At 34.6% G+C, this 140,023-nt stretch overlaps 4 protein-coding genes and 2 long non-coding RNA genes across 8 annotated transcripts; 2 read left to right on the top strand and 4 right to left on the bottom strand.

Annotated features, from left to right (window-relative positions):
* Nucleotides 1–5,714: 5,714 nt before the first annotated feature.
* Asciz (ASCIZ zinc finger protein) lies at nt 5,715–17,670 on the top strand. Its single transcript, XM_069831979.1, has 4 exons — nt 5,715–5,858; nt 5,990–6,248; nt 7,999–8,210; nt 15,845–17,670. Exons 2-4 carry the CDS (start codon nt 5,991–5,993, stop codon nt 17,286–17,288), a joined length of 1,914 nt encoding a protein of 637 aa, XP_069688080.1. The 5' UTR covers nt 5,715–5,858; nt 5,990; the 3' UTR covers nt 17,289–17,670.
* A 7,105-nt stretch (nt 17,671–24,775) lies between these two features.
* Nucleotides 24,776–41,036, bottom strand: LOC138703794 (uncharacterized). Its single transcript, XR_011333266.1, has 2 exons — nt 27,308–41,036; nt 24,776–27,073 (listed from the first exon to the last, which is right to left on the bottom strand). It is a non-coding gene; the product is annotated as an uncharacterized lncRNA (long non-coding RNA).
* Nucleotides 41,037–49,755: 8,719 nt separating this feature from the next.
* On the top strand, nt 49,756–104,614 carry LOC138703792 (alanine--glyoxylate aminotransferase 2, mitochondrial). 2 transcript variants are annotated; one of them, XM_069831976.1, is made up of 10 exons: nt 49,756–49,879; nt 84,700–84,788; nt 87,919–88,103; nt 93,577–93,704; nt 93,802–93,986; nt 96,290–96,487; nt 96,582–96,674; nt 98,004–98,225; nt 101,072–101,320; nt 104,159–104,614. In XM_069831976.1, exons 1-10 carry the CDS (start codon nt 49,822–49,824, stop codon nt 104,276–104,278), a joined length of 1,527 nt encoding a protein of 508 aa, XP_069688077.1. In that variant the 5' UTR covers nt 49,756–49,821; the 3' UTR covers nt 104,279–104,614. The 2 variants fall into 2 exon arrangements, with proteins under 2 accessions (XP_069688077.1, XP_069688078.1); XM_069831977.1 differs by lacking the exon at nt 49,756–49,879 and adding an exon at nt 80,688–80,816 and having other exon boundaries at nt 93,577–93,700; nt 93,798–93,986.
* Nucleotides 53,267–80,657, bottom strand: l(3)04053 (lethal (3) 04053). The gene is made up of 7 exons (XM_069831975.1): nt 80,415–80,657; nt 77,584–78,425; nt 71,596–71,669; nt 70,512–70,623; nt 62,004–62,066; nt 59,866–60,017; nt 53,267–53,733 (listed from the first exon to the last, which is right to left on the bottom strand). Exons 1-7 carry the CDS (start codon nt 80,593–80,595, stop codon nt 53,598–53,600), a joined length of 1,560 nt encoding a protein of 519 aa, XP_069688076.1. The 5' UTR covers nt 80,596–80,657; the 3' UTR covers nt 53,267–53,597.
* A 4,424-nt stretch (nt 104,615–109,038) lies between the features above and the next one.
* LOC138703793 (uncharacterized) lies at nt 109,039–122,855 on the bottom strand. Its single transcript, XR_011333265.1, has 2 exons — nt 110,937–122,855; nt 109,039–110,903 (listed from the first exon to the last, which is right to left on the bottom strand). It is a non-coding gene; the product is annotated as an uncharacterized lncRNA (long non-coding RNA).
* A 105-nt stretch (nt 122,856–122,960) lies between these two features.
* LOC138703789 (transmembrane protein 64) lies at nt 122,961–139,075 on the bottom strand. Of its 2 annotated transcripts, XR_011333264.1 has the most exons (4): nt 138,411–139,075; nt 137,756–137,914; nt 133,080–133,276; nt 122,961–123,949 (listed from the first exon to the last, which is right to left on the bottom strand). XR_011333264.1 is itself a non-coding variant. In XM_069831974.1 (3 exons), the coding sequence occupies exons 1-3, from the start codon at nt 138,915–138,917 to the stop codon at nt 133,145–133,147; spliced, it is 798 nt and encodes a 265-aa protein (XP_069688075.1). In that variant the 5' UTR covers nt 138,918–139,075; the 3' UTR covers nt 129,944–133,144. The 2 variants fall into 2 exon arrangements, 1 of the variants encoding a protein (XP_069688075.1); XM_069831974.1 differs by lacking the exon at nt 122,961–123,949 and having other exon boundaries at nt 129,944–133,276.
* Nucleotides 139,076–140,023: the final 948 nt, after the last annotated feature.

The raw sequence follows: 140,023 nt of genomic DNA, 5'->3' as shown, positions 1-140,023 counted from the left end.
AGTAGTAGTAGTGGTAGTCGTAGTAGTAGTAGTAGTAGTAGTGGTAGTCGTAGTAGTAGTAGTAGTCGTAGTAGTAGTAGTAGTCGTAGTAGTAGTCGTAGTCGTAGTAGTAGTAGTGGTAGTCGTAGTAGTAGTAGTAGTAGTCGTAGTAGTAGTAGTAGTCGTAGTAGTAATAGTAGTAGTAGTCGTAGTAGTAGTAGTAGTAGTAGTAGTGGTAGTCGTAGTAGTGGTAGTCGTAGTAGTAGTAGTAGTAGTCGTAGTAGTAGTAGTCGTAGTAGTAGTAGTAGTAGTAGTGGTAGTCGTAGTAGTAGTAGTAGTAGTAGTAGTAGTAGTATTAAACATCTGAATAACTTACTACAATTCTACACCTTTAAGACATACCCGAATCATAGCATCATAGTACTGGTATATTATTATTACCCTAGATCATATAGCCTATGTAACAGATAACTCATCGCTATGTTAAAATCGGCAGCACTTTGAAGAGAACAGCGGGTCGCCACCAGTCCGCCGTAAACGAATACGAGATGGCAGTACAGTTGCTAATGCAATTCAAATGGGAATTATGACGTGACTCCTTATGTAACAACTAGATGGCAGCGTAGTAAACCTGACAAAAGTTGTTAACGTCAAAGCTTATAAGGCCGACCTATCTGTTACATATATGATCTAAGTTATTACTTACTTACTGGCTTTTAAGGAACCCGGAGGTTCATTGCCGCCCTCACATAAGCCCGCCATTGGTCCCTATCTTGAGCAAGATTAATCCATTCCCTACCATCATATCCCACCTCCCTCAAATCCATTTTAATATTATCTTCCCATCTATGTCTCGGCCTCCCCAAAGGTCTTTTTCCCTCCGGCCTCCCAACTAACACTCTATATGCATTTCTGGATTCGCCCGTACGTGCTACATGCCCTGCCCATCTCAAAGCCTGGATTTAATGTTCCTAATTATGTTAGGTGAAGAATACAATGCTTGCAGTTCTGTGTTGTGTAACTTTCTCCATTCTCCTGTAACTTCATCCCTCTCAGCACCAGATATTTTCCTAAGCACCTTATTCTCAAACACCCTTAACCTATGTTCCTCTCTCAAAGTGAGAGTCCAAGTTTCACAACCATACAGAACAACCGGTAATATAACTGTTTTATAAATTCTAACTTTCAGATTTTTTGACAGCAGACTGGATGATAAAAGCTTCTCAGCCGAATAATAACAGGCATTTCCCATATTTATTCTGTGTTTAGTGTATTTTAGTGTAATCAGCCGGTGTGGGTTTGGGAATTCGCCTAGTTTGAGAGTTAGCGCAATAGATCGTAACAGGTCGCTGTGTTGGGTCATAGTGCCCCCTCCCGTAAATTCCATTCCAATTTCATATTTATTTATTTATTTGCTTCCTTTCCTGCCTGCTTGTCTATTATTTATTTATTCATTTATTTATTTCGTCCTGTAGATCAAATACAATATTCATATAGGACATGTAAATAATAATATTCATTCCAATTATGTATTCATCTACTTATCTATATATATATTTATTTATTCATGCATTAGTATTATAAGAGTTTCTCTTTCCATACTGTAATGGACTGTGAACGTAATTTCAGGGGCGCTTGTACTTGTTTTGAATACTTATGACATATATTCCTGAGCGAGACCTCCAAACATAATCTATCACTACACACTGACAGGTAGTTCATTCAATTTTTGCTATTGAAAAACGTTGTACAGCCACTGCATTAATTGATAGATCTATTCAGATTTCAAAGAGGACGAAAGAGTGACCTATATTGCGGCTTTGTTCCCAGAATCCCTGGTGTGGAGTGTTGACCTCAATAAAGTGACCCAACTGGGTATATGGGAAATGCTTGGTCTACCAAAAGCTGTCCACATAGGCCTATTCTAAGGAAAGAGACGGGAAAATGGGAGTGTAGAGAGGGGTAACAAAGCGCCTGTCACCATACCAGTGGCGCCATCCTGTGACAGAATAAAGAAAGTACCTATGCATATGGATCTCTACGTAGGGTACGGCTTGAAGCATATCAGGCAATCCAAAACGTCTGTTTCTTCTCTTGCATTATTTCCAGATAACTTCTTTACAATATAAAAATATACCTCCTATTTATATACATTTAAATGTTTCCTGACATAAGTTTTAAAACATTACCAATAGATATAAAAATTGTCCGTTGCCTAGCAATTCAAAGACAAATGAATATAACATTTGTCTTTTGTTAAGTTAATTTATACACGTCTTATCATCTGTGATCATATCGCGTGAAATAGAACATTTATGAGAAAAGATTTTTTTAGACAACGCGATATTATTATTATTATTATTATTATTATTATTATTATTATTATTATTATTATTATTATTATTATTATTATCATCTGACTGTTTATTATTTGCAGACGATTTAAAAATTTTTCGTACAATCAATAGTAGTGACTGTCAATCACTTCATTGTGACATTAATTCAGTCGCTAAATGGTCGGAAGACAATGGTATGAAAATTAACGTATCCAAAACTAATGTAATAACCTTTTCTAGAAAAACTTCTTCACTGAAATTTAATTATTATCTAAATAATGTTCTAATTAACAGAACGGATTGCGTAAAAGATTTGGGAATATTCTTTGACAGTAAATTGTATTTTCATAGTCACGTTGATTACATTTACAATCACGCAATCAGAATGCTAGGAATAATACGGTCAATAACTTATTCTTTTTCCACGCCCGATTCTCTTTTAATGCTATACTATACATTGGTGCGATCGAAACTCGAATATGCATCTGTAGCTTGGAACTCGATTACAACTACGGACTCGGCTAAATTAGAAAATATACAAAGAAAATTTATAGCCTTATGTTCATTCAGATTTCTGCCCATTAATTCCGGGTATAGTTATGAGAGAAAATGTGAATATTTTAATAGTCAAAATCTATATGCTAGACGCCATGAGCTAGATTATCTGTTCTTTTGTAAAGTCCTCAAAGATGATATATCCTGTGACTCTTTCTTAAACAATATTACCTTACGTATTCCAACAAAAGATATGAGAGCCCACAAACTTTTCTATATTAGAAATTCGAAATTTCTTTCAGCAGTCTCCAGATGCATTAAAAATGCCAACATGCATGGCTGCGAATTCGATCCCTTCAATGTATAGACTTAGTCTGCTCTTGGCAACGATTTATAATTATGTATTCTTTTAGGCATAATACTCAATTATCATTGTCTCATAGTATTCTTAGTTATCCATTCATCGTCATTATTGTAATTAATTGTAATTATATTTATGTGTAATAATTATTTTTGTTTTATGTTTTTGTGATATTTGTGCTGAACTGTAATTGGCCACTGGCTGTTGTACAGCACATTAAATATAAATAAATATAAATAAAATATAAATATAAATAAAATATGATTATCAGAAGATACAGCCCTCATCGTCGCTGGCCACATAATCAGGGAGTCCGATGAATTGAAAATATCCAATGTTGACTCAAAGTTATCATAAAAGTGCGTGAGGAAAAGACAAAACGAACAATTTTTTAAGTGGATAACGATGATGATAAAGATAAATGATAGGCTTACAAGCACTGTACATTAATCGACTTTAACCTCCCCATATAAAACATCTGACAATGTCTTTTCAACGCAGTGATTGAAAGGTGTCAAAGATAAGAGTATATGATATCGAGCATGTCCAATAAAATAGATAACATTATTTCACTATCATAAAAATATACTGTAGCTAGGACGTTAAATGTCGCATATAGGCCTAGATAAACCATTTAATTATTTAACACTTCTTTTTAAAGTACAGAAGCTATATAGGTAGATAATAGTTTTTTATCCATGACCATAACGAAAAACATGCCTTTACTAAATACTTTTGCGTTTGTAAAGTAGCCTTTTATTCAACATTACTTTATTCCACTAGTGAGATAAAGACTTTACCTCACAGTTTGAACTTTATCTCACAGTTCATTAGTATTTTCCTAGTACCCGGGTACACTCGTATACATTTCCATTGAATATAATAATATAATAAATTTAGCTTCCCTTATGAAAAGGTTGTCACATTTGACAAAGCGTATTATATATAATTTGGAAACACACCTAAAAGGTAAAATGATATACATTTGAAACGATTAGGGAATCGAATATGCAAAATGTCAGAAAAATTTACACCTAAGAAGAGTTTGTGCTCATTCACAGTTAAGAGGGGGGGGGGGAATATCATCAGGTAGGTTAGAATGATTTGAATGCCATATACCGCGATAAAAATAATAGTACGGATTGATTGGCATTGATATCTAAACCAATCAACAGCCATCGGTTTACTAAAGAAGTTAATATATTAGTTACTAGATGTTACTACCTCTACTTCTTTATTACCATTCCTTAAATATACATACACTCAATCTCCTTCTCTTTTCTCTATCTACTACGTCGTAATTTGTGCATTGCATCCATGTCTAATATGCATTTTTTTAAAACTTGTAATAATTTACCTTTTGGGAGGCGAGGAGACTTGAACCTGCGAAGTTGGGTTTGTAAGATTTTATTTTTTACTAACCATACCCGTGCGCTCCGCTGCACCCGTTAGAAATAAATATAAAGTAATTACATAATTAAAATAGGACGTTTGATCCAGGGAACATTCGTATTTGATAGAAGGATAAATCGTTTAATATGTTATTTAATTTAAATTGCATACAAATAATTAAAATGCGATCATTTTGGTCCAGAGACCACTCATTGGTGCAATGACAATTCCTTTAACATGTTTCTAATTTTTATTATATGCAACCATAGCTTAATGAACATTGACATCATTTAGATTTAATGTGTATATTTTATTTTACTTGTTATAGGTTTCCATTGAATTATGGTAATAACTTAATTTTAACCCTTGTTTTCTACGTATTCAGTAAATGGCGTTTGGCCCACTATGGTTCTGAACCCTTCAAATAACTTAAATTATATTATATAATATTACATTACATATATTATATTATATTATATTACATTATATTATATTACATATATCAAAAGTTATTGTAATAACATTATAGCATTATGTCCGTCTAGAGAAACTACACTTTCCAATGGTGAAATTATAATTAATTATACAAATCGGTTAATTTAGCTTCCGATATTACTTCATACAAACACAGAAACATTTTCTGTAGGCTATGATTCATAGCTTTCGATTGTTGTTGACCAAGGCCCCTTTAGAAAGAAGGGTCGTTCATAAAGCACGCCTGTTTTGAATCGCTTGGTGTACTGTTTGTCGGTTGTCGACATTGTTCTATTTAATTTCAATATCCATAAACTTCTATGATGAAGGCATGAAGCGCTTTAAAAAAAACGCGCGGTACGTCGTCTGCTTCTACAACTTGGAAATTATTTCGGCGACCGTTACAGTTCTCTGTCGACAGATGACGCAAGTCTCGTACCCGGCACAGTGTTGCCAATTCAGTGATTTTTCCGCTAGATCTAGAGTTTTCAGTGCTAGTTTAGCGGATAAAATTGATGAAATTTGTATTGCTCATATCTCTGAATGTCATCAAGGCTCATATACGGACTTAGCGGGTTCTTTTAGCACTCACAGCAATAAAATAATCTTATTTATATACAGCAACTTAGCAGTTTCTGCACTATCTTAGCAAGTTTTTAATAATCGGATTGGCAACTATGGCCCGGCGTACCCACCTGGCCTTCTAGATCGATTGTTATGCATTTTCCATAAATATAAATAGCTATAACCTCAAATGGCTGCTGTAATTTAAATATATTATACATAAAATATATCAAGTGTTATTTACAGCATTAAAAGAGGTAAAATTAATTCAGTTTATTAATTCTTTATTAGAAATAATATAAAATAGACTATATGTGAGTTTACAGATTACAGTTGGAGGTTATGTTCTAATTAATGTACCAAGTTATTTATGTTTTATTCATTTCAGAATGGGTGTAACCAAAATATGTCCACCGCCATCAGAACTCTGTGTAATAAAAACTAATATTCACTGTCCCGAAGAAGGATGTAGAAGCATATTCAAAAATACTGCTAACTTAGATATGCACTTGATTAAACACCACAAAAAGGAGAATAATTCCAAAAAAGATATGGGCGTAAATTATCAGTACCATTGTCCTATCGAAGAATGTCCTTATAATTTGCAATCGAAACAGTTTTTCAAGTGTTTAAAATATTTAAAACAGGTAAGAACTGTTTATATCAGAAAAACTAAATGTAATACACGTATGTTGATGAAACTAGTGACATCACTGCATACGTTATGTTCACAGGAAATAAAAAAAGTGACAATTTTTCTACATTAGACTAAGTTTTTATACTGTTAAATATATTTGACAATTAGTGCACCCAATAGTTTGTTATAGACAGGGCCGCCGACAGAATTTATGGGCCCCTATGCAATACTGTACTCAGACCCCCGTTGAAAAAGTAACAATTACAAGTTACCAGATTATTTGCAAAATAAATCAAAGATAACCCATACACAGGTACGAACTTAAAAGTACACACTTTTATTACGTTGAAAACTTCATATTAGCACAATATATTATATTCATAAAATATTATTCTTAAACAGCTGTATTTTCTAACTTGCAGTCCAACATCAACAAACAACTCTCCTTGACTTCACTGATGCAAAATCATCAATTATGTCATCAAAATTTAAAGACCTAGCAAGATCACTCTCCAGACTAAGGAGTCAAGGTTACTCATTCGTTCTTGACACATTATTTATCTGAATACATTTTTTATTTCCTTCATTTTGCTGAAATATCTTTCAGCATCAGCAACTGTCACAGGAATTGTATAGAATATTCTAATGGTTATACAAATATTTGGAAATAAAGTATCCAGTTTTAATTCTCTCAGACTATTTAGGAGTTTATAGGTTTCAGTGGGGTTAGCCCTAAATTAGAGGCGTGAATTGATTTTAAATATTTCGGCTCATCACTGATCTCTTTATTAATATCTTAATAATATTTTTCACGCAGTCTAGCACCCATATTACTATCTTCCAATTTTTTCTGTCTCTCCTTGTGCTTCTTAGCTCCCGACTTATGCCTGTACTTGTCCATTGTGCAGTTAAACTGTAACCAGTAACACTAATGAACAGAATTTACTAGACAAACGACAATGAAAAGACGAAAGTTTCGACACGAAACGTACAATGTACTGAAAAGGAAACGTATCCTGTGACTTCGGTTTGAGAGAGTCCACTAGCATATTGTGGTGGTTAAAAAGGACAAGCCAATAAATAAAAACGTGTTCAATACAAGCGACAGGAACATAGTTCAGGCAAATGGTGGGGCCCTCAATTGTCGTGTCGGTGAATATTAATGCGAGAAACTGATCTTCTATTATATAAAAGTCAAATATTTACATATGAAGTCGTAATTTGTATTAATTCTACTATTGTTGAGTTAATACTGTATGTCAAATTTATGTAACAAATATTCTTACAAAAACTTTATAGTACCGGTATGTATCTACAAATAAATATTTATTCGTGATAATAAAAAGTAATCAGACTCACTTAATCTGACTTATTGCTCACTGGCCCATATGCACTCACCCCTTTTGCCCCTCCCCCCCCTTCTTGGCGGCCCTGGTTATAGAAGTCTACAAGAATTTGTCACTAAATCAAAAATTGTAATCCAGATACAAAAAGCTTAGTTTAGTTATGAGTACATCACATCTTGAATCAGCTCTGATGCGAGCAGAGCATAGATATGTCAAGTTATTCTTATGTCCAAACTAATTTTCATTGAAACAGATTGCTATACCAGTGTTTAAAGATTACCGTAACTTTTAAATCTGAATTATAATTAAGTGGTCTTTAATGTTTCCTTCAGTTCCCTAATAGGCCTACCATTCAATACATCGCAGTTTTCTATGTTCACACATCTATGTAATAATGGTCACATTTTGTTATAGCATTATTTGAAAGTTCATGCAGAGAAGAGTTTTCAGTGTAAAACTTGTCTGAAAGGATTCTCAACTGAGGCAGCTAAAAAACATCATTCACGAATTTGTGGCATCAAGTTCACCTGCTCCTGCAACAATACGTATGATACTTATGAAGCCCTGCTTACACATGCAAAGAGATCATCACATACCTTTGACGAGAAGTTCAAGTTATATGGAAAGTACGTAGGCTCTCTACATCATAAAAACTTTTCTGCTTCCTTATTCATATAGGCCTATATAAGTAGTAGGTATAAATGAACGATTAGCAATTTCAATGACTGCATTAAAGTTATACTAGTAGGCCAACTTAAGTTAAGGGGTTAGGTATAGCTTACAACAGTAAAATTTTGGAAATATTAAACATTTATTTCCTCCATTACTGTATCTTGTACAATAATGAAAATTAGTAGTGTAAAACACTGTCCTTCTGCTATATGAAAAAGTATTTTTACGATTTAAAAAAATTTGTCCCGCGCTGTGGCGTCGCGGTCTAAGGTATCCCGCCTAGGACTCACGTTACGGAATGTGCGCTGGTTCGAGTCCTCATGGGGGAAGAAATTTTCTCATGAAATTTCGCCCAGTGTATGGGACCGGTGCCCACCCAGCATCATGATGCACTTGGGGAGCTACGATAGGTAGCGAAATCCGGTTGCGAATACCAGCTATAACGGCTGAGGGGGATCATCATGCTAACCACACGATACCTCCATTCTGGTTGGATGATCTTCCACCTCTGCTTCGGCATGTGGGCGTGAGGCCAGCAGCCGGCTGGTCGGTCTAGGCCCTTCACGGGCTGTAGCACCACGCATTATTATTATTTAAAAAATTTACCTTTTTTTTTTTTTTTTTTTCAAAATTCAGTCCACTGTGCAGTGATGATGCGTTTCCCACATAATTAAAAAACTATTCAACATTCTGTGATGAAATTCTTTGTGTGTATTTATGCATGTCATATCTGCAATATGATGCAAGATCTGTCACTTCTCTAACTTTGATAGATTGTCTGATAAAAAATAAATTCATTTTTAAAAATGGTCAAATATCAGTATTTTCCATTGCAAAAAAAAATATATATATATATATATATATATATATTGTTTATTAAGGAATATAGTTGAAAGAGCATGATATTGTAAACATGAGTTTCAGCAATAAAATAAAAGAGAGAGAACATGAAAAAGTTAACAAGTTTATGAGTTATGAGGGAAATGCTTCATCACTGCGCAGTGAACTGCCAACATTTTTAATTCTGAAAAAAATATATAAATAATTTTTTTAATTGTAAAAATATATTTTTTCATATAGCAGAAAGGCAGTGTTTTATACATACCAATTTTCATTATTGTACAGATACGTAATGGAGGAAAAAAATGTTGAATATTTCCAAAAATTTTACTGCTGTAAGCTGTACCTAACGCATTAAATATACAGGGCAGAAGTGATATAGATGTGCTGATTGAAGTGGGCAATACATTAATAGTACATTATTCAACGAGCCTATATAGTAATAATTAAGACGCCAGTATGTTTATGAAATGAACGCGAGTTTCATAATTTTCATACGAGCGTCTTAATTACCATTATAGTCAAGTTTCATACGACTTTTTATGCTCGACCATATTTCTAACTTGAAATTGTTCATAAGTATTCATGTTATTCTTATCTGACTGAGGAGCGGAACTGACCTTGTGCAATACATCGTAAATTGTGAGATGTGCGCAGATGCAAAAGTATTAATTTTTTCCGAGAAACAAATGTCGACATTGACCTTGATATAATCTAGAGAGTAAAATAAACATTAATCTTGATATAACCTTGAAATTGAATTAGACATTGAAAAACGAGATGACAAATTGAATTTATTTGAATATTATTTACAATTAACGCTAATTATTATAGTAACAGAACTAGTTGTCTTTCGATTGCATATCCGAGAATAATCAATACTTGCGCTTTCATATTGCTACAATGGTATTTTCTGATTGGTGGAACACCTGATCTTTAATGAATTGGTGTACTTTAATGAGGTTCATTAAAGGGCTGCTACCAGGTGTATAATTACTACATTTCGGCATGGTCGAGCATAAAAGTGTTAAAAATTGAATTTTATTTTATGAGTGGGATTGTGCGAAACAAGGCCGCAAGCCAAGAGGAGCAACCCTAGAAATAAATTAAAATCATTTTTAACATACACATTTTTAGACAGTTCCATGCTGATATAGATGAAATTTCCCTGACTTCTCCACTGCTGTATTTCCTGTCATTGTAATAGTGAAACTTTATAATTTTAAAACCATGTAATGTTATAGCTCAGTTGTAGAGCATTCAATTGCAGATCGAAAGGTCCTTGGTTCAAACAATCAGTGGCTATGCAGTACAAAGGGTTCAGTTACGAGAGAAATCTTCTTTCCTAGCGTCGACACCCACTTAAATAGCAACCAAATTATACCAGATTTTATACTAACACAATTTTTATCAGGTCATGGGAAATTTGGGTCTTATCTAGAACGATTTAAATTACATAAGGACAATGGCTATTTATGTATCTGTGAGGAACAGCAAACTGTGGATCACCTTTTGTTTCATTGTCCAGTGTGCAAAAACAAAAGATTTATTTTGGTCGGACATTTACATTTTTGTAATCTATACTAATAATAAATCTGTAGCCGAAATTTTTCTGGTAATTTTCGATTTTCCAAAAATAATTTGTCCTAACATATAATTAACCACCCTAAAACCGAAAATCGCTTTTTTGAAATTTTTGTTTGTATGTATGTATGTCTGTCTGTCTGTCTGTCTGTCTATGTTTGTATGTTTGTTACCTTTTCACGTGATAATAGTTGAACGGATTTCGATGAAAATTGGAATATAAATTATGTTCGTTGTAGCCTAGATTTTAGGCTATATGGCATTCAAAATACATTATTTAAAAGGGGTGTTATAAGGGGGCCTGAATTAAATAGATCGAAATATCTCGCTTATTATTGATTTTTGTGAAAAATGTTACATAACAAAAGTTTCTTTAAAAATAATTTGCGATAAGTTTTATTCCTTGACAAATTTTTGATAGGACTGATATTTAATGAGATAAATGAGTTTTAAAATTAAAATAACTGCCATCTAAGGCCGTGTAATGAAATAAAAAACAAATGACTTCGTCTATAAGGGGCTTTGGACAACAACAATCGAAAGCTATGAAAGATAGCCTACAGAGAACTTTTCTGTGTTTGTATGAAGTAATATCGGAAGCTAAATTAACCGATTTGTATAATTAGTTATTATTTCACCATTGGAAAGTGTAGTTTCTCTAGATGGACATAATGCTATAATGTTATTACAGTAACTTCTGATATAATATAATGTAATATAATATAATATAATATATGTAATGTAATATTACATAATATAATTTAAGTTATTTGAAGGGTTCAGAACCATAGTGGGCCAAATGCCATTTACTGAATACGTAGAAAACAAGAGTTAAAATTAAGTTATTACCATAATTCAATGGAAACCTATAACAAGTAAAATAAAGTATACACATTAAATCTAAATGATGTCAATCTTCATTAAACTATGGTTGCATGTAATAAAAATTAGAAACATGTTAAAGGAATTGTCATTGCAACAATGAGTGTTCTCTGGACCAAAATGATCGCATTTTAATTATTTGGATGCAATTTAAATTAAGTAACATATTAAACGATTTATCCTTCTATCAAACACGAATGTTCCCTGGATCAAATGTCCTATTTTAATTATGTAATTACTTTATATTTATTTCTAACGGGTGCAGCGGAGCGCACGGGTACGGCTAGTGTAATATATGACAAACCACTATTCAACGTGTTCACAAAAACGTGCTGTTATAAAGAGTTTCTGTAACTAATATATTTAAGAACTTGTAAATAATTAAAATTATTGTAATAGATATGTGTTAATTTTAAGTAGCAAGACTGGGTTACCCACGTCAATGTAATTTTATATGTAATATATTTAAGAACTCTCATTATAATAATATAAACTCAGGCTATAACTATAACCCTAATGTACTTTCGGGTGAAATAGGGTTCAAGAAATTGTATATTCAAATAAACCAGGGTGCTCCCTTTTTTCTTATAATTACGTACATTAAATTCTTAATCATTGTTGCATGTAGTTATTAGTAAAATAGTTGTTGAAGCAATTTATTTAACTTGTGTACGTCATTTTCTTTAAGTAGAGCTGACATAATTTGAAAAACTGAAATTGACTGATTGTGAATGGTACCATATTTTATGATATCTGGTGGGAAACAACAATCTATACAAACAGTTGAAAGTCAATGTTAAAAGTACTTTCCACATAATGTTAAAAGCACGTAGGCTTACTGTTCTGTCTAAAATTATTGTTTAACACGTTGACTGCCACTTGATGCGCTTCAAGCGGCTGTCAACGTGTTAAAATAGATTGTAAGCTGTAAGTTAACAGTACAAAGCAAGTCTTGACCTTCATAGCTATTAAATATGAAGAAGATATTTAATGTTCATATAATAGTACATTATGCAACGAGCCTATAATGATAGTAATTAAGAAGCGAGTATGGATATTTATGAAACGAGCGCAAGCGAGTTTCATAATTTTCATACGAGCTTCTTAACTACCATTATAGGCGAGTTTCATACGACTTTTTATGCTCGACCATATTTCTAACTTGAAATTACCGGTATTCAGATGTATACATTTTATTTGTAACTGACAAGATCGGAAGTGACCTTGTTCTAGGTCGTGAATTGTGAGATGTGCGCAGACGCGAAAGTATTGATTTTTTCCGAGGAAAAATAATGTCATTGACCTTGACGTAGTCCCGTTAAACTTGATAATATTATAATATTATAACCTTGATTATTGAATTCGACATTGAAAAACGAGATGACAAATTGAATTTATTTGAATATTATTTACAATTAACGCTAATTATTATAGTAACAGAACATAACCTTCTGCGACAGTATTGGATTTCCAGCCTCCGTGACTTTTCGCTAATTCTCTTTCGATTGCATATCCGAGAATAATCGATACTTGCGGTTTTATAACGGTACAAAGCTGACTTGTCATTGGCTGAACACATGTAAGCTGAGTTGTCATTGGCTGAACACCTGTACTTTAATGAGTAGGTGTACTTTAATGACATTCATTAAAGGACTGCTACCAGGTGTATAATTACTACATTTCGGCATGGTCGAGCATAAAGATATTTAACTTGCAATTATTGAATTCTTACAGGCTTCTACTGCCATATATCCAGTAAAACATTTACTTTAATTTAGAGTGTTGAAAATAAATTCCTTCTTAATTGTAATATAATTAACTTGTGTGCTTTCAACAGAATTTACGTAACTATTCCTAAGCCCATTTTGAATCTTGCGTACACTACTTTTAACACTTGAATATAAGTAATTGATTAATTAGCGGACTTACTCGTTTTAATTATGTAAGTCTGTGCACCTTACTCCATAAATTTCCTAGACATCACCATAACAAAAATTGACAACAAACACACCTTCAAAATATACAGAAAACCAACCACCACCACCACACACACAACACATCTAACCAACCCATACAACACAGATTACTCAATATACCCATGAGCCAACAATACTACAATCAAGAAGTGAACGCAATCAAATACATAGCACAAGAAAACGGTTACAATCCAAACATAATAGACATCATAAGAAAGACAAAACAAAAACTTAACAAACACAAAAACACGCAAAACACAACACAAGAACACAAGAAATACATCACACTAACATATGAAAACAAAAGCACACATAGGATCGCATCTTCATTCAGAAAGCAGAAATACAACATAGCATACAGAACAGAAAATACTCTACAAAGACATCTCAACACACAAAAAACACAAACAAATAAATACGACCACACAGGCGTATACAAACTCACATGCAATAGTTGCGACAAGTTCTACATTGGATAGACAGGCAGATCATTCCAAACACGCTACAAAGAACACATTAAAGCAATAACCAGAGGACACAATACATCTACATACGCTGATCACATAACCAATGCTAACCATACATACAATAACATAAATGCGGACATGGAAATCCTACACATACAACCCAAGAACCAAAAACTCGACACACTAGAACAATACGAAATATACAAACACACAAAAACAAATCCCGATCAAATTCTCAACACACAGATCAATTTCAGTACACACACACTATTTGACTCCACTTTTCAACAATCAAACGCACCCACACAACAGGCAGAGAAGTTCGAGATGACGCTGAGATCTAGTAGGCTCTGATGAAGCACCGAAACAGCTGTAAGCCACACAGATTTACATAATTAACACGAGCAAGTCCGCTAGTTAATCAATTACTTATATTCCTAAGCACTATGAATAAAATTGTTATTTCGAGATAGGTTTAGATTGAACTTTTCACATTGAATGATATACCTACAAAGATATGTTTCAAAGGTTGGATGTCTTTTTCCTCAAACGAAATGAAGAATAATCATATTTTTTATGCAGACAACTCACTGACTTTCAGACTTTCGAAACATCAAATTTTATATATTTCATCAAAATGGAAAAAGTCGAATCTAAATTTCTTCTGAGAGAGTCACCATTTAATTCTCCTTTTAACATGATACAGAGTGATTTATATAGAACTGACACATTTCTTTCATTAATTGTTTCAAAACGAATTATGCTAGCGACAACTTATTATACCTCAAATGTAGAGGAATTTTGGGAGATTATTTACCTCTATAGCAAATGTCCGGCGTTGTCAAATCCGGAGATCTCGGTGGCCACATGTTCCTGGAAATTATTCGGTCGTCACATAACCGGATAAATGGAACCATGCTTCATCTGTGAACCATGTGATGGACAAAATGGCAGGATTTTGCACAATGAACGTCTGAAACCAACAGCAGAATGTTCTGGAGTTTCGATTCCTTGTCACTAGATGCGCAGATGTTTATGTTTTATTCCTATTGTTGGCAGCTGTTTTCGACATTTTGTGTCAACGTGAAAATGCAGTACACATTAAATCAACGACTCTTCCTTGTGAAGCAATACTGGATTACGAATTCAATTACAGCTGCTCAAAGGGCATACCAGAGAGAATTTGGTGTTCGCAATCCTCCCAAAAGAAACACAATACTGGGACTGGTAAACAAATTGGAAACAACTGGATCTCTGGTGAGTGAAAAGGGCAAGCATCGTTCATCTAGGCTTCCCACGGTTGTTGTTGACGTAAGAGCACGACTGGAGCAGTCACCCAAAAAATCATTAAGACGTTTGTCGCAGGAGACAGGGTACACCTACTCAATGTGTCAGAGAGCCTAAAGCCATATAGGGTTACGGTTGTTCATCAGCTACAGGAACCAGATAAGGATAAAAGATTGAATTATTGTCGTCGGTTTCAGACGTTCATTGTGCAAAATCCTGCCATATTGTCCATCACATGGTTCACAGATGAAGCATGGTTCCATTTATCCGGTTATGTGACGACCGAATAATTTCCAGGAACCTGTGGCCACCGAGATCTCCGGATTTGACAACGCCAGACAACATTTGCTATAGAGGTAAATAATCTCCCAAAATTCCTCTACATTTTAGGTATAATAAGTTGTTGCTAGCACAATTCGTTTTGAAACAATTAATGAAAGAAATGTGTCAGTTCTATATAAATCACTCTGTATTACTTAACTTCTTTCATTTAATGAAGTTTGTTTTACTCTGTCAAATATACATATTATACTTTCTATTCTCTAATTACAGGGGATTTACTGAAACAGCTGCAAACAAAGAAAAGAAGTCTGGAGCTAATTGCAGAGAAATACAACCCGTTTCAACAGCAATTGCAGTGCCCGTTCACTTTCTGGCAGCTGTGGCTCTCAGCGAGCTCTCTGGTAAAAGTTTGGGGCCTGCAATAGACAAAGGAGTGCAGACGGATGGCCAGATGGTAGTCAGCAAGAGATCTAAGAAGGCGCCCAGTCCCTCTAAATCATGTGAAAGAGCAACCAAACGCAGAATGTCAGCTCAAACTCAAACAGGAATAGTACCAAAAAACAAACGCCCAAAGATCAGTGCCCAGACTCAAACTATAGGCGATTATATTCTCAAGAAAGCAATGGAAGACGCAAATATTCCTATTCCATGTGAAAGTCAAAAATCTTCAAAGCAAATAACGAAGAAAAGACGAAAGAGCATGGAAACACAAACCATGAATCTCATGAAGGTTCAGAACAGAGAGATGAACAATTTTCTTAGGAAGTACCCTCATGTGGACACCGATTTAGCTTCTTTAAATGATTTCCCATCGACTTCAAACATTTCAATGCCGGACAATCAGAGTTCATACACGTTAGGGGTTGATGTAGGATTGCCAGATCTCTGGGTTGGCCAGAAGAATTCATCAGGAACCCAAACAAGTCCAGTTGCAATGAATGCATTGATGGAGCAAGAGATATTGAGTCACAGTGTTACTCAGACGGATCTAAATCTGTCGTTTCTGGAATCTGAAACATGCGAGGCGAACTCAAGTGGTATACATTCCAGTTCTCAGACGATGCATAATTTACAAACTTATTTCGAAGACAATTCGAATTGCAGCTTCAGCAATGTTGTTAACAACGTAACTCCTGCATTTGAACCGGAATTGGCTACTTCAGCATGTGGGACAAATATGGAAACTGCATTGGGAACATTAGCTGATGATACAGCGTATTCGCCATCACAAATGGATAGCTTTCTTGTTCATCGTAAAAATGATTTTAATGTCAATCGCTCTTGCAGCATTGAAACTCAAACAGAAATAGATTTCAATGACTCGTTTCTCACAGGCTGCGCTGACGATGGCGATACGTCCTTCACATTTTGTTCCACCATTGAAACGCAGACCACTGAGGAATTTTCATCTTTTGATCAGCTTCTATATTCAAACATGTATACACAAACCTGTGATGATATTCTGTATTCTGAACTGGGATTTGTGAATATTCAAACTCAAACAGCGTGGCCTCAATTTGGTGGGGATGATTCCATGTTTGTTTCAACCGAAACTCAGACAGCGCTCTCTGGATCCACTAGCGTTAATAAATCGTGGTCAGCCTCCAAAATGAATTCTGAAACAAGCCACATGGAGACACAAACAGATCTAGATGAATTCAGGGAACTTATTGCAGAATTATCGAAACAGAGTCCAGAAGATAAGTTGTTATGAGACTTGTGGAAATTTTAGATATGCTTATATATATATAGTAGGCGAATCTCAGCTTAAATCTAGTCAAAAATCTTTCCATAAAGATCTTATGTAAGTGAGAATCTAATGTGACAAATGTCCATACGGAGACCTTTCTAATTCTCTTAATACTATAGAAAAGTTTTTATTTATTTATTGGTTCTCCACGCACAATTATGATTTTTCTTAATATGGCACAAAGTGTAAGAAATATAATTTAAATCTACTGAGAGTCGTCACCAGAGTATCGTACGTGACTGATTGCAAGATATTGGTTGTGCTAAGTTGTGAGTTTTTTTTTTTCAACGTGAGCAGCTTCTTTATGACGCTTATATATTGTTTGTTACAAATAAATGAATATCTCAATGTATTACTTTTCTTTTCCACATTTCCCTCTCCTTGGAGTTAAATCCCTAAGTAAAGTTTTCAAAAGCCACAATACGCTTAATTCAATGTGAAATCTGCAAGTATCTTTAGGCTACTGTACTTTTTGTATTATAAGATATGCCTTGATTTTTAGAAAGTATTTTTCTTAGTTTTAGCAGGTCCAAAGTAATATAATTATACAGGGGTGTGATTTTATGGTAGTTGTTTTCTCTGATTTCAGTGATTAAATTAGTTTAATTTCGGTGAATATTTCGTAAAAAAAAAAAAAAGAAGCAATTTCGCACCCTAAAGAAACTTAATTAGTATATGATTATGTCTCGTGACGAGAATATTGTACGAAATGGAAATATAAAAATTGGAAATTTATCTTTTGAAAAGGTGGAGAAGTTCAAATATCTGGGAGCAACAGTAACAAATATAAATGAAACTCGGGAGGAAATTAAACACAGAATAAATATGGCAAATGCCTGTTATTATTCGAATGAGAAACTATTCTCATCCAGTATGCTGTCGAAAAATCTGAAAGTTAGAATTTATAAAACAGTTATATTACCGGTTGTTCTTTATGGTTGTTAAACTTGGACTCTCACTTTGAGAGAGGAACATAGGTTAAGAGTGTTTGAGAATAAGGTGCTTAGGAAAATATTTGTGGCTAAAAGGGATGAAGTTACAGGAGAATGGAGAAAGTTCACAACACAGAACTGCACGCATTGTATTCGTCACCTGACATAATTAGGAACATTAAATTCAGACGTTTGAGATGGGCAGGGCATGTAGCACGTACGGGCGAATCCAGAAATGCATATAGAGTGTTAGTTGGGAGGCCGGTGGGAAAAAGACCCTTAGGGAGGCCGAGACGTAGATGGGAAGATAATATTAAAATGGATTTGAGGGAGGTGGGATATGAGAGAGACTGGATTAATCTTGCTCAGGATAGGGACCAATGGCGGGCTTATGTGAGGGCGGCAATGAACCTCCGGGTTCCTTAAAAGCCAGTAAGTAAGTATTTTCTTAGTTTTAGCAGGTGCAATGTAATATAATATTATATAGGGGTGTGATTTTATGGTGATTGTTTTACTCTGATTTCAGTGATTAAAATGGTTTAATTTTGGTGAATATTTCGTAAAAAAGAAAAGAAGCAATTTCGCACCCTAAAGAAACTTAAAAAATAATAAAATAACATTTTTTAAATTATTATTGAATCCCTTTGAAACTAGCAAATTGTTTGCAACATTAATTAAATTCATAAAAATAATAAAATAACATTTTGTTTAATTATTATTGAATCCCTTTGAAACTAGCAAATTGTTTGCAACATTAATTAAATTCATAAAAAATAATAAAATAACATTTTCTTTAAATTATTATTGAATCCCTGTGAAACTAACAAATTGTTTGCATCATTAATTCAATTCATAAAAAATAATAAAATAACATTTTCTTTAAATTACTATTGAATCCCTTTGAAACTAGCAAATTATTTGCATCATTAATTAAATTCATAAAAAATAATAAAATAAATTTTTTAAAAATTATTATTGAATCCCTTTGAAACTAACAAATTGTGTGCATCATTAATTAAATTCATAAAAAATAATACAATAACATTTCTTTAAATTATTATTGAATCGCTTTGAAACTAACAAATTGTTTGCATCATTAATTCAATTCATAAAAAATAATAAAATAACATTTTCTTTAAATTATTATTCAATCCCTTTCAAACTAGCTAATTATTTTCATCATTAATTAAATTCATAAAAAATAATAAAATAACATTTTTTAAAATTATTATTGGATCCCTTTGAAATTAACAAATTGTTTACATCATTAATTAAATTCATAAAAAATAATAAAACATTTTTTTCAAATTATTATTGAATCCTTTTGAAACTAACAAATTGTTTGCATCATTAATTAAATTCATAAAAAGTAATAAATTAACATTGTTTTAAATTATTATTGAATCCCTTTGAAAATAACAAATTGTTTGCATCATTAATTAAATTCATAAAAAATAATAAAATAACATTTTTAGAATTATTATTGAATCCCTTTGAAACTAACAAATTGTTTGCATCATTAATTAAATTCATAAAAAATAATAAAATAACATTTTTTTAAAGTTATTATTGAATCCCTTTGAAACTAACAAATTGTTTGCATCATTAATTCAATTCATAAAAAATAATAAAATAACATTTTCTTTAAATTATTATTGAATCCCTTTGAAACTAGCTAATTATTTTCATCATTAATTAAATTCATAAAAAATAATAAAATAACATTTTTTTAAATTATTATTGAATCCCTTTGAAACTAACAAATTGTTTGCATCATTAATTAAATTCATAAAAAATAATAAAACATTTTTTTTCAAATTATTATTGAATCCTTTTGAAACTAACAAATTGTTTGCATCATTAATTAAATTCATAAAAAATAATAAATTAACATTTTTTTAAATTATTATTGAATCCCTTTGAAACTAACAAATTGTTTGCATCATTAATTAAATTCATAAAAATAATAAATTAACATTTTTTTAAATTATTATTGAATCCCTTTGAAACTAACAAATTGCTTGCATCATTAATTAAATTCATAAAAATAATAAATTAACATTTTTTAAAATTATTATTGAATCCCTTTGAAACTAACAAATTGTTTGCATCATTAATTAAATTCATAAAAAATAATAAAATAACATTTTTAGAATTATTATTAAATCCCTTTGAAACTAACAAATTGTTTGCATCATTAATTAAATTCATAAAAAATAATAAAATAACATTTTTTTAAAGTTATTATTGAATCCCTTTGAAACTAACAAATTGTTTGCATCATTAATTAAATTCATTATTCAACTTCATTCGACTGTGAGAGGTTGACGGCACTGCTTCTTGAACATACGAAGGCAGTTGTTGCAGGAAAGAGAGATAATTGTTGTCTGCTTGCGCTGCTTCTGAATGTAGTCCCTGAAACTGCGTACATCGTTGCCAGATGACACGCATGTAATGCTGAATGATCAAATATGTGGAAATGTTCAGGTATATTTTATAACGAAAATTTTATTTGGAAGAAAGAGTCATTTTTCGTGTGAATTCACCATAAAACTTGTTTTTTGTTGAAATTATTCTGAATTTTATTCAGCTTCCTCCAAGTGAAGGCTGCCTAGAACACAAGGCTTACCAAAATTTTTTTTTTTTTTTTTTTTTTTTTAGTAAATGGTAGGTACACAATTATAATGAAAAAAAAAAACAATGGAGAAGGAAAAGAAAAAGAAATAACACAATTATAAATAATTGAAGACGACTAAACAAAACATAATTAATTCCAGAAGAAACATAAAATTTCCTAGTATCTATTAGCTATTGGATGATCACAGTCGTCTATTTGCAAGACCCAACTTAAGTGAGCAGATCTCCATAGGAAAGAGATCAATCCATTTACGTGTAGAGATGGTTTCTTAGGATTTTTATAGATCCCTTCACTGCAGACATAGATACTTCAGTGACAAGAGTTTGACCTAGACCAAACTGCTTGCAAAAATGCGCGAATCTTTTTGTGATGGTTCCTCTAGCCCCAATCAGTAATCCAATAACTTTGATCGACGTTAGATGATATTTTTCCTTATAATATGGTATAGTGGGGTCGTATATGTCGCATTTTTCCTGATGTACCTCAGCAGGTTGATTTTCGCACGTTTCCATTCTTACAGTTGGATCAATTATGAATCCGCTTGTTGATCTTGTCGGGATAACGATGATGTCAATGCGCCTTGTAGATCCATTTGTGGACAAACCAGCGAATAGGGATTATAAAGAATGGACACTTCGCGCCGGTACCTTTGATGTAGCCGGACTGATTTCAATGACCTTCAAGCCAGCTAGAGCTTGAGATTCTGCTTTCTCCCTAGAGTTGGCGCTGACATCACACCAGCTAGCAGTCGACACAGCGGAAATATAACATATATAATTAATACATCTAGGTACATTATGTACTCAACTAAATAAATTGGATCCATAAAATAACAAATCCGTCATTAACTGTAATGTCTAGACTCTAGAGTTCCTTTATAATGAGAGTTCAGACGTTGACCCCTACAACGATTAAAATATGTAATGATTTAATAGCGCTGAAAATGGAAAAACAAAACACTTACGAGAATTAAAACCATATACCTATATTATATTATATACAAATATTAAACGAATTCGATACTTAATTTTATAATGTATTATATTATTTTATAATATAATTTATTATATCTGAAATATAAAATATTACTATTATAACTAGTTTGCCACTGACAAATAAGGAAAAGCTGTTAACTTTAATTTATTTGAAGCAAAGCGTTACTGGATTATGCAATAAGGTAGGCGATGTTTGGATCCCGTGTCTCAACTCTATTCTCAATTATTATCTTAGCGTATGCTCGATTACACTAACCTCTAGCGCTTGAAAGTGGAACTAACCGCTGGCACACAGAGAAACAAAACACAGGAAAATTCGCTCAGTGTCCATTCTTTATAATCCCTATTCGCTGGACAAACCATGGACCTCCTCTTCTACTTGGTAGTCTTTTCCTCATAGGGCCGATGCTAGGAGGGATCGACTGTGGTGACAACTATTTCTCAGTAGTTCTCCATGAGGACAGGCTCCCAGAATGTGAGCAAGTGTTTCTTTCTCACTCCGACAATGTCGGCAGTGAGTTCCATTCTGATACCTACCTGGTAGAGCACGTACTGGGCAGACATTGGCAGTCATCTTAATAGCGTCCTTCCATTCGCTGCCATTCGGTTTAGATAGCCATTTATTACCAGGCGTGTATTCTTTATATAGAATGACTCCCTTTCCTTTCTGAGGCAACGTACACCAGGAATCAAATTCTTTGTCTCGTAGGAGTTTTCGTAAAGATGGTACATTTATCTATCAGAGGAGTCAATATTTGCCAATCCAAGTTTATCCAGACTTGCTTGTATTTCATTGGTCAAATCACGTGTATTTGAAACATACGAGGGGTAGTCATAAAGTTTTAATTATCACCTCGAAAAAATGAAGCTGCGACCATGAGACTTGGTGATGGCGTTTGTCCTTTTCTACATATTCACCCTTCAACGCGACACATTTTTCTCAACGATGGATGACTTGACGGAGGCCTTGGTTGTAGAAGTCTGCATTTTGGCTGTTCAGGAAACGTTCCACCTCAAAAATCACCTCGTCGTCATTCTGGAAATGCCTGCCACGCAATGGTTTCTTCATCCGAGGAAAGAAGAATAAGTCACCGGGTGCCATATCAGGAGAATACAGGGGGTGAGGCAAAATTTGATAGCCTAAAGAAGCAGTATGTGTGACTTTGTCCTGTGCAGAAAGAGCTGGGGCGTTGTCATGAAGCAAAAGGACCCCCTTGGATAGCTTCCCGCGACACTTTGTCTTGATAGCCTCCCGTAACCTCTTCAGGAGATTTCGGTAGTATGCTCCTGTGATGGTTTGCCTCTTCTGAGCATAATCTGTCAGCACCACACCTTGGATGTCCCAAAAAAACACTCAGCATCACCTTGCCCGATGATGGTTGGGTCTTCGCCTTTTTCGGCAGTGGTGAATCCACGTGTTTCCACTCCCTATATTCTCATGATATGGCACCCAGTGAATTCTTCCTCTTTCCTCGGATGAAGAAACCATTGCGTGACAGGCATTTCCAGAATGACGACGAGGTGATTTTCGAGGTGGAACGTTTCCTGAACAGCCAAAATGCAGACTTCTACAATAAAGGCCTCCATCAAATCATCCATCGTTGGGAAAAATGTGTCACGTTGAAGGGTGAATATGTAGGAAAGGACTAACACCATCACCAAGTTTCATGGTCACAGCTTCATTTTTTCGAGGTGATAATTAAAACTTTATGATTGCCCCTCATATATGTTGTTTGTCTTTGCAAGCAATTTGCAAGCATTGATAAACTGTAGAAAAGCATCCCAGCTTGCTTTATAAAGACCAAGTCCTTTGTACTTCTTAGGTGAGTAAAGGATATTGTCTGGAGTGTCGGATGGAAGATTTAAAATTCCTTTTACTGTAGTTCTAATCAGAATGCCAGCATCAGAGAGAAACTTTAAAAGAGATGATGTTGCTATGGCTTCCAGCTTCTGTTTGAGTTTGTCCATTGTTGCTCTAGACTTTAAACCATGTTATCTATACAGGGTGTTTCAAAAATAGAAGGCATGATTTCAGGTATGTATTCCTCATATGTAGACAGTACGAAAAGTTCATTACAACATGTGTTCGGAAATGCTTTGTTTCCGAGTTATGGCCTTCAAAACAGTGATTTTCACAGGAACGTTTTTCTTCCCGCAGGTAGTTGTCTTTACAGCAGATGTTCAAAAATGTCCACCCCCTGCTTGAATACAGGCCTCACATCGATGTCTCATGGCCCTGCGAACACTATCCCAAATTCCAGGAGTATTGCGTATTTCCTCACAACCTGCCACAATTCGATTCCGAAGCGATTCCATGTCAGGCATCGGAGACGAATACACCAATGATTTTAAATGTCCCCATAAGTAGAAATCGATAGCGTTGAAATCAGGTGAGCGTGAAGGCCAAGCAATTGGGCCACTTCTACCTATCCATCGATCAGGATACCTCTCCGGTACAAACGACGAGCCAGCACAGCATTGTCCGCCTTACCGTGCATGAAGTGCACTTCTGTCACCTCCTGATTTGAGTACATATCGCACAGTACAACGTCAAACACAACACTCAAAGTACCCTTCACCTCGGAATTAACTGTAAGAGTGTCCTCTTTTAATATCTTCTGTCACGGGGCCTACCTGCGGGAAGAAAAACGTTCCGGTGAATATCACTATTTTGAGGGCCATAACTCGGAAAGCAAGGATTTTCGGACACATGTTGTAATGAACTTTTTGTATTGTCTACATGTGAGGAATACATACCTGAAATTATGCCCTCTATTTTTGAAACACCCTGTATAATCTGTAGAGTTTCGTAACTTAAAAATGAATGATAAAGAACAGGGATAGCAGTAGGACAGTCAAACAAATACACAACATTTTTTGAGCAAATACAATTAAATGACTCCAAATTTATTTGTTGCTGAAACAGACAATTCAAAATTGAAAGTCAGTTTCTTTCCTATGGTATGAAAAGCACTTAAGAATATACCATTAGCTACGAACATATTATTAAACATTGATTTATTCAAACTTTTTGAGTATTTACTATTGAAGTTGATAGATTTTGATAATTACCTCCTTGACATAAAATCATTTCCGGCAAGTGGCTTGAGAAACTGTAATGAAATATATTATAAATTATAACTACCTTAAAAACCAGCAGTAAAAACATTTAAATAATACAATAAATATGCTGCAAGAGAATTTTACACTTTCAGACATCCTTTTATAATTCTGTTACAAAACAAGATAAAACCAGAATACTGAAACCATTCACTGATAAGTGTTCTACAATATACCTCTCCTTTGACTAATGCGGACAGTCATATTTTTGCTTCAGTTCTGTGATTTTACGTATGTACACAATATTATATTGGATACTCCATTATTGGCAGTTGTTGAAAATAAGAGCTATCTTATAACAAAAAATATATTTTAACAACAAATTTAATATACAGACAGTACCCGTTTTTTTTATATTTCGATTCCATTTCGTATGTAAAAATAAAATAAGCTGAAAAATACACTTTCATCATAGAGTAAAGTTAATGCAAATAATGAAATTATCTTGCAAGAGCAATATGCCAAGAAAACAAAGATGTTTCTTCTGAAAACGGGGAGAGTCTGTACACAATGCATAGGCTAGTGACTGCAACGAAAAACACTTTTAAATTTGAAAGAGAATTTAAATATAAAATGTTTGCGTGATTAAGTAATTCCTTGCTAAGATCTGTAGCTATATAACAATCTGAAACTACATAGCAATTTTTAATTATATATTATATTGGAAAAACTGCACTAATCTATATTTGAGACAGTTAAGAATTTGTAAATTTGGTTTCTAAATTCTTACTGTTGTCTTTTTAATGGTATCTTAATTTAAGTTTAGATCGTAAATTTACATGATGAATAAATCAACGTGTTTTCTGTCATAACGTCTGAAAAGAGGGTTTATAGTAATATCTCTTTTTCAATATTTCAGACATGTTTGGGGTTTTGGAGTGATTAAGAGAATTGAGCTCGTAGGGTTGTGAAATGATATAACTGTAGTCGTAAGTAAACTGGTTCTCCAGGCTGCAATGCATTATCATTCCTCCATGTGAATGATAAGCTAATTTTCTTAAGAAATTTTAATTATTGTAAGTTTTTTTGTTAATAGGATGGAAGAAAACTATTAGGTCTACACATCAAATTAGTAATATTATATTGTATATTCATATTATATTGCAACTTCAATAAAAATCGGTAGGGCCTACCACAATGCATATTCGACAATTGAATAATTATTCTTGCATATTTTACAATATTTTACATTCATTATGACATTGTTAGAACCAAAAATTAAGTTTTACAGAGCAAAAAGTACGTTGAACAGGGTTATATAGGTTAGGTATTGTTACATTTACAGCCATCTTGTGAAATCGATTTCTCGAAATATTACGATCTACGAGATTGGGTTCTGAATCGATCACTACCTTCGGAAGTTCGATTTTATTAAACTGTTTCATTTAAATATAAATTCAAACCACAACAATCGCGTCTACAGAAGTGCATTCACAAAACTCACTGAAACGAAGGGTGACCGATGCCTAGCGATAACTCATTTATTTTATTTTCTTTCGAATTTATTTTAAGTAATTTTTAACTGCTTATTAGGCCCAATTTTGTTAAATAACATTTTTTTTGTAGCAGGATGAATTATTATTACGTTAAACTGAATAGTTCGTTACTTATGCATTCTTTAAACTGAACATTTTTAACATGTAAATTAATAGTAAAATGGCTGGGACTAAAAAATTATTTAGTTATTCTGAAAAATTCGTAATTGCGGCATTCGTAATAGCGGCATTTCACTGTAGTAATAATCTTATGGTGGGGGTAAGTGAGCTAGCTTGCTACAAGTAGAAGCATAGCGAGGGAGGGAAGCTTCTCTTTCTCTCCTGAGATGCTGGAAGATTTCACAAGATAACGGATGGCCTATAATATGTCTTTCATTCAGTTGTATCTTTGTTCTCTATATTTAGTTTCCTTCTTCCAATCACAGGTCACTATCTCGCTACATGGCACTTCCAATTACAGCTCATTACTCTCACAAACATGGCTTCCCAAGCAACATGGCACCTGTTGTCCTATAAAGTGCTTCATAAAGCTAGAATTTTGTACTTTTCCTATGCAAGTCTTTAACCTCTTCCCTTACTATCTATTTTACCAGTTTTGTGAAAAAAAGTGTCATATTTTTTTTATTTTCGAAAAGAGATTATTGAATATTGCAGAATCACTGTACATCACTAATTTTCTTACATACTTAAAAAATCACTATGAAATAGACAATGGGACTCAAACGAGTTAACTCGGGTTAATAAATTTTGACACATGTTAGCAACCCGAGTTAACTCGGGATAATAAGGGAAGTGGTTAAACTTTTTTCTTCTCAAATGCAATACAAGTCCAGCTCTTTACTTTATTGAAGGATATTTTCCACACTTAACGCAAAATGTTTACATATTAAGTAAAAGGTAAATGAACAAGTAGATCTATGTTCTTCTTAAAAATAACGTAATAGCCAATTTCGATATAACGAAATTTCACTATAACCAAGTTATTTCAGAGATCTCTATGATTTCGTTATACTGTATTTTACTAATAACATAATCCGGTGATATTTCCAAAATACTATGTAACGGTACTAATAATAAATAACAAATGAATCACGAGAATGAAAACAACACAGTCAAATTAGCAAGGAATTACTGTATGTACCTAATGAGTATTTGTATAAATATTTTAACAACACTTATAACAACTTCAGAATACACTTTTAGAACAAAATTTGCGTCATCCAATATGTCATTAGACAAAGGAGTTACACTTCTCTTAGTCTTTCAAATTTGACTGGTAAGAGTCACTCAATATAAAAATAGCATTGGGATAATAACACAGCTCTCAATACAAGGTACTTGTTGTAAACATGCCACAGTTCATTCCCCTATCAAGCATTTTTCTTTTTCATAGCAATATTAATTTATCATACAAGTATGTGTTTGAATAAAAATCTCGTGTGTATTTCTGCTACATGTTGGACACATGGGCAGAAAACACAGATTAATACAAGATGAAATGATAGATACATTGTTTAAGCCACATGTATCTTTGTATTCAAGAAGCTGAACACATCAAAGACTGTTACAATGACAGATTGTTATCCTTTCACGGTACAGATACATTATAATTTTCTTCAAGACAATTCTTAAGACAATTCTAGTGTAATTCTTGACTACATTAGGACACAACTGAGTAGGATATCTCTTCTGATGTGACTAGTAATGACTATCTATATATGACGCACTTCAGTTGTCTATTTTCCAACAGACGAAAAAAGTAAGATATTCCGCCATTTGAGATGGACATTTACGCATAACAGCACTAAAACCTTAAACCTATTCGACACAACCATTGCGAAAACCTTAAATCTTGGAGACGACTTCCTTTTTGCTTTGTAGATTATATATCCCCACAGAAATGTACCTCACAGTACGTGCATAAGCTCTCTAATATAACATAACAGAGCTCTGTCATGGCAAACAATATTAATTCCGCAAGAATTTCTCATGCGGTAAGAAAAAATTACCGTATTCTAAATTTAACAAATAGGGGAACATGGGGCAGGATAGGGTAGTTAATATTTGAATGCTTTTATTTGGTATCAAATAATGTAAATGTATGGGTTTTATGACATATGCTTTTATTACACTGTAAACAAGTAAAAATATATGCACTTCGAGTGAAATCCGGTCATTATAACCTTAAAATAAATTAGTTTTTCGAAATGTGTGTTTTGCCCCGTTCTGCCCCACATATGGGGCAAAATGGGGTATCTATTTTTTGTAATAATTAAATGGCAAAAGTGACAAAAATTATATACTGAAAGTGTGAATACTACAACATTTTACAAGTTTACTTGAGAAAGTCATTCGCAAAATACGCAAATGTGCGTGGCATCCTCGTCTACTCCTGCGCAACAATTGTGAGCCCATTTCAGACATGATACGCATCTAATCCAACCTTCTTCTGACAAACAACAGAACGAACAACCCATTACAGGAGGTGAAATTTAATTAAATATGACGTGGGGCAGGACGGGGTACTGCCCTGTTATGCCCCACAGTCACAATTTCTAAGTTATGAGGTATTGGTAGGAAAAATAACGCACGAAATTTAAGAAAGTTTCGGAATTAAAAGCCAGGTAAGTACTTTATAATATAACATTAAAATAGATTATCTAAATAAATCTCATTTCTACTTACATGTGACAAGAGAACACTTTAAAGTTGCAAATGAATGATACAATATGATGCAGCTACTGAATAACATGCAACAGATGCAAGGAATGGCAGTAAGTGTTGTGTGATGATATATTTACATGAGTTGACGAAGTTCTAAAAAAAAATTCGGTAGCTTACAATACTTGTTGGGAAGATAGAGGCTATACCCCGTCCTGCCCCATATTCCCCTGCTGATCTTTTCCATGACGAATATTTAAGTTTTTCCAATCGTGTGTTGATACATCCTGGAATTACTTATAGGATCCTTAATTAAGTTTGTAATACACAAGACGTGAAGGGTGTTAAGGCGAGAGGATGATGTATTTTTTGGTGAAAAATGAGTAAATTAAAAAAAAAAATCATTTAAAATACTCTGTGATATGTGTGGAATGCATAGCATAACATTTTGTGGGTATTTGTGCCCTTATCGGATGTTGAGTCGCAATTTTTAAACTTCCTGCGTTACGGATTTTTAAATCACCCGCCCACTTTTATTGTTGTTTCCCGTAAATTAAATTTTTAAAATTTGTCTGTTTCTTTAAAATACCCTTTGATGTGTGGAATGCATTACATAACATTTTGTGGGTATTTGTGCACTTATCAGATGTTGAGACGTCATTTTTAAACTTCCTGCGCTATGGATTTTTAAATCACACGCCCGCTTTTATCGGTTTCCAGTAACTTCATTTTTTTTGCTACATTGCCAGACAAAAATGGATATAAATTCTGAACTATTAAAGATACATGCATGAAATTTAGAACACATATTCTTTAGACTATCAGGAAACCTTTCTCTATAACAGAATTTTGTTAATTGATTTCATTTTAAAGATACGTCCGTTTGTTTGCAAGAAAGGAAATCAGAAAATTGTTATTAAATTTTAATTGTTTATTTTACAAACGCAGGGACTAATATCAAAATTCTGTTATAGACAGTTTGTAGAACATGCTTTTGCAAATACATTGCAAAAAACGTTTGAATCTATCTTTAAAAACGGTTTAGATATATTGGTTTTAGTACAATCCTGCATTGGGTATATTTTTTTCAAATTTGGGTCCCTGAATTTTTTTTTTCAAAATAATTTTATTTGGTTGAGTTGTCAAAGCTATGAGCTCTCTACATACAGAAAATTTAATATTTTACACCAAATAGGAAAAAGTTAAAAAAAATACCATCCTCTCCCCTTAATGTTGAAATGGTCACATTTATTAGTAGTGAAACTGGAAATGTGAGTTTTACAATCTATAACTCAAAGTTTTATAGTATCTCCCGAAAATATTGTTTAGCTGCTCAGTGATTCATCATTGTCATGCTTGCCAGCCAGTGTCTCAGCTCTGTCTTCGACATTGCACTAGCCTCAGTGGCGGTTCCTCGGGGGAGGGAAGGGAGGAATGTCCTCCTCAAATTTTTGTTCTTTTGAAAGTAAATACAAAATAAAATATGTTCCTTGAAATTCAAGGAAGATTCGATAATTTTTAAGTTCATAGCTATATGAAAACCTCGGTTGATCGAGTTTTAAACGATGCGTGCTCATGTGCCGCTAGAAAACTGTGAGAAAGATGCGAGATTGTGTGGAGGAAAGCCAATCCATTCCTCCTTTACTGCAGTTAACACACATAGACAACAGCGCACTAGCGGCCAGAGAAAGAAGCAGAGTTTTAAAGCAAGTAAATGAACGGAGAGGGAGGAGATCCTCCTCTGAATCAGCGCATGGGCGGGAAATAGAAACCAACTGGTCGTGCAGCAAGCTCGCTACCGCTGCCATCTAACAATCTTACATTCAACCAGACTATAACACATCTAGGAGGAGGCACAATAAAAAAAGTTTTAACACAAAGCTATGAAAGACACCATATAAACTTTTCTTAAAATTATAAATCAAAAATATTATTCATTCCACTTTATATAGGCTACTATTCATAGTTTGAAACTTTCAAGGATATTTGAAAGTTAAAGTCGGGTTTATATAAAACAAAGAGGAAGTAGTTCTACGTTAGTATCGCTGATCTTTCGGCTCCTGAAATTTACTTCCAATCACTGTGTACTAGACAGGGCAACAGCCAAGTTGTCAGTTTTGTACAAATATATTTGAAATTGAAAGTAGGTACTCCAAACTACATTATTTTTAACATAAAAAATTAATTGGCCACCGGCACTTTGAACAATAATGGTAGTATGACTTTACACGAACTGATACGAGTATTCTTCAAAAGCATGTGATACTGAACTTGTAAAATGTACATGTGGCAACACAGACCACGTGGGTGGGTGCAGTGTTCTCGCTTTCCTCAGATTATTTCCCATTCTCATTTCCGCGGTTCCTGTTACGTGTTAGTAGCTAGTCTCTTCCAACACGTGTGATGTTGTAGTGTGGGCGAAAAATGCTGCGAGATGAATTTCCTTGTAATTGTTAATTTGTGCAATTATTCAACAATGAATGGAAGTGAAAACATTATATATTTTGGAAAATTTAGGAAACTCAGTTTACAAGAACAAATTAGTGCTATACAGAAGAGAAGACAACCCCAACACTACCTGGTCTTACATGTAGGCCTATGCATGTTGGATAATTTATAGCACGTTTCATTCAAGAAGGTGTCATTTCGTCCTGTTATCTTCTTTCCTCCTCTTAAGAAATACACAGGAGCCGCCACTGACTAGCCTATAAGATGTTTTTATGCATGATATTTCTGTGAGACGAGGTACACTGTTGAAAGGCTAGAGCAGGGATGTCAAAGTGCCTGTATTACATGCTCATACTATATGCAATACAAATCCAACAAGGTTCATTCTTTGACGAGATAAAGTAAAATCATCGCTCTTAAGGAAATGCTATCTTGAGAGATGCAGTGCAGGGCTAGAGATCCATCTTTCCACACTGGTAACCTGGGTTTGAATTCTGGTGGGTCCAAATGAAATTTTTTGGTGGACGAAGACGATGCTTGGAAGTAAGTTTCCACGGAAATTCCTATTTCCCCTACCAATAATCCACCACTGTTCCATGAATAATCATCATGCAGTACTGTGTAGTTCGCTTCCCAGGTGCACAGAGGGCAACACCTGTGACGGAGAAAAAACTACAAGCTTCAGTGTATCACTCTTAAGGTACGGTCACATATCGCTACTTTTGCAGCGCAACTTTTGTACTGCAGCTGCAAAAGTTGCGTGTCATGTTCACACGTAAGCCAAAAGTAGCGTGCTGCAAGCTACTTTTCGTGCTGCGCAACCCGAGTGCTGCAAAAGTTGCAACTGGAGGTTGCGAGTTTGTTCACACGCAAGGCGCTACTTTTGCAGCCGCAGTCATGCTGCAGGTTTCCATCTCCGTGTTGACTTCTCAATATACATTTTGTGGTTATGTTTGCATTATTAAGAAACTCATGCGAAAGCTTACTTATCTATTATTTGCTTTTCTGTCGTATCTAGTATTCAGAAATTGACATTATTTTTACTATAAAGCTTTTAAAAACGCCTATATACTTAAATGATAACCAATAGAATATTCACGTAATCAATGTTGGCAACCCTCCTGTTTGGAACTACACTACGGAAAATTTTAAAAATGAATTATATCGTCAGCAAATATGCTCAGACTGTGTTGTGCAATTTAATAACTGTTCCAAATAATTTATTTTCATCACATTTAACATTAAAATATATCCAATCAATAAAAGTATCATTGGCACATTTGGGTGGTAACACTGGTCGCAACACCATCAAAAGTTTCAACAAAACCGATATCAAAAATGTTGCGGCTGCAACCCTGAGAACCCTGTTCACACGTCGCTACTTTTAAGTTGTGCACAGCATGGAAAAGTAGCGAGCAGCAGGTTCGGCAGCCGCTACTTTTCGGGTTGCACCGTTGTTCACACGTCGCAGTACAAGAGTTGCACAGTTTTTTGTACTGCAGCGCTGCAAAAGTAGCGACGTGTGACCGTACCTTTAGATGGGGATGTTTGGATGAACAACGCAAAGTCAAGTCCTGTCATTTAATAAAAAACATTGTGAAAGATGTATGATGGGAAAAACGTAAAAAAATTTCCTTGAAAATTTCCAAATTTCAAGACATCAGTGCCGAACAAAAAGAGAGCCAAATGTAGATATGTTTTGAAGAGAGACTGTAGAGCATACTGCAGATGTCGAGAAAGTCTAGTCGTGAATTAGCACAAGTAGGAGTATCAGAAACATCTGCACATGTGGCAGAAATGTTAAAAATTAAGGTCTAACAACACTAATTCTGTCAATAGATATTAAAGTTAGACTGCACATAGTTCCAAGTCAGTAAAAGATGGGACAGTTCATCGGAAACAGATGTTTTATACTGGCAAAGCCTGATGGCTATGTTAGCAGCCAGAACAATAAGGGTCGATTTCTAAAACGAGGTCTAGACCACGAACATGGTTTTAAACCGCGTTTGGATTTATAAAACGAGATCTTTTTCATTTTTCTGAGCCTTGGCTCGAAACCATGGTCTGAAGCAGAGACTACGGCTGGGGTAGGTTTAAAACCAGGGCTTCATGTACCAGTATACAAGATGGAGGTAATAGATCAGCTGGATAATTATCAAAGGAAAATTTGTGTCTACCAGTATTAAATCCCCAGATTAGAGTGATGAGAGACAGGAATAATCCTTTGTAACTATATAACGACGATAATTTCAGGCGAATATTTTCGATTTTCGAAGGAATCAATGCAAAATTTAACAAGAACGCTAAATAATAATCTGCAACGAACTAAAAGAGACACCAGGTTGACAAGTTTTTTACACCTTGTTGCTTTGAGGGACGTAAGATACAATATTTTATACTAATTACACCTTTATGTCTATAAGACAATATAACTTAATTCTCAGTCTTTACAGTAGTTTTGGACATTTTATTTAATACTTGAATATGATGTGGACTTACAAGAATATGTATGAAGCAAACGTGATTTTGTCTTCTTATTTTAAGTTTTATGCTACTGGGACTTTCCACGAGTAGGCCTTATTATATGTGAAAATAGAACCATACAACATTATAGTTTCAATTGAAATTTTAATTGTTAATATTTAGGTTACTGATTCGTTAGACCCGGGTTTTCAGGTAGTTAATGTTGGTAGTAGTTATGAACAAATGATAAATCACAACATAAACGCTCGATTTGTGCTAATTATTTGGGCAATATCATTCTGGTACCTAAAAATCCGTTCCCTTTTGAATATTAATTAATGCTAGTATTTCAAATATATTTTGTAAATTAGTAAATATAACAATACCTTAGCTGAGAACAAAAAAATGTGACTTACTACAATTCAATAAAAATATTAATCCCAATGTTCATTTATTTCTAATATCGACTGTTTACAAGAATAAAAATCGATTCTTAGCTACGTTGCCATATGTAAAACCCACGAACCTCGGTTTCTTCTCAAGCCGCATCTCGACTTCATTTTAGAAATCGCATAAGGATTCAGACCTCGATCGCGGTTTAAAAGCCGAGGTTTGGAACCATGATTTCGTTCGTGTTTTAGAAATCGATAAGTATTCGAATTCAGAAAATCCTGATAATATCATCCCCTGCCACTTTTACCAAAAATGAGTTAAGGTGCTTAGAATAAATAGCCCAGCACTGCACATCGACTGTAAAAGTTCTGTGAGCCTCAACAATTTTTTTCCCTCCGATAAGTTAGTTTAAACTTTGACTACCGTATTCACTACAGTGTTGGATAACTGCCTCTCCTGTAAAGTTAGCAAAATGGTGCTTACAATACTCTGTCTTGCAAGGGACAATACTGTGTATCAGGTATCCTTATATGAGTTGAAAATCGAAGTATGATGCACATGATGATAAGTGAATAGGCTGGTGATAAATGCCAGGAAGGTAGCCATTACAAAAGGCCATGAATTGTTTCCTTCCCATCATTTAAACCCTTCATTACCACATAATTCCATATGTCATTCACCTGCTTTCAATGGCAGAACTACCACCTATATGGGAAGTTTCATATATGCCCTTTACAATAACAAACACATTGGAATTTCAATACGACAAATCATACCAAATACCTTACTATAATAATACCGGACAGCTAGCAGTTTTGCGTGCGAACGACACTGGTGCTGCTACCTACCTGCCGGTGTAGAGATACTCGCGAAATAAGCTGTAATCAACTGCAATGTATATTGTTGCTGGGCTAGTTAATAGTTCTATTAATTAGTGCTGTGTTAAAATGTCAGGGTGTATATGTGCTGTTTATAATTGTGACAATTGCAGCATTACAAATTGCTCCAAATCGTACTTTCGATTTCCGACAATTCATAAAACGTGAGTCAACAACATTCTTTAGTAGGCCTAATTCCTTCGTCTTTGTGTGATAGAAAAACACAAATTAGTTTTTAATTTAGACCTAATAAATGAATAGAAGTTAAAATGTATTGGATTTTAAGGTTTTATCAAATTAAGTTTTATTGTTGTCACATGCCTTTACTAATTATTACAAGCATCAGATTACTATCAATTTTATCTTTGCAGTTGTCAGCAATGCATATATAAAACATTACTGTAAATTCATTCCTAATATCAGATTGATTTTGTCTCGGTAAACCAAAGAAAAAATATGTAACAATTAATTACGGAAAGTAATATGAAGTATGCAATATTTCTCATAATATGCAGCTTTGATATAAGATAATAATTTTACATTAAATACTATTCAACATTTCTTAAGTGTTTCATATATAATTCCACATTAGTAACTCACGTTTTAAACAATAGTCCGAATCTCGCTATGTTAATATTTGTGTATGTGGACGTAATTCCATCCCTCTCCACTAGATGTCAGGTCCGCGATATTTCGCACTTACGTCAATGCTGCTAGTATACAGCTGTCCGGTATTATTATAGTAAGGTATTTGATTATACAATGATTAAATACAAACACACACACACACACACACTCTCATACAAACAAAAAGTTATTTTTTACATTATTTCCGCAGAGAAGGTGATGTCTCAAAGCTCATCACTAGCAATAATCCAACAAGATTATCATGTTTAGGCTTCATTTGTTACATTTCAAATTAAATGCACCTAAAATGAAACAACTGAAAATCATTAAACACTTCTCTTTTGTGAATGAAACAAGTAAAATGGTGTTTTTACCTTATTTTTAACAAGATTTCAGTGATTTCAAGTGTCCTGACTGTTCCATAACTCAGTTACTCAGATAAAAAAAATTAAATAATTAAATTTTTTTATTTTAGTTTCTTACCAAACAATAAATAGTGTATCTTTCCAATGTCTAATATTAAACTTGATAACATCAGGTGGGCTTCCATGGATATATCCACACTACGTGACACTGGTTTACGTTTTGCTACATGAAAATTATATGTATATTAAGTAGCTTAAGTAGAGTAACATGGATCATAAAGGTAGTTCCGTACTTAAATCTTCTTTAAGGCTATGGATCGGTAAAAATAACGAAAAAAAAAAAAAAATTAGAAATTAAAATTTTGCTTTTAACTCTAAAAAAAAATAAAATAATGTTTCAGTTTTCTATATCTGTGCTTATATTGGCCCTATGAGAATTTAAAGGGACCAGCGCATGTATTGTATTGTATTTATTAACATTCCATGGTATTCATACATTGCTTTACAGCTAGAATATGGAACAAGTCAAAAAACTTAATACTATTATAAAGTCTTAATTTACAGTCACAGTCTAGATGAAATATATACAAACGAGATTTACAATATAGTCTACTAGTACAACACAAAGTTTTAGTATCAATTTCATGAAGTGTTATTGAATGTCATGAATTCACGTACAGAATAGAAGGCGTGAGAAATTAGGTACTTCTTTAATTTGGCCCTAAATAATCTTATGTTTTGAGTTTCATTTTTCATATCGATAGGGAGGCTATTAAAAATTTTTACTGCCATATAACACACTCCTTTTTGAGAGCACAATAGACTTGCCAATGGAGTATGAAAATCATTTTTTGACGTGTATTTATGCTATGAACTGTTGAATTATTTACAAAGTTTTCACGATTACATACGAGGAAGATTATTAATGAAAAGATATACTGACAAGCCATGGGCATTATTTGTGTGGAGCTGAAGCTCTTTAAACTGATGCTCAGCTGTCATACTGACAGACTTTGTTCTAAATAATTTTATTTTTCATTCAGTTCATATTTCGCGTTGTTATCTAGGAGAAAAATGTGTGTGGTAGATCTATATAGGAAGGGAGGATGTTATCATATACATGCTGTACTTTGATACTCGTTTTCTCGATTTTCCAATTTTCAACATTTTGTAACATTCAAAATGCTCTAATGAATGCAGTTTTTCTCCAATCTCAGTGAAATTTTGCACAAAAGTCCACCAAAGCATGTGAAGTAAACTGACACATGTGTTTTCTTCTGCTATTGAGTATTCAAATCACCATGTGTTTAGGATGTGATAAGTCTTAAAAAATTGAAAATGTAGTAACTAAAAGGATAAATATTTTTTTTCTCAAAAAGTAATTCGAAAAATATGAAAGCATTTTTGGCTGCAAAAGGGTATCTGTCGGATACAGGGGGGAGAGCCATTAATCCTTCCCATTGAAGGCTTTAAGGAACCAACCTGGACAAATACCCAATGTCCCATCCCTACCTTCCCGTGGTGCAGCTGTTAGTAAGCATAATTTTACAAGGGAGGGGCTACTCATCAATTAGCACTGGTCAGCTTGATGAGTTAATGACCGAATTTGGTATAATTTTCCTGTATTCAATACCTAATTCTCTCTTTACCCTTTCCTATCCAGTCCTCTGACTGAACTCTTACTTTCTTCGACCCCGACAGCATTAGAGCATTCGAGGCCTAGGGGTTCATTTCCCTTTCCTTCCTCCTCTTTCTACTTTTCTGTTCCTAGTGCTGACCTGCTATGGCACTAAAATCGTCCTCCAGTGGCTTAAGGAGGGGAAGCTGGTGATCAACAAGATCTCCCAGCTAGGTCCAATGGACCCATCGACCAACAGCAGGTGTGGTCCTCCAGACATTCTGGGGGTTGTGTGTGGATGAAGTAGCCACCAAAACGTTAAAATATGGTGTTCACTTAAATCGGCTACAACTTGCCATTTAACTCCAATATGAAATGAGTACCATTAAGGGAAAATTATCCGGAGGTAAAATAGTCCCCCAATCAGATCTCCGGGCGGGGACTACTTTAATAGTACAGAATCAAGAAATGGATTCGGAACACCTCAAAATCTGTGCTTCAGTGGCTGGCCATGATAATATCTTTGAAAAATATTGGAGTGCAAGAGGTCAAATGACTTTATTGTCAAACGCCTGGCATTAGAAAACAACAACAACATATTTTACATACATCAGGAATAAATTAAATATCAATTTAAAGAAAAATTATGTAAACTTTGAAAATTGGGATAATTATAATTCAATATTAATTATAAAATAAGCTAATTGCGATATCAAAGTGAAAATTTGTGTATAGCATGTACAGACTGACAAATCGAACTATGTGAGCGCTGGCTGTCTTGGGGAGGAGCAAGTGAGAAAGCACGGGGGGAAGGGAGAGAGCACTATGCACTATGTACTTGCAGGTCCACTCACAGTTTGTCAAACCTGCTAACAAAAGTATTAAAAGGTTGCCTAGTTGCCTGCAATGCTAGCATAATGGAACCTTCCTAGCCGACAGTCGAGGCAAAAATGGTTTTAATTTATTAAAATGATTATTAAATCAATTACAGTTCTTACAGGACTTTAAGAGTAAAGCTTAATAAATGCTTAAAAATTTAATAAACACCAAACTGCACGTTTTCAAGAACTTTCATGTTCTCTTACTATTTTTAGCACTGAAATTAACAGCTCCTATTCTCCTTGATGCCTACATCACAAGGTTAGCATACCTACTAAACTTAACTAAGGGTCGAATTCATAGTCGTCACTTATAAAAAAGTAATAAGCGTTTCCTTAGCACTTATTTCAGATCGTATTGCAGAGACGCTACTCATTCATATGCCCTGAGCATTCCCTTGACATCGAAAGAAATATGGCAACATGGCTAGACGCGAGCGCTTTCCTACATTCAATTGTTTTTCAGCGCCTTCAAATTGTTAAATCGGCATTACTGTCATACACAAACACAGAAGTAAATATTATAGAGCTAAAAATTATACAAGATGTCCAGAAAGCATTTTACAGAAAATAAAGAAATGAGCTAAGATAACTAGTTATGAAATATGGAGATATCGTCGAAAGTAAAAAAAAATTGATAATCGTTCTCTCCAAAAGAAGAAATTGACATGGAATAAAATTGCAGTTGAGTTTAATGCAAACTCCGGAAATATTCCTGTAAGTAAATCATTTTAATTTATTTTTCAGTTATTTTTATGCTAAACAAAGTGGAAGTGATATAATTACGCAAATTTTAACATCTTATTACTTGAGTAGAACGCAAACAAAAATGCAAATAACACTTTGTTGGGACGTGAAAATTTTTCGAAAAAAAAAAAAAAATGCGGCTTAAATCTACCTGAAATGCTGCTGTATCATAAAATCTCAAAGCAACCAGTACTTTCAGCAGCGGCGAAATCGGTAAGCCTCATGGTTGTATTGTGAATTTAAATGAGAGACACCAGAATATTCACAACAGTGTTCTTGTCGAAACGGTATCTCCTCTTAAATTGTTGATCATTATACATCTCTAAAGGGTTTTCCATGTCTCTGCTATATATTTTGCTTGCCGAAACTCATTTTCATTTTAATTACAGAACTCAATAAATTAAATTAAATCATAATCATCATCTATTGTATACCAAATCAGCTGATTACAATGCATATGAGGAAACACTTGAGTAAGCCGACAAGCTACCTTATTTGAATAAGCGTTCACTTCAGTGGGATTTATGAATTGGAAATTATTATAAGCAACTGCTTAAGTGTTTCCTTACGATAAGTATTGACTATGAATTCTGTCCTAAATGCTGTGACCATATACATAAACAAAAACAGTGATTAGCAGAATTACGACAACAATTGAATTTAGTAATATTAAATAGTAAACAACGGTCAGTAGAAACAACGATAGTTACAGACAATGTTACTGAGGAAACTCTTGAGTAAGCTGACAAGCTACCTTATTTGAATAAGTGTTCACTTCAGTGGGATTTATGAATTGGAAATTATTATAAGCAACTGCTTAAGTGTTTACTTACGATAAGTATTGACTATGAATTCGGCCCTAAATGCTGTGACCATATACATAAACAAAAACAGTGATTAGCAGAATTACGACAATAATTGAATTTAGTAATATTAAATAGTAAACAACGGTCAGTAGAAACAACGATAGTTACAGACAATGTTACTGAGGAAACTCTTGAGTAAGCTGACAAGCTGCCTTATTTGAATAAGCGTTCACTTCAGTGGGATTTATGAATTGGAAATTATTATAAGCAACTGCTTAAGTGTTTACTTACGATAAGTATTGACTATGAATTCGGCCCTAAATGCTGTGACCATATACATAAACAAAAACAGTGATTAGCAGAATTACGACAATAATTGAATTTAGTAATATTAAATAGTAAACAACGGTCAGTAGAAACAACGATAGTTACAGACAATGTTACTGAGGAAACTCTTGAGTAAGCTGACAAGCTGCCTTATTTGAATAAGCGTTCACTTCAGTGGGATTTATGAATTGGAAATTATTATAAGCAACTGCTTAAGTGTTTACTTACGATAAGTATTGACTATGAATTCGGCCCTAAATGCTGTGACCATATACATAAACAAAAACAGTGATTAGCAGAATTACGACAATAATTGAATTTAGTAATATTAAAGAGTAAACAACGGTCAGTAGAAACAACGATAGTTACAGACAATGTTACTGAGGAAACTCTTGAGTAAGCTGACAAGCTACCTTATTTGAATAAGTGTTCACTTCAGTGGGATTTATGAATTGGAAATTATTATAAGCAACTGCTTAAGTGTTTACTTACGATAAGTATTGACTATGAATTCGGCCCTAAATGCTGTGACCATATACATAAACAAAAACAGTGATTAGCAGAATTACGACAATAATTGAATTTAGTAATATTAAATAGTAAACAACGGTCAGTACAAACAACGATAGTTACAGACAATGTTAACTGAAGCTCCATTGTATTTAATAAATGGAACTGTAAGATATTTCTTTTGACAAACGGACACAGTGAAAAAATTTCCGAGACTCTAAAGTTGTCACGAACCCAGAAAGTTTACGAGTCATTGATTTGAGCTACTCTAAGATTTTAGCTTTACAGTAGAACCTCTATTATCCGTGGTAATGAAGGGGGTGGAGTGAACGGTTAATCAAAAAATCGGCTAATCCGTACCATAAAAGTTTTCATAAACTAAGTAGCTACATAATATTTTCGTAATTTCTTCCTTGATCTCTTTTAATACGATTACTAGTGGATCAGAAGCTCACCAATTTAAATCTTTTTTTAGCAATTCAAGTTTGATTTTCCGATGTCAGTCATTAAAACATTATTTATTGTACTTAAGTCTGATTTTCAATGACGGGTTTTTAATGGCTAAGGAAACTCCTTATGACGGCTGTCTGTGGAAAGATAGGAATAGTAGAGGTCTCATGTTGTAGATTTACAAATTTTATACACTTTATATTTTGCTTTTCATTACCCTAAATCACGCACAGTTGTAATTCCTATCTCGTATTGTGATGCGAGATGAACCACATTTTCTCTTTTCCCAAACCACTCAATTACTTGCACTTAAAACCTACTTAAAAAACCTACTTGCACTTTTTTCTGCAGTAAAACATGTTTTCTTTTGACACTCGTAGAAGACATTTTGCATAGATGTTAAACAGTACGGCCACTCGAATAGTACACCATAAAGCGTAAGGGTAAAGATTTGTAAAACACACACTGTAGAAAAAATTCGTGCTAATTTAATGTACAGTACTTCATATTTTTTTCTGCAAGAGAGAAAGACAGTCGGATAATCCATCAATCGGTTAATAGGGCGACGGATAATCGGGGTTTTACTGTATTAAATATAATTTATGTAAGTAGTTGCCTCATAAGTGGTGCCTTGTTGGTATCATTTGTGAGGTTCAGACCTGTCTTCAAACAGTTGACTATACAACAAAGAGATATACTGATCTTCAATTTTTTGTCACAAGTTCAGAAATTTAATTGGTACATAAATTCCATCAATGGTGTTAATTGTATAGAATTATAAAGTCAAAGGTATAAAATTTGGAAACTCGTAGTGAACTTTATGCAGTAGGTTTCATAAAATTAAGAATGTACAGTATCCCGACTTTCCATAGAATAAAATGCCATTTTATATGGCACAATACAATAAATATTCACCATGATTACGTTCTGCAAACTCAAAATATGCCGCCTATCAGGTACAATTTAACTGTCATTTGCATTACGCCATCTGCCCAGAATTTAGTATAGTGCTGCTTATGATTAGGTTTTCTCCGGAGCAGTTGTTTGCGCACTTTTAATCGGAGGCCTCCGGATTACCTCCGATTGATGCCGTGCAGGTTGTATGCTGTGGCGCAGACATACACTTTCCGCTGAGCGTTCCTTTAATCGGATCAGATAGTGATTCGAGTCCGCTGACGTCCGCGTATCTTTTAAAGTAAGTTGTAATTTGTTGTTGTTTATTGTCTCTTTTATGTTAATCTCTCTCTCTTTCTTCGGCTCTTTTTTTTTGTGTTGCTTAAAGTGTTATGTTAGCTGACAGATTTTTTTCTAGTTTTGAAATTCATAGTATATGTGGAAAGCCGTATTAGTTTTATGTCATTGAACAAATTAATAACATTCAATCTAACTGCAAAACTAACGCAGAAGTAAAGCTTTTCAGTAGCTAATGTAAACATTTATACTGTAGTTCTCCTAGAAACTCTCGTTTAATCGCAAACAGTGTTTGTCAATTATTATTCTAATCGGTTTAGTTTAACGTAAAATATATCAATGGAGCTTCAGAATGGAACAAAAGAAACGTGGGCTATCAATGGGTTAAAGTTTACTGTCCAACATAATTTATTCAGATTCTTCACCGGACAGGATTGTGATCATTGTGTTAAAGGGTGTCAGTATTTGAACTGCCTCTTCTAAAACGCACCACTCTTGCTCTGTAATAAAAATATAAGCGGATATCAAATTAAGGATAGGCTAATTGTAATTATATTATTACCACATGTTTCTTTAGTTTCATTCAGAAATATTTTAATCCAAACAGTAAAATATAACTCAAGTTGTCTAAACAGCAAAATATAACTCAAGTTGTCTTGTAAATATTTCATATGTCTTTTATCGCCTCGAAAGTTGCGTTTTAGAAAATTTCAAGACTTTTTCATAGACTGTGAGCCTTTGGGAACAATAGCACTAAAACAATTTAAAAAGAAATCGTATGTTTTGCGTAATTGTTTTCATCAAGTTCGCGATTGTGCGATAGCTTCAAATGGTCTAACAAATTAGAAGTTCCACCACCCTTAAGGCTCATTCACAATGAAAATTAAACATAACGTAAACATGAACATAAGTGCATAAACATATGCCACAAACTTAAGTAGCCAAGGCCCATTCACAATGAAAATTAAACATAACGTAAACATGAACATAAGCGCATAAACATATGCCACAAACTTAAGTAGCCAAGGCCCATTCACAATGAAAATTAAACATAACATAAACATAACACGTGTGTGGAAACAAACATACCGAATCAACAAAACTACAGAATCTATTACATAAAAATGGAGAATTGCACAATGACTGACGATGTAGCTATTCATTTTATGTTTCTAATAACTACAATGGCATCAGTATATGGCTTTCAATACTTGAAATCAAAGAAACGGAGATGTAAAATAATCAACTTTTCGTCATATGATTCCATGTTGCGCGCCTAGCTATCATCACGGCCAATAGATCAAAATATTGCCTGTAGGCAAAGCCCATGAGATGTTAAACAAAAAGTGAAAACACGCTTTCCGCTTGTGTACTGTTTCCAAATCGCATAAACATAAGCATGAAAGTTTGCAAACTTTCATGTTAACGTCTTATGATTAAGATTAAGTTTATGCTTATGTAATTCATTGTGAATGCTATCATTAAATAACATGACACAAGGTTTTATGCTTACGTTATGTTTATGTTTAATTTTCATTGCGAATGGGCCTTTAGAGTAAATTCACCCACAAAGTTTACAGTGTGCGACTTTATTATTACCTTCAATTAAAGTAAAGAATTTCCATGCGACGGATATCCGATTTGGTGCCATTTTATTCCACTCACAACTACAGTCAGTCCGTACGTGCCGGTCATTCTTGAGCTAATTGTCACTTCGCTCCGAACCACCGCATCCCTCCGTATGTCCCCTGTTCCACCTACAGTAGTACCGGAGATCACCGGTGGAGAGCTTTATTTGTAATCTCCGATTCCTCCGCGGTAGTAGTCACTCCGATGAGCAGCACTGGTTTGGTACCGTGCCCTGTGGAGCTTTATGGTGGCATTGAGTTTGACATGACTGTTTAAAGGACCAGCCATGTGAATATAAAAAATGTACTTCTTTAGGAGGTATAAAGGGCATATATAATATGCCTATCCTCTTCCATCATGATGCACACCTTCAGATTTCCAGTCCATCACAATGTTATTGGACTTCATTTCAAACTTTGCTTTTTCTCTACTGAAAACTTTCAATTTATGACTTATGCTCTTTTACTGCGCTCCATAGAATTGCTTCCTCATTCCATGAGGCCTAGTCTCGAGACAATGTAAGTGATACTCTCACACATCAATATGATGCCAATGAATTGTCTGAAATTGTAATGAATAAATAATACTAGTGGCTTGTACAGCAAACGCTGCAAACTAAGTTCGTTAGACATTCAAATAAAAATTTTTCAGATTTATTTTCAATGAAAAATACCAGACATTTTGAAACTTATTTGCTTCCGTAATAATGAAACATACTCCCTCTGAATGCTATTTTTATGCCAAATACTTTTTCTTGAACCTACCCACCTTCAGTTTTTGAGTTTCAACGCGAAAACGCAAGAAAAAATGTCAGGACGATCAGTGGGTTTTTCATGTGGGAGTAAAGCATTAGCTATTTCAGGTCATTGTAGGTGAAAGTTAAAGAAAGTCAGGTTTGCTATTCTTTGGAACAACAGACATAGCATCTTGATGTAGCTGCTGCATGTAGAGCTTGAAATGTAGAGGGTAAAATCATTTTATCTTGCTAAGAGATCTTGCTGAAATGATCGGGATACTACAAAATTTTCTAGGCCTCTTATTTTATCAGTAATACAGTCTTTCCTTAGGAACTGTAATTTTTGCGCTCTCTCGAGCCAATACTGAATCTACATCACACCGCCATTAAATATATGAAAAAGACCCAACCCACTTGATTAATAACTATAAAATATTTGATTTTTAATAATAATATTATCTTACACAAGTTTTGTAGTTCATATATTAACATCATGGCATTAACTATAATAATAATTAATTTCTAATTGTAGTAATGTCATCAAACCACTTCAAGTTTTGTAGATTTTAATATCCAATGCACAGCTGTACTCAGAAAATTACACACCGCAGAATCAGACCTGTACATTATTTTTAGTAAGTCTTGAAGCTTTTAATAACCAATTGAATTTGAACTCTAAATATTTCAGCAATCCTGCAGGTCATGGCCTTCGTGTAATAGCCTATTGTTTATTGTAGTGTGTGTTTTGTTTTATTTTGAAATGCAATTAGTTTTCAAAACTGACGAAAGATGGATTTTGGAAAATGGGAAAATTATATAGGAAAACTGAAATTTCACTGAAAATTACTATTTTTCTGAAAAACTTTGGGTTCCAAGCTTCAAAATGAGGGGTCATTTATTAAAATCCGTTCAGCCGTTGTCCCGTAATTTCCATTACCAGTTCAAATGATATATATATAGATAATACAGAGAACTTTATTCATTTGGAAATTAATACCACAGTTATATACTTTAAAATTAACTATTTCTGTCTTTACACACCATACATTTATTAATCTTCCCTATTTGAGTACGAATATCACTGGTGTGATATAGCACGCTTCGGTGACATCACTGTATTAATAGAAACTGACCAGATTCCCCAAATGTGAAGCACATAAACGTTTTACATCAAAATCAATAGATAACTATTTGAATATAGCATAAGATAACCCTATTTAATTATGGTTCGAGATTCTATATGGTTGTTGGAGGGAAGGGAGAGGACTTGGTTGTAAATGGTGTAACAATTAAGAATGTCAGTCAGTTTAAATATTTAGGATCAATTATAGATAGTTCTGGTACTTGTCAAAAGGACATAGATCAGTGATGTCAAAGCAAGCGCATTTTTCTGACCTTGACGTCGTGCGCGGGCATCAAGCGCTAAGTATGGAAAGAGGAAGGGTTGTGTATATGAATAAGCAACCTGTTGGATTAAGAAAACAGTGGTGCACAAACTTCAAACGGAACGTGAAATTTTATGTCGTTATTTTTATATGGCTTCTTTCTGTTTGATATTATCTATATTGTCTGTAAAACAAAAGTACTAACACTGATTTCTTAATATTGCACTTGTGTTTTAAATGTTAATAACATAATAAAGAGTTAAGAAAGAATATTCACTTAAATTCCATAGTAGTATAATATTATACTGTATTAAGGGGACACTCAACTATATTTTGGAACTTTTTTCCTATTTGACCAATCTTTTTCAAATTTGGAGAAAAGGTTTAATATACACATGGAAAGTAACATGCAAAATCTCAGCTCATTAGATCCAATACTTTTCAAAATACAAAATATTTCAATTTTTAATCAATCATTAATTGAAATATCACTTTCAATTATATTTTATTTTTTGGCTTTGTGCATTTGACTGTGACTTCTCAATGAATATGGGAAGAATTCTGCATATTGATTTAGTTCTGTCACGTAAATTAATGTAGAAATTTAATTTTTCATTTCTATGACACTTTTTCTCCAATTTTTAAGTTGAGTGTCCCCTTAAGTGAATGAAAGACATCATTCATAAAGAAAGAGATTGAGTATGACATGATAAGTTGGAATTGATATTGATGGTATCTTTAGCAAAAGTAATCAATAAACTAATCAAAACAATATTACAGTACAAAGTAAAGTTACCTAGGTTCTGTATATGTTTTAAGTGTAACTAATATTACATAACAAAACTCTTATCGCATTATGCTTTTAAGGTGATATTAATTGTGAGCAACTTCCTATCATCAGAATATTAAATTATTTTCTCGAAATGTGCTGAAGCTATAGAGCTGACATTTTTACAACACATGGGCACGCATCTTCTGCTTATGATGTAACAGTAGTTGCTTTGTTAATTCATTTCCTTACAAACAATTTCCATGCAAATATTTTAAAAATGTTCAATACACTATCTTCAGTAATATGTATATACGGTATATTAGATTTACGAAAACATTCTGTAAGGCTACTAAATAAATAGGCCTATACCTGAAAATTTCACTTTTCTATAAGAAAAGTTGAGAAAATATTTCTTTTGAATTAAAAAAATCAAACTTGTGAAAAATGAGCATTAAAATTAAAACTTACATTCTTATAATGCACTTATACTTCTCAGGCAAATCTAAAAATTACCATGGATACAGTTTTAATAAGTTCTCTTCCTTTTATCTATTGAACCAGTGCTGGCCATCCCTGAATATAGCTCGACCAAGTGGCATATACTGCCTCTTTCGTCTCTCTTACTTTTCCGCTATAAAGCACTCAAGCTCTCCTGGGCTCTAAAGCGCGCGCTTGCTCCTATGGGCATCAATTGACATGCCTGACATAGATAATAGAATCAGCCAAGCGAGAAAAATAACTAGATCCTTGAATGGTATCCTTTGGAACAGAGAAATGACAAAAGCAACTAAAAAACGTATCTTGAAAACAATGGTAGAGAGTGTCTTTTTGTATGGGTCAGAGTGTTGGACTTTGAATGATAGATGGAGGAAAAAGTTTGAGAGCACTGAGATGGATGGGTTACGTCGAAGTATGAGAGTGTCTCGGTTGCAGCATGTAAGAAATGATTTTATTAGAGCAGAGATGGAAGCAGAAGAAACTGGGATGAGAAACGGATACTGCAGTGGTACGGACATGTACAAAGAATGGAGGAGGATAGATGGCCCAGACAGATAATTCATTGGTCCCCCACAGGAAGAAGGAAAAGAGAAAGGACTCGTTTAAGTTGGTGTGGTGGTGTGAAAAAAGTCATGATTAAATTCGACTTAGAAGATGGACAGTGGAATGATAGATCCTTATGGCAGACAGGAATTAAGGCTGGCTCGCAATAAACCGGAAACGAGAATCGGAACGAAAACGAAAACAGTAAAATTGTTAAAATGTGTACATTTAAATGTGAGCATTCACAAATAACGAAAAGCTTGCCGGAGCCCGGGATCGGGATCGGAGAGTTGGCCAAGTTTCAACTTTGGCGTTCACGTTTCCGATCACAGCCCACTAGATTCATTCTATTGCCATCTAAAAGCTATTTTGTCGTCGTATATTTTGTAGCAAGAAGACCGTGACATAACCTATGCATTATTTTGTTCTGTGCTGTGCATCATGGAGCAAGTTTTATTTGATGAGATTCTAATTTTGAGTGTTGAGGAAAATCCTCACGTTTACGATAAGCGGCATGCCTCGTATAAAGATGAGAAAATGAAGGAGAATACGTGGCTTTCAATAGCTGCATCTTTGAACACCGATCGGAAGCGAATCATATTTTATTACTGTATTGGTTGTATTACACACTACATATTCATGCTTCAATTCAATAACTACTGTTGTGTTCATTTTTGTTCTATTACAAATGTTTCTTCTCTAATTATTTTACGTTATGGTAGACTTAAAATAGGTTGTGATAATAAAGATGCATGGGCATATTATAGTACCGCACCTAATGAAATGTTTCAGTTGAAATTTCGAAGCTGGTTAACCTGTGTTTATGTTGGCTGCCTTGTACTCATGAGAGAACGCCAGTGGTCAATTATACACAAATAACATCAGAATGCATAATATCGACTTTACATATCGTTATTGACATACATATCGATATGCATAGTCGTCTACATTCTCGGTTTATTGTGAATCAAAAATTTTCATATTCACGTCCTCTGCTTCTCGTTTTCGTTCTGGTTCTCGTTCCCGGTTTATTGTGAACCAGCCTTTAAAAGCAACCGCTGAAAAGTGGATAGCTGACTTAAGAGGAAGAAGATTCTAATGAAGTTCAATGAAGTCTGAAAAACAATGTGAACTATCTCATGGAATTTGAACCATGATCCCACGACCTATGAACTACGACTCCTTGTGAATGTGCAATAAAGCAGGAAATTGGCAAATATATCAGCACTCCACTTTGACAGTAATGATGTTTACAAACACAACACACTGTGATTTTTTTATTTCATTAAGTAAGTATTCTTTCTGATGTTATTTGCAGTAAGCGTTTATACAGTTTGGATGTGAAGGTAGTTGTTATATTGTTTTACTGAGATCTTTTAAAGCTTTTGTTTATGAAGGCCGTTAGAAAATTCAAAACATCTGTGCAAATCCCACTGGTGTCAAATTCCGGTACGTATACTATGTTTATATTCATGTTTAGATTAAGTAATACGTGTTTGTGCGAGATCGTGCGTATTTGCTTGGTTTCCGCACAAAACCAATCCCCGGAAAATCTAAAATTCCACATTCAGTATTCCCAACCTAATACACATAACAATTTCCCTCTTCTTACCGCTTAAGTGACATATTGATTTTACTGCTTTAGGCTTTTAACATATTATTTTTAGAGACGTTCAATATAGTAATAATTATAAATTGGAAACTTACCACTGCAATTTCACCTAAATTGCACTGTTAATTATTGTTTTTAAATATTTGCAAAAATTAAGTAAACTCTAAATCATTACATAACCTTACCATTTAAGTTCGCATTTATAGACTGGGGAAAAAAAAAAGACAGACGTATATCACGGCCTGCTGGAGTATAGTAAACACAGAAAACATTTTAAAGCAACAATGTTGAAGATAGATATTTTTGTTTTGCAAATTTGCCGTCATTGAACAGAAACCAAGATGGAGATTTCATTGCAACTAATTAGAAATTCCTCTTTCAGGTATATAATAAACGATCTTTGCACAAAATAATATACGATACATGAGCGGTATGTTTTCTTTCAATTCTCGGAAATTAAAAAAGCTCAACTACGTTTCACTTCAAACTTTTCCTCGAACATGAAAACTTCAACATACCACTCTTGTAACGCATATTACTATTACGATAGAGGATAGCTCAGCTGGCAAACAACTGGCTGTGAAGTGAAAGATTCCGGGTTCAATCCTGGCTAGTTCGGGATTTTTTCATTACCAAAACTTCCAAATCGGCTCTGGAATTCACTAAGCCTCCTATGAAATTGAGTACCATTTCTTTCCCAGAGGTAAAAAGTGGTCAGTGTATGGGGTGACCACACCACCTAATTCCAGTATTGAAGTCACAAAAGCATAGAGCAATACTTCCATGCGTAATGATGGTGTGTATGGTATCTGTTGCTGTAGTGCTATGAAAACAAATGCAAGAATTTTTTTCTATAAATATGTCCATAACAAAGGGTCACTACAAAAATGTGGATTGATTCAAAGGTTTTAAAGTCAAACTTAAATACATTTGTGCTAGGGACAATATCAGAAAATCATATTTACAGAACATTATAAATTAAATTAAATTATGGTTTATTTAACAACGCTCGCAAATGTAGAGGTTATATCAGCATTGCCGGTGTGCCGGAATTTTGTCCCGCAGGAGTTCTTTTACATGCCAGTAAATCTACTGACATGAGCCTGTCGCATTTAAGCACACATAAATGCCATCGACTTGCATTGCTGATGAGGTATGCATATAATTTTCTAAAGTACTTCATATTGATTATTTGATGCTTATGCTATAAAGAAGACAATGCAGATCTTTGCTGAAAAAAAAAATGGAGTGAATTTTTTTTTTAATTTCTTAGAGAAAATGATTTCCTATGTACAATTCCAGAAGTTGCTCGAAAAATCTCCGCATCTTCCTGGAAGTAATGTTCAGTGAAGAACATTTTTTTTCTTCTATGAACATGCTGTGGAGATCTAAAAAAACCTAGAATGAGCTTAGAAACTGTTCGAGCTATGCTTACTATTTTAACCAACTTCAACATGACCTGTCAGGAATTTGCTGCAAAATTGGAATTCAAAGATCTGTTTAAAAAATTCATTCTTCTGAAAATATCAGCAGTTTAAGTAGTACCGTTAAGTAGAATTAATATTTTTAATGTGTAAACAGAATGAGTATTTTAATTCTTTAAGGTGTGTAAATAGGCTAATCACCTATTCACCTTAAAATAGCTGATTTTTTAAACTCTCAATAGCAAAAGCCGGATGGACCCTATGATGAGCTGTGAAACCTGGAAAATAACCAAAACTAATATCAATCAACTACAAGTTTTTATTAATAGATGTTTGAGAAACATATTAAAAATATTCTGGCCGGTCCAGATATCCAACGAAAACCTATGGTTAGAAACTAAACAAAAACCAGTTGAATTTGAAATTCGGCATAGGAAGTGGGGATGGCTGGGACATACACTTCGCCGACCTCCAGATGACCCCGCCAGGAAGGCATTGGATTGGAATCCGCAGGGCAGCAGAGGAATTGGCAGACCCAAGATAACATGGAAACGAACTGTTCTCACAGAAGCAAAAATGATGGGGAAGACATGGAGTGAGATTAAGGTGTTGGCCAGGAATAGAGTCAGATGGAGAAGCTTTCTGAGAGCCCTATGTTCCATCTAGGAATGATGGGAATATTGATTGATTGAAGATGTGTAAGTGAAAGGCAAACTAATAGAAATGTTAAAGGTAGTTTTTTTTATAAATCGATATCTGTCCCCGAAAATTGTGAAAAAAAAATCTGGTAACCTTACTTTACATGCTGTATCCAATTCAATCTAAAGTCCAAAATTGGCTGCATATGTAATTCTTTCCAGATTTCCAAATTTCTTCTATGATCCAACAGTGAATATCTAGCTTTTTCTGCTGTTGTGAGTGGATAATCTTATTTCTTTACAGTTCAAGCATGCATTCATATACTATTAATGCTCTTGCCAAAGTTTTATTAATTTTGAGCCAAGTGAGCCTTTCCACTGAAAGGGTTTCGAAACTGAATGTATGAAAATATCATCTTGAGGAGACAATACGAACTTAAGTTTATAATATAAAGAATGTCACAATATGACTTTTGTTATATGTTAAAGCAACATTAAGTAATTCAATTTTTTTTTTAAATTACAAACTTACTATCAGAAGTACCATATTTGGAATTGTTTCCATATTTATAAATTTTTATATTTTCATAGACATGTGTTTCTTCAACGCACATTTTTCATAGTCATGAGAATTAAAAGAGTCAACTTCTTGAAGAATTGAATTATTGACAAAAAGACACAAAAATGGCAGGACTTCTTACTCAACTGAAGAAAATTCTAAATACTATATCTTAGGAATATTTTCTTTTATCTCAACACCGCTTCAATTCTTTACAAATTCTCCACAGAAAAGGCATAATAAATGATAAACATAATTTCTTGCGCATTTTAGTATCAGTTTTAACTTAAGCCAGTATTCACTTCGCTTAACATTGTGAAAATATAAAAATAAAATTTGTTCACTTTGTACTCAAGTGAACTGAAAAACGGTATTCTTACATCAGTTTGCAAATTGTTTACTTATTCTCATAAGTAATATGTATACTCATACACAATAACCAATACGAATATTACATGTTTTCTTGTCTTTTACGACTATTGTACCTTACAATAATATTATTAAAGTGTACATTCTTAATTTATGAAACAAATACAGTACATTAGGGATCAGACCACGATTTATCTTCTTACTGAAGATATGAAATTACACAATTTAACCAAATTCATGGTTTCTGCATGTATTTATAAATAAATTGATATGTCCATGTTATATATACATTTAAAATACCAAAATCCTGCATACCTTGCTCCCAAGTTAACACGGAATCCCTTACAAGAACCATAAGGTATCGCTGCTGAGAGCTGTATTATTCCCTCGAATGCTAGATCAATGTCAGGTTTTCGCTGTAGATAACTTTCCACTTATTACAAGCACTGTGCATTAAAAAAGGACATCACCAAAAATATTATCTTTATATACAAATGACCCACCTTTTACAAGAATAACATGCCACAGAACCAAATTCAAAAATAGTGTCCAGTAACTACTTCCCTTACAGCGCTGGCCCAGCATCATCATGGTCGTCATCCAAATCCGCTAAGAAATCACCTGTTCGATCTTGAATCCGATGCATATTCTCCAGTGTCGATGCAATCACCCGCAAATTGTTTACACCAGTCAGAAGTTGCCTGAAAATTGAGGAAAGTCAATTTAAAAAATATAGCACTGCTATACATGAGAATTCAGCATCAGCATTCTAGAAAGAACTCTCAATTGTTTGTTATGTGTAATACTTACAACTCTCATGGCCGGTTTTTCCAAGTATTGTTAGAAAATTTAACGACTGTTAAACTCTAAACAGTTTGTTAATTAATAAAATTGTATTGGCCGGTTTTTCCAAGTATTGTTAGAAAATTTAACGACTATTAAATTCTAAACAGTTTGTTAATTTTAAATGTAGGATTTTGAGCAGTTAACTCGTTTAACAGTTAGTTAAATATGGTCGATGTCTCCACAGCTGTTCGAACAGAAGTTGCGAAATTAATATTTTGTGTCTCTCTATAGGGAATGTTTAGCATATGACTGGTAATATAACATTTAAAAAATACTTTGGACTGTTTAAATACATCAGTGTTATTTTATTTCTTTCGTATTTCGTATCCATAATAGCAATGAGGAAATATAACCTCACTTTGTAATTATTATTCAGCACGTCACCTACAACTTTCATTTGTCAACTGTTTGTTTATGGAGCGTGGCCTACTATAACAGGTTGTCATTTTATGCAAGTTTCATGACTCACTCTAAAATATAGAATTTAAAGATTAATTTTAGCAAATCAAAAATTGTCTTACATGTGTAGAATCATTACCAAATGCTGTTGAGTAGTTAAAATAGTGCTAACAGACGTTATAGTTAAGTGTTGGTTATCTTAAACAAAATTATGTTGAACAAATGGAAAATACATTAACAAAGCATTAAAAATAAACAGACTGTTAATTTAACATTCGTTAAGCAAAATTACACATTACTTGGACAAACTGGCCATGTATGTTTTCAACACCAGTTTGGTTTAACAGATTGTTAACAGTTTGTTAATTTTAAATGTAGGATTTTGGGCAGTTAACTGGTTTAACAGTTAGGGCTAGTTAAATATGGCCGATGTCCCCACAGCTGTTCGAACAGAAGTTGCGAAATTAATATTTTGTGTCTCTCTGTAGGGAATGTTTAGCATATAACTGGTAATATAACATTTAAAAAATACTTTGGACTGTTTAAATACATCAGTGTTATTTTATTTCTTTCGTATTTCGTATCCATAATAGCAATGAAGAAATATAACCTCCCTTTGTAATTATTATTCAGCACGTCACCTACAACTTTCATTTGTCAACTGTTTGTTTATGGAGCGTGGCCTACTATAACAGGTTGTCATTTTATGCAAGTTTCATGACTCACTCTAAAATATAGAATTTAAAGATTAATTTTAGCCAATCAAAAATTGTCTTACATGTGTAGAATCATTACCAAATGCTGTTGAGTAGTTAAAATAGTGCTAACAGACGTTATAGTTAAGTGTTGGTTATCTTAAACAAAATTATGTTGAACAAATGGAAAATACATTAACAAAGCATTAAAAATAAACAGACTGTTAATTTAACATTCGTTAAGCAAAATTAAACATTACTTGGACAAACTGGCCACAAGTATTGTTAGAAAATTTAACGACTGTTAAACTCTAAACAGTTTTGAATAATTTCGAGGGAAAAATTGTTCCGGAGCCAGGTATCGATCCCGGGACCTTTGGTTTAACGTACCAACGCTCTACCACTGAGCTACTCGGGAACTCTAACCGACACCGATCCAATTTTTCCCTCTATATCCACAGACCTCAAAGTGGGCTGACAACCGTCAAGCAACCAACTTCGAGTGCACACTAACTCCGTGTGACTTAAATTTAAGTCACACGGAGTTAGTGTGCACTCGAAGTTGGTTGCTTGACGGTTGTCAGCCCACTTTGAAGTCTGTGGATATAGAGGGAAAAATTGGATCGGTGTCGGTTAGAGTTCCCGAGTAGCTCAGTGGTAGAGCGTTGGTACGTTAAACCAAAGGTCCTGGGATCGATACCCGGCTCCGGAACAATTTTTCCCTCGAAATTATTCAAATCAACTTTACAGGTAGTTATACCTGAAATCTTGATTTGTCTAAACAGTTTGTTAATTAATAAAATTGTATGTTTTCAACACCAGTTTGGTTTAACAGATTGTTAACAGTTTGTTAATTTTAAATGTAGGATTTCGGGCAGTTAACTCGTTTAACAGTCAGTTCAGTGTTGCCAAGTCTCCGGAAATTTCCGGAGATCTTCGGAATTTTTCAACTTCCCGGAAAAATAGGAAATAAAGTTGTAATCTCCGGATTTTTTGATGTAGGAAATTATTTATTTTTTTTTTTAGAAAAACCAATCTCTGGCATACATTAAAACTGGTAGATGAACATTATATAGTTAAAGTTTTGTTAATATTTTATAACTTGACCAGTTTCCCTAAATATAAAATATGTAACGCATAAAAACGAACATAATTTGGTCTGGAGAAACATCTATGAGAGGAAGGTGGTGACTACTAATCAAATTGGTGAGTAGAAAAATTAAAGTAGAAATCTTTTTATTATAGGTTCATGTATTGTAATAGTTAGAAGGTTATAATAACATTTTATGTGATTTTCGAAAGTGCCTCCGGAAATTGTGGACAAATCTCAGGATTTTTTTCCAAGATCTGACAACACTGAGTTAGTTAAATATGGCCGATGTCCCCACAGCTGTTCGAACAGAAGTTGCGAAATTAATATTTTGTGTCTCTCTGTAGGGAATGTTTAGCATATAACTGGTAATATAACATTTAAAAAATACTTTGGACTGTTTAAATACATCAGTGTTATTTTATTTCTTTCGTATTTCGTATCCATATAACCTTACTTTGTAATTATTATTCAGCACGTCACCTACAACTTTCATTTGTCAACTGTTTGTTTATGGAGCTTGGCCTGCTATAACAGGTTGTCATTTTATGCAAGTTTCATGACTCACTCTATAATATAGAATTTAAAGATTAATTTTAGCCAATCAAAAATTGTCTTACATGTGTAGAATCATTACCAACTGCTGTTGAGTAGTTAAAATAGTGCTAACAGACGTTATAGTTAAGTGTTGGTTATCTTAAACAAAATTATGTTGAACAAATTGAAAATACATTAACAAAGCATTAAAAATAAACAGACTGTTAATTTAACATTCGTTAGGCAAAATTAAAAATTACTTGGACAAACTGGCTATCTATCTTTAAACTGTCATTCTCAACTAGATTTCGGTTTAACAGTTAAAAAATTTCATACAATATTAAAAAGAATTGTATTTCCTTAAATATTTAAATTATGAATAAGTATTATAAAGTTTTTCCTCTAGTTTTGAAATAATTTTGCATTATTATATTGACATTTGGCACTATATTAACTACAATATTATATTCTAGCATCTATTATGTTGTCGGCCTCAGTAGCATACTTGGTATAGTGCTGCGCTTCAACGCTCGAGGTTGCGGGTTCGATCCCGGCTCAGGTCGATGGCATTTAAGTGTGTTTAAATGAGACAGGCTCATGTCAGTAGATTTATTGGCATGTAAAAGAGCTCCAGCAGGACAAAATTCCGGCGCACTGGCGACACTGATATACTCTCTGCAGTTCCGAGCGTCATTAAATAAACCGTAATTTTTAAATTTCTATTATGTATCTCTCTTCCTTTCGTTTGTGTTATTTGTTTTATTTTTTCTTATTATGTATTTTGTACATGTATCAATGCAAGTCACCTATAATTGAAAGCTTGCTTCTGTTGGTAGTGGAGTTTAAATAAATAAATGTTAATACAGCATTTTTTTTTACTTGGTTATTTAACTGTATCAAGTACGAGGTTATTTAGCGGTGATAGAATTGGTGATGGCAAGATATCTGGCGATATGAGGCCGAGGACTTGCTACAGATTACCTGGCATTTGCCTTACGGTTGGGGAAAACCTCGGAAAAAGCCCAACCAGGTAATAAGCCAAAGTGGGAATAGAACCCGCGCCCGAGCGCAACTCTGGATCGGCAGGCAATTGAGCTATGCCAGTGGCTTATACAGCATTCAAATGTGGACACCCTGCTATTATCTGGACATTCTGAAGGAAGTGTTTGCTTTGAATAATCCATTGTATCCGATCTTGTTATTGGGAAAAGGCAGTGGGTTCATGTCATACGGCAACAGACAAACAATTAATATGGCTCTTATAACGAGAGAAGTTTTGGGCAGCAAAAAATCTTTGTGTTCTCAGAACTACCACATTCATTGTATAGTTTTCCCCAAAACTCAATGTTTACAACATTCAAAGGTCTGCATTGGAAAATAGTAATTGGTATTCCCAAGAAACTAGTTCGATTAATTAAAATGTGTCTCAGTGAAACGTACAGCAGAGTTCGTATAGATCAGTTTCTGCCAGATACATTTCCAATTCACTGTGGGCTAAAGCAAGGAGATGCACTATCACCTTTACTTTTTAACTTTGCTCTAGAGTATGCCATTAGGAAAGTCCAGGATAACAGAGAGGGTTTGGAATTGAACGGTTTACATCAGCTTCTTGTCTATGCGGATGACGTAAATATATTAGGAGAAAATCCACAAACGATTAGGGAAATTTACTGGAAGCAAGTAACGCGATCGGTTTGGAAATAAATCCCGAAAAGACAAAGTATATAATTATGTCTCGTGACCAGAATATTGTACGAAATGGAAATATAAAAATTGGAGATTTATCCTTCGAAGGGGTGGAAAAATTCAAATATCTTGGAGCAACAGTAACAAATATAAATGATACTCGGGAGGAAATTAAATATGGGAAATGCGTGTTATTATTCGGTTGAGAAGCTTTTATCATCCAGTGTGCTGTCAAAAAAATCTGAAAGTTAGAATTTATAAAACAGTTATACAGTGAAACCTGTTTAAATTGGAACCTGAATAATCCGGAATCCTGTCTATTTTGGAACAATTTATTGGTTCCGGTGAAATTCGTATGTATTATGTGTAATTTTTTCTGAATAAAACGGAAACTGTCCAATGCGGAAACGGAAACTGTCTGCTACTGTTCAAAATGGAAATAATATTTTCGACACACTACTGTATAATGTAAACTATATTTTGAAACAGTATGTGCTTTCAAGGAATGTACGAAATACGTAGGTCACTAAGAGAAAAACAAGTTTTGAGAGTGGATTCTTCTTGCCCTTTCAAAGATCATACCAATTTCTGGATCTATTCTGCAATGGAAACACTTGAACTGGAAAAGAAATTAGATAATCTAGAATTCAAGGCTTCTAATGAATGGCTCCTAGTCCAATTAAATAATGTGTTGTGATATACAGTACAGTATTATAGTATAAGGTTAGATATTAAATTTAGTGTAATTAATAAACTTTATAGTGTTTAATGAGTGAGTTACATTACAATTTATACAGGAAATGAGATTTTCATCAAGATCATTCACCAATTAAATAAGTGGCAGGAAGCTGATTTAATGTCAGTAGCGTTAAACGGAATATTTTCTAATTCCTACAATTTGTGGCATGCCATTTTGTTTTTCATTTATAAAAATGATAAAATATTCCATTTTAACTTCGCACCTGAATAGCACGGAAACCTGTCCACAATGGAAAAAAAAATGAGGACCATGTCACTTCCGTCTTGAAGAGGTTTCACTGTATTACTGGTTGTTCTTTATGGTTGTGAAACTTGGACTCTCACTTTGAGAGAGGAACATAGGTTAAGGGTGTTTGGGAATAAGGTTCTCAGGAAAATATGGGCTAAGAGGGATGAAGTTACAAGAGAATGGAGAAAGTTACACTACACAGAACTGCACGCATTGTATTCTTCACCTGACATAATTAGGAACATTAAATCCAGACGTTTGAGATGGGCAGGGCATGTAGCACGTATGGGCGAATCCAGAAATGCATATAGAGTGTTAATTGGGAGGCCGGAAGGAAAAAGACCTTTAGGGAGACCGAGACGTAGGTGGGAGAATAATATTAAAATGGATTTGAGGGAGGTGGGGTATGATGATAGAGAATGGATTAATCTTGCTCAGGATAGGGTCCAAGGGTGGGCTTATGTGAGGACGGCAATGAACCTGCAGGTTCCTTAAAAGCCAGTAAGTAAGTAATCAGTTCAATTTGGTTTAGGTTAGCTTAGTTTCAAATAATTACTTTGTTTCTCTGCATGTGTGTGAAACACAAACCCACCTCAGTGATTGCTCTGCAGTGCTGGCAGCCACCCTCAGCTCCTGTGCCAGACGCTGTGACTGCAGTTCATTATTTGGCTCCATAGAAGCACTAGCACCTGCTCGTCCACACTGTAGTTCTCTGTTTTCTTGGCGCAGAAGGGTCAGTTCACTCTGTGGGGGAAAAACACGAGTGTCACAAAGGTGACACATACTTTCTCATTATATGTTTCAACATTTCAGATCCTTTACACAGTTTCGAATGATATTACAATTTATCAGGGCATAAAATGGACTACAGCAGACCAGAACACCATCCCATCTTCTAAGAAATGCTAATGTCAGCTTCAGTTCGTTTTAATTTGCTATTATTTAGATCAGGCCTGCACAAGGTTTGCGCTCTCCGAGCCGGCTCACAGCTCATGAGCGGAATGCAGATATTAGCTGCGCTCTGTATAAGGGTGGACTGGAAGAAGGGGTGATCTCGTACAAAATATACACAAAAGGAAGTACCTTACGAGTGCTTATGAAATGAATTCCCGTTCAGTGTTTGCAAAACTATCTTGGACTATTATTAATTAATGAAGAAATATTTATTTTATAGAAGTAATAGAAATTCTATAGCTAATTAAATGTACAATATCATTTTATTATATTTTTATTTATCAATACAACTCGGTAATGAGTTTTGGAATAATATTCTGGGGAAATTCCACAGATAGTAACAATATATTTCTATTACAAAAAAGAGTAATTAGAATAATAGTAGGTGCCAAATCTAGGGAATTGTGTAGGACTATTTTCAAAAAACTCCAAATAATGCCCATGGCTTGTCAGTATATCTTTTCATTAATAGTCTTCCTCGTATGTAATCGTGAAAACTTTGTAACTAATTCAACAGTTCATAGCATAAATACAAGTCAAAAAAATGACTTTCATACTCCATCGGCAAGTCTATCGTGCTATCAAAAAGGAGTGCGTTATATGGCAGTAAAAATTTTTAATAGCCTCCCTATCGATATAAAAAATGAAACTCAAAACATAAAATTATTTAGGGCCAAATTAAAGAAGTACCTAATTTCTCACGCCTTCTATTCTGTAGGTGAATTCATGACATTCAATAACACTTCATGAAATTGGTACTAAAACTATGTGTTGTACTAGTAGACTATATTGTAAATCTCGTCTGTATATATTTCATCTAGACTGTGACTATAAATTAAGATTTTATAATAGTATTAAGTTTTTTGACTTGTTCCATATTCTAGCTGTAAGCATGTATGAATACCATGGAATGTTAATAAATACAATACAATACAATACAATACAAAACGAGGTTTTATGCTGTTGGCAGCTGAACGGAACAGTAGCCTACTGATCGTAATGAAACATCAGTTACAGATGTTCGATGTCTTCCTTTATTAAAGTTGATTATAGAAAACAGTTGCTCACAAATATAAATGTTGAGCCAAACATAGCAATCATTTTCACAGCCAGCCTGTGTAGTCGTGGATATTATTGCTAATGTTTAGTCTTGTAAAACTCAACCAGGCTAGTAGTATTATTCAAACGATCTTTAGCCCTTAGGTCACATTGAAGATCAATAAGTTCGAGCTGTAAATCGTTAAATGTTATGTTCCGTCTTTTAGATTCCCCCATACTGTACTGTAGCAGTAGGTAAGCAACGTGAAACAGTTACTGAGAATAGGCCTACACACTGCACCCCACTAGATAACTGAGTGGTCATTTCCCACTCCTCTACCTACAGCAAGTCTATGTCATTCTGACGTATCTTCCTCTCCATTTCGGCGAGCGGTGAACACCGCTCTCCCGCTCCAAAGGAGTGCCCGCGCTCATTGAGCACTGTTTGTGCAGGCCTGATTTAGATATATAGTAGAATCCCGATTATCCGTCACACACTCTTTCCCCCACATTGTAGACTTCAGAGTTTATAGATTCTATGGAAATAATATAAAATGGCTGCATGGTAGGTTCATCAGTTTAGTCAGCCGAGCTAACAAAACATTTTTAATGATATTAATAATAATTTATATTACCTATGCTATTACATTTGGGACATTTGCTCTATTGTGGCACATAAGTAAATAAATAAATAAATTATACAAACAGGAAATTTATGTATAAATCTATAACACTTACCATGACAAGCTTGAGTTCTTGTTTTAACTTTGATACAGTATTTTCAGCATTTACAGCTCTTCTCTGTAAAAACAAACAAATATGTATGCAGTAATACACTGGGTGAATAGATTATAAGTTTTCCACTTGTGTGCAGTCAGTCCAGCTGCGATGTCGGCCAAGGACATGGCAGGGAGCACAGGAATGCGTCATCAGCCTACCACATGTGTACAGTAGTGTGCTAAGAAAGGTATGGCTAATCACTGTACAACAAATTTCACTTTCTGTCACTCACAGAAATGAAAATATGCGATATTAGTTAATTGGCATACACTGATTTCAAATCTGAAGTCCTTTTTTTCTCTCACCTAACAGTTTTCTGTGGGGACGTGTTCAATTTTTCGCAACATTTCGAGTATCGTTGTGTATTCATACTTTGTTTTTAGAGACGTTTTTGCAATGATATTGCTAGAATCACTCCATCCAACTTAACCAAACCATACCTTATCCAAATAACCAAATATATTTTCCTAATAATGATGCTAAAGCAGGGAGATGCACTATCACCTTTACTTTTTAACTTCGCGCTAGAATATGCCATTAGGAAAGTTCAGGATAACAGGCAGGGTTTGGAATTGAATGGGTTACATGAGCTTCTTGTCTATGCAGATGACGTGAATATGTTAGGAGAAAATCCACAAACAGTTAGGGAAAACACGGAAATTTTACTTGAAGCAAGTAAAGCGATCGGTTTGGAAGTAAATCCTGAAAAGACAAAGTATATGATTATGTCTCGTGACCAGAATATTGTACGAAATGGAAATGTAAAAATTGGAGATTTATCCTTCGAAGAGGTGGAAAAATTCAAATATCTTGGAGCAACAGTAACAAATATAAATGACACTCGGGAGGAAATTAAACGCAGAATAAATATGGGAAATGCGTGTTATTATTCGGTTGAGAAGCTCTTATCATCCAGTCTGCTGTCCAAAAATCTGAAAGGTGGAATTTATAAAACAGTTATATTACCGGTTCTTCTGTATGGTTGTGAAACTCGGACTCTCACTCTGAGAGAGGAACACAGGTTAAGGGTGTTTGAGAATAAGGTGCTTAGGAAAATATTTGGGGCCAAGCGGGATGAAGTTACAGGAGAATGGAGAAAGTTACACAACGCAGAACTGCACGCATTGTATTCTTCACCTGACATAATTAGGAACATTAAATCCAGACGTTTGAGATGGGCGGGGCATGTAGCACGTATGGGCTAATCCAGAAATGCATATAGAGTGTTAGTTGGGAGACCGGAGGGAAAAAGACCTTTAGGGAGGCCGAGACGTAGATGGGAGGATAATATTAAAATGGATTTGAGGGAGGTGGGATATGATGATAGAGACTGGATTAATCTTGCACAGGATAGGGACGGATGGCGGGCTTATGTGAGGGCGGCAATGAACCTTCGGGTTCCTTAAAAGCCATTTGTAAATAAGTAAGTAATGATACAGTTTTATGTAACAAAGTAAGCTACAATATACCAAAATTTATCACCTTTCAAAACTTCTGAATGATTTACACCAATAAGATGGCTCCGAAACATCTGTGATAAGTTAGGAGCAGTAATCAGCAAGTATGTTGGTTGCTGATTTGCCTTTGTAATGCCTTTTGATTTCTAATAAGTTCTGATGAAACTTTCCCCCATGCTTGCTGCTGACGTCACCCAAGTTTGATGGAAAGAAATCCAAGTGGGACTGGGTAAAGAGATTCTTAAAAGATACATTGCATCCCATTAATTTATAAGCCCTCAACAAGTCTTCCACTGTAGTTCCTCAGAAAATTCACACAAACTGATTTAAAGGCAAGTCAAGTCGTTCTCTCAACTGAAGTGAGAGCCCTTCGAATATAGTATCGTCCAGCATATCTCAAATACAGATGCCTTCCTTTAATTTAACCTCACTCATGGCCGATTTTTCAAAGTATTGTTAGAAAATTTAACGACTGTTAAACTCTAATCAGTTTGTTAATTAATAAAATTATGTTTTATGTTAGGCGGTGGTACGATCATCCACTCCTCCTCTTTATCTTTCTTATATTGGCTGCTTTCGCCAGGTGGACGGCACATTGGAAGGATTGGATGTGCGCAGTGGAAGACTTTTAGAAATGAATAGTGTGGATTTGTAAAACAAATATAATTAACAATAATAAGTAACAATGTAAATAAATGGAAAATGAAATAACAATAAATATGAAATAGGTGAGTGAAAATAGGACAAACTAATCTGAAATGATATCCCGAGGATATGTAAATCATGTAAGTATCACAAGGCTGAGGCCAACACACTTATAAGTGATTAAACCATCTAATATGGCCGTCTCTCGACCATCAGTGACTAACCTAATAACCATATGCTCATGAACCACTCTCTAAATACATATATATATATATATATATATATATATATATATATATATATATATTAACTATCTGAGTATGAATCTGAACACAACACCCAGCCAGCACATTAACTTAATACATGATCCATTCAACCATAGATACCACTCAGTCAGACTAACCAAACTAAAAATACGTGTACACTCAATAAGAGACAAATTTTTACCCAGCATAAGGCATTACATGACAGATCACTATACATTACCCATTGCACATATTGGTCACATAAACTGTGCAAATAGCACTGACACAAATCTCTGCACTTTACAAAATGAATACCCAACGGAGAGAGAGAGGGATGGAGACTGATGCACGTAATAAGTAACGGACGATAATTCGAGTCTCAAGGATCATTTAAGGGGAGAGGATGGTATTTTTTTTAACTTTTTTCCTATTTGGTGTAAAATATTAATTTTTTGTATGTAGAGAGCTCATAGCTGTGGCAACTTAACCAAATAAAAATATTTTGAAAAAAATTATTTGGGGGTCCAAATTTGAAAAAAATATACCCAATGCAGGATTGTACTAAAACCGATATATCTAAACCATTTTTAAAGATAGATTCAAACAGTTTTTTGCAATGTATTTGCAAAAGCATGTTCTACAAACTATCTAACAGAATTTTGATATTAGTCCCTACGTTTGTAAAATAAACAATAAAAATTTAATAACAATTTTCTGATTTCCTTTCTTACAAACAAACGGACGTATTTTTAAAATGAAATCAATAAACAAAATTCTGTTATAGAGAAAAGTTTCCTAATAGTCTGAAGAATGTGTGTTCTAAATTTCATGCATGTATCTCTAATAGTTCAGAAATTATATCCATTTTTGTCTGGCAATGTAGCAAAGAAAATGAAGTTACTGGAAACCGATAAAAGTGGGCGTGTGATTTAAAAATCCATAGCGCAGGAAGTTTAAAAATGACGTCTCAACATCCGATAAGGGCACAAATACCCACAAAATGTTATGCAATGCATTCCACATATATCAAAGAGTATTTTAAAGAAGAAAAAAATTTTTTTTTGAAAATTTAATTTACCGGAAACAACAATAAAAGTGGGCGAATGATTTAAAAATCCATAACGCAGGAAGTTTAAAAATGGCGACTCAACATCTGATAAGGGCACAAATACCCACAAAATGTTATGCAATGCATTCCACATATATCAAAGAGTATTTTAAAGAAGAAAAAAATTTTTTTTTGAAAATTTAATTTACCGGAAACAACAATAAAAGTGGGCGAGTGATTTAAAAATCCATAACGCAGGAAGTTTAAAAATGGCGACTCAACATCTGATAAGGGCACAAATACCCACAAAATGTTATGCAATGCATTCCACATATATCAAAGAGTATTTTAAAGAAGAAAAAAATTTTTTTTTGAAAATTTAATTTACCGGAAACAACAATAAAAGTGGGCGAATGATTTAAAAATCCATAACGCAGGAAGTTTAAAAATGGCGACTCAACATCTGATAAGGGCACAAATACCCACAAAATGTTATGCTCCATTTTGATTGTTGCTTTCCTTCGCCGCTATTCTGTTATCATGTGGGTCGAATATCTCCCGCGTACGAGAGCCTAAGTCTTGTTAAGTGCATCTGCCGCGTACCGGAATCCAAGTCACGTTCCGTGTATCTCCGTTAAAACAGGTAAACTCTCTCCCCATCTATCCTCGTGAGACGTAATGACCCGGCCAATAGGATTACTTGGAAAGAACAAATGAAGGGATTGATAGCGCTATCTATACTGTGACGTCTGAGAGCGCTCTGACGGATGAAGTGACGTACTAGGTGAACGGCCGTGGTAGTGGGCACGGCTCAGTATTGTCAGAAAATTTAACGACTGTTAAACTCTAAACAGTTTGTTAATTAATAAAATTATGTTTTCAACACCAGTTTGGTTTAACAGATTGTTAACAGTTTGTTAATTTTAAATGTAGGATTTAGGGCAGTTAACTCATTTAGCAGTTAGTTAAATATGGCCGATGTCTCCACAGCTGTTCGAACAGAAGTTGCGAAATTAATATTTTGTGTCTCTCTGTCAGTAGCGGCTCGCAGTCAAAAAAATAGGTGAAGTGCTGTTCACATAAACAAATGCATGAACAGTTTTACCAATATAATGAGTAGGCCTACTATTCGTAAACTACGTAAAATTTTAATAGTTCTAGAACGCATGCAAACAGGAAAACTAATTTATTTCAAGACTCACTCAATTTCTTGCGTACCAAGTCAATCCTCCTATCTTTTAAAGCAGCAAACCTGTCGATGATGTCTTCATAAAATGTCTGAGTTTAACTGAGGGTGGACAGTATATTCTATGCAAAGCTATGGGGCTAATGATGAAAGTCCCTCCTGTGATGTAGCTTTCCGAGTGAAATTTTCAATATTTTCAAACAGAAAAGCTTCTTTCATCGGAAGAATTTTTAAAGTTACTTCATTCAACTTCTCTATTTTCTTAGCACTTTTAAAAAAAAGGACAAATGGAACTGTAGATCGTCAAGAATTTAAAACCTATTTTTTATCCTCATATTTAAGTCTGCAAAACGACATTTCTAATAAATTACAACTGTGTCATTTTCGGGATACATATTCCGCACTCATTTATCAACATTTTCTATGTACTGGCATCTAAGTACTCGTATTTGTATAATAGCATTATAGTGATTAAACATATAACATACACTTAGATGTAGGATTAATACACTATATACATTATCATTAATATATTCTAAATATATTAAATAACAAGTTAATATATAATACGTACATAGTATTAAACTACATGCGTACATTTACACGCGCGTTAAACTTTCAAATACAAGAGCTGGAACAAAACTGGCGAGCTCATGAGAAGAAATAATACACTCCGCGGAAAACAACTTTCGAACTTTGCTAATGTGTGTGTGGTGTATTCCTGATAAAATAACATAGAGCCAGCTACTTTACCACTGCAAGGGTGGCTGCTAAGACACAGGGAATGAGAATACTATTCTCGAGTCAGGTAGTACATACTGTAAAATTTCACGGCCCTTAAACAATAGCCCCCGGCCTTGGAGACCAGCTTCAACCCTTCTCTATTATTAGTACTGTTAGATCTGCAAACTGGTTACTCCACCTGCAACAAGTCCGACAGTTCTCCGTAACTGAAAGACTCAGAAACACACTTCACTCATATAATCTTTCTTTAGTGTATGACGTCATGTTACCATGGAAACCAAGTGCTGTATGAGAATGGGAACCCAAATAATTTCACCTCTGCTGTATTGTAAGTTCCAATAGACACCGCTTGGCGCTCGTAACAGTTGACATTATTCTATTCAGCGGACGGTTACAGGTACTATTTATACAACTAAACACTGTTCAGAAAGACTGAAAAGAAAACTTTTTATTATTCTACAAATACGGTACCGGTAATAACTAGCATAAATAGGTGAAGTAGCACTTCACTTACTTCACCTGAATAACCGCCCCTGCTCTCTGTAGGGAATGTTTAGCATATGACTGGTAATATAACATTTAAAAAATATTTTGGACTGTTTAAATACATCAGTGTTATTTTATTTCTTTCGTATTTCGTATCCATAATAGCAATGAGGAAATATAACCTTACTTTGTAATTATTATTCAGCACGTCACCTACAACTTTCATTTGTCAACTGTTTGTTTATGGAGCGTGGCCTACTATAACAGGTTTGTCATTTTATGCAAGTTTCATGACTCGCTCTATAATATAGAATTTAAAGATTAATTTTAGCCAATCAAAAATTGTCTTACATGTGTAGAATCATTACCAACTGCTGTTGAGTAGTTAAAATAGTGCTAACAGACGTTATAGTTAAGTGTTGGTTATCTTAAACAAAATTATGTTGAACAAATGGAAAATACATTAACAAAGCGTTAAAAATAAACAGACTGTTAATTTAACATTCGTTAAGCAAAAGTAAACATTATTTGGACAAACTGGCCATAAGGCTACTACAAACCGTATTTTGGAACAAGTAAACGACTTTAAATACCGTAACATTCAACTCAATAATGTGAAAGAGGAAAACAATATTAGGATTCAAAATGGAAATAAAACCTATCATGCATGACCTTTCCAATATTTTAAAAAGCAATATCATTTTCAAGAATCTAAGATACACATTTACAATTTCCTAATGCAGCCAGTTTTATTGTTAGCATGCAAAACATGAATCCTAATCAAAATAGGTGCATAAAAACTAAGAATACTTGAAAGGAAACTTTTAAGACAAATTTTTGGAGTGATGAAGGACACTACTGCCCAGAAATGGAGAATTCTATAAAAATGCAGACATGTCCACCAATGTCGAGTAACAGTTAACATGTCTGAACGTGAAACAAGTGGGTCCAGATTCAAATTCTGGTTGGGAAAAGTAACTTGGTTGGAGTTTTTTCCGAGGTTTCCCCTCAACCAAATGAAGCAGAATTGCAGGGTAATTTTTGGCGTTGGACCTCGGACTCATTTCGCCATCATTTATTCACACATCGTCATTATTACTATAGCCCAGGTTAAGTTCACGGTGTAGTATGCTGTATTCATATAGTAGTGTCAACAGTAGGTGATAAATAGCATTCACAGAACTGGAATGGTAAGCACAATAAGCCTCAAGTTGCAGTGAAAGTCTTCGGCCCCTCCTCCATAAAGGATAGGGACCGATGGTGGGCTTATGTGAGGACAACAATTAAACCTTCGGTTTTCTTAAAAGCCATAAGTAAGTAAGCAAAGCAAGACATTTTTGCAAAAATTAAAGCCAAATGCATTACATAGTTTCAGGAGCGAATGCTAGTCACGAAAGTTAGGCTTGCTCTTTTATTCATAGGGAAGATGGGAGGATATAGTAATTCATAATTAATAAAAATAATCAGACCCACATAAATAATTTATTTTATAATTATGAAATCATTATGAGTCATGGATCATATTCGCTTATCAGATGTAGAAGTTCGATATAATATAACAAACATGGCCAACAAAACAGTTTATTTAGTTTTTTCGACCCTGCCAACCAATGCACATTGTTATGAGGAGCTGCACTGAACGAGCGCAGATATTCTCTATAATGTCTGTCTTCTCTTGAATAGTCCTTCGGGAAAATGGATTTAATAATGAGGTTTCAATAACACACAATTCCGAACTCATTGCAATACTTCAAATTAATGTTTAAGAATTAATAATGCATGCAGCAGCTAACACATGCATTCCGCTCATACAATTACATTGCACTCGCAAATCACAGCACATTCCCGCTGTCAATACTGCTCTGTGTAACGTTAAATAGTCGTTGGTGTAGCTCTCGGACCAGAGCTTCAAACAACACATAACAGAAGCATGTGCGCCTAGGACGGACTAAGGAGGAAGGCACTTGCGCGAACATCATATTCTCGTTCTTTCTACGTCTTTCCTGTAGCTCCGAGAAACGAGCAAGCGTTGCGATACTTGCGGTGTGCAACCTACGGATGGTATTACGCCTATACAGTATTCCAAAAAGCAAAATAAATGTTAATGTACGTAATCCCATTTTCAGAAATACACATTCTACGAAAATATTGGGCTTGCGCAGCAAGCATAGCATGCCCTGAGAAATCGCCCCTGCATGGTTTCAACATGTCATGAGATTTATGCCAGACAGATTGATTAAAACAGTGACAACAGAAAAGTCAGCAGGAACAATATCATTAGAACGTTCAAAATTACTATTCTTTGACAATTTGGATAGTGATATCTGGAAGACTTCTGTTTAAATACCACAAAACTGGTGTAACATTGTGAAGTCAGCAGCAAGAAATTCACGCACACACCACACACACATATACACACATACTCTTTTAACTCTAATCACTATAGACATTGTATGATTTCATTCTCCCTCTAAGAACAAGACAATGAAAACAGTAGACAGTAAAACAGAGATGAAACTAGCATCCACTTAATAAAGCAAAAAATTAAGAAAGCCATCCAACAAAATTGACAATTAATTGAAATGACAAAACGCGAAGAATTTTAACAGAAATAAGTCATAAAGTATTCCAATATATTTCAGGAATAATACTTACAGTCGTCCTCTTCAAATTGTCTTCCACTTGTTCAATTGCTTTTTCCAATGTTGCTGTTTCTTCATGTTCCTTGGATCGAACAGTGTAAAGTTCTTTCTCTATAGTCTGGACCCTGAATTCAATAAAAGAAATACATCAACGCAATTTCCAATAGACGACACAATACAGAACTTCCATACATATTGCATGTACATTAACATAATATTACTTCGATACAATTTCGCAAAACTATGCCTGTATGTCTATACTACTTAGACGTCTGAAATAGCCTATCTCTGCATCATAATCCACAGTTAATTCCCGATTTACCACGAAAATCGTCTGTAGCTGCATTTAGATTGGCAACAGGCCATGATTGTTTGGCTAAACACCTGCATAGAATTGGAATATATCAGTCCCCTAACTGCCCATTGTGCAACTGAAACCAAGAAATGGATTCGGAACACCTCAAAATCTGTGCTTCAGTGGCTGGCCATGACAATATCTTTGAAAAATATTGGAGTGCAAGAGGTTAAATGACTTTACTGTCAAACGCCTGGCATTAGAAAACAACAACAACATTTTTTATCTCTTAATCTCATTGAGATCCCACTCTAAAAGTTTCAGGTTTTGTAGTTTATAACAATACTGAAAACATATATTTCTTTCAAAATTTAAAAAAAAAAAAAAATACACCATCTCAAAAATTTTTTGAAAAAATTTCTTTCACCTCTTCAATTTTCTTTTCATTTTACCAAAGATAGTCAAGTTTCATATCAAATTGAAGCGCATGAAATTCCCTTTAAAATGAGGTGTAAAACAACTCTGCAAGACTTGCAAAATCAGAATAATTCAAGATTGAAAGCATTACTGTAAACGAAAAAACTTTTCTCTCTTTTTTTTTTTTTTTTGCATATTTTAAAAATGAATTACATAAAAACCTAACAAGATACAATTTTTCTAAAAATGTATTTTAATTTAGACTTTGGAGATAATGATTCCTGAAAGTTTCATTAAAATTCAAGATGGTCAGGTTGAATTCTTTAATTTTTTAGCTGGTTTGGCATGGAATGACTCATGCATCCTTTTTAAATAACATACTTACCTCCTCGTTTGATCAGCCAATTGTCGTCTTAAAACTTCGATGTCCCTCCTTAATCTATCATTTTCCAACTGTAGCTGAAATGTGACAAAACAGAACTTTTTCATTGCAACAATACACAATAAACATGATGCATTAAAGTATGAACAAGATACAATCCATTGAGAAAATTATGCAGACAGTGAAGCTACATGACTAATCTATCTCCTTAATAAACACTTGGGGCCGTATTCATAGACATTTTTACCGCGGGCTTTCGGTGGATGATCAGCGTTTTTCGTATTCATAAACCAGTGTTACCGATAGGATATGATTTGAATTCTGTACTAGTAACCAGTGGATAGCCGGGGCTAGCTTAGTACGCTCGTAGCGCGTGCTGCGAAATGTCTATGAATACCACTCTAAGTTACCTAAACTTAACTGGCAGTAGAACTATTTGTCACTAATCTACCTCCTCATCAAGCCGTACCTAATATTGTCATTTGACACTGAGGCTACTTGTCACTATGGATGAGAGGAGGAGGAGGAGGAGGAGGAGGGAGGGGTAAAAAAGGAAACAAAATATTTCCCACTAAAAATGACACAAGCAAACTTTAGGTCCTTTATCCACTCGTTCAAATCATACAATATTCATTAAGAATCGAATCTTAGGTAATTCTACAGAAGAACTAGAAAAAAAGAAGGCACCATTTTTTTTCTTAACAATAAAATTCCTTACTACAAATTGTATTAATGCCGTGTCTCAAAGCTACATTTTTAGCTGAAGTGAACTAGATTGTTGACTAAATAGCCGGATGTGACGTCAGAAGTTACGATCCAAAACTATGTAGTGCATAGCAATCAAGTCCGTAGTAGCTAGTAAACGAAAATGCTTGCTTGATTGTTGACTTGTTCACTAAACAAACATGGATACCTCATCAGCAATTGGGGTTATGGAATCTGATGATGCTTTGGAAATAAAATGTGAGTTCAATGTAGAATAACACGTTAACTTGAACATTGACATTGTTGGTATTGTCGGACCATCGGATCTATGCCCCTTCAGCGCTGTCGTCGTTCTTGGAAAAGTTAACACCTCTACTCACCCCATTCCAACCGTTTCTCTCCCACTACGTCAAACACCAGGCCACGAACCTTGCTGAATAGGGATGTTGCCAAACTTCCGTCAAACAGTATCATGTCTCTTGAATAGTGCTTTAATACTGTAAGGTTAATTATTACTTATTCATAATTTAATTTAAGTAGGTCTAATGGGGATCATCAGTGCGGTTTTCGGCGTAATAGATCGACTATTGATCAGATTTTTTGTATTCGGCAGATAATGGAGAAAAAATGGGAGTATAAGGGTACAGTACATCAGTTATTCATAGATTTCAAAAAGAGGGAAGTATCATATGATATTCTTATTGAATTTGGTATTCCCAAGAAACTAGTTCGATTAATTAAAATGTGTCTCAGTGAAACATACAGCAGAGTCCGTATAGGTCAGTTTCTATCTGATGCTTTTCCAATTCACTGCGGGCTAAAGCAGGGAGATGCACTATCACCTTTACTTTTTAACTTCGCTCTAGAATATGCCATTAGGAAAGTTCAGGATAACAGGCAGGGTTTGGAATTGAACAGGTTACATCAGCTTCTTGTCTATGCAGATGACGTGAATATGTTAGGAGAAAATACACAAACAATTAGGGAAAACACGGAAATTTTACTTGAAGCAAGTAAAGCAATCGGTTTGGAAGTAAATCCCGAAAAGAAGAAGTATATTATGATATGTCACGTGACCAGAATATTGTACGAAATGGAAATATAAAAATTGGAGATTTATCCTTCGAAAAGGTGGAAAATTTCAAATATCTTGGAGCAACAGTAACAAATATAAATGACACTCGGGAGGAAATTAAACGCAGAATAGGCCTAAATATGCGAAATGCCTGTTATTATTCGGTTGAGAAGTTTTTGTCATCTAGTTGCTGTCAAAAAATCTGAAAGTTAGAATTTATAAAACAGTTATATTACCGGTTCTTCTGTATGGTTGTGAAACTTGGACTCTCACTCTGAGAGAGGAACATAGGTTAAGGGTGTTTGAGAATAAGGTGCTTAGGAAAATATTTGGGACCAAGCGGGATGAAGTTACAGGAGAATGGAGAAAGTTACACAACACAGAACTGCACGCATTGTATTCTTCACCTAACATAATTAGGAACATTAAATCCAGACGTTTGAGATGGGCAGGGCATGTAGCACGTATGGGCGAATCCAGAAATGCATATAGAGTGTTAGTTGGGAGACCGGAGGGAAAAAGACCTTTAGGGAGACCGAGACGTAGATGGGAGGATAATATTAAAATGGATTTGAGGAAGGTGGGGTGTGATGATAGAGACTGGATTAATCTTGCACAGGATAGGGACCGATGGTGGGCTTATGTGAGGGCAGCAATGAACCTTCGGGTTCCTTAAAAGCCATTTGTAAGTAAGTAAGTAATGACGCTGATTGACTTATGCAAAATGCTATTACTTGCTTAATAATATTTCTTTCACCACTCCGTGCTACAGTATTCATGTTGAGTTGACAACACTGGACTGCAAGTGCAAATAACCTGTCCTGCAAGAAGGCTCAAAATTGTGAGTAGTGGGGGAGAGAAAGAGAGAGTGATAGGAAAGAGAGAAATAGGAATAAAGGGGGAGAAATGAATTGCCGAGGCTGAAAAGGAATTAAGGTTCAGTTCGCATATCTTACGGGGGCACAGATCCGATGGTCGGACTATACCTGCGTTACATTTTTTTAATATTGTAATATTTCAGGCCCTTGCCTTTTCCACATTTATTTCGATTGTTGATAGCCAAACGTAATTTTTCATAGATAGGCCTATCTTTTGAACATCTTTTACAATTTTACATCTTTCTACGTATCTTTTCTAGTGTTTCAGGAAATTACCATTCGGTTCATAAACCTGAGAATTAAGTTTCTTGAATTGTTTATTGGAAAATTGTTTATAAACAAAGAATTCGAATTTCCAAAAAATAACAGCTGATAACTCGTAATTAAACTGCATTAGGACACTGCCTTCTTAATTTAATGCTATACCGTAATTTCATGGCTTTGAGAAAAATAGTCTATGAAGAAGGTCATGATTCCAGCATACATGTCCAAAGCTCTCTAGTGTGGAGTTTACAAGTCAGCTAGTTGCTAGTTATTAGCATGTAGTATAGACTTGAGCTTTGAGACACGGCCTAAGTCTCTACCAGGTTTCTTGTACAGTCAACGAAATTCCAGTAGTAACAAGAAAATTCTAAAGATAATTTAGCTTAGAGCATAGGCCTATAGAAAGTTACAGACCCGCAAAATTTTAATGTTTTATTTTGGAGGGCTACGTCGAGTACAGGGCTGACCAAAACGTCGACGAAGTAACAATAGAACAACTTCATATCACAAGAATATCTACAAGGTCTAATTCTAAGGCCGTGTCTCAAAGCTCAAGTCCATACTACACACTAGTGACTATCAACTAGGTGACTTGTAAACTACACACTAGGGAGCTTTGGACATGTATGCTTGAAACATGGCCTTCTTCACAGATTATTTTTCTAAAAACCACGACATCACGGTGCAGCATTAAATTAAGAAGGCAGTGTCCTAATGCAGTTTCATTACGAGTTATGTTGAAAAGATGAGGGCTTAATATATTACAATACTGTTTAAAATATTGTACAGAAGGTACTAACAAAGCCAGTGTTCAAAGTTAACGTGTTATTCTACATTATATTTACATTAGGGCCTATTTCACTACCAAAGCATTTTCAGATTCCATAACCCCAATTGCTGATGAGGTATCCATGTTTTTTTAGTGAACAAGTCAACAATCAAGCAAGAATTTTCGTTTACTAGCTACTACGGACTTCATTGCTATGCAGTATGTAGCTTTGGATCATAACTTCTGACGTCACATCCGGCTATTTAATCAACAATCTAGTTCACTTCAACTGAAAAAGTAGCTTTGAGACACGGCCTAAGTTTGATATCTTTTCCAAACAAAAATCATATGTGAATTTATCTTTCGGTTATTTCTTCGTAAACTGAGTCAAATGAAAGAAAAAATGAAGGAAACACCTCCTTCCCCAACGACATCCCTAGACAACACTTCCACAACATGTATTGTAGGTACCGGGAATAATGTCTGAGAAAGAACATGAAACCTCTTTCACTCTCCCAAACATTAAGGCTGTGTCTCAAAGCTCTCAAGTCCATACTACACACTAGTGACTAGCAACTAGGTGACTTGTAAACTACACACTAGGGAGCTTTGGACATGTATGCTTGAATCATGGCCTTCTTCATAGACTATTTTTCTAAAAACCATGACATCACGGTGCAGCACTAAATTAAGAAGGCAGTGTCCTAATGCAGTTTCATTACGAGTTGTGGAAAAGATAAGGACTTAATATATTACAATAATATTTAAAACATTGTACAGAAGGTACTAACAATGTCAGTATTAAAATTTAACGTGTTATTCTAAGGCCGTGTCTCAAAGCTACATTTTCAGCTGAAGTGAACTAGATTATTGACTAAATAACCGGATGTGACGTCAGAAGTTATGATCCAAAGCTACATAGTGCATAGCAATCAAGTCCGTAGTAGCTAGTAAACGAAAATGCTTGCTTCATTGTTGACTCGTTCACTAAACAAACATGGATACCTCATCAACATTTGGGGTTATGAAATCTGAAAATGCTTTGGAAGTGAAATAATATAAATATAATGTAGAATAACACGTTAACTTTGAACACTGATATTATTAGTACCTTCTGTACAATGTTTTAAACATTATTGTAATATATTAAGCCCTTATCTTTTCCATATAATTCGTAATGAAACTGCTTTAGGACGCTGTCTTCTTAATTCAGTGCTGCACCGTGATGTCATGGTTTTTAGAAAAATAGTCTATGAAGAAGGTCATGTTTAAAGCATACATGTCCAAAGCTCTCTAGTGTGTAGCTTACAAGTCACCTAGTTGCTAGTCACTAGTGTGTAGTATGGACTTGAGCTTTGAGACACGGCCCTAGTAAACGAAAATGCTTGCTTCATTGTTGACTTGTTCACTAAACAAACATGGATACCTCATCAACATTTGGGGTTATTAAATCTGAAAATGCTTTGGAAGTGAAATAATGTAAATACAATGTAGAATAACACGTTAACTCTGAACACTGACATTGTTAGTACCTTCTGTACAATATTTTAAACATTATTGTAATATATTAAGCCATTATCTTTTCCACATAAGTCGTAATGAAACTGCATTAGGACACTGCCCTCTTAATTCAGTGCTGCACAATGATGTCATGATTTTTTAGAAAAATAGTCTGTGAAGAAGGCCATGATTTAAGCATAGGCCTACATGTCCAAAGCTCCCTAGTGTGTAGTTTACAAGTCACCTAGTTGCTAGTCACTAGTGTGTAGTATGGACTTGAGCTTTGAGATACAGCCTCAGTCAACAATCAAGTTCACTTCAGCTGAAAATGTAGCTTTGAGACACGGCCTAAGTTTGATATCTTTTCCAAACAAAAATCGGATAAACTCCAGAACATGGATTGCAACCTTTCCATCTTACTTCAAAATTCCAACCTTGTGCACACAGAATAAATTATTGGCACTGAAAAGTGCCTTTTCGTAAATATAATGATGCGCATTCGACAAACGCAGACAAATCTGCTATTTTTAGTATTTTAAGACGTAATTTGGTAGGTGCAATCCGTGTTCTAAAATTTTCCCCAAAAATCATATGTGAATTTATCTTTCGGTTATTTCTTCGTAAACTGAGTCAAATGAAAGAAAAAATGAAGGAAACACCTCCTTCCCCAACGACATCCCTAGACAACACTTCCACAACATGTATTGTAGGTACCGGGGATAATGTCTGAGAAAGAACATGAAACCTCTCTCTCTCTCTCTCCCAAACATTAAATATTATTAGTGCTCAGTTCCACTTACCCTCTGAGGATCAGGAGACTGTGACCTTGATATGCTGTTGCTTGTACTTGCACCTGCAGTGTTGTCAATGGGTTCATCTACATCAGTGTGCCGTCCACTATGTATGGGTCCATCGGAAAGAAAGTCTGGTAGGCTTTTAGATACACCCACTTCACCAATATGTATACCATTCCTGACTCCAGATGACGTACATGCAGCTCCATCCTTAGCTTCACTAACGAGGGGAAGATCAAATGGCAAACCACCGCCACGAACTGTAGACCTTCCAGTATTTTCAGCAGGACTTCTGTCGAAGCTTGGTAAATCTAAGGGAACAGATTCTGAACCATTTCTAATATGCCTTGGTACATTTTGGTTTCCTGTAGTGCCTGTTAAATCAAATGGAATGTCACTTGGTAACGCATCTGACAGAGTCCTCTTTGGTTCATTCCACTGTCGAGCACGGCTTCTATTAACGCTACCATCAGACGTTTCACAAACAGATGTAGTGTTACTATTTATAGTAAAGTCCGGTAAATTTTCTAAGTCCACTGCAATTTGAGGAGTGCTAGAAGTTTCAGAGTGATTTAGATAACACTGTTCTACAACTAGATGATCTTGAACAAAATCTGGAAGTACAGATGTAAGTTCTGGAGTTCCCACATGACGAGGAGTTGTGCTTCTGCTATACAAACTAGGGTCTGAATCGGATGATTCCGGAGTCAAGTGGCCGAATCCTTCATTAGCTAAATTAGAATAAACTTTGGGTCTTGCACCAGTACTATGGTAATTGTTTCCTGCATCACGTTTCAGAAAGTGTTTAAACGAAAATGGATTTTCTTCTCTCTTTGGCATATCAGTTCCTAAAATAGACAGAAACATACATTCACCAACACACACAGCAAATTACAAATACGAGAACTTAAGTATTCATTTACATTACTGGGATAGAATGGAGTTATATCACAGTCTACTATATACAGTCACGAAGCTTGAGTTTTGAGGGTGCTAGAAACAATAGACTGTGACGGTTCTATTTTGCATTGCCTGTAATGAGGCGATATTAGCGATCCTAGTGGTGAGCAACTATCTAATGTTTGCATATTTACTACGTATCGAGCTTCGCGACTGTATATACTAGACTGTGGTTGTATTGTCAGACTCCAAAGCAGCTATTCTATCAATAGTCTCTAAATACACATCTTCATCTCAAACAGCAGAAATAATTAAAATGCTCTCTCAATTAATAAGACTCAATAAAAGAATTGTATTCCAATGGATACCATCCCATTGTGGAATCCTGGGAAACGAGAATGTGGATGTTTTAGCAAAGAAGGGCAGCACTGCTACTTACAGACCTGTTACTAAATCTACGTATTACTCTGTGAAAAGATTTATTAAGGGGACACTCAACTTAAAAAATTGGAGAAAAAGTGTCATAGAAATGAAAAATTAAATTTCTACACTAATTTACGTGACAGAACTAAATCAATACGCAGAATTCTTCCCCTACTCATTGAGAAGTCACAGTCAAATGCACAAAGCCAAAAAATAAAAAATGATAATTAAAAGTGATATTTCAATTAAAGATTGATTAAAAATTGAAATATTTTTTATTTTGAAAAGTATTTGATCTAATGAGCTGAGATTTTGCATGTTACTTTCCATGTGCATATTAAACTTTTTCTCCAAATTTGAAAAAGATTGGTCAAATAGGAAAAAAGTTCCAAAATATAGTTGAGTGTCCCTTTAAATCTACATACTTAGACTTCAACAAACAAAATTTGATAACACAATCTCAAAGGAAAAAATGGAACTCTCTGCATCATAATCCAGAGTTGATTCCCGATTAACCACGAAAATCGTCTGTAGCTGCATTTAGATTGGCAACAGGCCATGACTGTTTGGCCAAGCATCTGCATAGAATTGGAATATATCAGTCTCCTAACTGTCCACTGTGCAACTCAAATCAAGAAATGGATTCAGAACATCTCAAAATCTGTGCGTCAGTGGCTAACCATGACAATATATTTGAAAAATATTGGAGTGCAAGAGGTCAAATGACTTTATTGTCAAATGCCTGGCATTAGAAAACAACAACATTACTGGGATTCCCCACTACTGTATGAGAATTCATCGTAAATGTACAACCTATGCGGAAGAAAATTACATTCTATAATTTGTAGTTTCATTGTTTCTTATTTAATTTAAATTAAGTTTTATTAACACTGTGATTCTATACTAAATGCCAATAATTTGTGAGCAATTGGATCATTTGTTTAACAGTAATGGTTGAAAAAATACTACACCAGTGCATAAACTTCGATAAAGTTAAACATTTGGGAATCCAAACATTTTAATTTAAAACCTAACAGAGCAAAATTATTAATTTATATATCATAGCTACAATGTAATAATATTCGCGTCTGATAGGCATCAATTCCATGTTAAATGTATTTGTGCAGCTACAGCCGATGTATGATAGAAGCAATTTTACTCGCATGAAAATGTAACAAAACGACCAACTAGGCCTACAGTGCAAACGAAAATCATAAGTCATGTGCAGGCGTAACAAATCTGTTGCATTATACTGTAACGTCAAATGTTCCGAAGCGAATTTCGTTAACTCTAATATGTGTTACAGCTGAAAATTCTTCCTTTTTGGTTAATAAATGATTCGACATTTGTAAGAGTTACAGAAATCATACATTGCTCTCCCTCTCACTTCAAGAAACAGCAGATTACGAGTGGAAATGCATGGCAGCTTATAACTCACTAGTACGCTAAGATGTAATATCAGAAACAAAAAATAAATTAACGCTGCGGTTAACCTAAGATAGTAAAATGTTCACCTGATCCATGATTTTCTGTAACAGTTTTCTTCTCAAAACTGTGTGTGTTGCCAAGACCTAAGTCTGGTTTTACAACGTTTTCCTCTGTGTCATCACTTTCTTCTTCTGGTTTGCGTTCATTTCTTCGTGAATAACTATGAAACGAGTACGGATTTTCATCTTCACCATTACCTTCCGCCATACTCAAACCCGTATTTGACGTCTATATACGCTGTTTATTTTGGATCAAGAGCGATAGTGTTCTTTTTCATGCACGTGCGCCACACGTGCAACTGTTATCTTACACTTGTTCCAGGTTGATTTTGTGTTCTGTTTTAAGTTGTCTATTTGTCACTAATATGTATTTAAATAAAGCAACTCAAGTTCGTTTCACACCACAGAATATACCAGCATTGAATACAGGTTAAGTAAAGATAAATATTATTGATTTCATGTCTTATTAAGTACTTTAGAAAAAACAATTAATTTGCCTTTTCATGACCTCAAGCAGAAAATTTACTCACGTATATTGGCCAGCCTGATATATCTCACGGCTTCCTAGAGTGCGAAGCAATTTAATATTTAATTACTTGACTATTTTTTTTTATAACGAAGCGAAAGCAATATTGAATCTGAATATGTTATTGCCATTGTCAATGAAGCCCAAAATAATCCTGAGTAGTTATTAAAATATGGGTACCAATAAATGAAAACAATTGCAATGTTGCTGTAACTCCTAATTACTGAACCTGTAACTTCAAGTTAGATTTAAAATGATTAGTCATCATCTGTAACGTACCGTATTACAAGCTGATAATTTATTCATATACAATCAGAAGTGCACCCCCCCCCCCCACGAAAGAAATTATCAAACATTGAATGTGTTATGGAATATTACATTCATTTATTTAGAAGGTATCTTGTCACGAAGAATTGAAATCGTTGAAATGAACGGAAATATTCGGCAAATCCATAATAATAATAATAATAATAATAATAATAATAATAATAATAATAATAATAATACTGAAAATGCCATTGAACTCCACTCATATTGAAAATCCCGCTTTTTGGCCTTTGTAGGCCAATTTTTTTTTATCATCCATTACCTGTAGGCATAATTGAAATTATTGATTCCAATTAGAAAATGTAAAATTGTGTGAACAGTAAACTGAGGAGTTCCTTTTGTTATGCCCTTTAAAAATATTTTAATACGTTTTAGCGTGAATAAAATATAGGCTACTACTATTCTCAGAGTCATTGTGTCACTTAGGCTCATAATTTTAGTTTCTCATTATGGAGTATAAAGAAAAGTGTGATGCGGAAAACGATTTAAAATTTTTAACCGAAATAGACTTTTTCAATGTGCTTGAGAGCGGAAAGTTCTTTTTAAAAATATGGAGTCTGCGTTTTCATTCATTTGGTCACATTCTCTAGTGGATACAGACAGACTTTCTTCATGTACCAGTACCGGTACCTATGATTTCGCAACTCATGTAATACTCGTACTGGTAAAAAAGTAAAGGTATCCCCGTAACATGCCATGAAGGCACTTGGAGGGCATGGAGGTAGAGCCCCATGCTTTGCATGACCTCGGCACTAGAATGAGGTGGTGTGGTCGGCACCACGCTCTGACCACCTTTTACCCCCGGGAAAGACCTGGTACTCAATTTTATAGAAGGCTGAGTGAACCTTGGGGCCGTTCTGAAAGTTTGGCAACGAGAAAAAATCCTGTCACCACCTGGGATCGAACCCCGGACACTGGTACTGGTACTGGTACAGTACCTAATTCCGAAAACTGCACTTGCACTTAATTTGCTTTCCTATTCCTGCTATTTCCTGTAGAAATCGTAGCATAAATCTGTTTTTCATCTTGATTTTCAGACAATAATAATGTCATTATTGTTAATGTTTATTATTATTATCCTTATCTCTGGCACTAGGCATTAAATGTTTATCAGCCGCCACTGATGTACAGTATACCTATTTACAAGTACAGGTATGTGAGAAAATACTTTTAGAGAAAATAGTTGTGTCGTCATATCATGACTAATAGTAATAATAATAATAATAATAATAATAATAATAATAATAATAATAATAATAAATGGGTTCTAAAATGAATATCTTTCGAGACAGGAGTACTCGTTCAGCAAAATCACAGAAGATGCTAAATGTGATTTACATTAAAAATGGTGTGTGGCTGTGTTGGGGACATGGCCGCAGGTTTTACGTGAATACGTCTGGATTAAATCGACAGTCTAAATGAGTCTTTTGTTTCACATCGAAATCAGTGTGCTAGTACATCAGAGTCGCGAGATATACTGCCCGATAAGTTTCGTCCACGACCAAAATGGCCGCCAATCGCCGCTGGCCCCTACCCACGCCTCGCGTATTCGCGGCTAAAGTCATGCTCGCATCGTAGTCGTATACCTGATCGAACGAGAGCAGATTTATTTCAATCGTGATATCAGTCACGAAGTTATAGTGTTGAAATGAATTGCCCTGCAAACATTACATCGTCGGTCTGATTTTAAAGACTTATTCACGTCAAAAAAGAAGCATACAATATTCTGAGAGGTGATGGTAATAGTCAAAACATGAATAAACGTCTAATAAACATGAGTTCTAAAAGTAATATCTTCCGAATTATAAGTACCGGTACTTGTTCATCAGTATCATAGGAGATCTCTAATGTGATTTTCACTGAAAAAAAATTTCAATATTTTGAGAGGTGGTAGTATTAATCAAAACAAGAATAAAAGTCGTATAAACATGGGTCCTAAATTAAATTTTGTGCGGAATAAAGGCCTTTAAAATTAGTATTTTAAGACCAGTGTATCTTCTAATGTGAACTCTTTGCTTATTTCTTATTGGATATACAGTATCATATCGCAAATACAGTAAACAAAATCATTCCCTAAGTATACTCATATCTCAGAAAATATTAATTTCAGGACCCATGTTTATTATACTAAAAATTGGTCTGTATGAAATCAAGAACATTTTTTGCTACATTGTTTCTTTTAAGTTTCTAACAATACTAGTGGCTTGTGCAGCAAATGCTGCAAACTAAGTTCAATAGACGTTCAAATAAACATTTTTCAGATTTATTTTCAATAAAGAATAGTAGACATTTTGAAAGTTATTTGCTTCCATAATAATGAAACATACTCCCTCTGAATGTTTTTTTTTTTATGCCAAATACTTTTTCTTGAACCTATCCACCTTCAGGTTTTGAGTTTCAACGCGAAAACGCAAGTAACAATGTCAAGACGATCAGTGGGTTTTTCATGTGGGGGTAAAGCAATAGCTATTTCAGGTCATTGTGGATTGTAGGTGAAAGTTAAAAAAAGTCAGATTTGCTATGCTTTCGAACAATAGACATAGCATCTTGGTATAGGTGCTGCATGTAGAGCTTGAAATGTTGAGGGTAAAATAATTTTATCCTACTAAGAGATCTTGCTGAAATGATCGGGAGACTACAAAATTTTCTAGGCCTCTTATTTTATCAGTAAGTAATATCGTTTTTCCTTAGGAACTGTAATTTTTGCACTCTCTCGAGCCAATACTGAATCTACACCACACCACCATTAAATATATGAAAAAGACCCAACCCCACTTGATTAATAACTATAAAAATATTTGATTTTTAATAACAATATTATTATCTTACGCAAGTTTTATAGTTTATATATTAACATCATGGCATTAACTATAATAATAATAAATTTCTAATTGTATTAATATCTAATAATATCATCAAACCACCTCAAGGTTTGTAGATTTTAATATCCAATACACAGCTGTACTCAGAAAATTACACACCGGAGAATCAGACCTGTAAATTATTTTAATAAGTCTTGAAGCTTTTAATAACTAATTGAATTTGAATTCTAAATATGTCAGCAATCCTGCAAGTCATGGCCTTCGTGTAATAGCCTATTGTTTATTGTAGTGTGTTTTTTGTTTTATTTTGAAATGCAATTAGTTCTCAAATCTGACAAAAGATGGATTTTGGAAAATAGGAAAATTATGTAGGAAAACTGACATTTCACTGAAAACTACAATTATCTGAAAAAACGTTAGGTTCCAAGCTTCAAAATGAGGGGTAATTTATTAAAATCCGTTCAGCCGTTTTCCCGTAATTTCCATTACTGGTACCCGTTAAAATTATATATATCTAGATTATTATTATCGGGATCTTAGGAATAGGACGAAACGGCCCTAAGCCAGAATGTTCACGATGATTAACACTTACTACAGTAGTGTAGGTATGACATTTGAAATATTTTCTATTTTTCAGCTTTTCAGGCATTGACGAAGACTTCACGATTCTTATCTCAGGATGTGCCTCAAATTCCAAACTGTGAATATGAACCTAAAAAATATACGGTACGTATATGTGTTTGTGGGTACCGAAAATATGTGTTCAATAATATAAAATATTACACACATTAAAGACCACTTTCATAAGGAATTTTCTTATATGATATTAAGAAACAGTAATTATGCCAATATAAAAGTAAAATATTGCACGGTAAATAAATATGATTAACTACACAGCACTCTGCCCACCAAATCTTCCATCTAAGATGCTGTACTTTTCTCCTCCTCACAGTAAATAGAATATGGTACTTAGCAAAACTAAAAGCCTTACTTGCTCTACTATGATCAGTTAGTAAGTACAGTAGAACCCCGATTATCCGTCACTCTATTAACCAATTGACGGATTATCTGACTGTCTCTCACTTTTTTTTTTCCTTCAGAAACATATGAAGTACTACTTTACGTTATATTAGTACGTATTTTTTCTAGAGAGTGTTACTACATGCCTTTACACAGTATGGTCTACTCAACTTCTGTATTGACGGATTATCTGACTGTCTCTAGTTTTTTTATTCTCTCTCTCTTTTTTTTTCCTTCAGAAACATATGAAGTACTACTTTACGTTATATTAGTACATATTTTTCTAGAGTGTGTTACTACATGCCTTTACACAGTATGGTCTACTCAACTTACTTACTTACTTACAAATGGCTTTTAAGGAACCCGAAGGTTCATTGCCGCCCTCACATAAGCCCGCCAGCGGTCCCTATCCTGTGCAAGATTAATCCAGTCTCTATCATCATACCCCACCTCCCTCAAATCCATTTTAATATTATCCTCCCATCTACGTCTCGGCCTCCCTAAAGGTCTTTTTCCCTCCGGTCTCCCAACTAACACTCTATATGCATTTCTGGATTCGCCCATACGTGCTACATGCCCTGCCCAGGTCTACTCAACTTCTGTATAAAATATACTCCGGAATATGTATGATAAGAACTTTCTTGTGTTAAATTTTAACGTACCTTGTTAACATGTTTCGACCTATTTTCGGTCATCTTCGGAACTGGTCATTGTTGGTGTTGGCGCCTCTTGTTTCCTGTGTGGGTGCGTTCGTAGTGTAGAGTCAAAGAGTGTATGTGTTTTGAAATTGAGTTGTATGTTGAGAATATCGTTGGGGTGTGTTTTCGTGTGTCTGTATATTTCATATTGTTCTAGTATGTTGAGTTTCTGGCTTTTTGATTGGATGTGCAGTATTTCCATGTCTGTGTTGATGTCTCTGTAGGTGTGGTTGGCATTTGTGATGTGTTCTGCATATGCTATGGCTGTGATGTGTTCTTTGTAACGTGTTTCAAATGATCTGCCTGTCTGTCCTATGTAGAAGTTGTTGCAGGTGTTACATTTGAGTTTGTATATGCCTGTGTGGTTGTATTTGTTTGTTTGTGTGTTGAGATGTTTTTGCAGAGTGTTATTTGATCTGCATGCGATGTTGTAGTTTGATTTCTTGAATGAGGTTGCAATTTTATGCAGAACACATCACAAATGCCAACCACACAGGTGATGTGGTTGATATGTACATCTATTATCAGGCAGTACATCTCACTTGACAATGTGTGTCGGAGGAAGAACAAGTGTTTTATGTATCTGAAGTCTGACTAGTGTAATATGTAGCTAGTCGGTGATGTATGCAACAGAGGGGAAAAGGAACTGGCCACCCTACCCCATTATCTCCTGGCCTAGTTGTCTCATAAATGGTGTCTTCTTGGTATCACTTGTGAGGTTCGGACCTGTCTTTGGACAGTTGACTAACGACTATAACTCGTACAAACACAATAACACTTTATTCTTTACTTATCTTCCGATGGCACACTTGCAACTACAAGTGATATTCTCAAAGCTTAAACTGAAAGACAGTGTGAATAAGATGCAAATCTAGTCTTTCAGGTGAAGCTCCCTGTAAAGCAGATTTGAATAATTTCAAGGGAAAAATTGTTCCGGGGCCCACGTGAGTTGTGTGGATATAAAGGGAAAAGTTGAGACGGTGTCGGGTGGAGTTCCCGGGTAGCTCAGTGGTAGAGCGCTGGTACGTTCAACCAGAGGTCTCGGGATCGATACCTGGCCCCGGAACAATTTTTCCTTTGAAATTATTCAAATCTGCTTTACAGGGAGCTTCACCTGAAAGACTAGATTTGCATAATATATACGTTACGTGTACGTTAACAGAAAACCACAATTCCAAGTCACACAGAGATTGTGTGCACTCGTTGTGGGTCTCTGGCGTTTCGTCAGCCCACGCGAGTTGTGTGGATATAAAGGGAAAAGTTGAGACGGTGTCGGGTGGAGTTCCCGGGTAGCTCAGTGGTAGAGCGCTGGTACGTTCAACCAGAGGTCTCGAGATCGATACCTGGCCCCGGAACAATTTTTCCTTTGAAATTATTCAAATCTGCTTTACAGGGAGCTTCACCTGAAAGACTAGATTTGCATAATATATACGTTACGTGTACGTTAACAGAAAACCACAATTCCAAGTCACACAGAGATTGTGTGCACTCGTTGTGGGTCTCTGGCGTTTCGTCAGCCCACACGAGTTGTGTGGATATAAAGGGAAAACTTGAGACGGTGTCGGGTGGAGTTCCCGGGTAGCTCAGTGGTAGAGCACTGATACGTTCAACCAGAGGTCTCGAGATCGATACCTGGCCCCGGAACAATTTTTCCCTTGAAATTATTCAAATCTGCTTTACAGGGAGCTTCACCTGAAAGACTAGATTTGCATAATATATACGTTACGTGTACGTTAACAGAAAACCACAATTCCAAGTCACACAGAGATTGTGTGCACTCGTGGGTCTCTGGCGTTTCGTCAGCCCACGCGAGTTGTGTGGATATAAAGGGAAAACTTGAGACGGTGTCGGGTGGAGTTCCCAGGTAGCTCAGTGGTAGAGCGCTGGTACATTCAACCAGAGGTCCCGGGATCGATACCCGGCCCCGGAACAATTTTTCCCTTGAAATTATTCAAGTGTGAATAAGACCAATGACCATCCTGGCTCTATACTGGCCAATTTGTTTCTTGGGGTTTTTGGTGTGAGAAGCAAAGCAAAAATGGGAAAGTTACAATCACTGTGAAGAAAATTAAATTGATTATACGTTGATAATACCAGTACTGATTTTTAAAACGTGTAATTTAACCTTTGTTCTTTAGGGCCCAACTTATGAGCAAATAAAAAAGATAAAGGACAAGCATCTTATAACCCCTTTTGGAACAGCATACAAGGAACCTCTTCTACTTCATGATGGGAAAATGCAGTGGCTATTCGACCACACTGGAAAGAGATATCTTGATGTGTTTGGTGGCATCGTCACTGTCAGTGTGGGACATTGTCATCCGTAAGATTTGCTTTAATATTACTTAAAAAAATATTAGGTAATTTCCTAGTACCCGGTACTCATTACATAGGTCGTTTTTGTGTTTACACAGTGGTTCCTTTCTGAAAGGAAAAACGATAAAAATATTTTCTTTTGTCGGAAATGAACTACAATCTAACCTAACCTAACCTAAGAATACATTATTATAGATAACGATAAAAATATTTTCTTTTGTCGGAAAAGAACTACAACCTAACCTAAACTAACCTAACCTAAGAACAGATTATTATAGATAACGATAAAAATATTTTCTTTTGTCGGAAATGAACTACAACCTAACCTAAACTAACCTAACCTAAGAACAGATTATTATAGATAACGATAAAAATATTTTCTTTTGTCGGAAAAGAACTACAACCTAACCTAAACTAACCTAACCTAACCTAACCTAAGAACAGATTATTATAGATAACGATAAAAATATTTTCTTTTGTCGGAAATGAACTACAACCTAACCTAAACTAACCTAACCTAAGAACAGATTATTATAGATAACGATAAAAATATTTTCTTTTGTCGGAAAAGAACTACAACCTAACCTAAACTAACCTAACCTAACCTAAGAACAGATTATTATAGATAACGATAAAAATATTTTCTTTTGTCGGAAATGAACTACAACCTAACCTAAACTAACCTAACCTAACCTAAGAACAGATTATTATAGATAACGATAAAAATATTTTCTTTTGTCGGAAAAGAACTACAACCTAACCTAAACTAACCTAACCTAACCTAAGAACAGATTATTATAGATAACGATAAAAATATTTTCTTTTGTCGGAAATGAACTACAACCTAACCTAAACTAACCTAACCTAAGAACAGATTATTATAGATAACGATAAAAATATTTTCTTTTGTCGGAAAAGAACTACAACCTAACCTAAACTAACCTAAGAACACATTATAATAGATAACGATAAAAATATTTTGTTTTGTAGGAAATGAACTACAACCTAAACTAACCTAACCTAAGATCACATTATTATAGATAACGATAAAAATATTTTCTTTTATCGGAAATGAACTACAACCTAAACTAACCTAATCTAACCTAAGAACACATTCAAAAATATATTACAAACTGACTAGAATCACATCTAGTAACAAACTATTAAAATTCTTTTCAGAAAGGAACCACTATGTAAATATAAAAATGACCTATGTTACGAGTACCGGGTACTAGGAAACTACCAAATATTAATTTGATAGAGCCAGCTTTATAACTCATTCTGGCACACAGATGTTCATATTTTTTGCCATTCATTTAGCTTAGCAGGACATAAGAATGACACAAAACAACATATTCTTGAGCATTGACAACTAGAAGCATACAATGTGCGAGTGTAAATCATGTCGAAAGAAAAAGGACATTTCTGCAATAGAATTAATAGCTTCTCAGCCACTCAATAAATGCGCCTTCTCAAGTAGTATGCTTAAATCAAGAGAAGTAATTTTCATATAGAAAAGAACATGAAAATGGGTCCTTCCAGGACTTTCTCCTTCCTAACGCATTGAAACTTCACAACTGTTTCAGCGAAGTCGGCCATGAATTAGTAAAAACAATTGAATGCAAACATATTGTTGTTTATGATTCATTTATTAATCTGAGAAAATTTATTCCATGAAAGAAAAAGTTAAAATTATTAAATGGTATTATACTGGAAACCAGAGAGCTGCATTAGAGTTAAATCGCTCGCTTGAACTCGGTCGAGTGTCGCATCCTCGAGTGAGATACGATCGGTCGTGATACGCTCGTAATAAATAGAAGCACAGTACAAGGTCATCTCACCGACATGTCTTATCTTGTATGGAAGGCGACAGATAAGATATACATATGTTTTGCTCACACGGTAAAAATAAGGCTTTATTTTCTGCATTTATGACAAACGTTTAATGGAACAGTCAATGGAACGTACCAAAACAGGAACATGAAGTTATAAATAAAATACTATGAAAAAGTTCGATATACAGTTATTATTGCTAATTAATAATTATTCAATATTTGATTTACCACATATATAATATGATAGGTCCATACATAGTGTTCCGCCTATATACTGCGACAATGTAGAAACGTTTTACAAAATATTATTGATATAGCAGTAGATTAATAACGATATTAGTACAGAGATAACGTCACAGAAAATATAATAAAACGAATAATCATGCTGCACAACTGTTACAGACGCAAAGATTGATACACAAATTATTATTATTATTATTATTATTATTATTATTATTATTATTATTATTATTATTATTATTATTATTATTATTATTATTATTATTATTATTACTAGAAAACTTGATACAGTTCTTGCATTATCGTGATTGTGTTCTCCGTTTAAAATAATTACATTTACATCCAAGGAGGGCAGCACTGCTACTTACAGACCTGTTACTAAATCTACATATTACTCTGTGAAAAGATTTATTAAATCTACATTCTCAGACTTCAACAAACAAAATTTGATAACACAATCTCAAGGGAAAAAATGGAACTCTCTGCATCATAATCCACAGTTAATTTCCGATTTACCACGAAAATCGTCTGTAGCTGCATTTAGATTGGCAACAGGTCATGATTGTTTGGCCAAACACCTGGATATAATTGGAATATATCAGTCCCCTAACTGCCCATTGTGCAACTCGAACCAAGAAATGGATTCGGAACACCTCAAAATCTGTGCTTCAGTGGCTGACCATGATAATATCTTTGAAAAATATTGGGGAGTGCAAGAGGTCAAATGACTTTATTGTCAAACGCCTGGCATTAGAAAACAACAACAACATTTACATCCAATAACATCTATCAGATGTGGCAAAAACAAAATCACTCCTGTGGGGGGGGGGGGGAACATTTACCTACAACATTTATATTACATTTTAAAGCAAGTTTTGTAGTTGTACTATGGAGAGGTTAGTTAAACACTGCAAAGTTTTAAAATGATAAACATCTATGATGTTACCACACAGTTCATCACTGTAACAAGAACGAATGTCTAACGCTTGGCTTATACCGTTTGAGGATTTATCGCTCATGACAATTTTACCCATCGTGCATGTGCGCTACCTATCGGATTATGCTATGAACTACTTGGTGCTCGAGCGAAAACGTCCGATGCAGACCTCTGCTGGAAACAGTGCACTTATGGTTTATTCCAGGAATCTGTGGAGTAGAAAGACGAAACAAGACCTCTGTGCAAGTGGTATATGACAGGGCTAGGGCCAATGACATTGGCATTGCTTGAACGAAGTGAGCAATAGCTTTGAGAGAGGGAATCATTTCTATCTGAACTCTACTCTAACTTCTACCACGAGCATCTTACCCCTTAGCGGCCTCGAATCGAAAAAATCGAAAAATCGAAGGAGAATTGGGAGGAAAATTTAAAAGGTACGCAAAACGCGTCCTTGCCACGGGTTGGGGGCTGTACAAAACTAAATATGTGAGCTCCAAGCCTGTTGGCCACTAGTCTCACTCCGGGTTACGCTGCTCCCCTGAGGGAGCTCTAGAAAATTTTGAAGGGGAAGCCGAAATTGGACGTAACCTCTTAGGTACCACATACGCGGGGGGGGGGGGGGACTGACTTTGATCAATTGATCACGGAACGGGGCGAGGAGGAGTTGGCTGGTGTTTGCCGTTAGAATAGCAAGACGCCGTCATCTGTTATTCGATGACAAAGCACGTGAAGGCCGTCGGAAGAAGCGCCGTGAAATCTAATCTGCAATTTGAGAGTTCCCTGTCCTTTCAATTTGCGACTTATTGAGTGACCTCGTATATTTAATAGACTATTTATATTATCCGAACTTGGGCATACATCGTTTATAATAAGAGTGGAATATATATGGGGAAGGGCATATAGGTCCGTGGCCCATTTCTTATAGGGCTCATCCCGACATTTGTCTTACGCCTGAGGAAAACCACGGAATACCTTAGGCGAGATGAGTTGTCTCATGTATAAGAGACTAGCCAATTTGGCTATTATGTAGGAGGTGATTGCTGTCATGAGCCTTGTTGAATCGTCTCAATTTTGAGACAAGCCATTTGGCTATATGATGGCTCAATTACGAAGAGGGGGAGAGATGTAATTAGTTGATTAATTTAAGTAATTAGGGAGATTAATGGGGATATGAGTGCAGGTCCGTGGCCCATTTCTTTTAGGGCTCATCCCGACATTTGTCTTAGCGCCTTAGGAAAACCACGGAAAAACCTTAGGCAGGATGAGTAGCGGCCTCGAGCTGATGCTGCCCACAATATACTCCGACATAGATAGACTTCGTCCCCAGATGCGTGGAGTTACTCTACAGATCCCTGGGATGGACCATAGAGTATGTGAGATAGGCACAGATGCATTATAGGGGCCAATCTCCTTATTGGTTAAATGGTATGAATGCTACTATCAATATGAATTGTTGTTATAATCGACATAAAATATGTTGCCAACTTCTAACTTAACAGTCAGTTTTATAGTGTTGACTTGTAGCTACTTCAAAATGGAAATAACTCCAGTAATAGTAAAACATATTTTCCCTGGACCAAAAATGTAATACAAACTGACTAAAATCACATCAGTAGTAACACACTGTTTAAATTTTTTAATTTAATTTTTTAATTTGGTAGCATTTAATGCTTATCGAATATCGAATGCTAAAAACGCTAATCGAACCATTACTTCCGCTGCCCTTTTTTTTGTGTATAATGTGTGATGGATGGCCCCTATAATGCATCTGTTCCGTAAAAAATGAATTCACACTGATGTCGCATTCAATTGTTTCCCCTTTAAATTTTATCATAACTGGTTGGATCCTAAACTATTTTGTTTTAAACACAAATATCAGTTATCCATGACCTACTGTAATTAAGTTTTCATTAAAGATGATAATAACTTTTTAATTTTAATTAATTCCAAACACACTCATAATAAAAATATTAATTTAATAAAACAAATAGATGCAGAATTTTTTGTCTACAAAAAACTTTAATGACATTTTCTTCTATAATAATTAGGGGAGCTAATATAACAGAATATAAATTTTAGCATTGAAATCCCTATGGTGCATGTTCCAAGTCACCACCCTGTATTTATGAATAATATAATAAATAAATATATATATATATATATATATATATATATATATATATATATATATATATATATATTCTTTTAGAGAATAGTGTCTATTCTCAGGGTTAGTCCAGCTGTTAGCTCAAAATGTAATCAAGTGTCCTGTTATTTTTATCACCCTTTCCAAGATGCTACAATTAAAAAGTTACAATAAATTTAGTAACAAATACAATACGATATAGTTTTATCATTTGTGTTTTATGCGCCGAAATAAAATTATAAAAATATCAAAATATGATGTAATAATACAAATATAATTAATGAAATTACGCTTCTTTTTAAGAAACATGTTATTTTCATAGGAAGGTGAATGAAGCAGCAATTGAACAGATGAAGTCAATATGGCACACCACAAATATTTATTTACAACCAAGACTGCATGAATACGCTGAGAAACTTGCATCTAAATTCCCTGGTGATTTGAAGGTAGGTACTAACTTACTCGTACAACTGAGTAGGCCTAATTTTAGAGAAAAATAAGTTACGCTCTCTATTTCAACCAAATTATATTTTACGTTCGCAGGTAGTTTACTTGGTAAATAGTGGCACAGAAGCAAATGATTTAGCCATTTTACTAGCTCGACTGTACACCAAGAACCTTCATATTATCTCTTTACGAAACAGCTACCATGGTGTAAGTGCTATCACTATGGGAGTTACTGCCCTCTCCACTTGGAAACATAATATTCCAGTATCTCCGGGATTACATCATGTAAGTATCGAATAGTCAAAGAACAGAATGTACTTGTATCTAAGTTCATTAAACAGATGAGTATTCAAGGGTGGTACCAGCAGGGGAGCTATAATGGGTTTTTGCATCTTCTACATGATATCGAAAGTATTGGTAAAACTTATTTCAGAACTCTTCCAAATCAATTTAACATTTTTCCATTGGTATGAAAGGGGGACTATTCTTAAGCTTTGGTTTTTGAGAACCACTCTCCTCTCAAGATAGTTTAAAAATTCTATTTTTTTCACTAGATAGATCAAAACTTGAATATTGCAGTACTGTATGGAACCCCTATCAAATTAAATATATTAACAAAATTGAGAGTGTTCAAAAAATCATTAGATTTTTGTTTCTTAAATCATTTGGTTACCATCCCTCCTGGAATAATGAAAGTAGTATTTCGTACTCATCTCTTTTGTCTCTCTTTAATTTTGAAAGTTTGCAACACAGAAGAAATAATATTGATATAAAATGCCTCCATAATTTATTAACAAGTTCTGTGAACAGTTATCTACTGTCTAGGATGGCGTTTGTTGAGTTTTGATGAAACAGTCCTCAATTTATGGACTTCTTCCATTGTTCTGGTACAATTTCCTTTTTCCAAATAGCAAGTACAAGATTATAAATTTCGCTAGATAACAAGCTTGCACCCTCTTGTGTAGGCTATTTTAGTAATAAATATTAAACTGTCAGAATAAATTTTACTGGGCTTAATTTAATATTTTGCGGATGATTTGCGATTTTCGATATTTCGCGGATGTTCGTGCATTAATTACGGCGAATTATCGGGAATCGACTGTATATGGATCATATGCAGAGACTAAGATGATGGAAGAAAAGAGGGAAGGTTGGACATTAAAATTTACTAATAGGAAAATATATGCTAGTCAGTTAAATGTATTTTCGCCAATGCCGGGTACTGATTGTATGATCATTTAATATTGGTATCTTTCTCCAGAAGCAATGCACCATAATTGTAGACTTTTTGCTGCCATAACATTGCCAAGATACACAATAGGAGGCAATCTACAACACCAGATGGTTTATGGTGGTGGTGGTGGTGGTGATGATGATTAATGAAGCAATTGGTGGAAAGCCAGTAAAGGAAACGGGAGTAGTACCACAGTCTAGTATATACAGTCACGAAGCTCAATACGTAGTAAATATGCATCCATAGATAGTTGCTAACCACTAGGATTGCTACTATCGCCTCATTACAGACATTGCGAAATAGTACCTACACAGTCTATTGTTTCTAGTACCCTCATAAACTCCGTCTAGAAGATCGTAGGAAAACCCACTGTCTTTCCTTTCTCTTTCACATATTGCATTTCTCCACTCCTGTCTATCTTGCGTCTCGTTTTCAAAATTTATCCATCCATCATAACCTAGACACACGATCACAACACTCCTCAATATTATCCATTCCCTCCCACCGAACATCCTCATATTCATCTTCTTTCACTGTGGCTGTTCCTCGACTTTGGAATTCCCTACCGAGTAATGTCAGGGACTGTCAGACATCAAACCAATTTAAGAATAGGCTAACGAAATATTTTTCTAACAATTCTTGTTAATAATAATAGCTGTTTCAGGTTTCTCAATGTTTAATGGTTATATATATCACAGATAAATATCTAAATTATTTCATTATTATTATTATTACTATTATTATTATTATTATTATTATAACTATTTCTTACCACTGTTTATTATTGTCACACTAACATTACTTATCCAATTTTCATTATTTACTTTCATGTTGTTTTGTGGTCTAGATATTAAAGTAATAACTATGTAAGCAATTGTATTCAATTAGAATTATTAGAGTCTGGCTGGGCGGAAGAGAAGGCCTACTGGCCTTAGCTCTGCCAGATTAAATAAATAAATAATTATTATTATTATTATAAACTCAAGCTTCGTGACTGTATATACTAGACTGTGGTAGTACTCTGGAAAAACCTATAACCAAGCACTGCCTTTGTCCACCACAAATTCCACTTAGACTCACTAGGATTCGAACCCCGGATACCTGTGTTAAAAGTTGACGTTCTAGCCGTTCAGATAACAGTGTGCCAGTTAATTAAACAGAAATGCAGAAATTTGTAATGTAGATTTTCAGAATAGACACACGTAACAACACATAACAAAATATCTTAAGTCCAATGGCATACAGACAAATAAAAAACTCATTGAAAGGTATTAAAAGGTGACAACAACAAATACAACGATCCAAAATGTTAATAAAACGTGAAATGTCTTACTGATTTCATGTCTTACCTTAGGCTATGAACCCAGATGTCTACAATGGGTTGTGGGGAGGTCTACACTGCCGAGATTCACCTGTGCAAACCACGCGGCACTGTGACTGTAAACCACCTGAATGTAAAGCTTGCGGCATGTATTACGACCAACTGGAAGAAATTTTCAAGTACTCTCTGCCTACAGGCAAAGTAGCTGCATTTCTCGTGGAATCAATTCAGGCTAGTATCTCTCCAACAGTTCAACATGTTAAGTCATACAACAAAGTTAAAAATAATTGATTCCTAAATACATGCCTTCTTCTTCTTCTTTCAGGGTGTTGGTGGAGTTGTTCAGTTTCCCAAGGGATACTTGAAGAAAGTTTTCGAACTCGTCAGGTTAAATGGTGGGGTTTGCATTGCTGATGAGGTATACATATAATTTTCTAAAGTACTTCATATTGATTATTTGATGCTTATGCTATAAAAGTTAATTGAATTTAAAGACAAACACTGTTATTGATTTTGTAAGTAAAGTTTGGTAGTACATTATCTTCAAGCATTTGAGTAGTCGCAAGAATATCAGTAAAGAGAGTTTTGATTATGTGGCAGACTGAGAGAAAAGGTGGACAACTAGAATCTCTGGATGACATGTAATATTTTTTATCTGAGATCAGGAAGATGATGTAAGGAATGATTTAAAAGTTACACCGACTAATAATTGTTGCCAATTCTAGTACTAATAGTATAATTTGAGTACCAATTACTTACTTACTGGCTTTTAAGGAACCCGGAGGTCCATTGCCGCCCTCACATAAGGCCGCCATTGGTCCCTATCCTGAGCAAGAATAATCCAGTCTCTACCATCATATCCTACCTCCCTCAAATCCATTTTAATATTATCTTCCCATCTACGTCTCGGCCTCCCTAAAGATCTTTTTCCCTCCAGCCTCCCAACTAACACTCTATATGCATTTCTGGATTCGCCCATACGTGCTACATGCCCTGCCCATCTCAAACGTCTGGATTTAATGTTCCTAATTATGTCAGGTGAAGAATACAATGCGTGCAGTTCTGTGTTGTGTAACTTTCTCCATTCTCCTGTAACTTCATCCCTCTTAGCCCCAAATATTTTTCTAAGCACCTTATTTACAAACACCTTTAATCTCTGTTCCTCTCTCAAAGTGAGAGTCCAAGTTTCACAACCATAAAGGACAACCGGTAATATAACTGTTTTATAAATTCTAACTTTCAGATTTTTTGACAGCAGACTGGATGATAAAAGCTTCTCAACCGAATAATAACAGGCATTTCCCATATTTATTCACTGTTTAATTTCCTCCCGAGTATCATTTATATTTGTTACTGTTGCTCCAAGATATTTGAACTTCTCCACCTCTTCAAAAGATAAATTTCCAATTTTTATATTTCCATTTCGTACAATATTCTCGTCACGAGACATAATCATATACTTTGTCTTTTCGGGATTTACTTCCAAACCTATCTCTTTACTTGCTTCCAGTAAAATTCCCGTGTTTTCCCTAATCGTTTGTGGATTTTCTCCTAACATATTCACGTCATCCGCATAGACAAGCAGCTGATGTAACCTGTTCAATTCCAAATCCTCTGTGTTATCCTGGATATACCAGTACTGGAGTCATAAATTATAACAAATTAATGTTCCTATAAATAAAAGTAATGTTTGAAGACACAATATTACACTGTAACACACATGACAATTTACTTCTACTAATTCTAGGTACAGACAGGATTTGGAAGAACTGGAGAACATTACTGGGGATTCGAAATGCATGGAGTCATGCCCGATATTGTCACCATGGCCAAGGGAATTGGTAACGGTTATCCCATGGGTGCTGTCGTCACTACACCAGCCATAGCTGACTCACTGAAGCAAGCTTTATTTTTCAACACATTTGGAGGCAACCCCGTAGCAAGTGCTGTTGGACTTGCTGTGCTACAAGTAACACCAACTTATTTACATATTTACTTTCAAGAACGAATATGTCAATACCTGAAAAATCAGTAACTTATCATCCACATAACATGTTAAAGAATATTATTCGTTGTTTTGTTCTGTTATTAGTAGACAGTAATAAGCAACCAATGAACAGAGTTAAACTGAGTTTCACTAGAAATACAGGGCATATCAAAAGTCCGGTAACACTTTCAATATTTTATTACACAAAAACTACTAATGATAGCACTTTCAAACACACGTCAGTTTAAAGTCAAACTCTCAAAGTTCGTTTTACACCTTACAGAGATTCAATGTGTGAACCACGAGTGACTCGGCAGATGTCCAAACGATAATCAAACTCTTCCCATACCCTTTTCAACATATCCTCTGTGACCGTGGCAGCAGCTTTCGAATTCTGGTTTTTAGTTCCTCTAAATCACGTGGCAAAGGCAGTACAAACACACGGTCCTTTATGTACCCCCATAGAAAAAAGTCACATGCAGTCATATCAGATGACCTTGGTGGCCATGTCATGAAACATTTGTCCCTTACTCCAGCACGTCCTATCCAACATTCACCTTTGCTGCCTGTTGTTGTAGCTGGCAAGAAAACTCGTAGCAGATGACGATGACTTATTCAGCCGCTTAATTTTCAGCAACGAAGCGACATTCCATACGAGTGGGAAAATTAACAAGCACAACTGTCGTGTACACAGAAACCTCACAGAATCATTGAACATGAGCGTGATTCACCAAAGGTGAATGTTTTCTGCGCGTTGTCACAACGAAAACTGTACGGACCTTTCTTCTTCATTGAGGCTACTGTGACTGGACATTCATATCTGGACATGTTGGAGCAATGGTTGGTGCCTCAACTTAGACAAGATCTCGATGACGATTTCATCTTTCAGCAAGATGGGGCTCTGCCACATTTCCACAATGCAGTTCGTGCTTACCTGAATACAGAGATGTCCGATAGTTGGATAGGACGTGCTGGAATAAGGGACAGATGTTTCATGACATGGCCACCAAGGTCACCCGATATGACTGCATGTGACTTTTTTTCTATGGGGGTACATAAAGGACCGTGTGTTTGTACCGCCTTTGCCACGTGATTTAGAGGAACTAAAAACAAGAATTCGAGAAGCTGCCACCACGGTCACAGAGGATATGTTGAAAAGGGTATGGGAAGAGTGATTATCGTTTGGACATCTGCCGAGTCACTCGTGGTTCACACATTGAATCTCTGTAAGGTGTAAAACGAACTTTGACAGTTTGACTTTAAACTGACGTGTGTTTGAAAGTGCTATCATTAGTAGTTTTTGTACAATAAAATATTGAAAGTGTTACCGGACTTTTGATATGCTCTGTACAGAATTTATGAACTTGCATTTACGACTGTACTTAATGGAAAGACCTGGTTTTATCGAATGTTTGTGTTGTTTTTAAACTGAAATGTAAAATAATCAATTGATGAGGCCACACCTCTTTACTAACTCATTCTGAAAGTTTTACATGTGCTAACTTTGTGTGTAATACAGGGTGATTCATGAGGATTTACCACCACTTATGGAGCTTATTTCCGAAGACATACTGAGCAAAAAATTTCTTATAAACATGTGTCCTAATCTCAATATTTTCAGAGTTACATTAATTTGAAGTTGTTTGTAAAAATACCATTATCCTTTAGTTTTAAGGGTAAAAGAATATTACAGATAAAGAATGAACTATTCAGGAGTATCATTTCTTTAAGTGGCTAGTATTCTGAAGCTAAAAATGTGTTGTGAATTCCATAGTTGCTTCGTACAATTATTTATTTATTTTTTTTTTTTTCCGATTTTTAACTACAAAATTATACATCTTGATTACACAACTTTTAACACTGTATCACTTCGGAATATGTATGATAAGACTTTCTTGTGTTAAATATTAATGTACCTTGTTAACATGTTTCGACCTATTTTCAGTCATCTTCGGAACTGGTCGTTGTTGGTCTTGGTGCCTCTTGTTTCCTGTGTGGGTGCGTTCATAGTATAGAGTCAAAGAGTGTGTGTGTTTTGAAATTGAGTTGTGTGTTGAGAATATCATTGGGGTGTGTTTTCGTGTGTCTGTATATTTCATATTGTTCTAGTGTGTTGAGTTTCTGGCTTTTTGGTTGGATGTGCAGTATTTCCATGTCTGTGTTGATGTCTCTGTAGGTGTGGTTGGCATTTGTGATGTGTTCTGCATATGTGGAGGTGTTTTGTAATTTTGTTATGGCTGTGATGTGTTCTTTGTAACATGTTTGAAACGATCTGCCTGTCTGTCCTATGTAGAAGTTGTTGCAGATGTTACATTTGAGTTTGTATACGCCTGTGTAGTTGTATTTGTTTGTTTGTGTTGTTTGTGTGTTGAGATGTTTTTGTAGAGTATTATTTGTTCTGTATGCGATGTTGTAATTTAATTTCTTGAATGAGGTTGCAATCTTGTGTGTGTTTTTGTTTTCGTATATTAGTGTGATGTATTTTTTATGTTCTTGTGTTTGTGTTGTATTCTTAAGTTTTTTGTGATTATGTTTTGTCTTTCGTATTATGTTGTCTATTATGTTGGGGTTGTATCCGTTTTCTTGTGCTATGTATTTGATTGTGTTCAGCTCTTCTTTGTAATCTTGTTTGTGTTGTGTGGGGTGGTTGGATGTGTTATGTATGTGTGTTGTTGTTGTTGTGGGCTTCTATAGACTTTGAAATAAAAAATGAAATATTTATAATGGCAATGGAAAATTTTTATTTTTAGGTATGCAGTGGTTATAAAAATGTTTTTCTCCCTTTTGTAGTAATGATATAGGAAAAATTAATGCGTGATGTTTTTCAGGTAATCGAAGAGGAAAAGATGCAGGAAAATGCACATATGGTTGGAACATACTTTCTTAAGAAGCTATCAGCTTTGAGAGATCAGTTTGATTGTGTCGGGGATGTAAGAGGAAAGGGACTAATGATTGGAGTTGAGATGGTTACTGATAGTGAAACAAGAGAACCTCTCCCAGCCAAACAGTTTGTGGATATCTGGGAAGAGTGTAAAAATATGGGCGTCCTTCTTGGTAGGGGAGGGATGTTCGGAAATGTAAGTATTATTTAAAAATAGCAACCATTATGTTCCAGTTTTTAATTTCTATTAAAGTGATATTTTCATTCACACTACAACATAGCGAACCTTCACTCGTTCAGAATTTACAATGCTTCTGATCTACTATTTAGCTTCAAATGGATAGTATACTGTACAGAAACTTCTATTTTGTTTTCGATTTCATACTGGCACTTGTTCATGAATATGCATGCCAGTATATTTATGAATACTATATTACATATCACATATTAAAATGTGTCTTAGTGAAACTTACAGCAGAATCCGTATAGACCAGTTTCTAGCCGATGCTTTTCCAATTCACTGCGGGCTAAAGCAGGGAGATGCACTATCACCTTTACTTTTTAACTTTGCTCTAGAGTATGCCATTAGGAAAGTCCAGGATAACAGAGAGGGTTTGGAATTGAACGGGTTACATCGGCTACTTGTCTATTCCGATGACGTGAATGTGTTAGGAGAAAATCCACAAACAATTAGGGAAAACGCGGAAATTCTAGTTGAAGCAAGTAAAGCGATAGGGTTGGAAGTAAATCCCGAAAAGACTAAGTATATGATTATGACTCGTGACCAGAATATTCTACGAAATGGAACTATAAAAATTGGAGATTTATCCTTCGAAGAGGTGAAAAAATTCAAATATCTTGGAGCAACAGTAACAGATATAAATGACACTCGGGAGGAAATTAAACGCAGAATAAATATGGGAAATGCGTGTTATTATTTGGTTGAGAAGCTTTTGTCATCCAGTCTGCTGTCAAAAAATCTGAAAGTTAGAATTTATAAAACAGTTATATTACCGGTTGTTCTGTATGGTTGTGAAACTTGGACTCTCACTTTGAGAGAGGAACAGAGATTAAGGGTGTTTGAGAATAGGGTTCTTAGGAAAATATTTGGGGCTAAGAGGGATGAAGTTACAGGAGAATGGAGAAAGTTACACAACACAGAGCTGCATGCATTGTATTCTTCACCTGACATAATTAGGAACATTAAATCCAGACGTTTGAGATGGGCAGGACATGTAGCACATATGGGCGAATCCAGAAATGCATATAGTGTTAGTTGGAAGGCTGGAGGGAAAAAGACCTTTGGGGAGGCCGAGACGTAGGTGGGAAGATAATATTAAAATGGATTTGAGGGAGGTGGGATATGATGGTACAGACTGGATTAATCTTGCTCAGGATAGGGACCAATGGCAGGCTTATGTGAGGGCGGCAATGAACCTCCGGGTTCCTTAAAAGCCAGTAAGTAAGTACTATATTACTGCAAGGAAAGTTCAGGAAAACAGGGAGAGTTCAGAATTGAACGGGTTACATCAGCTGCTTGTTTATGCAGATGACGTGAATACGTTAGGAGAAAATACTGTACACAAACGATTACAGAAAACACGGGAATTTTACTTGAAGCAAGTAAAGAGATAGGTTTGGGAGTAAACCCCGAAAAAAACGAAGTCTCGTGACCAGAACATTGTACGAAATGGAAATATAAAAATTAGAAATTTATCCTTTGAAAAGATGGAAAAATTCAAATACTTGGAGCAACAGTAATAAATATAAATGATACTCGGGAGGAAATTAAACGCAGAATAAATAAGGGAAATGCCTGTTATTATTCGGTTGAGAAGCTTTTGTCATCCAGTCTGCTGTCAAAAAATCTGAAAGTTAGAATTTATAAAACAGTTATATTACCGGTTGTTCTGTATGGTTGTGAAACTTGGACTCTCACTTTGAGAGAGGAACAGAGGTTAAGGGTGTTCGAGAACAAGGTGCTTAGGAAAATATTTGGGGCTAAGAGGGATGAAGTTACAAGAGAATGGAGAAAGTTACACAACGCAGAACTGCATGCATTGTGTTCTTTACCTAACATAATGAGGAACATTAAATCCAGACATTTGAGATGGGTAGGGCATGTAGAGCGTATGGGTGTATCTAGAAATGCATATAGAGTGTTAGTTGGGAGGCTGGAGGGGGAAAAGACCTTTGGGGAGGCCGAGACGTAGATGGGAGGATAATATTAAAATAGATTTGAAGGAGGGGGGATATGGTAGAGACTGGATTAATCTTGCTCAGGATAGGGACCAATGGCGGGTTTATGTGACGGCGGCAATGAACCTCCGGGTTCCTTAAAAGCCATTTGTAAGTATGTAAGTTGTTGTTTTCTAATGCCAGGCGTTTTTAAGTTCCAACTCTTGGGTTCCCTCTAGTGGCCGCCCTCTGCAAGGAACGAAGTCGACACATGTGCTGAGGTGCACTTGTTACGAGTGACTAGTTGGCCGGGATCTGACGGAATAAGCGTCGTCTTAAATCACGAAGTGATTTACGCATATCATATATATTATTTTTATGTACCGAAGTACATATAATATTTCCATGCAGATATTCTGCGTCATCATACGATGAAAGAGTAATGGAACGGAGAAAAATTCTCTCCGGCGCCGGGATTTGAACTCGGGTTTTCAGCTCTATGTGCTGATGCTTTATCCACTAAGCGACACTGGATACCCACCCCGGCATCGGACAGAATCGTCTCAGTTTAAGTTCCAACTCTTGGGTTCCCTCTAGTGGCCGCCCTCTGCACTATGTCATAGATGTCTATGAACGTAGGACTGAAGTCCACACATGTGCTGAGGTGCACTCGTTATGAGTGACTAGTTGGCTGGGATCCATCTTTAAATTCAAGCATCATGACCTGGGACAGTTCTCTTGTTAGAAAAGAAGCAATCAATATTATTTGAACTTAATTACATAAGAATAATGTAACAACTTTTACTGCCATAAGTGTAAAGAATGAATAAATTGAAAGGAAACATTTTGTTTACAGGTTTTTCGACTGAAACCACCAATGTGTTTCACCAAAGAGGATGCTGATTTCACAGTGAACGTATTACAAGCAGCAATTGAGAAGCACATCGAAAAGCAGAATAAAACTGTTAAAATATGAGCAGCCTCACAGTTCTGTTGATGTACAAATTAGTCAACACTGGTATACAAATAATCATGCAGCCAAATTGGAAGATGACGCTCCATTCTGATACTGTATCCAAAGAGTCCCACAGTCCATAATGTCAGTGATTTCAGTTATGTCTTACTTAGTGACCGCACAAGTATTAAATCAGCAAGTATATAAAATGGCCTTTAATCTGATTTAAATCAAAATACTAACAGTTTCAAGAGCCATTAGGAAAGAATGAAATATCAAAATTCAGTATTTCAGTTATTGAACCAGTACCCACAAGACTACTATTAAAAGTTTATATGTAAATCAAGATCTAGACATCATAAAGACTTCCAAGAATCAATTTGGAACTGTTTTAATATTAAGACTAACTACCTCCATTACTTATTTTAAACTCCTGAGAGCTAACCTTGTCAGTTGAAGATAACTTAAAGCAATCTTGAAATTATGTACAGTAAAATCCCTCGTATCCGGCACCCAAATAACCGGCAATACCTAAACAACGGCACTTTTGACTGAGCCAAAAAAAAGAGTCATTCATGTGAGAGGGAAGAGTCGAAGATGTGAGTAGTTTTCATGCATCGCACATGCCGCATATTGTTTACTCTTTACATTGTTCACGCATGAAAACATAGACAGAAAACCCTGTTATGTCCCTGGAATAGATCAGGTAGCATCGGTAAGCTGTCACTTAGGCCTTGCAAACAATGCAGAGACGATAGCTTTAAATTTACTACTTGAACTCGCTCGTTTCGAAGGAGTGTTGGACGAGTCTAAATAGGAAAGTATGAAATTCTCTGTTACGCTGTAAAAGCTTCATTAGAGTGATAGTGATAGCTTCTGCCCCTATAGTGAGGCCCTTCGCAACATCCGTCACCATGCTGGCCGAGGCACTGAAGGAAGTAGGGTTTACAATCCATCAAGATTGCAGGGACTAGCCACACAAGGAAGTGTTCGGCGAATTGATATCATTGCCATTAAGAACAACTCGGCATACATTCTCGATCAGATTTGAGACACATGCAGATCAACCGCATGAGGTGGACAGTGAAAAGAAACGGATCTATGAACCAACAATCCCGTTCTATAAACATAAATATAGCCTGTCCCACATTGATGTAATAGGTCTGATGGTGGGAGCACGAGGTACCATACCCTCCTTCTTTGCCAACAAATGTAAAAACCTGGAGCTAACACACAGCATTGTGAAGGAAATAGCCATTAGTGCCTCAAAGGATCGGTTCAGATATTGAGAAATCATTTGTATGGGAGTGATAATGGAAATTTCAAGTTATCTTAACCGATGGCTGTTAATTAGTTTAGATATCAATCCCAATAAATCCGTACTATTATTTTTCTCGCGGTATATCTGATGATATTTTTTTTCCCTCTTTCTTAACTGTAAATGAGCACAAACGCTACTTAGGTGTAAATTTTTCTGATATTTTGTATATTCGATTCCCTAACCGTTTCAAATGTATATCATTTTACCTTTTAGGTGTGTTTCCAAATTATATGTAATACGCTTTGTTAAATCTGGCAACCTTTTCATAAGGGAAGCAAAATTTATTATTACTATAAACAAGCAGACATTAGAGATATGTTAAAGAGGTTCAAATCACCGAGCGCTACTTCTATTGTCTTCACAGTTGTGATCTTGGCTACACTGATCTTTATGTCACATGGCCACCTAAGGTTACAAAAACTTTTAGTATTTTTTAAGCTATTATGTACCGTAAAGTGGGGTGACTTTGAACGCTGAGGTGACTTTGAACAGTAAGTTAGCGACTTTCTAAATTAAATGCTGTACCGTACCCAATTGCGAAAAAACTGTTTAAATTGTCAATAAATTAGTTCAGTTTTTTCGCAATTGGGTACAGCATTTAATTTAGAAAGGCGCTAAATTGCTGTTCAAAGTCACCTCGGCGTTCAAAGTCACCCCACTTTACGGTACGAATATTACTGTATTACAATAATTATGAACTGATGAATGTACATTACCTATTCAGTACAAAAAATAAAAATAATACGTATTTCAAAACTTTATTTTTAAATATCTATACCAAAATTACTAAATTTCAACATGGAAAAAAATGTTTGTGCAGTACAATATGTCTTTACATAACCTATAAACTTATTTTCCAATTATCCGGCACTGCCTTTGTCCCACAGTTGCCGGATACGAGGAATTCTACTGTACATAGGAAAGCAATGAGACTTAACTTTTTCCAGCCCACGATATGTGCCTATATACAGAGTGAATCTTAAAATGTGGAACACAAGTCACCAACCTCATCATCATGATCATGAAAAATAATCAAATTGTTTCCTGAAAACCTCAATTAAACCTCACTTATGTATTATGTCTTAGTAAAATTCAATTATATATATATATATATATACACACACACACACACTCTCTTAAGGTACTTATCTACTCTTAGGAGAAACATTTGCAGTTTTTATCCACATTTTAAAACTCTATTATCCGTGATTACTTGACACATAATTAAACCTCTCAAATATTTTTGGGACGGCAAATTTTTAAAGTGAAAACTGAAATTTATTTGTTTGTCTGGTCCTTGGCCCACAGTTTTCATGTTAGAACAAAATTTCTTTCACTGTCTTACTTTTAAAAAAGCACAGAATAAGATGTGAAAACAGTTTTACCCTATCTTATCCTATTAAGGAAAAATGTAATTTTATTTTTTGACAATTTCAAACATAAAAATAAAAATTTAAGATCTTGGAGTTTTAAAGTAATTTTCATAAGCACTAGAATACTGTCTGTAATTTGGCACTTAGCTACTTTAATCAGCTTCATTTTGGTGCAAGAATGATGAAAATATCTCAATTCTAATTGCACTTTGTGTTAACAGTATTATAAAATGCTGTAAAACTGATCATGGAAAAATCATCTACATCCTGAGGGTATGAAAAACTATAAAACCAAACACACAGCTTCCTGACTGTATGAAAAATAATACAGTCAAACTCTACCGCCAAATTCGAATTGTTATTACACGAAAAATATATGAAATTGACAAAATGTGACAGGTTAACACTTGCAGAACTGCAAAGAAAGGGTGCTTCTGATCATTAAAAACTTAGCTAATTAATTAACCAAACATCATAGAGACAAAACTGACATATTTTTGAAAACTACAAAGTTCAAGCTTTCAGATGACATAAAAATAAAATCATTTTAAGGAAAATTAAAAGTAGGTGAGTACTTTAATTTAACTTAATTTTCCTACTCCAGTTTCTTGTTTTACTTAGAAGTGATTTGTGAAAAATACATCAGAATCAATAAAACAAATTATCCAACGTATCAATTGAAGTTAGTGACATTAATAGTAACCAAGTGCCTAGGTTATGTATGTATTTTAGTACAAATACATACGCAATGTAAGTAATTCAACTAAGTACAACGTTATATTAAGCTGAACTGTGCATCAGTCTCAGTAAATATCGACATTCCAAATACGGCATTTTCTCTTTTTCATTCGCCATACTTCCTATTTCGATTACATTTCTAACATAAAATACATGTTTAATGTTTTCTTAACACTCTCTCATTTAGACTGATACATATTTCTAAACCACTGATATCATGTTGTTGTACACGATATAATGATGTAGAAAGCTTCTTTTGAATGTGCAATTTCATCTTGGAATTAGCTATTTTATATTTGTTACATAAAATTAATGGCCGGTTTTTTCAAGTATTGTTAGAAAATTTAACGACTGTTAAACTCTAAACAGTTTGTTAATTAATAAAATTGTATGTTTTCAACACCAGTTTGGTTTAACAGATTGTTAACAGTTTGTTAATTTTAAATGTAGGATTTCGGGCAGTTAACTCGTTTAACAGTTAGTTAAATATGGCCGATGTCTCCACAGCTGTTCGAACAGAGGTTGCGAAATTAATATTTTGTCTCTCTCTGTAGGGAATGTTTAGCATATGACTTAACATAACATTTAAAAAATACTTTGGACTGTTTAAATACATCAGTGTTATTTTATTTATTTCGTATTTCGTATCCATAATAGCAATGAGGAAATATAACCTTACTTTGTAATTATTATTCAGCACGTCACCTACAACTTTCATTTGTCAACTGTTTGTTTATGGAGCATGGCCTACTATAACAGGTTGTCATTTTATGCAAGTTTCATGACTCACTCTATAATATAGAATTTAAAGATTAATTTTAGCCAATCAAAAATTGTCTTACATGTGTAGCATGTTGTTGAGTAGTTAAAATAGTGCTAACAGACGTTATAGTTAAGTGTTGGTTATCTTAAACAAAATTATGTTGAACAAATGGAAAATACATTAACAAAGCGTTAAAAATAAATAGACTGTTAATTTAACATTCGTTAAGCAAAATTAAACATTACTTGGACAAACTGGCCATAAGACTGGCTTATTCCCGTGATGTTTAGGGTACATACAATGTCTATCATTATATTTTCAAGCTAATATTGTTTTAGTTACAAATCACAATTTCTGGAAGCTAAGCACTGGACGTAAATTTCTTCTTCAACATGACATATTTCTGGTAAATTGTTCATTATAACAATATAATTAATAGGCTTTACATTTAAAACAATATCTGAATAGTCTTAGATAACATAACAAAAAAAAAAACGACAAGTTATTAAAAAAATATATACAACCTTGCAAGGATAAAGGACATCAGTGTAAGAATAAGGGTTTATATATAATATTTTACACAAGATTTATATCAAATTATATTGTTTTTATTGCTTTTACATTATTTTATAATGTATTTTTGTATTGCACAACTTATTATAACTCAGAAATAAGATTGGCCCGGTTTCTTCAACCTTTGTTAAAATGCACCTAACATAGCGTTAATTAACTGTAAGTTAAAGGTATGAATTGCTGTTAAAAATATTGCGTTTCTTCAACTTTACAATTCACATTTTAACATTCTGTTTGTTAACTCTCTGTTATGACCAGAGATTCTAGAGTTTAACCATAATCTATAACCAAGTATAGGCTCACTTCTGTTTTCTGAACTCTGACAATTGCGATTCTCGCTTGTTTCCATTGTTTGATTCAGAGAGGATAGAAGTCTTTCTATTCTCTTAGGTTTGATTTCTGCTTCTTTCCTCGTCTGTATCACAATAGCGTGGAGCGGCGTATTGGTGTTGCTGTTATGAAATGGAAAATACTGGAACAAAAAGAAATCGTGAGACTAATTTCTCTTCATTCGAAAGAAACCTTCTGCTGGAAATTATTTCGCAGTATAAACCAATTAATGAGAATAAACAAACAAACGGATCTAAGTTGAAAGCGAAAAGTGAGGCTTGGCAGAAAATAACTATATCTTTGTATGAACTTCTGGTCTGTCAAATCACAGAAATCATCCCCTCTGTTTATGTATTCATGGATATCATTTTCTAAACAATCCAGATATATAAGTTCAGCATCTAATGCACTAGCCATATTGGATACTTCTATGCTAACAGAGAGTTAAATGATTTAACTGCATGAAATTGGGCAGTTAAATTAACACAGGTTTTAACAGCCTGTTAGTACTAGCAGTAGTTGAAAAAATGCTTCAACTGTTAAGTTTACAGTTAAAATGGAATAACACACTGTTATAATTTAACAAAGGTTGAAGAAACTGGTTCAGTAATTGAATGATTTTAAATCAATTACATAATGTAATATGGAATATGTGTTACCATGAAGTGCCAAAATGCTATTGTGAGACTGCTAAGCTAAGAAATAGGAACTCTAATATTGTCATTATAAGCAAATTGCCTATCAAGTTTTATAAAACTCACATATCTTGCTAAAATATTATTAGGCTAGTGAATAACCCATTGTTATCAAGTATAAGCAAATTACCTATTCATGAGTGTGTAAAATCAGTATGTTCTAGCAATGATGTGAGAATGTATGACTGTCAAATATAAGCAAAGTCTCTAGCATATATTTTATAAAACATATTTTAACGATGTTTGTGCATAACTTTTTGTTCACGTAAAATTGTTATGTAATATTTCAATAAATAAAATAAATAATAGATATGTAAAAACTCACTGTCTATTAATCTTTGCATGATAAATGAGGCAAGCTTCCTAATTGGAGTCTGTGTTACAAAGGAGATTTCTGCGTAATGCAAAACATCACATTGTATCTTATTAAAAATTATGTATTTATTTATTTATTTTACTTTTACAAATGGTAGCATTTATTCTAATACATAAGTTGGATAAAAAGTTATGGCAACACTGCTGTCACGTGACGGTGCGTTCGAGAGCTGCCAGCTGTATGGACATGAACAAGGACTGCTAGATGAGTTAGTGCAGCCAGCAGCGACAGTACTCTGTCAATCTACTGCAGTGTGTAGAAAGTTGACTTTCATAGGAATAGTGCGAGCGCCCTAAGACCACGTTTACAAAACTAGAGCAACATTCCTGGATCAAAATTGAAGTGACACGAGGTCGTAGTGCACAAGAATGTTTTCAGGAACTGCGTGAAGCATGCGCCGATGCAGTGTTCTCATATCACACAGTGGCACGATGGGTTAAAGTGTTCTGGGAAGGCAGGGATGCCGTTCAGGACAACCTCTGTACGGAACGACACCACGTGGAGAACAACACAGTTCAACTCCTTGCTTCCCTGTTGGATGCTGATCGCCGATGGACTTCGCATGAGTTAGCAGCGGAAGTCGGAGTATGTCACAAAACTGTGCTCCATATCCTGCAAGACATTCTGGGTTACCGCAAAATTACAGGGCGTTGGATACCCCATGAAATTTCCGAGGTTTAACAATGGCACCGCTATGCAGTCGCACAGGCCTTGTTGGACCGGTACCAAAGGAAAGATGACGACTTTCTTGGACGAATCGTCGCTATGGACGAAACCTGGGCTCGCTCATACAAACCAATCAAACTTGAAACGTCAATCAAATGAATGGAAGCACCCAGCTTCGTCTCGTCCGAAGAAAGTGCGCCCTACACAAAGTGCTGTGAAGGTGATGTTCATTGTGGCGTATGGCATTGATGGGGTAATACTGCACCATGCTGCACCTCCAAGGCTGACGGCAAATGCTGACTACTACTGCAGGTTCCTGCAGCATCACCTTCGTCCAGCCCTCAGGAGAAAACGACGATACTTGGTGGTACAGAACCCCGTCATTCTTCATGACAATGCAAGGAGTCACACCGCTGCTGCTGTCAAGGACCTCTTGCGCCGCTGACAATAGGAGATTCTGGAACATCCACCGTACTCACCCGATATGAGTCCATGTGATTACGATCTTTTCACCAAAGTGAAAGAAATACTGAGAGGACCCGGTACTATACCAGAGATGAACTTATCCATGCTATAAGGTGGTCAATATGGAACATCAACAAAGTTGGACGTGCTGATGGTGTACGATGCCTTCCAAACATTTGGCAAAAGGTAATAAATAAGGGGGGCGACTATATAGAAGTTACGTAAATGTTGTACCCCTGTGAATAATGTCATGTCAGAAATATCGAACTGTTGCCATTACTTTTTATCCAGCCCTAGTAAAAAAAATCTTTATATTTACGTGGGAGGAAGACCTGACTGCTTTCATATCGTCTCACTGTGCACAGTTCACTCCCCTATTGTCCCCCACGAACTAATTGTGTTCAATATGATCCATCTACATCATGCTAGCACTTCAAACTATTCTTATGTGCAACAAGACCTCATTAATCTGCTTGCCTCATTGTACAGACGATAAATTAGTAAGACTTCTCACTGAATTCAAATCACAATAGTAAATAAAGATAAAAGTTTGTGTAGCCCTCCTGCAATACATTATATTGCATTGCATTTCAGTTTCTTCAGAATACATTCAAGGTCAACTTATAAGTGAAAATACAGCGTCAAATATATCTTAAAATAATTATTTTACCTGCATTTCTTTGCTGAAAAAAATTCTTCACGATAACCAAATTAATGTCAAATGTTAAGCTTTCATAACAATCAATTCCTTTAAAAATGTATTAAGCCAAACGTAAGAATTTATCTGCATACTGTTGAAATAGCTTTGCCTGCAGTATATACAACTAGGGTTGCCAATCTTCCTAATTTTTTCGGGAAATCCCGATATTTCATATTTGTTTTCCTTTCTCCATCTTGTACAACACCAGGATGCCCCCGCCCCAGATATACATCCAGTAAAATATTTTAATATTATTGAGGGGATGCCAGTTAAAGTTTACAATCAATGATAAAATTTGTTGGTGCAAATACAAGCAAGATTTTGAATAAACTATTATCTCAGTAACATCACAAAATTTTAATGAATTATTTTGATCTTCTATCAAAACATGCTGAATTATTTTGGGAAATACAGGGACATCATTTTATTTTTACTAACATTTTCTATATACCTTCGGATCAACGATTGAAAACTGGAAACACCATTTGCTACCCCTTTCCACGATTGGAGTTCGATGATACTGGCGTAATATACAAATAAATCACTTTACTAGGTATAGGAGGAAAGAAAAGTAGTTCATCCATTTACGTAAACTAGGAAATATCACGCTTTTGAGTTTGATAATTTTCATTGGGTTTTTGTTGATTCAAAATACAGTACAGTATTAACAATGAGTGTTTTTTACTCACGAACTGAGCTGTTCATGCAGATGTATTCATTATGGAGTGTATATTATACTGTCTACAGCACATTAGTGTATGATATAGAGAATGAAGTTAAATTGAAAAATAATCATAATATGGATATTATCATTTTGAAAATGGTGGCCGTTCATTTCGATATAGGCTTCAGTTCTAATGTGCATATTATCGCACTATAGACTATTGTGCCTAATTCTAATTACCAGATTCGTACTTCGTATCAGTAACTCAAGTTGAAATAATTCTGTACCTACTCTATAAAAGAGTACCTTACGTACTGTAAATTCAATCTTCACTTCTGCCAGATCCGAAAAGATAAAATTACTCAGACATACTATCTACTATCCATCCAAGTGGTTATGTCGCAGGGTCGTAGAAAGGGAGAAAATCACGTGACAGTTAATTACTTAACGAGGCCCTTTTATTTAAGTTATTTTAAACAATTGGTATAGGTATAATATTACGTAGACGTCCAATTCCTAACAGAAATTAATGTTCTCAGAAAAGAGCTAAGACAGCCCAGCCACTAGTGAATAGAACAGAGGCGAACAGAAGCAGGTGGGGGAAACCAGGATGCGACAGTACCTGTGCGAAAATGATTCAATATTGAAAGCTCTTTCGTCACCGGAAAATGTAAACATATTTTTGTTACGTACTGTTTACTATGACCGCAAGGCTACTATGACTGTATATGCGATCTTGGTTCTGTGTGGAGGACAGTTGAACTTCATTAGTAGAAGGGGTGGGAGTTAAGTACATTAAAAAAACTCAGGTACAATAAAAATTGAAGCAAAAATAAAATGATGTCCCTGTATTTTGATATTGATGGAAGAGCTTTGAAAAAAAAGCTTCAAAATTCTTAGAGCAATCTTTAATGCATTTTGATGACCTGAAATATGCAGCTGAGATGTTCAAAATTAGGGATTGATGAAATGCATGAAGAATTTTATGCATTGAGATGGTACTCATATGGGTATAAATGTTAAAACTTGAAAAATCTCAGGATATGAAAAATATTTCAAGACTAATATCTTTTGTTTTTAGTAACCCTGGGTCCAAAGCTCTTGTGGAAAGAGTATTCTCCTGAATAAATGTTAAATGGACAGACTATAGAAAGAGATGCACAATAGAATAATTACTCAATCTGAGGTTCAGAACACTATTGATTTTGACATGAGTCGCAAAAAAATTTTTCAGACACATTCGAGATAAAAAATTCCTGAAGAAGACTCAATCTATGGACAAATATTAAATACATTTGTCACATAATATGGATTGATAGTATGGTTTAATTTTATTTATTTATTTTTTTTTCAAAATTAATTTATCATAAGCCAGAAATATTATCTCATCTGCCCATATAATTTTGCAAAGTTCGAGTAGTTTCGTTGTCAAAAAATGTTATGTCTAAAAGTTTTCCAGCACTTGGCAACCCTGCACATAACACAAAATAAAACATCAGTACCCAACAGTAAACAAAATAGTAGTAATTGTAAATGATATCAGTATACAATATATTTCAATGTAAGGTATAACAACATAAATAACAAAAATGCTAAATCATAGCACAGTAACAGATTAGTGTTACCACTCTCATAACATCACAATATAAGTGACTGAAGCACATATATGGTTATATCACCATTTTGTTCATAAAATTGTGGATTAAATCTCTCACCAACCACTCGCTATTTTGTACTATTTCGGAATAGCCTACATGCTAGGTTAGTTAATTAGGTAGCTAATATAAATACCATACAATCAGTCCAGTGTAAGTTTACGATTTTTTCTGAACACCAGTCGTCAGTTACATACATGCTCTATTTTCGGAACCTGGTGGAGGTCCATTAGTGTTACAATAAAATCGTTTCACTTACAAGCAAACATTCTAATGGGGGCAGATAAAAAAAGTTAATTTTTTTCTTTCACCATGTTAATAACATCAAAAGAAGTGATTATACAAATTTTGGCCACTCGACCGCAATTACGAGGGCTGTAAAAAAAATAAGTTTGCCAGGGGCCGTTAACAGAAAGAAAACACAATTTCATTGAAAAAATTCATTAGAACAGACACAGCAATATTGTTGAACCATTTTTCAACATATTCCCCACTGGAATCGAGACATTTGTCATATCATGGGATCGACAGAGAAGTGCAAACAGCTGTCAAACGCTGGTTCCGATCCCAGGCGGCTGACTTCTACAACACAAGGATACAAAAATTGATCCCATGGTATGACAAATGTCTCAATTCCAGTGGAAGATATGTTGAAAAATAGCGCAACAATTGCTGTATCTGTTTCAATAAATCTCTCTATGTAATTGTGTTTTTTTCACTTTCTGGACGGCCTCGTAATTGCGGTCAAGTGGCCAAAATTTGTATAAGCATTTCTTTTGACATTATTAACATGGTGGAAGAAAAAAAATTACCGGTAACTTTTTTATCTGCCCCCATCAGAATGTTTGGTTGTTAGACATTCTTTCAGAAAGATTACTACATTGACTTCTGACTTTAACCATCCATTGTATTTAGTGTTTAAAAGAGAATTGATAGAAAAACTAACTATTATCTGTTCGTGTCAATTATAGAAGCCTTGGATAATTTTCATGCAGAATGTTGCTAAATCTGTTCTTAATTTATCTTTTTTAATGCACTGTATATGCATACACACATCAGGTAAGATTCCACCGCCTTCTTTATATAAAGTTATGCAACCCCATACTCTGTAAATACTCACCCATAAAATCTCAAATGAAAAAGATATTCTATCTGAGTTAAGACGCGCAGCCAATAATAGTAAAGTTACGGGTTCGAGTCTCACCATTCATGTTGTTTTAATAGACGTCTTTTAATGTAAGAACCACGGAATTTTTGACATATTAATTTATTCGTCGTTAATTCTATATCATTTTACAATACTCCAGGAACTTTGGCTCTCTTATAAATTTCAGGTGTGATTGGATTAATTAAAATGAAAAAAACAACGAAGCATACAAAGGCACACAGAGAGTGAAATACTGTACATTTACAAGAACAATCACTGGTCCATCGCTGTACTGTAATGTTAGCATGTTTGACCGTGAAACAAGCGGGTTCAAATGCTGGTTGGATAAGTTAAGGCTGGTTCACAATAAACCGGGAACAAGAACCAGAATGAAAACGAGAAGCAGAGGACGTGAATATGAAAATTTTTGATTCACAATAAACACAGGTTAACCAACTTCGAAATTTCAACTGAAACATTTCATTATAGGTACGGTACTATAAATATGCCAATGCATCTTTATTAACACAACCTATTTTAAGTCTACCATAACGAAAAATAATTAGAGAAGAAACATTTGTAATAGAAAAAAATGAACACAACAGTAATTATTGAATTGAAGCATGAATATGTAGTGTGTAATACAACCAATACAGTAATAAAATATGATTCACTTACGATCGGTGTTCAAAGATGCAGCTATTGAAAGCCACGTATTCTCCTTCATTTTCTCATCTTTATATGAGGCGCGCCGCTTATCGTAAACGTGAGGATTTTCCTCAACACTCAATATTAGAATCTCATCAAATAAAACTTGCTCCATGATGCACAGCACAGAACAAAATAATGCATAGGTTATGTCACGGTCTTCTTGCTACAAAATGTACGACGACAAAATAGCTTTTAGACGGCAATAGAATGAATCTAGTGGGCTGTGATCGGAAACGTGAATGCCAAAGTTGAAACTTGGCCAAATCTCTGTTCCCGATCCCGGGCTCCGGCAAGCTTTTCGTTAATTGTGAATGCTCACATTTAAATGTACACATTTTAACAATTTTATCATTTTCGTTCCGATTCTCGTTTCCGGTTTATTGTGAACCAGCCTTTACCTGGTTGAGGTTTTTTCCAGGGCTTTCCCTCGACTCATTAAGAACAAATGCTGAACCCTGGACTCATTTCGCGACATTATCACCTTCATTTCACTTAGGCACTAGATAACTATCGCAGTTGATAAAGCGTCGTAAAATAAACAGATTTTAAAAAATTACTGACATCTGCAATTCCTTTAGGGTCAATACTTTGCGGTTTTTCTGGTGCAATATGCTGAAAAGGTGTCATAAATCCATTGCAGAACGAACCAGCAATTTGAACATATATTATGAAATAGTAGTACTTTCAACACCAACACCTTAAAATAAATAAATAAATAAAAATAAATAGATAAATAAACAGACATACAATATATTATTGAAATTTATCAATACCTTGCCTATCACAGGTTTCTTTAACTAGCATTTTTAAACCAAAGAAGAAAGTGTCTCATATCAAGTGTTGCTAATGTTCCTTGGTTACTGAATAAAATTCAGAGTTACCTATTTTTAGTAACAAAGACGCAAATAACATCCTAGAAATACAAGTCCTACTACACCTGGGCTATTCCATCTCAAATCGACCAAAATATAGAGGAAATTGACCTTGCAATTTTTAAATACAATGAAACTTTTCCTGTCCGTTGACAACTGTGATACAATGCTTTGTGCAAAGTTTGAGGCATCAGAACTTCATAGTGTTTAAATTAAAAATATTTAAATTTATCGTATTTTCATAAAATTAGCAACTTTAAACTGTTGTGGCTCCGAAACCATTTCACCCAATGATCAAAATCATGGTTTATTGTGATGTTGAGAAATTAAAGTTTATATTGACATGTAAACAGTTTTTCTTACTTTTTATGGAAATGGAGAAATTAAGATTTTTCTTCATTAAGACGCCTTTGCCCACGAAAAAATATTTTTAAAATATATGGTTAGATTCCGCTTTGAAAGTACAAATAAACACATATTTTTTACTGGTGCACCGTTGATAAGAAAGTATTGAAAATATCAAATAAAGAAAATAAATAGTACGCATGTGAAGTAACCAGCTGACTGTGAGGCGGGAGCTACCCTAGGCAAGCAAGGCCAGGAGACAAACACGTGATGTTTCGTCTAGTAGCGCATAGCTGGGGTAGCTTTATCACAAGTTTTCATAAACACAGGAGTAAAATTACGCCCAACGCTCGCTTATCTTCAGCTCTCGGCCAGTGCCTGTGGTACTGCGCCGTTCAACTCTAGGCGTGTGAAAATAATTATTTAATACCCTCGAAACTTATTGCCGAGCCACTAAGCAAACAATGCCGAATCCCTCTTAATAATCCAAGGATTTTTCTCAATATTTTTTACATTTTTACAAATGGGCAAAAAGCCTAAAAGTAAGTAAAATCAGATTATCTGTCTCTCTGTATACAATAAAAATAAGGATTACTTCTTATCATAACCTACCAAATGTCAGCTTCAAAATGAGCTCCCGTTCAATGTTCTGCAGTAAATTGTTCCAGAGTTCTGAGCGCTGAAAGAGGCTTGTTTTTATAAAATATGCTAAATTTGTCGCTCAATAGTACGAAAACCGTTTGACTTTCGATAGTATATTTTTGAAAATGCACTCTCCTTAGCACCTTGTATAAATAGGGAAAAAATTAGAGTATTAAAAAAATCCGAGGTTTTTTTACTGATCAATTTCATATGGAATAGCCCACCTGTTTATTTTTCCTGCATAACAAATCTGTGTGTGAAAAAATGTGTTGGTGACACTCATATGACGTATTTCATGGTGTGATTATGGCAGGAGACATCTAGCAAATCTGAGGGAAACCATAACATATGGAAATTATCAGCCGATGATGCAAGATGGCGATGTGAATACGAAAGTTTTCAGTGTGGAGGAGAGACTTGTGGCTTGTCTGGGTCCACAAGTGGTCACATACTAGAAAAACCATGTACATTCCCATTTTTGCAAATTAGCATTTTTGATTTATTTTCGTTAATTTTCAGATCCCAAGTTTTACAGAAACTATTAATTTCATCAATCGTCTTTTACAGCCCAATCACCAAAAATGCTCCAAAAGCACAATCATCTGCAAAAAGTAGTCCTGGAATAGGTATTTTAATCATATATAAAAAAGATTTTTGTGTCATTAATAACGATTAGAAATTTACATCACAAAACATAGCAAGTTCTTCTAAGTTTTCATTTAATTATTATAAATGCTAATAGTATCATGATCACAGAAAATCAATTATTTTATTCGTATTTTTTCTTTTATTTGTATTTTGTTTCATTTTCAATTACACGGGATGTAACCGCAGCTTTGTTACAAACTTTGAGCGATGGTAAAGGTTCAGTATGAACATTTTTCACATAGGAACCCATGTCCAGAAACATTCTGTTTGGTAGTCACAAACCTCGCCAAATAAAAACTCAAACATTTCATTATTTGATCATTATGCACTTTTAACTAAAGTATGTTGACTAAAAGAACAATTAAAATAATTTATATAAGAACTCATTATAATAAGTGTTCAAAAAATATTTCTCCAGCCTCAATACAGCATTACGATGCTTGAAGATGAAAGTTCCAACAACAAAGGGAATTATCTTAAATTACTGGGACTCCTCTCCAGACAAGAACAGTTTATATGTAATCATTTGCAGTGCTCTTCTGGCTTCAAAGGTACGCCAGCGAATAGGGATTATAAAGAATGGACACTTCGCGTCGGTACCTTTGATGTAGCCGGACCGATTTCAATGACCTTCAAGCCAGCTAGAGCGTGAGATTCTGCTTTCTCCCTAGAGTTGGCGCTGACATCACACCAGCTAGCAGTCGACACAGCGGAAATATAACACATATAATTAATACATCTAGGTACATTAAGTACTCAAATAAAATAAATTGGATCCATAAAATAATAAATCCGTCATTAACTGTAATGTCTAGGCTCTAGAGTTCCTTTATAATGAGAGTTGAGACGCTGACCCCAACAACAATTAAAATATGTAATGATTTGATAGCAGTGAAAATGGAAAAACAAAACTCTTATGAGAAGTAAAATCATATACCTATATTATATTATATACAAATATTAAACGAATTTGATACATAATTTTATAATATATTATATTATTTTATAATATAATTTATTATATCTGAAATATAAAAAAAAAATATTATTACTACTAGTTTGTCATTGAGAAATAAGGAAAAGCTGTTAACTTGAATTTATTTGAAGCAAAGCATTACTGGATTATGCAATAAGGTAGGCGATGTTTGGATCCTGTGTCTCAAATCTATACTCAATTATTATCTTAGCGTATGCTCGATTACACTAACCTCTAGCGCTTGAAAGTGGAACTAAACGCTGGCGCACAGAGAAACAAAACACAGGAAAATTCGCTCAGTGTCCATTCTTTATAATCCCTATTCGCTCGGTACGCCAAGTACAAATGACTGTACAAATGGAAACGCATTTTGGAGATGTTGAAAATATAAAATTTGTTGAATTGCCAGCTTAAAATAGCTTTGTGGGATATAAATTAAATTTCCCTGTGATGAAATTAAATAACCTTCTGTTCACATATCCATTTTTCAACAAAAAACGATTAGAAAATGAATTTTCAGGCACCACACAAGAGTCTTTGTACACAATTATGTGTAAATTTCATATTAATTAATAATTTTTTCCAAATCAGGTAAGAAATTTATGAAAGCATTTTCAAACATAACGGCACTTACCCAAAATACGTAAGCTATCGAAGAAACCTAGTTGCATTAAAGAGTATTATACATTGAACCTTCAAACCAAAATAATATATGTGCATAAATAAACAGACAATAGTAAATTATAATCACACTTTTGTCTCAATTTTATGTGCTATCTCACAAAATCACAAACTCTTAGATATTGATACTATGCATAATAGCAAAACCGAACTTTCACATAAAGTAACAAAATAATAAATCTGAATATAAAGCAATCATACTAGTTTGAAACTAAATATAACACAAGGTACGCCTGTAGAAGGATAAATATTGGCTTACCATATCCTTAATTCAGGGACTAGCATAACAGAAATGAAGTACAGTAACTACTTCAAACTATATACAATTTTTCCCTTTCCACTCTATTCGTTGCATTTGGAATTACTAACCTGAAAAAAATTAGACAACACAACTGTATATAATTCCATATTTCTTCTACTGAAATTTACAAAATGTTTGGAGATAAACGCTTCTTGTATGTCTGTACTGACACGTGATCTGTGACAAACCATCTCAGCAGTAATGGTGTCTGAATTACTAAATATACTTCAGGTTCACAATTAATGAATAATTACACCACCTTTCAGACTACATGGTAATAAATATTCTAAGTCAGACTGTAAGGGCACTTTGGAGAAAATATTATTCACAAAATAGTAATTTCTCAAAAATGACTCACACGGTCTAGTTCGCAACTTTTGATTCGCACAAGATACAGTAAAACCTCGATAAGACGCGCCCGCTTATTACGCTATCCCGTGTAATACGCTTTTTTTGTCCGGTCCCTGCACATTTCATATATAACGCCTTTATAAAATACCCCATTTGTTGTGCTCAAGTCCCGCATAATACGCTGTTTTTGTGGAATATTTTCGATGTAATTTTCAGCAATGTACTGTAACAGCAATGAAACATCTTTTTCATTGAACTCACTGGTGCCATTAACCTGAAAAGTATTGGTATTCGACCCTTTACCTGCACATTTAAACCTTCATACTTCATACCTTAGTATACCCCACTCTCTTGTTACGCTCTCTTATTCGACACTTTATCTGCGTGGTTAAAGCCTACAATACCTCACCCTCTTGCTAACCCTCTCTCTCAAACAGCATTCCTCACTCGGCCGTAATAAAATTTTGGAAATTTTTGCTGGACAGTTTGTTGTCCTTTAGTGTATTGAAGTGTCTGTGAATGTCATTACAATGAGTGTCAAATGAAAAGCGCTTTCTGTGTCGGAAAAATTGGAAAGCTTACGAAAGTACGATGAGAACAGTATTCTTACTCAGAAATAACTCTCTGATTCATTAGGAATCCCATTATCGATATTAAAAATGATAATAAAAAATCGCGACTCAATCACTACAGCTGCGACGTCGGGAGGATGTAATCGCAGAAACTGAAGTGTGGTAAACATGAGGACTTGGAGAACACGCACACGGCAAACAACTATAAATGGCATTTTTTTTTTTTCCAAAAGAATTAAGTACAGTACATATTGTAAATGTCTTTGACGTACAGTACAGTAATTACATAATGGAGTAATACTATATTACCTTTCATGAATCATGCATTTCAATAAAAAAAAATGCTAATAGATACTGTATATAAGTCAAAATTAGTATACCTGCCTAATATGCAGTCCGGGTTAATACGCGGTTTACACCCGGTCCCTTGAACAGCGTCTTATCGGGGTTTTACTGTATAATCTCAGTTAACATCTACATATACTACACTGAAAATAAATTAATGATTTCAGATTTTTGTGTTCTGTTGTTCAATGAAAAATGCACTCCTGCTCTAAAACTGAAATTTTCTAAAATGTGTATTACAAGACACTTTCAATATATATTTCATAGTTAAATAAATTACAAGAAATTTACGTAATTCAACGCAAATTACATGGTAGGATAATTTTTAATGGTGGTAGAAATATTTCTAGTCAGCCAAATGTTAAGAATAAATGTTAACAACGAAAACAGTTTTCATGAAGACTCAAATATAATATTGTGATTTGTTCGAGTTCTTTCAGAAACAAGTATAAAATAATATAATGAACGAGAAATTAATACAAATTTCCAGTACCTCAATTAAATTTTATGAAACACTCGTAAATACCAGCAAAGTTTAAACAGCTCCTGAATTTGCTATATATTAAATAAATCTATTATATTTTATTGTCATTGTAATAAATATTTGTGATTTTTATGTTAATATTTATTTCCTATAACTGATATAAAATGCATAGCCTATTGAAGTTTAAGAAGAGAGGATGGTATTTTTTTTAACTTTTTTTCCTATTTGGTGTAAAACATTAGTTTTTTGTATGAAGAGAGCTCATAGCTGTGGCAACTCAACTACATAAAAATATTTTGAAAAAAAAAAAAACAAAATTATTTGGGGGCCCAAATTTGAAAAAAATATACCCACTGTAGGATTGTACTAAAACCAATATATCTAAACCGTTTTTAAAGATAGATTCAAACAGTTTTTTGCAATGTATTTGCAAAAGCATGTTCTACAAACTGTCTGTAACAGAATTTTGATATTAGTCCCTACTTTTGTAAAATAAACAATTAAAATTTAATAACAATTTTCTAATTTCCTTTCTTGCAAACAAACGGACGTATTTTTAAAATGAAATCAATTAACAAAATTCTGTTACAGAGAAAAGTTTCCTAATAGTCTAAAGAATGTGTGTTCTAAATTTCATGCATGTATCTTTAATAGTTCAGAAATTATATCCATTTTTGTCTGGCAATGTACCAAAAAAAATGAAGTTACTGGAAGCTGATAAAAGCGGGCGTGTGATTTAAAAATCCATAGCGCAGGAAGTTTAAAAATGACGATAAGGGCACAAATACTCACAAAATGTTATGCAATGCATTTCACACATATCATAGGGTATTTTAAAGAAAAACATTTTTTGAAAATTTAATTTACCGGAAACAACAATAAAAGTGGGCGAGTGATTTAAATACCATAATGCAGGAAGTTTAAAAATGGCGACTGAACATCCGAATACCCACAAAATGTTATGCTATGCATTCCACACATATCACAGAGTATTTTAAAGAATTTTTTTTTTTTTTAATTTACTCATTTTTCACCAAAAAATACCATCCTCTCCCCTTAAAACTGTTATCACTTTGGACTTGAACTGAAAACAAAAGTAAATAGGGAGATAAGAAAAGTAACAAAATAATTACGTAATTCAAGTAAATAATTTGTTACTTTCCTAGCATAAATATTCCTAGATAACACCAAAGCAGCACCACAATTACAATAGTCATATCCAAAACATAGGCGGCTAACGTTCCAGGCTATGAACACTCTCTTGAGGTTACTGAGGCGTACAGAAAGCTGACTCTTCTCTGTCTTCCAGTATATGTAACACAAAATTACACCTACATAAGTAAATATGTGACTGGTTCTCAGTCAATAAATTGGTATTAAATTGTAACAAAACTAACATAATTCAATTTAAATCCTGTCCAAATTCAACGTCGCAAATTTCTAGCGCAATAATTAATAATAGATCCCTATTAGAAACAACAACAACCAAATTTCTTGGCTTAAAAATCGATAATGTGTTAAACTGGAAAAATCATATTAAAGAAATTACCCCCAAACTAAATTCAGCTTGAATAATTTTGAGGGAAAAATTGTTCCGGAGCCGGGTATCGAACCCGGGACCTTTGGTTTAACGTACCAACGCTCTACCATTGAGCTACTCGGGAACTCTAACCGACACCGATCCAATTTTTCCCTCTATATCCACAGACCTCAAAGTGGGCTGACAACCTTCAAGCAACCAACTTCGAGTGCACACTAACTCCGTGTGACTTAAATTGTGGTTTTCTGTTAACGAACAGTGACGTGTATTATGCAAATCAAGATTTTCAGGTATAACTCCCTGTAAAGTTGATTTGAATAATTTTGAGGGAAAAATTGTTCCCTCAAAATTATTCAAATCAACTTTACAGGGAGTTATACCTGAAAATCTTGATTTGCATAAATTCAGCTTGTTTTGCTATTAGATCTATGCAAAAGATAGTAAATATCAATACCTTAAAAACAGTATACTTTGCATATTTCCACTCGATAATGAGTTTTGGAGTAATATTCTGGGGAAATTCCACAGATAGTAACAGTATATTCCTATTAAAAAAAGAGTAATTAGAATAATAGTAGGTGCCAAATCTAGGGAATCGTGTAGGACTATTTAAAAAAAATTACAAATAATGCCCATGGCTTGTCAGTATATCTTTTCATTAATAATCTTCCTCGTATGTAATCGTGAAAACTTTGTAACTAATTCAACAGTTCATAGCATAAATACACGTCAAAAAAATGACTTTCATACTCCATCGGCAAGTCTATCGTGCTATCAAAAAGGAGTGCGTTATATGGCAGTAAAAATTTTTAATAGCCTCCCTATCGATATAAAAAATGAAACTCAAAACATAAAATTATTTAGGGCCAAATTGAAGAAGTACCTAATTTCTTACGCCTTCTATTCTGTAGGTGAATTCATGACATTCAATAACACTTCATGAAATTGATACTAAAACTTTGTGTTGTACTGGTAGACTATATTGTAAATCTCGTCTGTATATATTTCATCTAGACTGTGACTATAAATTAAGATTTTATAATAGTATTAAGTTTTTTGACTTGTTCCATATCCTAGCTGTAATTAATGTATGAATACCATGGAATGTTAATAAATACAATAAAATACTTATTCAAAGGCACTATGTAAACTGAGCTAGATAAAGGCAACCAATTAATGACACAAGAATAGTAATGTATAAGCTATGCATTAATTATTTACCAGCGTGAAAAACTACCGTGAGTCATAAAGATTTGAGGGGTTACAAAATTTTATTGCAAGTAAACTATATTGAACTTACGTTAATGAAATCAGTTCAGAATGAACAAGGAACTCAAACAGTTTGTGTTTGTGTGTTTTATTAAGCCGAGAGTTTATATTCCTGCCGCTAGGTCCTTTTGTTTAGCTGGAGAAGCTCTTATTCTGCTACTGCTGTCACCAGGCAGTCACTGACATTGTTCTGTCCAACTGCACATTGTATTCCTTATGGTTGTGCAATGGCTGTTATGGATGTGGAGAAATCTTTCTTCATTTTGGAATTTCACACTACTAGGTCAGTGATTCTGTCCAATGTGCATTTCGTAGCAAATTCGAAAAGAATTCACAGTGTTGCCAAGTGGAATTGTGAGCAAGATGACAGATACGAGTAATTATTCGCTTTAAGAGTGGTTGGTTACGAGTGTTTGGGTCCACGAAAGGTAGCACACGAGACAGACAATGCAACAAATTATGACTAGGGGCCGGATTTTTATGTAATTACATATTATATTCTTTCACCCTAACCGTATATAAATAACAAATCTTTGCAAATCTTGTAATTATCATTAATGTATTAAAATTTGATACTACATATTTTTACATATTTACCCCACATTACATATTATGGCTTGGTATTACATAAATCTACATATTTTGGGGTTTTATTCATTTTTACTTCTCTGAAAGGAAAGAAAAAAAAAACTTCTGCTGGAGAAGTTTACAATTTGAAATACATAGATTTAAAAAGCCTTTTTACCTACCCAAGAAAGGATATATTTCAGGACGAAACATAACGTTCTTAGTTCCAGGAAGTAATAGAGACATTCACCCCATACCTACTGTAAATATGAGTGAACAAAAGACAATCTTTCTCATACAACTACCTTGTATTGTAAAAATCACTCGGAAAGTAGCGTTGCCTTCATGCGGTGGGTGGGACAAGAATGGCTTGATTTGTCTCGAAATATAACTATAACTATAAATATAACATCTTAACAAGCCATTCCCATGCAATTTGCAACCTTACCCACCCTCTTCCTAAGTCTTCCAGGGAAAACCCGTGTCAAGTCTGACATGAGACTTTCAGGTTACTGCTTGATCTCTTTATTTTAAATTTAGTAGACCTATACGGAAATGGATTTTTCGAGTAATTAGAAAGTATGGTTCTCGGCTGGAATAATCCTACCCTTCTGAATGAGACAGGAATGTCACTTTTGAAACAACAGTCTGTAAATGCCTATAGTTCGAGGTTTTAGTAGGTACTTTGTTTCTTACAGAGAGCAGCTAAAATGCATGTGTCCCACATCTCCTCTTATTTTCTCCTAATCCAGTAAAGCGAAACAGTGTTTGCAGTACTGTTGTGTCATTCATTTCACTCAGTTCTCTAGTTTTAGTACTTACAGTATAAAGTGCAAGTGAGTTTATCTACTGCTTTTAATTAACTAAAATGGCCCCTGTATCTTCAACCCTAACGACAAAAATGAAATCATGGATTGCGATGGACGAAGCTTTCACTACAGATGGAAAAATAGTAATGTGTCAAGTGTGCGATAAAAAAGTCGGGTGCTCTATGAAATCACAACTGGAGAGTCTTACCTATATTATACCTGCCAGATATTGATATCAAATATTTTCATGATTTTACATACCGTATTTACTCGAATATTTCACGCACTTTTTTCCCGCAATTTCGATCTATAAATTAAGGGTGCGTGAATTAAGCGAGGAATTTCACAAGCTGGTATTTTTAAGGGTAAAAATGACAAAACTACGCAGTTCCCTTACATATCCTAGTAACTTGTCTTCAAGATCAGGGAATTTTCCACGTTTTGGCCCACGAAATGCTTTCCTTGATGCATTTGTTTCTTGAAGAGCTTGTTTTTGTTTCCTCCAGTAGGGAATATTAAATTCTGGAACTGTGAATTCACGTCCAGCTGCTCTGTTGCCACGTGTTTCTACATACGCAATAACTTTTAATTTGAAGGACGCAGTATGACTCGAATATCGGGATTTACCATTCATTGTTAAAACTTTTAACAGACGGCTTTTGACAGGTTTCCCTTTTCGAGTCTCAAACTCAACTGATGCGATCCAACACAAAGCTTTCAAACCACCCTATACCGGTATTTTTAAAGGACTTTCATAGACGAGAAGGGTGCGCCTGTAACAGGTAACTGTCCGGTCCCAAATACCGCTATGCACTCTCTTGTTACGGCATTTAAGATACCGTACATTCAGGGCTCCGCAACATAGCACACCTCATTACGTCAAGTTTCAGCATGTACTTGTTACAGTATTTCACGAATATTAAATGCGTGAAATATACGAGGAAATTAATTTATTAAATTATATGGTAAATAATTTGGGTGCGTGAAATATGCGATGGCGTGAATTACGCGAGTAAATACGGTATTTTGGTACATATTCAGCTTATTTTTCTTACATAAATATGTACATATTTCACACCTTGATATTACATAAAAATCCGGTCCCAAATTATGACACAGTTTGAAAGGAAATTTGGAAGGTCACCCTCAAGAAAACCAACATTATTAGCTTGGGAAAAGCAAGCATTCATTATTGGCAGCATCAAAGACAGTCTCGAAGTGGTCGACCAGTCGTCAGACTTGAGACATGTGCTGCAGTTCCTGGACCCATTGAACAGATTGCCAGTATCATTACCATGGCCTCCACGAAGTCCAGATTTGACAACACCGAACAAGAGTCTGTGAGGGTATATAAAAAAAAGTGGCTGCTAGATGGTATCAAACAAACGAACAGAAAGACGCTGTGACAGATACAGGGTGTAACAACTTTAATGTTTAGAATTTCTGGAACATGTTCCCTGACACGTTCTACGTTGATTAAACCTAACATACCTATATCCGAAATTGAGAGGTTACAGAGATAACAGAGCTGGAAAAAATAAAACTTCTTGCAGCTCCAAGCATTATACCGTTTATACAAGGCCTATTTTATGGCATTACTAAGTAGAGATACATAAGAAACATTTGAAAAGCAGTGAATGAAGGAAATTTTACTTTTAAGAGAAATTAAATTAAAATTGTTTAGGTTGCAAAGGAAACGAAACAGACAACAGTTGAAAATAACAGTTGTGAGAAAAATAAACCGTATTGTGACTAGTCTTTTTACTGAGATTTGACCATTAAAACATGCCTTTTGTGTACACACATCAGGAATACGCCAACATAGTTTATGTGTGATGGCAATGCAACAGCAGCTGTTTTGGCATATCAAGCACGGTTCCCAAATCGTAGGATTCCTAGTGCACAGGTATTTTCACGTGCCTATTGGCAAATTTCAAGAAGTACAGTGTTTGGAATCTTAAGGACATTTTTTTTCAACTTTGCACTGCTTCTTTCGTACTCACAAGTAGTTGATATTAAAATGTAATATGGTACTAATAAAAATAATGACATAGACATGTCATTTCGGAAAATGGTGTTACTTCTTTCAGTATTCAGCGATAAAATTAAACTCAAAAATTTAACTTTGGGGTACAAGTACTCCAAACCTATAGAACTTTGGATATAGGTATGTTAAGTTTAATCGACGTAGAACGTGTCAGGGAACATGTTCCAGAAATTCTAAACATTAAAGTTGTTACACCCTGTATAACGGTTATGTAAAATGTCACAAAGGATCTGAAGACACAGATAATGATGGCGTTCACACAGACCCATTAGATTAGGTAAGTAAGTAAGAAATATTTATGGGTACGGTGACTTATGGCCCGCTCTGTATATGTAGTTTAATTTCTTTCTTTTGAAGTCGAGACATGTGCTGCTGTTGCTGGATCCATTGAACAGATTGCCAGTATCATTACCATGGCCTCCACGAATTCCAGACTTGACAACACCGAACAAGAGTCTGTGAGGGTATATAAAAAAAAAGTGGCTGCTAGGTGGTATCAAACAAACGATAAACTGAAAGACGCTGTGACAGACATAACGGTTACGTAAAATGTCACAAAGGATCTGAAGACACAGATAATGATAGAGTTCACACAGATCCATTAGATTAGGTAAGTAAGTAAGAAATATTTATGGGTACGGTGATTTATGGCCCGCTCTGTATATGTAGTTTAATTTCTTTCTTTTGAAGTCATTATATTTGTATATTCAATAACGTGTCTTCTAGAAATATTGTACAGACAACAAGCTTTGAAAAATGTCACTCTCATCATATCACATTACTTTGGCTTTATACATCACACTTAAAGATGTGAGGATCACACAATGATAATGTCGTGGATTGCAGATATAGTTCTCATACATCTGTATTGTACAGTAATGTCATCCGAAAAGGGCCTAGTTCTCGAGATATGATTCTTCAATCCAGAGCTATAACAGTTAATGCAAACAGTGCGGTATACAGCTAGATGAGATTTATTGCCCGATATGTCATTTTAAACGTGTATTTTCGTCTTTTTGAAGTTTCAGGGATTATTTACAAGTGTTCACGGGACGACTGAAATAATTTCACATTTTACTTCTGTAAACTTAACAGGAATATTAAAACGTAATTTATCATCGTGTCTGTTTAGCTCAGTTGATTAACGTGTATTGTTTTAAAATCCTATAAACCCAACTTCGCAGGTTCAAGTCTCCTCGCATCCCAAAAGATAAATTATTACAAGATTTAAAAAAAAAATACATATTAGATATGGATGCAATGCACAAATTACGACGTAGTAGATAGAGAAAAGAGAAGGAGATTGAGTGTATGTATATTTAAGAAATGGTAATAAAGAAGTAGAGGTAGTGAATCTAGTAACTAATATATTAACTTCTTGTGTAATAGTTGAATGGAAAAGTATACGTGTGTACCTGGGTACTAGAAAAATACTAATGAAATGTGAGATAAAGTTCAAACTGTGAGGTAAAGTCTTTATCTCACTAGTGAAATAAAGTAATGTTGAATAAAAGCCTACTTTACAAACGCAAAAGTATTTAGTAAAGGCATGTTTTTCATTATGGTCATGGATAAATAATTTTTATCAACATTAATAAAATTACATGTGTTTTAGGCTTTCATGGTGAATGTGTTCAGAAGAAGATTTCTGGGTATTTCAGTGAACTTAAAATTTTCAACATTTCGGAATTACAATACATGTTTCAACATCAGAGCAAATGGGTATGTTGAGCTCGTTATGACTGCCTACCCCAAATTCCTTCAGTTTCCAGAGTTGCCTGTTGGAATAGTCAGACATAACAAGTCAAAAGAATAGGAGACTCTTCTGGTAGTATCAATTTGCCCCAATGATGGAACCTGCACCAGTATGTAGTTCTGAACCACTGTGAATATTAAACTCCAGAATATGATGGAATACACACAAGCTTATTTCTAAATTAATAAAGCTGTCCCCAAATGGGTATTACTAAGAAAAACATAAGGGATTTGAAATTCTTCATATATGTTGCAGTATTCCAGAAAATTCTTAGCACTGTTAAGGTATATGTACACCCACAAAACGCAAAAAATGATGAAAAATTAGAACTTTCAAAATATAAAACTGCTTTAATAGAGAATTTTCTCCTCTTTAATTTGATATAAGAATTTTCGATTTATACCTTATGGTTTTTCAGATAAGTCCCATTTTCCAAAATGCTGCGTCATCAGCCACGGTCACTTACTTTTGGAGTGCATTACTTTTGGAGTGATCCTCGTAGCAGTCAATCCCCTTGTCCAGCATTGCTTGTAAAATAAACTTCTTTCTAGTCCCGAAATAGATGCATAGATATCAGCGCATGATCATTAGATTGAAAAAACTTTTTTACATAATGAAGTAATTTATAATCTTTTACTGTTAGTCATAAAACTGTAAATTTGTGTGTCAGTGATGTTGTACGTCATTTTAATAAGAGTCCAAAAGTAGAAATTACAATTCTGAGGATGGGCATAAACCCTGGGACAAACACCATCGCAGGATTTGTTGCATCAAAGGAAATAGGGACAATAATGCCAAAAAAAAAAAAAACATTCAACACCTGAAGTTAAAACAAGGCGGAGGTATTTGAGAGGCAGAAAGAAGCTGAAACTGGACCGACATGAAGCTGCTTAAGGGGTGACATGTGATGATGGAGTCTTCTAGGCTCTGAAAGTTTGTGGCTCATTTCCTGTAAATAGTAATTTTAGAATATTTAATTCTTTCAAACATGATATCTCAGTCAAATATGGTGATACCAAGAAGATATTGGTGTCATTTTGAAGCTTGAAATGTCCCCTAGTGCCTGACAATGAGTAAAATAACATTAATATAATTATGGATTTTTACATGATTTATGCAACATAAAATATTATTGTAAGTTACATATATGGTAATATTTAATTAATGTAAATAAAAATAAAAAATAGCTCTATGTCAGGCACTAAAGGATAGTTTTAGCTATAAAACAGTGAAAAAACTGTGGCTCTATCTTAAAAACTGCATGAGCTATCATGTTTCAAGTTGCATGTCAAAATTATAAACAAAATAATTTTTAAAAACAATTTAGACATAATTTCAAGGGATCTGTTCACTTCATTCTCTTTCTGGTACCATTCTCAATTGTATAAAAATTTTACAGAGCAAAATTATACAAAACAAAATTTTTTGTATGTAAAGGTGTACATATACCTTAATACATCGTAGATGTCTCATGTAAAATCTATATAATATTATATTCTAACATTTTGTATATTGTTTGATTGTGGATCTCTTAATACACATTCATTCATGAGCGAAGTCCATCAACATATTCTGATTATTTTATTTAAAGTTTTAAACTACTCTGAAACTTGATATTTTTGTAATGTAAGTCCAAATAAATTTAACTGAATACTATTTATGGTATATAACTATTTCAAGGGACACAATAAAAACTTAAAATTCCCAGATTATGATACAGTTTTCACTAAAAGTGATCTATTTTGAACTTTTATCATACTCTCTCTTTTATTCAAAATTAGGCCTAGTGCAATGCAAAAGAAGATCAATTTAATTTTAACAGTTGTCAAGGCAATTTATAAAATGTCCTGACTCTTTTAATTAAACCAAAAAAAACTACAATATCATTTTTCAATTTCTTTAACGCAGATTATGAACTTAATGCATTTACTTCACTTTTATTAATACCTGTCTGTCACTATAGATGGTTTAACATAATATCGTTACAATTCATGATTGATAAAATCCTGCTTTTTAGATTACTGAATAACATGATTACAAAAATCTTTCTAGAAATAACATTATCAGATCAAGCAACTACAATCTTAGGTAATTGTGTAGCAAACATTGGGCTGGCCATCTTCTGAAAATATAAATCCAGGGTACATACATTACCAAATATATACACTAAATTTGAATTATATTTTCAAGATTTTTGTTATGACTGACACATTGTCAGCCTCTTTACACTCTAATAGGGAAGTACGTGTCCTGGACCTCTATTGCGGGAAGAAAATGGTGGCCTCGCAGATGTTTAGTACATAATAACCCAATCTTATAATCAGAGCTAGTAATTCGCCATTTGGTCTGATCCTTCATCATCTCTTTCCACTTGTACATAAGAGACATACTGGTGAAGCTTTCGATTCCTCCTAACTACCCGGAATGCAGTTTTACTCACATGCACAATCATGTCAGTATTGTCAGAGTTGGCCCCAGGAATTTTTAGTTGCCTGGATGAAAACATTAAACGTCTAGGAGAGCATTTGACGTGTTGAAAAGTGCACAGTTTGATGGAAAGTCTTGATTCAGACTTCTACGTAACTCTGCACGCGCCTTTGCAACAACATAGATCATCAACGTGACACCAATCACAATCTGAAAACCAGAGTTACGTTCATCAACATAATGTTACAACATACCTAAAATACCAGTATTCATTATATCTCTAGACTGGGATGGCAGAACATGATATGTCACTTTTTGGCCATTTTCTGTTTTTCAGCTCAGTTGGTAGGTTTCATGAAGATCTATATACTGACAAAGCATGATATGTCTAGGGTGAATTATTACAGTAATATTAAGTCCAGTCACTTCATGATATGTGAAATCTTCCAATTTTGTGAGGTGGCAGAATTTGATAAGTGTACATATCAAGTTTGGTCTTAGAATTTGTAAGGTGGCAAACATTGATATAGGGTAATTCCATAATTATGTCAACCAAATTGCCATTTTCTCAAAGTGGTTCCAGACAATTCTTGAATGCTATACCAGAGACTTTAATGTCTATATTTTATGAAATCAAAGATAATTGGCCGTATTTTTGCATAAATCATATGCTGGCAGCACTGTGAACTGAAGATGTTTGGAAGTGAAGACATATGACAAGGATGATACACTTCATGTAAAATTCCTTCGGCATGAAAGGAAGTCCAAGAAATTCTTTTCGCCTGCTATTGGTGATGAGGCTGATATTGACAAAGACTAGGTTATGAAAATTCTACCAGAGCCACAATTTGATAATAGGCTTAAACTAAATTTTCAACATATCTGTTTTGATAATGATGTTCTTTAATTTGCAAATGCATGTAATTTTGTAAATCATATTTGGAATATGTAGTGTCTGTCACAGTTTGTATGTCGTGTCTGTCACGAGAATAGGGCTTAATATATACTTCATAAATGTTTCAAATGAAAAACTATCTGTAGCATATTAAGGAAGGATATTCTACCTTTCTATGATTATAGTACTAACAAAGGAAGTTGCTAATATTGGAAGATATAGTACATTGTTGGACTTCCCTTTAATTTGTGTTCCTTTTTCTGTCGTGTCTGTCACAACATTACTTGTACTTAGATATCTGTAATAAATAGAGATTGATACTTGCTCCTTACATGAAAGTGTAGCTGTGTACATGAACTTTGTATCTGATATAGTTTAAAAGTCTGCTAATGTTATGTTGAAGTAGAAATAAGTCTTTATATTTTTGAAGAGAGTCATTTGTCGTGTCTGTCACAAATGGAATTACCCTATATTGACATCACATGTTTTGCCATCTGCTATTCCGGAAACTTTCCAAGTTAAAACGTGTGTATTGGCAATCTCATCAGTGCATGATAATGATTAACAACTGTTTGAAATTTTAATTTGTTATACAGTTTACATGATTACACTAGTTTTATGGCGTAATCAATGGTGTCTTACGTGAGCAAAATGCTTTGATGTGACATGCATGGTTTGAAATTTCAAAGAAAAGGCTCTTTAATGATACATAATTCCCTGAACAAGTGTAAAATAAAGTAACTAGAGCAGGAATATTATAGTTATGTGCTACCTTCTCATCTCAGTGTATTAAAATTTTATTAATGGATATGAATTAGAAGACATGGAGGTCACATTAGATAAAAAAAAAACTAGTACGAACTTAGAAGAAAAAATGATGGAAACACAGTCAACACGGTCAACTGCGATGAAGATTATTACAAGTAAGCAAGAATATAATTTTATGGATTTGGAAGAAAATACGACTGAAATCACAGTTAGCATGATTAATTACTAATGCATTTGCAAGTAAAAAATTTGACCTAATTGATGTGTCTTTCATAAATGATGAAAGTGACGAATGTGATTCAATTGCTGATAGTGACTGAAGCCCTGGAAATTCTATATCTGAAAAAGGGGGGGGAGGGGGAATTTTAATTTATTATCAATACAGTAGCGTGCAAATTAATCCGAACAACGTAATTACTTATGCAAAAACACTCAAATGGGATAAAAAAAAGGATCTAAGACATACCTCAGTAATCTATGTGGCCTCCCTTGTTCCTAATAACAGCTCTGAGACGATTTGGCATGGATTCCACTAATTTCCCACAAATATTCTTCATTTCTTCATCGCGAAACCATACACCAATGAGGGCAGAAATCATCTTCTCCTTTGTAGAACAATCCATTTTTTGCATTCTTCTTTTGCAAATTGACCACAAGTTCTCAATGGGGTTGATGTTGGGTGAGTTGACTGGCCAGGGGAGTACCTGAATATTCTTCTTTTTGAAGAATTCTGTAGTTTTTCGAGACGTATGGCATGGTGCCAGGTCTTGTTGGAACACACCTCTGCCATCCGGAAATGATTTTTGCAGCTGGGGTACGATTCCGGTTCCCAATAAGTGAATATATTTGTCAGAATTCATCAGTCCCTTGATAGGTATTAATGCTCCAGGCCCTTCATGTGTAAAACAACCCCAAAACATTACTTTAGGGGGGTATTTGGGTGCTTGTTGGAGATGAGCTGCTGTTACTTTTTCTGATCCTTTCCGTACGTAAGAAACACGGTGGCCGTGGATCTCGAAATGAGACTCATCGGAAAAAAGTACATTCTTCCAGTCATTCACTGTCTAGTGTTGATGTAATTTTGCCCACATTAAGAGTTTTTTGCACATAATAGGGGTTAGCAGTTGCTCCTTAATAGGCTTACGAGCCCTTCGTCCAGCTTCCAAAAGCCTACGCCGCACTGTTGTGACGTGAATATTAGCCCCAGTGGTAGGCATTAACTCGCGGGTTAAGTCGACAGCAGTAAGTCTAGGATTTAGTTTACTTTTCCTAACAATTAAACGATCATCTGCAGGTGAAGTCTTCCTTTTCTGGCCACAGTTTCCTTTTTTCTGGGGTGTGATGGATCCAGTCTCCCTGTATCGTTTTATGACCGAATTAACATTAACCAAACTGATGTGACATTCTGCAGCAATTTGCCTCTGTGTCATAGAAGAATGCTCTGCTAATGTTATAATTTTAGACCGTTTTCGTGGAGTTGTATCCATTTGTGAAGACGACAGAATGTACACAGGATTGCAGTATTCTCTTCAACACAACTGAAATGCTTATAAGTACAAAACGACAAGCAAAATGTCACACATTATAAAAAAAATAATAATGACAGACCTTCAACAATGGAATTACACGTACTACAGATGTCAATTAAAGCGGTATGAGCAGCTGTGAGGCCAACAATGACAGAAAATGTAAAAATATGTCGTGTTCGGATTAATTTGCATGCTACTGTATATGATACATGCGAAAGCTGTAATGAGCAAGAAATTTCCGATGTAAATCCTCAAACATTGCAGGTAATGGATAGTGAGAAAAAACAGAGACAGATAATTAGAACAAGAGAAGATCCAATCAATTCAACAGGGATTGAGTACACTAAGAAACAGAGTATAATACTGACAAGAGAAGATTAAATCAATTTTAGAGGAAATGAAGAAACTCAGGAACAGATGATAATAACAAGAGAGGATCCAATCAATTCTACAGTAAATAAAGAAACTCAAGAGCAGGATAGTGACAAAAGAAGATCCAATAAATTCTACAAGAAAGTAAGAGAGTAAAACAAACAAAACATTCAAAGACAGAAGAAGAGAAAATTAAGAAGGAATGTGGGACGGAGTATATTACGAGAAAGAGTGAAATAATTCCTGCTAAAACTTTTAGACCTCTGGTCGGCCTGGTTGGCGCAGTTGGTATAGCGCTGGCCTTCTATGTCCGAGGTTGCGAGTTCGATCCCGGTCCAAGTCGATGGAATTTAAGTGTGCTTAAATGCGACAGGCTCATGTTAGTAGATTTACTGGCATGTAAAAGAACTCCTGCGGGACAAAATTCCGGCACAACCGGCGACGCTGATATAACCTCGGTAGCTGCGTCATTAAATAAAATATAACATTAACATTTAGACCTCTGGTTTAATGCTGTAGAAGAATGTACCGTACATCACTGTCTCAAGAAAAACAAATACATCTTCAGAATTTTAAAGAAATCTGAAAAATACTTTCAAAACGTAATATTATCCAAAACGAAAGTTAAAGCAAAAATAGAGGACAAAAATATATCCAGCATACAAGAAAAATTATTGTAAATTATTCATTCACAAATTGCAGGGGATGAAACAATTCAATTGTTAAAAAAAAAAAAAAAACGTTTTCACATATTCATGGCCTATAATCTAGAGATCAGATTAATAATCTTATACATAAGAAGAAGGTTTCTCCATGTAGATTTATTACACCTGACAGTAGAGGAACGTATGATCCAAAAACTAAAAACAATGAGGAGATCTAAGGTAGGTTTCATAATCCATTTCTACGTCTGCCATTACAGACAGCATTTTACCGGCTGATGCTTGGAAGTCAGATTCCATTCCACATGTATTAAAAGCCCTAATAGTATACCAGCACTACTCTTTTTTTTTAAATCAGGTAAAAACTTAATATCTGCTGCTTCCGTATTATATCGAGTTTTAGCGCTCAATCTTAATGTATTTAATCAAAAATATCATCAATATATTATGTGTTCTTACAAACCTGAAATAACACAATGAATCCTGTAGCTGCCGTCGATTTATTTGACAAAACCTCCTCCATTGATCTAAGCGTGCTGCCCAAATATACATTTATTATTTGTGCTGGGAAAAGCCCAAAAATTGTTGCAATTAAATATTCTTTTGTATTGATATTACTCACCTGCAAAAAGAAAGAAATATATGCACTCAATACTACATCTTATATGTTATAAATTTATTATACTCATTCATTCATTCATTTTATTCCATAGATCTTACATGAGCAATGAAGCTTTAAGATGTGGAACATGTCAACATTTTACAATATTACAATTACAATTTTTACAAATTTTTATAGTTTTACAATTTAGTAATTTTCTACAATTTTTACAATGTTGTACAATTTTTTTACATTTTGGCGAGATGTAGTGAGATGAAATGAGGTCCGAGGATTCGCCAAAATATTACCCGGCATTTGCCTTTTCGGTGGGGGAAACCTCGGAAAAACCCAACCAGGTAATCAAGATAATCAAGATACTGTAATGTAAGTTATGCTTTTATTGTGTCACTATAGTCAAATCGTCAAACTTCTTATTTTAAATGTCTAATTAATGTGCTCATAAAATTATGTTGGTTAATTGATTTTCTATTCTAGTTAATAAACCAACTTAACTTACTGCAAAAATTGTGTTTTGAAGTCCAAATGGTATTGGTGTTAAACGAGCAAACACTGCTACTTTAAACGCACGAGGACCTGATATAACCATTAAAATTGCATGTATTTTGTCACTACTACATAATCTTGAAACTGGAAATCTATTACTGAAGGTTCTCATAGTGTAATGTGCAATAGCAACTCCGAGATTTCCGGTAACCACAACTGTCATAAGGCCACGAGGAACACCAAATAAATACCCTGAGGCAATTACTAAAAACGTATAACCCCATGTCAATGGAAATGATACTAACGTAAACATTCCTAAAAATATCACACAAATTAACCAATGTTCTTGGGCTTCTACCCACAATAACACAGCTTTTATGTAGTCTTTGCATTCGTAAAGAAGTAGAATAATGCATAATAAAATTGTTGCCAGAAGTAGGCAATTACACAAATTGAGCTTAATAGGTAAAGAACCTCTAAGTAACCTCAAAGTTGAAACACTTTCTTCAATGTCAGCCATTGGTTGTAGTTTTACAGCGCACTGTAAAACTCGGCATTGCTCAGCAGAGTTTTTAATTCTCTCTTATCACATCTATTAATTACGTTATCAGGCATTTTATGAGAATAAAAGTTGGATAAATTTATTTGTTTACATATCCCCCCACTCCATATTTACTTTCCCGGCCATTATTGAAGTCGATTATTATCGTACGTCAGCATGGGCAATAAAACAATAGTAATCGATGTATTACATGTACCTAGTTATTATTTACAGCACTAGATGACATTAATGTGTTCTGTGTTTTTCAACGGGGAGTATATGAAATTAGCCGACCTACTAAAAATTCATACACTTAATGCTATTTTATACTGTAGTATACACTGCGTCTCTTAGTGGATTTTAAAGAAAGCCTGAAAATGAAATAAAATATAACTCTCACCTCTAAATTCAAAACGAAGTCCTGAATTATTTCTGAATTTGTATGAACGAAGAATACCTGAACTCAACAGAAAGGCTTTAAAATTATTGGTAGGCCCACTATAGCACATACACATGAGATACAGCTTTTCCATCTCTGCAATAACAATAGGCCGAGACGTGGATTTGAGGGAGGTGGGATATGATGGTAGAGACTGGATTAATCTTGCTCAGGATAGGGACCAATGGAGGGCTTATGTGAGGGCGGCAATGAACCTTCGGGTTCCTTAAAAGCAAGTAAGTAAGCAAGCAATAGTCCACACCTGTGGAGTAACGGTTAGCGCGTCTAGCCACGAAACCAGGTAGCCCGGGTTCGATTCCCGGTCGGGGCAAGTTACCTGGTTGAGGTTTTTTCCGGGGTTTTCCCTCAACCCAATATGAGCAAATGCTGGGTAACTTTCGGTGTTGGACCCCGGACTCAATTCACCGGCATTATCACCTTCATCTCATTCAGACGCTAAATAACCTAAGATGTTGATAAAGCGTCGTAAAATAACCTACTAAAGTAAAAAAAAGTAAGTAAGCAATAACAATACAGGAAATGAATGGACTTTCCCTGATGCAATATCAACGTTATAACCACGAATCAAAAAGATTTTTTAGCAAATAAATAACATCAGATATTGTAGATTGTATTGACTTTGGCA

This window comes from Periplaneta americana, chromosome 7 (genome assembly GCF_040183065.1).
Source record: "Periplaneta americana isolate PAMFEO1 chromosome 7, P.americana_PAMFEO1_priV1, whole genome shotgun sequence".
In the NCBI taxonomy this organism is placed as follows: Eukaryota; Metazoa; Arthropoda; class Insecta; order Blattodea; family Blattidae; genus Periplaneta; species Periplaneta americana.
This window is presented reverse-complemented; position numbering and strand designations above follow the sequence as displayed.

Coding starts and splice junctions, on each gene's coding strand:
- Asciz (XM_069831979.1), top strand. CDS start 5,991: ATGGGTGTAACCAAAATATGTCCACCGCCATCAGAACTCTGTGTAATA. Junction 6,249..7,998: donor GTTTAAAATATTTAAAACAG/GTAAGAACTGTT, acceptor ATTTTGTTATAG/CATTATTTGAAAGTTCATGC. Junction 8,211..15,844: donor AAGTTCAAGTTATATGGAAA/GTACGTAGGCTC, acceptor CTCTAATTACAG/GGGATTTACTGAAACAGCTG.
- LOC138703792 (XM_069831977.1), top strand. CDS start 80,753: ATGTATTTAAATAAAGCAACTCAAGTTCGTTTCACACCACAGAATATA. Junction 84,789..87,918: donor ATGAACCTAAAAAATATACG/GTACGTATATGT, acceptor TTTGTTCTTTAG/GGCCCAACTTATGAGCAAAT. Junction 101,321..104,158: donor GGGGAGGGATGTTCGGAAAT/GTAAGTATTATT, acceptor TTTTGTTTACAG/GTTTTTCGACTGAAACCACC.
- LOC138703789 (XM_069831974.1), bottom strand. CDS start 138,917: ATGGCTGACATTGAAGAAAGTGTTTCAACTTTGAGGTTACTTAGAGGT. Junction 137,915..138,410: donor TTCAAAACACAATTTTTGCA/GTAAGTTAAGTT, acceptor TTCTTTTTGCAG/GTGAGTAATATCAATACAAA. Junction 133,277..137,755: donor GATTCATTGTGTTATTTCAG/GTTTGTAAGAAC, acceptor TCTGGTTTTCAG/ATTGTGATTGGTGTCACGTT.